The 144,179-nt window shown below is 45.6% G+C and overlaps 2 protein-coding genes, 1 long non-coding RNA gene and 1 other non-coding gene across 12 annotated transcripts; 2 read left to right on the top strand and 2 right to left on the bottom strand.

Moving 5' to 3' along the window:
* Window positions 1-29,005: 29,005 nt before the first annotated feature.
* ETV4 (ETS variant transcription factor 4) lies at window positions 29,006-44,532 on the top strand. 7 transcript variants are annotated; one of them, XM_070389884.1, is made up of 13 exons: window positions 29,006-29,230; window positions 29,756-29,866; window positions 30,041-30,134; window positions 30,359-30,406; window positions 37,413-37,466; window positions 38,662-38,788; window positions 39,375-39,536; window positions 39,919-40,187; window positions 42,226-42,300; window positions 42,461-42,529; window positions 42,679-42,851; window positions 43,117-43,218; window positions 43,653-44,532. In XM_070389884.1, exons 2-13 carry the CDS (start codon window positions 29,807-29,809, stop codon window positions 43,875-43,877), a joined length of 1,458 nt encoding a protein of 485 aa, XP_070245985.1. In that variant the 5' UTR covers window positions 29,006-29,230; window positions 29,756-29,806; the 3' UTR covers window positions 43,878-44,532. The 7 variants fall into 7 exon arrangements, with proteins under 7 accessions (XP_070245985.1, XP_070245984.1, XP_070245983.1 ...); XM_070389883.1 differs by having other exon boundaries at window positions 29,724-29,866; window positions 39,393-39,536; XM_070389882.1 differs by having other exon boundaries at window positions 29,724-29,866.
* Window positions 44,533-48,015: 3,483 nt separating this feature from the next.
* DHX8 (DEAH-box helicase 8) lies at window positions 48,016-76,113 on the bottom strand. The gene is made up of 23 exons (XM_005907660.3): window positions 75,855-76,113; window positions 71,685-71,770; window positions 71,098-71,170; window positions 70,645-70,730; window positions 69,441-69,550; window positions 68,704-69,063; window positions 68,259-68,403; window positions 67,962-68,165; window positions 67,217-67,304; window positions 64,967-65,064; window positions 63,868-64,015; window positions 62,682-62,863; window positions 60,826-61,020; window positions 60,395-60,580; window positions 59,749-59,959; window positions 59,188-59,369; window positions 56,832-56,972; window positions 53,685-53,840; window positions 51,074-51,211; window positions 50,456-50,584; window positions 50,079-50,275; window positions 49,411-49,590; window positions 48,016-48,728 (listed from the first exon to the last, which is right to left on the bottom strand). Exons 1-23 carry the CDS (start codon window positions 76,000-76,002, stop codon window positions 48,509-48,511), a joined length of 3,663 nt encoding a protein of 1,220 aa, XP_005907722.2. The 5' UTR covers window positions 76,003-76,113; the 3' UTR covers window positions 48,016-48,508.
* A 1,819-nt stretch (window positions 76,114-77,932) lies between these two features.
* Window positions 77,933-115,433, bottom strand: LOC138992119 (uncharacterized). Of its 3 annotated transcripts, XR_011468007.1 has the most exons (4): window positions 115,309-115,433; window positions 113,151-113,428; window positions 105,061-105,161; window positions 77,933-79,522 (listed from the first exon to the last, which is right to left on the bottom strand). It is a non-coding gene; the product is annotated as an uncharacterized lncRNA (long non-coding RNA). The 3 variants fall into 3 exon arrangements; XR_011468008.1 differs by lacking the exon at window positions 105,061-105,161; XR_011468006.1 differs by lacking the exon at window positions 77,933-79,522 and having other exon boundaries at window positions 94,905-105,161.
* On the top strand, window positions 96,871-96,943 carry TRNAE-UUC (transfer RNA glutamic acid (anticodon UUC)). The gene has a single exon. It is a non-coding gene; the product is annotated as a tRNA-Glu (tRNA).
* Window positions 115,434-144,179: the final 28,746 nt, after the last annotated feature.

The following is a 144,179-nucleotide window of genomic DNA, read 5'->3' as shown; positions in this document are numbered from 1 at the left end:
AGGGAACTCAGCTGGGAGTGCGAGGTCTGAGCTAAGTGCAGGCCCCAGTAAATTCACCCCACAGATCTGCGCATCATATGTGAGGTCCTCTAAGGCAGTGGGCATGGTGGTGTCATTCGGCGGACAGTAGAGAAGGATAGAAACATGAGATAGGTGCCTCCTTGGCCCCTTGGTAGGCATTGGTAACTGATTCTACACTCACCCCTCAGATCAAAATGTCCCAACACCCCATACAGATCACATTCAGCCCTAAGATCTCCTAATTAATTAACTAATGATTTTCTACAAACTTCTACCTCAAAGGCAGAGTTAAGTTAACTATACTCTCCATTCATAGCCTGTTATTATAATTAGTCTTTGCCGGGCCCTATTCTTGGTTTCATTCATTCATACATTCATTTCCTTTTATCACCATAAGTATGTTAGTCACTTAGTCATGTCCAACTCTTTGTGACCCATGGACTGTAACCCACCACACTCCTCTGTCTGTGGAATTCTCAAGGCAAGCATACTGGAGTAAGTTGCCATTTCCTACTCCAGGGGACCTTCCCTCAGGGATCAAACCTGGATGTCCTGAGTTGCAGGCAGCTTCTTTACTGTCTGAGCCATCCCCATAGCCTATGTCCAAATGATAGTGTCTATCTTTCCATTTGCTGAGTTCTTAGAGGATGGGCAGTGTTGTTTCACATGCCTGTGGGTTTTTATTTGCATAAATGGTGTTGTGTCATATCTCCATGTTTCCTACTTTTTCCCTTGGGCAAAATTTTTTGCTTTGTACTCCCCTATTGAAGGATAACATGCATACAGCAAAGTGTGGTCTTAAATATAAAACTCAGTTTTTCATCTATGTGTACAATCTGTGTAACCACCACCTAGCTCAAAAGATAATACATTTCCAGCAGCCTAGAAAGGTTCCACTGTGACCCATCCCAGTCAATAAACTCTTCCCTTCCCCTTTCTCCTGCCAGAAGTAACTGCTATTCCAGCTTCAGTCACCACCTGCTAGTTCAGCCTGTTCTTGAACTTCATCTAAATGGAACCACACAGTGAGGGCCTCTTTCATGTCTTGCTTTTTTTCCTCAACTTTTCTGGGAGACTCCTCCATGTGGCACAGGTAGCAGTCGTGTGCTGTTTTTCATTGCTGTGTGGCACAAAGTTTTTAAGATGTAACCACGTGGTTCTATGGGCATGCCGTCTGTAGGTTCTTGCTGCTGCTGCTGCCGTTTGGCACATCCATCTCGTTCTACCTTTACACTCTCCCAGAGAGCGTCACTCTGGATGCCTCAGGATCATCCTTGTCCATGTCCCTTTTGGAGCCATGGGAACGTTTCTCTGGGGTGAATAACTAGGAGCGGAATTGCTGGCACAGGGTCTGGGCAGGCTGAAACTGACAAGGTCTACCAGAGCAGAAGGAGCCAGGAGAAGCAAGAGTTGCTCTGGGGATCCTCCTCTGACCCCAGTCTCCCCTCCCCCATCCCCCTTCAGGAAAACCTTTCAGCTCCTCCTCTACATCTTCTTGCAGGACCCAGCTAAGCATCTCACTTCCTGAGTATCGCTGCCTCCGTGGCAGCCCGCACCATCCTGCTGCATTATAACAAGACGATAATCAATGAACTGCTAACTCTATTGCAATAAAGGAGCGAGCCCAACCTTATATAATTCTTTTTAATTGTTTTCTCACATTACAAGGGGTTTTTTTTTGCTAAACTTATTCTGCCATAAGTTATGTCGTTTAATTTCTCAAAGTGCTAATAATTTAATTGCTTCCTTCCTGCGCACAAAGTGCCTATACTGCCCTCCTCCCCGGCGCGGAGATTATAAAACGGAGTTGGCAGGAATACCTAAGAGGGGAGTCTTTTTGGCGGCAGGATTTGATGGGAAGCAGCTTTCTCAGAAGTCAGTGTGTGGGACTGGGAACCTGGCTGCGGACTTCAAAGGGGCATGGGGCTCAGCCAAGCCTGCCCGCTAGCTCCAGGGAGTTGATGATAATCACAGGGGAGGGAAAAGGGAAGGAGCTGAGATTAGAGGGTCGGCATGAGGTGGCCGTGTGCGTCCCTGTCCTGGAAGGCTATCAGGAAGCTGGGGTCCACCTATGGCCCGGGAGGGACTGATTCACTGATTTTTTTAAGATTATTTTTTATATGTACCTTTTTTAAAGCCTTTATTGAATTTGTTACAATATTGCTTCTGTATCTTATGTCTTTTTGGCTGTGAGGCAGGTATGATCTTAGTTCCCACGACAGGCAGATTCTTTTTGCGGGCAGATTCTTTACTGTCTGAGCCACCAGGACGCCCCTTTAGTTCCTGACCAGGATCAAACCCCACACCCCCTACCTTAGAAGGCAAAGTCTTAAGCACTGGACCACCAGGAAGTCCCAGCAAGTGGGATTTAGATCAGACTCAGCAGTGGTCCTAACAGTCGGGACCCAAGATGCTGCCTGGACCCAAGGAAGGGTCCTGAGGTGACATTAGATAATAAGAACTAGCATGTGGAACGCTTTAAGGACAATCTGACAATGCGTTCCCCTGTAGCGTCTCATTTATTATCACACCAGCTCTCTGAGGTCAATACTCATTACTGTTGACTTACAGATGAGAAAATCGAGGAAAGACAATCTCACTTGCTCAAGACCCTATAGATGGGTCATTTGTGGCAGAACAAAAAGAGTCAGCCTCCTGAACCTGTGGTTTCATCTGCCATGCAGTAATGCCTCTGCCATCTGTCTGACTGAATGGTATCACATCTTATGTGGCAAGACATGGGAGGTATAAGCCTCAGGACAGGATCACAGATGAGCTCGCTTTTTTTTTTTGCTGTGCTGAGTCTTCATTGCTTTGCACAGGTTTCCTCTAGTTGTGGCAAGTGGGGGCTACTCTTAGTTGAAGTGCATGGACTTCTCATTGCAGTGACTTCTCTTGTGGCATAGGCTCTAGGCATGAGAACTTCAGTAGTTGGAGCACGTGAACAGTTATGGCTCTCAGGCTCTAGAGCCCAGGCTCAGTAGTTATGGCTCTGGGGCCCAGCTACTCCTCGGTACATATAATCTTCCCAGACCAGGGACTGAACCTGTGTCTTCTACATTGGCAGGTGGATTCTTATCCAATGGGTCACCAAGGAAGTCAAGATGAGCTACTCCTGGGGGTCCCTCCTCGCTTCCTGGTGTCCAGTGGTTCAGAATCCACCTGCCAATGAAGAGGATACAAGCTTGATCCCTGGTCTAGAGAGATTCCACGTGTCACAGGGCAATTAAACACATGCAGCACAACTACTGAGCCTGTGCACCTAGAACCCATGCTCTGCAACGGGAAAAGCCACCACAGTAAGAAGCCCAAGCACAGTGACCAGAGAGTTGCTCGTCGGAACTAGAGGAATAGTCCTCGAGTAATATCAAAGACCCAGTACAGCCAAAAATAAACAAATACTATTTTTAAGCAAAAAACAGGTGGGCCCTGGAAAAAAGATACCAGCAGACTCTTCCTTCCTTGAACATTTTTCAAAGTGGATTTAAGACCATCCCTTTGAATGTGAACTCAGATCTGGGTCAGAGTTTCAGCTCTGCCACTAACTCCCCAATGACTCTGGGAAGCCACTTCACTTCTCCACACCTCTGCCATCTCACTGTACAGTGGGGGTGAGAGCAGTAAGAGCTGAACTTTCTTGAGCACTTGCTATGTGCCAGGCGCTGCTCCAACTCACTCCCTCCTCTAGACAAGGGCTCAGCAAACTACAGCCTGGCCAAACCCAGCACCCACCCCCACCTGTCTGTGTACAGCTCACAAGCTAAGAACTATCCTCACATTTTTAAGTGGTTTGGGGAAAAAAAGGCAAAAAAATGATATTTTGTGGCACACGAAAATCATATGATACTTAAATTTCAGTGTTGATAAGTAAAGTTTTATTGGAACACAGCCATGCACATTCATTTAGATCTATGACTGCTTCCAGAGTAGCTGTGACACAGACCTTATGGTCCACGAAGCTTTAACTATTTACTATCTGCCTTTCTACATGGGTTTCCCTGGCGGCTCAGATGGTAAAGCATCTGCCCGCAACGTGGGAGACCCGGGTTTGATCCCTGGGTTGGGAAGATCCCCTGAAGAAGGAAATGGCAACTCACTCCAGTATTCTTGCCTAAAAAATTCCATGGACCGAGGAGCCTGGTAGGCTACAGTCCATGGGATCGCAAAGAGTCGGATGCGACTTCACTTTTCTTTTCTACATAAAACCTTTGCTAAGGGACATCCCTGGTGACCCAGTGGCTAAGACTGCACAATATAGGGGGTCCCGGGTGGGTTCAATTCCTGTTTGGGGAAGTAGATCCCACATGCTGCAACTAAAAAAAAAATTTGCTGAGGGAATTCCCTGGTAGTCCAGTGGTTACGACTCAGTACTTTTGCTTTCAAGGCCAGGGTTCAATCCCTGATTGGGGAACGAAGATCCCCATGCTCATGCTCGTGCTCAGTCACATCTGATCCTTTGTGACCCCCATGGACTATAGTCCACCAACCTCCTCTGTCCATGGGGTTTTCCAGGCAAGAATACTAGAATGGGTTGCCACTTTCTCCTCCTGGGGATATTCCCAACCCAGGGATCGAATCCACATCTCCCCTGTCTCCTGTACTGGCAGGTGGATTCTTTACTCCTGAGCCACCTGGGAAGCCCACGAGCTGCACAGCCCAGCCATATAAAAAAGTGTTATCTTTTGATCTAGGTGTTATCTTTCATTTGATCTAACAAACAAACACCTGCTCAACACCCTCACCTAAGACACTCTTTATCATCCATGTAACAGATAAACTGAAATCCAGAGAGATTAAGAAAACTGCTAGGGGAACTCAGCTGGGAGTGCGAGGTCTGAGCTAAGTGCAGGCCCCAGTAAATTCACCCCACAGATCTGCGCATCATATGTGAGGTCCTCTAAGGCAGTGGGCATGGTGGTGTCATTCGGCGGACAGTAGAGAAGGATAGAAACATGAGATAGGTGCCTCCTTGGCCCCTTGGTAGGCATTGGTAACTGATTCTACACTCACCCCTCAGATCAAAATGTCCCAACACCCCATACAGATCACATTCAGCCCTAAGATCTCCTAATTAATTAACTAATGATTTTCTACAAACTTCTACCTCAAAGGCAGAGTTAAGTTAACTATACTCTCCATTCATAGCCTGTTATTATAATTAGTCTTTGCGGGCCCTATTCTTGGTTTCATTCATTCATACATTCATTTCCTTTTATCACCATAAGTATGTTAGTCACTTAGTCATGTCCAACTCTTTGTGACCCATGGACTGTAACCCACCACACTCCTCTGTCTGTGGAATTCTCAAGGCAAGCATACTGGAGTAAGTTGCCATTTCCTACCCAGGGACCTTCCCTCAGGGATCAAACCTGGATGTCCTGAGTTGCAGGCAGCTTCTTTACTGTCTGAGCCATCCCCATAGCCTATGTCCAAATGATAGTGTCTATCTTTCCATTTGCTGAGTTCTTAGAGGATGGGCAGTGTTGTTTTCACATGCCTGTGGGTTTTATTTGCATAAATGGTGTTGTGTCATATCTCCATGTTTCCTACTTTTTTCCTTGGGCAAAATTTTTGCTTTGTACTCCCTATTGAAGGATAACATGCATACAGCAAAGTGTGGTCTTAAATATAAAACTCAGTTTTTCATCTATGTGTACAATCTGTGTAACCACCACCTAGCTCAAAAGATAATACATTTCCAGCAGCCTAGAAAGGTTCCACTGTGACCCATCCCAGTCAATAAACTCTTCCCTTCCCCTTTCTCCTGCCAGAAGTAACTGCTATTCCAGCTTCAGTCACCACCTGCTAGTTCAGCCTGTTCTTGAACTTCATCTAAATGGAACCACACAGTGAGGGCCTCTTTCATGTCTTGCTTTTTTTCCTCAACTTTTCTGGGAGACTCCTCCATGTGGCACAGGTAGCAGTCGTGTGCTGTTTTTCATTGCTGTGTGGCACAAAGTTTTTTAAGATGTAACCACGTGGTTCTATGGGCATGCCGTCTGTAGGTTCTTGCTGCTGCTGCTGCCGTTTGGCACATCCATCTCGTTCTACCTTTACACTCTCCCAGAGAGCGTCACTCTGGATGCCTCAGGATCATCCTTGTCCATGTCCCTTTTGGAGCCATGGGAACGTTTCTCTGGGGTGAATAACTAGGAGCGGAATTGCTGGCACAGGGTCTGGGCAGGCTGAAACTGACAAGGTCTACCAGAGCAGAAGGAGCCAGGAGAAGCAAGAGTTGCTCTGGGGATCCTCCTCTGACCCCAGTCTCCCCTCCCCCATCCCCTTCAGGAAAACCTTCAGCTCCTCCTCTACATCTTCTTGCAGGACCCAGCTAAGCATCTCACTTCCTGAGTATCGCTGCCTCCGTGGCAGCCCGCACCATCCTGCTGCATTATAACAAGACGATAATCAATGAACTGCTAACTCTATTGCAATAAAGGAGCGAGCCCAACCTTATATAATTCTTTTTAATTGTTTTCTCACATTACAAGGGGTTTTTTTTTGCTAAACTTATTCTGCCATAAGTTATGTCGTTTAATTTCTCAAAGTGCTAATAATTTAATTGCTTCCTTCCTGCGCACAAAGTGCCTATACTGCCCTCCCTCCCCGGCGCGGAGATTATAAAACGGAGTTGGCAGGAATACCTAAGAGGGGAGTCTTTTTGGCGGCAGGATTTGATGGGAAGCAGCTTTCTCAGAAGTCAGTGTGTGGGACTGGGAACCTGGCTGCGGACTTCAAAGGGGCATGGGGCTCAGCCAAGCCTGCCCGCTAGCTCCAGGGAGTTGATGATAATCACAGGGGAGGGGAAAAGGGGAAGGAGCTGAGATTAGAGGGTCGGCATGAGGTGGCCGTGTGCGTCCCTGTCCTGGAAGGCTATCAGGGAAGCTGGGGTCCACCTATGGCCCGAGGGACTGATTCACTGATTTTTTTTAAGATTATTTTTTATATGTACCTTTTTTAAAGCCTTTATTGAATTTGTTACAATATTGCTTCTGTATCTTATGTCTTTTTGGCTGTGAGGCAGGTATGATCTTAGTTCCCACGACAGGCAGATTCTTTTGCGGGCAGATTCTTTACTGTCTGAGCCACCAGGGACGCCCCCTTTAGTTCCTGACCAGGGATCAAACCCACACCCCCCTACCTTAGAAGGCAAAGTCTTAAGCACTGGACCACCAGGGAAGTCCCAGCAAGTGGGATTTAGATCAGACTCAGCAGTGGTCCTAACAGTCGGGACCCAAGATGCTGCCTGGACCCAAGGAAGGGTCCTGAGGTGACATTAGATAATAAGAACTAGCATGTGTGGAACGCTTAAGGACAATCTGACAATGTGTTCCCCTGTAGTGTCTCATTTTATTATCACACCAGCTCTCTGAGGTCAATACTCATTACTGTTGACTTACAGATGAGAAAATCGAGGGAAAGACAATCTCACTTGCTCAAGACCCTATAGATGGGTCATTTGTGGCAGAACAAAAAGAGTCAGCCTCCTGAACCTGTGGTTTCATCTGCCATGCAGTAATGCCTCTGCCATCTGTCTGACTGAATGGTATCACATCTTATGTGGCAAGACATGGGAGGTATAAGCCTCAGGACAGGATCACAGATGAGCTACGCTTGTTTTTTTTGGCTGTGCTGAGTCTTCATTGCTTTGCACAGGTTTCCTCTAGTTGTGGCAAGTGGGGGCTACTCTTAGTTGAAGTGCATGGACTTCTCATTGCAGTGACTTCTCTTGTGGCATAGGCTCTAGGCATGAGAACTTCAGTAGTTGGAGCACGTGAACAGTTATGGCTCTCAGGCTCTAGAGCCCAGGCTCAGTAGTTATGGCTCTGGGGCCCAGCTACTCCTCGGTACATATAATCTTCCCAGACCAGGGACTGAACCTGTGTCTTCTACATTGGCAGGTGGATTCTTATCCAATGGGTCACCAAGGAAGTCAAGATGAGCTACTCCTGGGGGTCCCTCCCTCCCTCTGCCTAAGGTATGATCAGTCAGAACTGCTTTAAGACCTCTTCCCTGCCACTCAGAGTCCCCTCTAAAAAACTCTAAGGTGGGGCTTCCCTGGTGGTCCAGTGGTTTAGAATCCACCTGCCAATGCAGAAGACACAGGTTCAATTGTTGGTCTGGGAAGATCCCACTTACCTCAGAGCAACTAGGCCTATGTGTCACAACTACTGAGCCTGTGCTCTAGAGCCCACGTGCCACAACTACTGAGCCTGTACCCTAGAGCCTGGGCTCCACAACAAGAGAAACCACAGCAATGAGAAGCCCTTGAACCACAGCGAAGACCCAGCACAGCCAAAAAAAAAAATAAATTTTTTTAAAATAAAAGAAACTCTAAGGTTGTGCCCAAAACAGCTGGCACATTCCTTGGGTAATGTTTTTCTGGGGTCTGGAGAACTGGATAAAATAGAGGGAACAACCCAATCTATTGGGCCCAATTTCCATCAGAAATCTTTTTCATCCTCCGCCTCCCAATCCCAACTTCAGTTTAGTCTTAGCAAGGGACTTCCCTGGTAACTCAAACAGTAAAGAATCTGCCTGCAAAGAAGGAGACCTGGATTTGATCCCTGGGAAGGGAATAGCTACTCACTCCAGTATTCTTGCCTGGGAAATCCCATGGACAGAGGACCCTGGTGGGCTATGTCCCTGGGGTTGCAAACAGTCGGACATGACTGAGCGACTTAACACTAATACCAAAATAAACAGTGCCAAAAAACGTGTTCTTGGGAGTCCAGAGGCTCAGAAATGAGACAAGCCCCTGCCCCTGCACTTGTCCTGAGGAGCCCACCACCAAAGGATGGCTTATGGGGGAGGAGAGTGGGGAGTAGTATATATGCTCAATGCTTTTATGCAGAAGTCAGAAGGCTCCCTTTCACTGGAGTGAGACTGGGGTGAAGATCAGTCCTAGAGGTCTGATTTCTTCAAGTTTGTCTCTAATGCCATTTCCTCCTTGAAATCTTTCATGCCACATTTATTCTCCCAGGGAGCCCAATACTCTCCCTCAATCCTCTCAACTCAAGTTGCAGAGAACTTTTTATTAGAGCATAGTTGGTTTACAATGTTGTGTTAGTTTCAGGTGGGCAGCAAAGTGATTCAGTTGTACATACACATATAACTATTCTTTTTCAGATTCTTTTCCCATATAGGTTATTACAGAGTATTACAGAGTATGTATATACATAGTATATACAGAGTATATAGTAGACTGTACTATACAGTAGGTCCTTATTGATGATCTATTCTATATAAAGTAGTATGTATATGTTAATCCCAACCTCTTAATTTACCCCCCCCACCTTTCTCCATTTGTTTTCTAAGTCTGCGAGTCTGTTTCTGTTTTGTAAATAAGTTCATTTGTATCATTTTTTAGATTCCACATATAAATGATATCATATATGTCTTTGTCTGGCTTACTTTACTTGATATGACAAATCTCTAGGTCCATCCATGTGGCTGCAAATGACATTATTTCCTTCTTTTTTATGACTGAGTAATATTCTATTGGGCTTCCCTGGTGGCTCAGCGGTAAAAAAATCTGCCTGCCAATGCAGGAGATATGTGTTTGATCCCTGGGTTGGGAAGATCCCCTGGAGGAGGAAATGGCAACCCACTCCAGTATTCTTGACTGGGAAATCTCATGGACAGAGGAATCTGGCAGGCTACAGTCCACAGCATCTTGAAGAGTCAGATACAACTGAGCTACTAACACACACACACACACACACCATATCTTCTTTATCCGTTCATCTGGTGGAGATGGACATTTAGGTTGCTTCCACGTCTTGGCTATTATAAATAATGCTGCATTGAACATTGGAGTTCATGTATCTTTTAAAATTATGGTTTTCTATGAATATATGCCCAGGACTGGGATTGCTGGATTATGTGGCAAATCTATTTTTAGTTTTTAAATATTTATTTTTGGCCACATTAGGTCTTAGTTGCAGCATGTGGGCTCTTCACTGTGGCATGCCCTCAGCCTCCAGAATGCACAGGCTCCGTAGCTCCAGGCAGCATGTAAGATCTTAGTTCCCTGACCAGGGGTTGAACCTTCATCCCCCGCACAGCAAGGCAGATCAACCACTGGACCACCAGGGAAGCTCCTATTTTTAGTTTCTTAAGGAAACTCCATACTGTTCTCCATAGTGGCTACACCAATTTACATTCCACAGAGACCTTTTTTATTCAATGGACGAGACAAGGTCTCACTCACAATGCCAACCTTCCTTGATTTTATATCAGAATCTTCCTTGGACTTGTCTTGGATCCACCCTCCATTGGATGAGAAGTTCCTTGAGGGCAGGCTGGGCGCCTCACTCCTTTTCTGGGCCCCTGTGATTCTCAGTCCAGCCCCTGGAACAGTTTGCTCAGACTGAATGGAAGATAGCTGCTTTGTGCATCCCTGGAACTGAGTTTGCAGCCAGAGGATGCTCTCCTGAAAGGCAGGGAAGGACCAGAGCTTTGAAAACCATGGCCCATGGGCCAAGTTGAACCCAATGCTTGTTTTTATAAGGCCCATAAGCTCCAGAGGGTTCTTATTTTTTCAATGATTAGAAAAAATCAAAAGAAAAAACAATATTTTGTATCATATGGAAAACATAGGAAATTTAAATTTTAGTGTAAGTTTGATAAATAATTTGATTGGGACGTGTGTGTGTTTAGTCGCTAAGTCTTGTCCACCTCCTACACTGGCAGGCAGACTCCTTACTACTGAGCCACCTGGAAAGGCTTATTTGTTTAGGTGTTGTCTATGGCTGTGCTGTCTATGTTGTCTATGGTTTTCTGCTGTGGTGGCAGAGCTGTGTAGTTCCAAGTGAGATGGTGTGACTCAGAAAGCTTACAATATTTACTCTCTGATCTTTTATAGTCTGCCAAGCTTTGCTCTAAAGTGTAAATACGAGATCTAATTCACCAATAGTAGGAGTACATGTGGAAGGTTGGGTTGCCAGGGAGGGAACCAAGTAGTTCTGGGCAAGTCAGGAGAAAAGGCAAACCACAACCTGTCTTCCCAGCTGGAACCCTGCCCAGGAGACTGAGGAGGACCTTTGGGCTGTATCTTTCTGGCGTCAGGAGAGCCAGGAGGTAGAGCAGAGAGTTAGGCGACAAAGAGGCAGAGGCTTTAGGGTTTCCTTCCATGTGGCATAGCCATCTGGCTCCAGTTCCCTGCTGCCTCCCAGAGCTGGATCCACACAAGGAGAAGAGGGGCTCCAAATACGTCTTGCTCTCACCGTCCTGAAGGCTGGGTAAGAAATGACAGCTTCTCCCAGGGCAAAACTTGGCCACGGCGCCACTGAGGTTGGCCCTGGTCTGCCCTCTAGCACCTATGAAGAAAGGGTTCAACCAGCATGCTCTGTGCTCCCACCTTCCTTCTCCACCCCCATGGAGGAGGCCAGGCAGCCTGAGACACTTGGGAAACTTGCCCTGAGGAATAGCCAAGAATCAGATGGGCAGAAGACCCTGTGTCTGGGTGGCATTTCCTTGAGACCAAGGGGGAAAGGGTCACTGTTGGGATCAACGCCAGGAGACCATCTTGAACAGCATCGACAGTGACTCTTTTGAAAGCTCACACCTGCAGTGCTGGTCCAGTCCCTCCTGGTGCATTCATTCATTCATTCAACACATATTCATGGGATTCCTTCTATGGGTTGAGTTTACCCGCTAGTAGAGAAGATTCTCTGCTATGGGGAGGATGTTATAAATCAAGGGAAATCACTTACTAGGTACCAGGCACTAGTCTAAGCCTGTGTGAAAACAATTAATCCTCTCAAAAACGATGTGGGAGAGGAGAGGTACTGTCATTAGCCCCCTACGAATGAATTCTGTTCTGAGAGCATGTTCATAAGTCCGATTGGTTCCTAAGTCCAGCAAAGTTAGCCTAGGTACCCAACTAGCATAACTGGCTATCCAGTACCATATTGCAATAAGTTTATACTTTTCCCACAAATAACACATAAAAAATAAACACAAAAAATAAAGAAAACATTTTAAATCTTAGAGTACAGTACCTCAAAAAGTACAGTAGTACAGTACAGCAGCTGGCATACAGGTGCTGGCATCGAGTGAACAAGCAAGAAGTTACTGACTGGAAAGGAGGTGAGGGAGTTGGTAGACCAGAAGGATCGTCAGCAATAGGAGACGGAGGGCAAGTTGCAATTTCACTCACAACTTATGTGATGGGACATGCAAATGCACATTCGCATCTTTGAAAGTTCTCAACTTGAAGCTTCGTATGTAGGGCACTTACAGTACTAGAGATGGGAACACACAGGCACAGTGAGAAGAGAGAACTTATCTGGGAAGGGACAGAGCCAGCCTATGAATCAGTCTTGTCTGATTTTGAAAGCCAAAGTCCTAACCACAGCCTGAACTTGGGTGTTCCAGTGAGAGAGAGAGAGAGATGTATTCTCCCTGGGAGGATCAAAGGAGACTTCTTGGAGGAGGTGGCATTGGATCTGGCATTGGAGGAGGTAGGATTCAGGTATGGGGTTGGGAAGAGGGTATTCCAGGCTTTAGGGATATCAGGACCAATGGCAGGAGCCTGGGAAGCAAGAGGCTAAGTTAGAAGATTCCAGGATGGTGTGAAAGGGATCATGGAAAGGTTGAAAGCAGGGACACTAAACTCCTGAGATATTTGCCCTGGAATTTTTTCTTTGGAATCTTAGCTCTGCAATCCCAGGCCAGGTGTCTAAGCTGGCTGTCCCCAGAGCTAAGTGAGAAATTCTAAGCCAATGTGAGACAAAGAGAGGCTCCCATTGGCCCTGACCCTGCCCATGCCTGCACATGCCTTTGACCTTGGACATGTTTCCCAGGGCTCAGGCCGGGTCTGGGCCACAGGGATTCTTCTGAAAGGAGCCTGAGCTTGCTTCCCCACTGACATTCCAGATACTACATGTGAATTTTCCTTGGGAGACTCTCCTGGTGGTCCAGTGGTTGAGAATCCGCCTGCCAATGCAGAGGACACGGGTTCTGTCCCTGATCCGGGAAGATCCTACATGCTGTGGAGAAACTAAGCCCATGCACCAAAACTACTGAGCCTGGGTCCCTTGAGCCAGGACTACTGAAGCAACAGGAGAAGCCACCCTATTGAGAAGCCCACGCACTGCAGTTAGAGAGGAACCACTGCTCACCACAACTAGAGAAAGCCCGAGTGCACCAGCAAAGACCCAGCACAGTCAAAAACAAACAACTAAAAGTTTTCCATGGGAGCATCGCCCCTGGTACTATGGGAAGGAAGAACGCAGAAACTGGTTTTCATTGCAAGCACACCACTCGTGGAGTCTCCATACCAGGCTGGATCCACTGTCCCCTTCTGGGATGGAGTAAGGGAATTTTTTCCTTGGGGAACCTGGGAGACCAAACTGGGAGATTTAGCAGCTGACACCCTGAAAGGATGAGCCCCAGGCATTCAAGTCGGGTGCCTGGCACCTACATCAGTGCTCAGTAAGTATCTGTGAAGGAAGGAAGCAGGTGAGTGGGTGCTGGGGGAAGGAGTTTGTTGCAGAACAGGCCTCTACCTGCCAGAGGCTTCCTGTCTAGTCGGGGAGATGGGAAGGAGGTGGCCATGAAATGTTATAATAATAACATTTTTCATAACTCAAGTTTGAGGCACCAAAGGCAATCTGGGGGAAGTATACGTTAACACAAAGGTGGGGGAGCCTTTCCCAGAGGGGGCTTCCCCAGTTCCGATCTGAAGAGGCTCCGCTCAGCAGCGGTTTTCCCTGGAAGTCCTTCTAAGTGGGATCCCTCTCACCCAGTCTGGCATCTCAGTCTTTCATTTGGTCTCTGCTGCTCTCTACCGAGGATGGAGACTCCAGAACCACACTGATATATGTGTGTGTCCTCCCTGGGGTGGAGAGAGGGGGCCTGGGTGACTTTGCAACCTTCCTACCCAGGAGCTATGAAGCTTACTTTCTCTGTTCAGACAGTGGGGAAGGACTTGAGCTTCTTTTTTTTTTTTTTTTAAGACATTATTCTAATTGCTTTCAAAGTGGTTTTTAAAAAATATATTTGTTGTTCATTTGCTGAGTTGTGTGCAAATTTTTGTGACCCCATGGACTGCAGCACGCCAGGCTTTACTATCTCCTGGAGTTTGCTCAAACTCATGTCCATTGGGTTGGTGATGCCATCTGACCATCTCATCCTCTGTCACCCCTTTCTTCTCCTGCCCTCAATCTTTCCCAGCATCAGAGTCTTTTCCAATGAATCAGGTCTTTTCCCCTGGAGAAGGGAATGGTTACTCATTCCAGTGTTCTTGCCTAGAGAATCCCACAGATCAGAGGAACCTAGTGGGCTACTGTCCATAGGGTCACAGAGTTGGACAGTACTGAGCAACTAACACTTTATGTGTGTGTGTGTGTGTGTGTGTGTGTGTGTGTGTGTATGGTTGCACTGGGTCTTAGTTGTGGCACATGGGTTCTTCAGTCTTCATTGCAACATGCAAGATCTTTAGTTGCAGCATGTGGGATCTAGTTCCCTGACCAGGGATTGAACCTAAGTCCCCTCCATTGGGAGCATGGAGTCTTAGCCACTGGACCACCAGTGAAGTCTTGGGAGTTGTGCTTTGGGCTCAAACCCAGTTGCTGCAACTGCATGTGAAGGGAGAAACATGGCAGCCCTGAGCCACAGTCATGGTGCCTTTTCCCCAAGGGCCCTCGTAGGAGGGTATCTGCCCATGCCCTCCAAGTCACCTGTTTTTCTGTGGCTAGGGTAACAGTGGTGGCTCTGGTTCACCCCTCTTTCCTGGTCCTCTCAGAATTTCAAACTCTGGAAACCCTAAGCTCTGACCCTGCCATATCAGTCTTCCAAGGCAGGGAAGGAGGACCATCAGAATAATCTCTGTGCAGCTTTATACTGCTGAGTCTCACCCACCTCTACATTTTCATGCCACAACTGGGGGATTCAGAGAGGTTAAGTAACTTGCCTAAGGTCACACAGCCAGGAACAGTAGTTGGAGCCTGAATCCCTCCAATTCTCTGTCTCATGCTATTTCACTGGACAAATGTTCACACCTTGGTTTGCTGACTGCCACTTCAGGACATCCTCTGCTACCTGATATCTGGGACGGAGTCGGGGTGGGGACAGGTGTCAATTTGTGTGGAGCCCCAGAGGCCCTTCCTTCCAGAGGAAACAGCAGACTAAAGGAAATAGCAAACAGATGCTACATTTGAGGTTCCAAATTTGGAGAAATAACAGCATCTTTGGGGTTGAGGTGGGAGGGTGTGGTGGAATGCAATTGATTAATGAATGAACCCATTTTTTTCATTTATTGAGTAACTGCTACATGCCAGGAGCTATGCTAGGAGATGGGAGTACATCGTAAATGACAGCCCAAAATAACAGCAGATCTTTATTTCAGCCCTCACCATGTCCAGGCCAACCATTTAACATGTGTTACTCAGTTATTCCGTATCACACACATGTGAGGCTCAGAGGAGCTAAGTAACTTTTCCAAAGTCATAGAGCTAGAAAGTTCCAAGGGGAGAAAGCTGAGCAAACTCATGCCAGCAATGCAGGAGACCAGGTCTCCCTCCAAGAGAGGCCTACTCTGAATGTCCTCTCCGACTCGAAAGAGGGTGCTCTGCTGGGTTAAGTGTTGTTCAGTTGCTAAGTTGTGTCCGACTCTTTGCAACTCCATGAACTGCAGCTCGCCAGGCTTCCCTGTCCTTCACTATCTCCCAGTTTGCTCGAACTCATGTCCACTGAGACAGTGATGCCACCCAACCATCTCATCATCTGTTGCCCCCTTTTCCGTCTGCCCTCAATCTTTCCCAGCATCAGGGTCTTTTCCAGTGAGCCAGCTCTTTCTATCAGGTGGCCAAAGTATTAGAGCTCCATCTTCATCATCAGTAGTCCTTCCAGTGGATATTCAGGGTTGATTTCCTTCCTTTAGTATCGACTGGTTTGACCTTTTTGCAGTCCAAGGGACTCTCAAGAGTCTTCTCCAGTACCACAATTGAAAAGCATCAATCCTTCGGTGCTCAGGCTTCTTTATGGTCCAACTCTCACACGTGTACATGACTACTGAAAAAACCATAGCTTTGACTATATGGACTTTGTCAGCAAAGTGATCTCTGCTTTTTAATATGCTGTTTAGGTTTGTCATAGCTTTCCTTCCAAGGAGCAAGCATCTTTTAACTTCATGGCTGCAGTCATCATCCACAGTGATTTTGGATCCCAAGAAAATAGTCTGTCACTGTTTCCATTGTTTTTCCATCTATTTGCCATGAAGTGATGGGACTGGCAATGCCAAAGAATGCTCAAACTATCGCACAATTGCACTCATCTCACATGCTAGTAAAGTAATGCTGAAAATTCTCCAAGCCAGGCTTCAACAATACATAAACTGTGAAATTCCAGATGTTCAAGCTGGTTTTAGAAAAGGCAGAGGAACCAGAGATCAAATTGCCAACATTCATTGGATCATCGAAAAAGCAAGAGAGTTCCAGAAAAACAACTATTTCTGCTTTATTGACTATGCCAAAGCCTTTGACTGTGTGGATCACAATAAACCGTGAAAAATTCTGAAAGAGATGGGAATACCAGACCACCTGACCTGCCTCTTAAGAAACCTGTATGCAGGTCAGGAAGCAACAGTTAGAACCGGACATGGAACAACAGACTGGTTCCAAATAGGAAAAGGAGTACGTCAAGGCTGTATATTGTCACCCTGCTTATTTAACTTATATGCAGAGTACATCATGAGAAACGCTGGGCTGGATGAAGCACAAGCTGGAATCAAGACTTCAGGGAGAAATATCAATAATCTCAGATTTGCAGATGACACCACCCTTATGGCAGAAAGTGAAGAACTAAAGAGCCTCTTGATGAAAGTGAAAGAGGAGAGTGAAAAAGTTGGCTTAAAGCTCAACATACAGAAGACTAAGATCATGACATCTGATCCCAACACTTCATGGGAAATAGATGGGGAAACAGTGGAAACCGTGTCAGACTTTATTTTTGGGGGCTCCAAAATCACTGCAGATGATGACTGCAGCCATGAAATTAAAAGACACTGACTCCTTGGAAGGAAAGTTATGACCAACCTAGACAGCATATTAAAAAGCAGAGACATTACTTTGCCAACAAAGGTCTGTCTAGTCAAGGCTATGGTTTTTCCAGTAGTCATGTATGGATGTGAGAGTTGGACTATAAAGAAAGCTGAGCGCCAAAGAATTGATGCTTTTGAACTGTGGTGTTGGAGAAGACTCTTAAGAGTCCCTTGGACAGCAAGAAGATTCGACCAGTCCATCCTAAAGGAAATCAGTTCTGAATATTCATTGGAGGGACTGATATTGAAGCTGAAACTCCAGTACTTTGGCCACCTGATGCAAAGAACTGACTCATTTGAAAAGACCCTGATGCTGGGAAAGATTGAAGGCGGGATAAGGGGACGACAGAGGATAAGGTGGTTGGATGGCATCACCGACTCAATGGACATGAGTTTGAGTAAACTCCAGAAGTTCATGATGAACAGAGAGGCCTAGCATGCTGCAGTCCATGGGGTCACAAAGAGTTGGACACGACTGAGCGACTGAACTCAACTGATGGGACCGGATGCCATGATCTTAGTTTTTTGAATGCTGAGTTTTAAGCCAGCTTTTTCTCTGTCCTCTTTCACCTTCATCAAGAGGCTCTTTAGTTCCTCTTCGCTTTCTGCCATTAGAGTAGGATTATTCGCATATCTGAGGTTGTTGATATTTCTCCCACCTGGCAATCTTAATTCCAGCTTGTGAGTCATCCAGTCCAGCATTTCACATGATGTACTCTGCATATAAGTTAAATAAGCAGAGCGACAATATGCAGTCTTGACATACTCCTTTCCCAATTTTGAACCAGTCTCTTGTTTCATTCCCTGGTCAACTGTTGCTTCTTCTCCTGCACACAGGTTTCTCAGGAGATAGGTAAGGTAGTCTGGTATTCCCATTTCTTTAAGAATTTTCCAGTTTGTTGTGATCTATAAGTCAAAGGGTTTAGCATGGTCAATGAAGGAGAAGTAGATGTTTATTTTTTAATTCCCTTGCTTTTTCTATGACCCAGCAGATGTTGGCAATTTGTTGGGAAAACGAGGAGGAAACACTTCATCTGGGCCTTGTGAGATTTCACCTGTAGATGAACAAATTTCATCTGTCAATGAACATCTATGGAAGTATAGATGAATCTGTGCTTCTTTCAGGCTGAAGAAGTAGCATTTGAAAAAGGGCAGAAACCCAAAAGGAAACATGTGTCTTAGAATGGTGATGAGTTTGGTATTAAGTAAGGGACTGGAAGCTTCCCTGGTGGCTCAGTGGTAAAGAATCTGCCTGCCAGTGCAAGAGACACGGGTTCAATCCCTGGTCAGGGAAGATCCCACATGCTGCAGAGCACTAAGCAGGCGCACCACCATTGGTGGGCTTGTGCTCTAGAGCCTGGGAGCTTCAACTGCTGAGCCCACATGCCCTAGAGCCCATGCTCCACAATAAGAGAAGGCACCACAATGAGAAGCCCATGCACTGCAGTGAAGAATAGCCCCTGCTTGTCCCAACTAGAGAAAAGCCCATGCAGCAAGAAGACCCACAACAGCCTAAGTAAATAAACGAAGATTTTTTAAACAGCATCTTCTTAAAAAAAAAAGCCTGGGGCTGGGGAGTGTGAACACTTGGGAGACCATGTTTGAGAGCTGGGATTGTATCCTGCAGACAATGGGGAGTCATAGGGTAGGGGTGGGATGGAGGGACTCCTCATTCTGAAGAAATTACTGCCTCTTTCTGATTTCTTGGAAGTGAGAAATTAAGCAATGACTTATGTACCTACACCCACATGGACCCATAATCCCCCCTCCTGCCTTTTAATTAGATCCCCACTTTTCTGTCAAATAAGGCAGAACACCTTGTCCCCAGAAGCATGGCATCTCAACAGCCACTGCAGACTAGACCCATGCCATGCCATGCTCAGTCACATCTGACTCTATAACACTGTAGCCCACCAGGCTCCTCTGTCCAAGGGAGTCTCCAGGCAAGAATACTGGAGTGGGTTGCCACACCCTCCTCCAGGGGATCTGCCTGACCCAGGGACCAAAGTCTAGACCCTGGGGACCTCAAATCCTCTCCCCCTAGACTTGAAATGAGCCTGGCCACCAATATCAAGTAAATGAGAAAGGTCACTTTGCCTGTGAGCAGGCAAATCCAAATCCATGGCCAACCAGCTATGGAGGCTTCCCCAGGACAGCAGCCTGGAGGAGATGGAGGGAAGGTGAAGGAGTAGTCAGGAGGACTGAAAAGAGCGGCAGCCCACCCTCACCTCACCTGCTTTCTCCTTTTCACCTGGCAGTGTCCCTGCCTGATTTCCCTGAGAGGAGTTTTCAGGTTACTGGGACTCAGCCTCCTCCCCTCCATGGGGAGCCTCTGACCCCATAGCTAGCCTAGCTCTGCCCAGAAAATCTGATGCCCCCGTCCAAACATCAGCCCAGACACCAGGAGCTAGAGAGGCTTAAAGTCCGGATACACCAGGGAAAGGAGGCAGCCAGAGACACCTTGCACATACATTTACAGAGAGATTGAAATGGGGCTTGTCCCTGTTAACTTGGCATTTTCTACCCATTATCTGTAGTCCTGAGCCAAAAGTGAAAGTGTTAGTCGCTCAGTTGTGTCTGACTCTTTGCAAGTCCACAGACTGTAGCCCACCAGGTTCCTCTGTCTGTGGAATTCTCCAGACAAGAATACTGGAGTGAGTAGCCATTCCCTTCTCTAGGGGATCTTCCTGACCCAGGGATCAAACTCCGGTCTCCTACATTTCAGGCGGATTCTTTACCATTTGAACCATCAGTGAAGCCCACTCAATTTGTTCTACGGCTTGTTAAATGTATGGGAGGTGGGCGAGAGGGACACAGTCATCTTAACAGTACATATAACAACCTCTAGGAGTTCTGGTCCAGCTTACTGAATTACTTGTTCTCTGGTTAGTCCTGGCTCTGTGAGGATGAAGTTCCTTTGGCTCTTGATATTAGTCATGCCCAATTTATGTGAACAAAGGAGAGGAGATTCAGTATGTGTGCAGGCTCTGCAACTGCTGTGTATAAGTGTATTGTTTGTCTCACCAAGAATGCCCAAGAAATTGAACATCTCAGCTGCTTCTAGTAACACAAAATGGGTTGCCAGGGGAGAGATGATAAAATTTTGCTACAGCCTTATACGACTTTTGAATTTTGTACCAAATGCATGTCTTACCTATTCAGATCAATAATGGTTTGGAACATTTACCAACCTTGTTTTAAGCAAAATCAACATAAAAATTCAATTCAATAGCTTCTGCTTTCAACTCTGCAGACATAATTGGGACCGAAAAAAAAAAGAAACAACAAAGGTCTGGTTACTACCTTCAAGAAGCAGAGAGAAAATTACAGAGAACCAAACACAATTTAAAATCACACCAAATAATTCTGAGAATAAAGATCCAGCCTGGGAAGCCAGGAAAGTCAGAGATCAGAACTGGGTAGAAAAGTGATCTGTACCATCTGGGAAGGCATGGGAGGAGTTCCAGAGGCCAAGCGCCACCCAGCAGGAGTTTGCAGGGGGTGGGGTGGGAGGGGACGGGGTGAGGGGGGCGGTGCAGAGAGAAAATTTTAAAGAGAGAGAAACACAGCTAGAAGAATCCTGCCCTTGAGATACACCAGTCAGTTAAGTAGGGAAAGAAGGTGGGACCGTGAAGAACCAGCCCTTCACATATCACTGGAACTTCAGGGGTCCCTTCCCCAATCAAGACTCAGTTTCTTTGTCTATAAAATGAAAGGTTTGGCCCAGAAAGATCTCCAGGTGCCTCCCAGCTCTAATATTCTCTGATTTGATGGCTGCAGCCTTCTGCAAACGTGCATAAAATAGATTAGTTTTAGCAGTAGTAAAAACAAAACTGAAAATCAGATTTATCATTTTAATTAAATATACTTTACATTCTCAATTTCTAGGGAGCAAAATGCTTCCCCCCACCATGAGTTTTCCCTTTGTGGGAGACATTCGTGTCTGATGTGCAATTTAAGAAAATACTGAACCACCCCCTAAGAAGATACACAATTTAAAAGACCCTAACAGGTAATAACAAGAAAATGGGACTTGTAGGGGGAAAAAAAAGAACATAAGAAAGAAACGACAGGGAGGGAAGGGTCAGCTGGGTCAGGATATCAGAGGACTGGGGATCAGGCTGGTAAGAACAATATGCTTTTGTCTCTACCTGGTTCTCAGATGAGGATGCTCCTAGAGCTGAGTGGAGCGCGAACAGGGAATCAGGAGGTAGGAGTCCAGTCCATTCTCCCATCTCCCCCACCTCCATCCTCAGGTGACAGAAGGCGGATTGATGTCTCAACTTTAGAGTACTCAACTATAAAATGGAACTAAAAAGACTTACTTCGAAGAATGCTGGGGAAAAAGGAATTAGATAACCTATCTGAAAAGGCTTAGGAAAACAATACAATGTAAAGCACACGAGCACACGTGAAAACTCCACATTTTGGAAACTCAAACTGGGATCCAGAACACCTGCCCCATCCAGAATACCTGGGAGAGGTGTCCTCTCAGCATGCATTCCCCTAACATCCTTCTTTTCTGCCATCCTCTCTCCACCCAGGTGTTTGATCCCCACGGAGTGAAAAAAAAGCAGCGCCTTTGCCAGAACGAAGCATCATTTCCTGGGCTCTGGGTTCCATGGCCCCAGATCGTAAATCAACCAACCATGGCTGTAAATTACCAGATAAATCTGGGCTGGGGTCGCCAGCCAGGACAGCTGAGAATCAACAGGAGAAATAAATCTATAGAAGCAGTCCCCGGAGTTGCAGAGAAGCCCTTACGATGCCTCAGGGGGAGTCAGGGGCATGGGATAACAAAAGAGTTTCTAATTTGGGGGGGAAAAATCACTCAGAAATAAAATCACGAATTCCACCCCCCCCACCACCACCACTCTTTCCTCCAAAAAGAGTCCAGGGGAAGCCAAGCATCCAGGCTTCAGCCCGCTGTGAGTTCCCTGCCACTGCCTTAGCGAGCTGGGGCATCCACTCAGTGGTCCATTATTCGAGATGACAAGAGCAAATATAGACACTCTCAGAGAACTGAGGAGAGACTAAGTGGAATAAATGGCATTTAATCTGTAAAGAGAGAAATTGCCTCCCCTTGGCAGCGCCCCGCCCAGCAGGAGCTATGGCCCCTCATAATTCAAATCCTCACTTAATTAAAAAGGGAAAAGAATCATCATGGATTCTGCCCAACTGGCACCTACTTCTCTCTCATCCTTCAGGCTGCTGACATTTGTCCGTTTGTCTATCTTTGACAGAAAGGGAAAAATCTCAAAAGGGGAAGAAAAAAAAAGATACTGTTAGATCCTGCAGTTTTCAGAGATGGCTCCTTCCTGAGCAGGGCTGCCTTGTCTAAAGACCAAGGGTTGAAACCCAAACTAATAGGCAGGGGACTTCCCTGGCAGCCCAGTGGTTAAGACTCTGTGCTTCCACTGCAGAGGGAGCCTGAGTTTGATCCCTGGGAACTAAGGTCTCGCATGCTGCATAGTGCAGCCAATAAATAAAGAAACTAATTTTATTAGGGGAAGAGACAGAGCAAGACAAGGAAGACTTGGCTTTTGCGTAGGAGAGTCCTGAGTGGCTGTAGCAGCAAAGAGGAAAAGCTGAAGTCAACAGCACCTTCTGAAAAGAAAAATGACTTTCCTCAGGGACACCCTTTGACCTCCTAGACTCTTCCCACCACTAGGCTCAAATTTCCTCCCCAGACAATATTACAGATGAAAGGAGGACAGACTTATTTAGCCTTGTTTACAAATACTGAAATGTTCCTCATAGGGTGTCTGACCAGTCCTTACATAGCTCTCCAAAAGGTGACTTCCCGGGGTAGAGGGGGGCAGTCCTAAAAATCAACCCCTCCCAGGGACTGGCTCGGCCCCATGGAGGTCACTGTGTTCGTCCCTCTGCTCCTGAGAATCACTCTGGGTGGATTGGGGTGGGGAGCAGATGGGGGAGAAGACCCTCCCATCTCAGATTCCTGACTGTGGGCTCTAGCTGATGCACAAGATCTCACGAGTGTCAGGCTGTGGTTACCACCTCCTCCTTTTTCTCCCAAGGTTCCCAAGTACATTCCATCCCTACAACACCCAAGAGAAAGAGAGGTCTGTTTCTACCCACAGTTTCATATTTAGGACTTTTCTCCTGGGACGGCTCTCCTCTACCAGGGCGCCCTCTGGGGTTGCTCAAGAGATCCGTTTTACCCCTACCTTTCCTCTAGCCAGACCACGTGCTCCCAGCCAACTGTCTGCAGGGAGAGCCTCTCCCTCTTCTGCAGTGTCGGGGGCGGGGGGCGTGTCATGTCAAGAGAGTTCTCCAGCTAAGTGGAAGGTAGAAAGGAACAAGGGAAGCAATGGCCTCACTCCCGCCCAAGCAGAGTTTCCAAAAGTGCTGCCTTTTCAACCACTTTTAAGATCACATAAATTGACAAGATGTTTGTGAAGATAAGGGCTTCCTGGTGGCTCAGAGAGTAAAGCGTCTGCCTGAAATGTGGGAGACCTGGGTTCGATCCTTGAGTCGGGAAGATCCCCTGGAGAAGGAAATGGCAACCCCCTCAAGTATTCTTGCCTGGAGAATCCCGTGGACAGAGCAGCCTGGTAGGCTAGAGTCCAAGGGGTTGCAAAGAGTCAGAAACGACTGAGCGACTTTACTTTTACTTTGTGAAGCTAGCTAGGCTAAAAGACATTAGGGCAGTGGTTCTTAACCTGGGGGAGGTGGGGGATCATACACTCATCTGTGATGGCTCTGATAAAACCTCTGGACCTCTCATCAGCAAAATACACGGATGCAGACACTTAGTTTCAGGGTGTAGCATATCCATGGACCCTGGGCTCAGAATCCCTGCAGTATAGAGGAAGTAATATGAGAAAGTCAGACTGTGAAACAAGGACAGTCCAAGAGTCCAAAGTGAAGTCTAAAAGTGGCACTTTCTTTTTTCTGACCCATCAGCCCATAGTGCTCATGCTAAGTCACTTCAGTTGTAGAGAACTCTTTGCAACCCCATGGACTATATAGCCCGCCAGGCTTCTCTATCCGTGGGATTCTCCAGGCAAGAACTGGAGTGGATAGCCATTCCCTTTTCCAGGGGAACTTCCCGATCCAGGGATCGAATCCACATCTCATGTCTCTTGCACTGGAGGCAGATTCTTTACCACTAGGGCCACCTGGAAAGCCACCAGCCCATGGGAAAGACCCCATGCTCCCCCAACTCCAGGGCCAGACCCTATTCTCTGATTCATTCCCCTTGGTGACATCTCCAGTTTGGAAGACACTAAAGGGCTTCCCTGGTGGCACAGATGATAAAGAATCCGCCTTCAATGCAGGAGACCCAGGCTCAATCTCTGGATTGGGAAGATCCCCTGGAGAAGGGAATGGCTACCCTCTCCAGTATTCTTGCCTAGAAAATTCCATGGACAGAGGAGTCTGGCCAGCTACAGTTCATGGGGTCGCAAGAGCCAGACATCACTGAGCAACTAACACATACACATACATAAAGGGACATAGGTTCCCACCTGACCCTGTTTATCTTATCCATCTGGCCTTACTGTTCAGCTGGGTTACCCTCTCAGCTCCCCGCTTTAAGCCTCTGAAACTCTCAGCTCTTTCACACAGCAAGGAAGCCAGGGCTCTGGAGACATCTCTCTCCCCTAATCAGTTAGGCTGGGTAGGTCACTCAGCATCCTATACTCTGAAAGTCCATCTGGGGGACCCTGCTTCTCTGATGGCTCCTGGGCCTCCTGGTCTAATCCAAGTGTCTCTCACTCTTCATCCCAGTGCTCCAAACTTCCAGCTCTCAGGTAAGTAAGTATCAGGTTGCCTTTGTTGAATATCTGCATATCTAAAATCCTCATTTACATTTTATATCTTAGATTCCTGGGAAACAAATCAGAGTCCAGCCCCATTATTCTAGAGAAGGAAGCATTTACCTGCACAGCCCCCACCAAAGGTATAATGGGGGGTGTAAGGAGGCATGTTGTGTGTTGTCGTTCAGTCACTCAGTTGTGTCTCACTCTTTGCAACCCCATGAACTGTAGCATACCAGACTTCCCTGTCCTTCACTGTCTCCTGGATGTTGTGTGTGTCCTCCATGAAGCTGTGTGTCTAGGAGGGGACTGTGAGCTTCCTTTATTTGGGGTATATCCATGTATACTCTGTGGCTCAGGCGTGTCCTCCACCTGTTCCATTGTGTGTTCACTCAAAATGTAGTCTTTGGACCCTGAGTCTGTTTGGAATGTCCTCAAGTCTGTTGAGCAGATCCTTGAGGGTAGATGTGCTTCTAAGGCCTCAGTTTCCCTATTTGTAAAATGAAGGTGCCCCTTCACAGGACTGCTATGAAGGTTTCAGGAGTAAATACAGGTCAAGTCTTTGCAGCAGGTCACGGCATGTGGATGTGCTCAGTAAATGTTATTGCTGTTGTTTAGTCGCTCAGTCATGTCTGAATCTTTGTGACCCAATAGACTGCAACAAGCCAGGCTTCCCTGTTCTTCACCATCTTCCAGGGTTTGCTCAGACTTATGTCCATTGAGTCAGTGACGTCATCCTACCATCTCGGCCTCTGTCATCCCCTTCTCCTCCTGCCTTCAATCTTTCCCAGCATCAGGGTCTTTTCTAATGAGTCGGCTCTTCACAATTAGCCAACGTATTGGAGCTTAAGCATCAGTTCTTCCAATGAATATTCAGGATTGATTTTCTTTAGGATTGACTGGTTGGTCTCCTCACTGTCCAAGGGACTCTCAAAAAAGTATCCTCCAACACCATAGTTCAAAAGCATCAATTCTTCTGTGTTCAGTCTTCTTTATGGCCAACTCTCACATCCATACATAACTACTGCAAAAACCAAATACGTACAGCTTTGACTATATGGACCTTTGTCAGCAAACTGATGTCTCTACTTTTTAATACATTGTCTAGGTTTGTCATAGCTTTTCTTCCAAGGAGCAAGCATCTTTTATGGCTACAGTCACCATCTGCAGTGATTTTGGAGCCCAAGAAAATAAAGTCTGTCACTGTTTCCATTGTTTACCTATCTATTTGCCATGAAGTGATGGGACCAGATGCTATGATCTTCATTTTTTGAATGCTGAGTTTTAAGCCAGCTTTTTCACCCTCTTCTTTCACCTTAAGAAGCTCTTTAGTTCCTCTTCGCTTTCTGCCATCAGGGTGGTATCACCTGCATATCTGAGGTTATTGATATTTCTCCCAGCAATCTTGATTCCTGCCTACGGTTCATCCAGGCCAGCATTTCGCATGATGTACTCTGCATGTAAGTTAAATAAGCAGGGTGACAATAAACAGCCTTGATGTATTCCTTTCCCAATTTTGAACCAGTCCATTGTTCCATGTTCTGTTCTAAATGTTGCTTCTTGACCTGCAAACAGGTTTCTCAGGAGGCAGGTAAGGTGGTCTGGTATTCCCATCTCTTTAAGAATTTTCCACAGTGTATTGTAGAAATGTTAATAAAAATATTGTTATTATTATTATTTGGCTGAACCTCATGGCACGTGGGATCTTATTTCCCTGATCAGAGATCAAACCTATGTGCCCTACTTTGAAAGCAGGGTCTTAACCACTGGATTGCCAGGGAAGTCCTTAAATGTTGGTTATTGTGATAAGATTTCCAACAGAAACTTCCAGCCCCTTTATTCCTTCCTTTCCCCAATTGTCTCAAGCCCTGGAAGAGGCTCAAATGTTTCCCCTGGAGGTGTCACTGCTCTGAGCTTGGATGTTGAATCAGAGGCCAATGGCAACAGCAGCAGTATCCTCTTCCATTCAGCCAGCACTCTGAGCCAGAGCCAGAGTGGGAGGGCCCCTCAGCCATAACCCTGGATGAGGAATGGAGAGGAAGCACTTACTGTCCAGGGAGCCAGGGGCCCTCCAGAGAAATGGAAAAACTCAGAAACATTGGGTATCCTTAAGAGATCCCGGGACTGGAGAGCTCTGTCCAGGATCTGACAGAATCTTCTTCATTGTCATGGAAACTACATCACAGCTGCCTTCCTGGAAGAACCCTCCGTCCTCCTCCCCCACTTCTCTTGACTCAGAGGCATAAGTTCCTCCCTAAACTGGTCCCATCTAGCTTAAAGTTGGGATTTGCTTGGGCTTGTCTCTCCTTTCTTGGGCAGGGTTTCTGCTAAGCTCGATTAGTTTGGTCTTTATTGTATTAATATTACCTACTCACTGAACAAGTATTTCCTGGGACCCTTATAAGCATGAAGTAGGCTGGGGAAAGATTTAAAGAGGCAAATCAAATGAGATCTTCTCCAGGCCCTGGAGAACTCTCCAATCGATGACCATGTAGCAGAAAAAGATACCAACAATAGAGATATAGGCAAGAATGTTGTAGTGTCTTTAAGGAACTGATTAGGGCTCTCTGGAAGGCTTCCTGGAGAAGAGAGGCAGTAGGCATGAGTCTTAAACATTTCAGCTGAAAAGAGAGGGAAGTGAGGACTTCGCCAGTGGTCCAGTGGCTAAGACTCCATGCTTCCAATGCAGGGCACCTTGGTTGGATCCCTGGTCAGGGAACTAGATCTGCAACTAAAAGTCCCACATGCCTGCAACTAAGATCCGAGACGGCCAAATAAAGGAATATTTGTTAAAAAAAAAAAAAAAAAAAAAAGAGAGAGGAGGAAGTTTATTTTCATTTGCCCGGGACCATCTCCTGAAACCAGCCCCAAACAGGTGCTAGAGGTTTGGTGTTCTAGTTCCAGTTCTGACCCTGACAACAGATTTCATGTATCATTTCCTTCTTTGAAGTTCCACAGCCACATCTGGAAAGTGGGGGGTGTTAGATTAGATGAATTTTGAAAGCAAGCCTGAGGTTTGGTCAGTCTCTAGTGTTTATCACAAACAGGTAGGAAACAAAATCAGTATTGTCACAGAAAAAAAAAAAAGACCTGGGGGACTTCAAATTCTATGTGCCCCCGTGGCTCCAGCCTAAGCAGCCCAGCTCCCATCAAGTGTTTGTCTTGGTCACAGCTTCCTGTGTGGCACCCAGCACTGTGTCTGGCACAATAAATGTTTATCAAATGAATTACTAAATGAATGAGGTGACAAAGACTATGAGAAGCTTGTTGGCTAGAACTGAACGCAGTCCTGCTCTCAGATCATCAGCTCTCTGGGTTTTTGCTCCCTAATACCCTGTGTATGCTCTCAGGATAAGAGGAAAGATAGCAGAGAGAACTGCACTTTCAGAGGTCCAAGCCGGGCTTCTAGTTTCTGCTTCAATCAATAGAAAGTGGGTCACAGAACAGCTCTGCAAAGAACAGACCCTTGAGGAAAAGCCTGGATTCTGTGCCAGCTTACATTTATTGAGCGCCTACTGTGTATCAGTTGTTGTCATATACCTTTAATTCACTTAATTGTGGCCTCAAAGGGCTATACCGGAAAATGTAGAGGGTGGGGGCTGCAAACTCCAGACGCCCCGAGTGGCCAAGCCACCGCCCCTCTCTGAGTTTTCATTTTCAGTCTCTGTAAAATGGAAACAATAGAACCCCTTCGCCAGCTTATGGGAATGAAATGAGCACGTGGAAGCAGAGAGCTTCATAAATGCTCGTTATTATTGTTCCTCTGGGCATGCAAGTCCGCTCGCCTCCCCCCAGGGCGCACACACAGATACATTCACACTCCCACGTACACGCGGATGCACAGAGACGTGTGCAGACGCCAGCCGGAGGAGTTAGCAGAGCATCAGGGTCACCACCGAGTCCCACAGAGAAGCCGTCGGGTCCTTGGCTTCCCTCGTTTTCTCTCAGCTCTTTATGAATGAACTCCGGCCGCAAGGAGTTTATTTTTTTATGAATGGGAGCCCAAGCAGTGAATGAAACCGGGAGCCAACCCCTGAGTTCTCATTGGCCCCCGCTGCTGGGAAACTCCGCCCCCCCGGCTCTGCAGGGCGAGTCTCGGGATTGGCGGGCGTGCCGGGCCCTGGGGTTTCATTCACAAAAGTCAATGAAACAAAGGGAGCGGGGTGGGGGGTAGATAGAGCCAAGGCTGAGGCGAAGGAAATGCACCAATCAGAGGCTCCCCCGGGCTCACAACTGTCGGCGGCGCCCGGAAAACAAGCCGGTGCGCTAGGGACCCGGGGCCGGGGTCGCCTAGCTCCGGCCTAGCCCCGCGGCCCTCGGTGCAACCCAGGGGGGATGCTCGGGATCCCTCGCGGCTCCAGTACAGACGCCCGGGCCTCAGGTGAGGCTACGGGAGGGAGAGGGAGGGAGAGTGTGATTCCCAGCGTCGCATCCAACACTCACCACACTCTCACCGCCGCCTCCGCAGATTCCAGGGCAGGGGGTGGGAGGCGCTGGGATTCAGGGTTGGAGGGGGCGCCTGAGTTGTGGGCGTGCGAAATGGTGCGCGCCTCGCCTGCTCCTCCGCGCGCGAGCGCACACTCGCGCGCGCGCATACAGACACACACACACACACACACACACACACACACACGTCTTATGTAACCAAGTCTGGGCAAAGCAGGGCTGCAGAAAGCAGCCGAAACGGCGACCCTGGTTCCCAGGAGCAGGTGGGACCTCCTTTGGCGGGAGGGCAGTGTGGCGGCGCTAAGCTCTGCAGGCGGAAACCTCCCCATCGCCTGAGTGAGTCGGAGAAGTTTTGCCGTCGGACCCGGAGCCTCGGGACTGCCCCTCCCTGCCGCCCTTACCCACCCCCACCTCGCTGCCTTCCCCAGACGGTGTGCGAACGCAGCCCCCCCGCCCCCAGGTCTCTGCCCCCGCGCGGGGCCCGGGCCGTGTGGCCGGAGGGAGCGGCCGGATGGAGCGGAGGATGAAAGGCGGATACTTGGACCAGCAAGTGCCCTACACCTTCTGCAGCGTGAGCGCCGCGCCGGCCTCCACGCCCGCCCCTCCCTGCACCCGCCCCAACCCACCCCGCGGCCCTAGCGGGGTCCAGGGCTGCCCGCCCCTGAGTCACCCCGGGACCCCAGCCCCGCCCCCCAGACCAGGCGGCCTCAGGGTGACTCGGGGGCATTCTTCCCCTTCCCCGCAGAAATCGCCCGGAAATGGGAGCTTGCGCGAAGCTCTGACCGTCCCACAGGGGAAGCTCATGGACCCGGGCTCCCTGCCGCCCCCCGACTCCGAAGGTAAAGAGACAGCGAGACAAAACGCGACCCTGCCCACCTCACACATCCTGAGGGCTGAACCTGGAGCCTTCGCCCTTCCCCCCGCCAAAAAAAATTGCCCTCCAAGGGACTCTGTTCATTCTCCCCCAACCCCCAAGGGGGAGGTCACTGGGCTCCTTAGGGTTCCCCACTCTCTCCCCGCCACCTCCACCTCACCTTCTCCATTCCATTATTCACCCCCTCAGATCTCTTCCAGGATCTAAGTCACTTCCAGGAGACGTGGCTCGCTGAAGGTGAGTAGTTTTGTGACCTTTTCTATTATTGGGATGGGCGATGCTGTCTACCCCTAGTATTCCAGCCTAGCTCACTTCCTCTCTTGCTGGCCTCCAGGGCCTCTGCAAGGCCCCTTCCCCAAGTATCCTGCCTTTCCACTCTTTCCAGCGCCCTGTGTGGATACTTATATTGATATTTATTTTCTCTGCCCAGAGCCAGGCTTGTGTAACTAGGCCTGGGGATGAATCAGACCATTGTGTGGGGTATTTGCTTATTTGAATGGAACTTGGCCCCAGGCCCGTTTTCCTGGTTGAAATTTTCATTTGCAAAGTTTGTTTGGCACCAGCCCCCAGGCTGAGGTGTGTGTTAGGGTTTTGGGGCGGGGGAGTGAGTGTAAGAAAAGGGTGAAAGAGAAGGAGCAATTCATTTGTTACCTATCTTCTGGAATTGCCGAAACATTCATTTTTACCCCCTTGGTTTCTCTTCTTCCCAACCCCCAGCACCAAACGATTTACTGTCTGAGCCAAAGGACAAGTTTAAATAATTCTTTTTTTTTTTTCTTTTTTTGCATTACTTTGGCAAAGCAGCCCAGGGCTTCTCCCCCAAATTGCCTTGATTGTAATTCTAATGGCAGCCGATCCTCCCTCCTCCTTCCGTAGGCAAATTGCTCCTCCAGTTTGCTGGGGGCGGGAGTCAGGGGTGATGGTGGAGGGGGTGAGCTGCGAGCTGGCTGGAGTGGGGTCAGTAGCTGGGCCTCTGAGTAGGGAGGTGTGTTCTAGAAGGTCTCCTAGTGGGATCCCTTGGTGTATTTGGGTAGAGCCCAAGGGTGTCACTAGCAGGTCTGCAGGTAGGTGGCTTTTGGTGTTGAGACAGTCTCTGAGAGGGAAGGGTTAATACCCCCATCTGAGGGTCCCTTCACTGTAACACTGAAACCCAAGAAACCACAGCACTAGGAACCCCTTCTTAAGGGCTTTTCTCTTTTTTGAGCTCTCCCCATCCCTCCACCTGTGTCTCTTGAATGACTTCTTAAAACTCAAACCCAGCTCCTCTAGAACCATCTTTGAAAGCCTGGAGTAAAAGGGAAAGACCCCTGACTAGACAGACTAGATCTATTGTGACCGCTGTGGTATCCCCCTAAATATATACGTTAGCAAAATGACTAGCATGGAGCAAGCACTCAAGACATTTTGGAATTCAAGGCTCAACGTCCTCATGGGTGCTGGAGAGATCTAGGGGCTCTAGGGAGATTGTGGCCGTCTTTCCTGATTCTGCAAGCCCTGTGTGCCCAACTGTGAATTACAAGCAGAGTTATGCCCAGTCTGCCCATCCTGCCCATCCTCCGCTCAAGGTTCCGGAGCTGAGCTGGAGCTAAAAGAACGCAGTGGTGTCAGTTTCCAGGGTCTCTCAAAGACTTCCTTTCCTAACGCCTGATTTCTGTCTGGCTTGCCAGGCTCCTGTCTGTCCAGCTGAGGGTCCCTAGGCTCCCCTAAGTGGGCAGCTCCTGGGGCTTGTGATCTAGGGGTAGGCTCAGACGTTGGCGTTTCGGAAGCAGCAGGGTTTGGAATGGGAAGGGGAGGAAAACATTCTCATCTTCTGTCAACCTTGGAAGCCCCACCCCTTGGCTGTGGGGGTCTAGAAATTGTACTTGTGTCTATCTGCATGTGTCAGCGTGACAGCCAGTGTGTGTTTCACGCTGCTGCCCTGGAAGTCCCTGTACATTTAAATCCAGTGGGTGGGGAGGTGGGGGTGGGGATTGCAAGACGCAGGTTGGGTGGGGGGGAGGCGCTGGGATCTCCTTGGTTCCCTCTCCTTCCTTCTGAGGGAGCAGCTCAGGTTCCCAGCTGGCGATGGATGGCCAGGCCTGAGGGGGGGATGCTGTGGCCGATTGCTCCTTCTCGCTCTCTCTGCGGAGACAGATGCAGCTGCCGGGGCCCTGTCCCCCTGCACCGTCCCAGCACCACCCCAGCCTCCTCTCCTGCCTCTTCCCACCAGGTCAGTGACCCCTGCAGCCCAGAGGGAGCTTTGGGGTGGCAGGGAGGGACTAGTTCCTTTGGAAACTTGCCAGCGGTGGGGTGTGTAGGACTGGGGGCTGGAGCTTGATTTCTCCCTAAAGCCCCAATTTGGATTGAAGCCGTGGGTCCTTGAAGTGTGGGTGGGGCTGTGAAGAATTAGGGGGACACCAGGTTGGATTCTGGCGGAGGTGGTTTTGGGTTCAGTATCTGGTGTCCAGGCAACATAGAGGGTGAGGGTGAGCGGGGGTCTGTGGAGGCAGCTCAGACATCTTTGGATTGGGGGTTTTCTAGATGGAGAGAGGGGTGGGGTGATGTGAGGCTAAGAAGGTGTGTCTATTTTTGGGGTGCCTGGGAATCTGCTGAATTGCTGGAGAAAGAACCGGGCTGCTGCAGGGAAACCCCAGGCTCAGACCGGCTGAGCCCAAGCTGCGTCTGGTTATTGTCAAAGATGTGCTTCTGGTCGAGGGTTCCTTTCCGGGTTTGTGGGGAGCCCTCTGGAACCCTCAGAGGCAATGACTTTGGTTTCTTGGTGATAAGGAACATTGACTCTGGGTCATGTATGTTCTTTGTATGAGGCAGGAGTCCATACGGGGTCTATGGATTCCCACAAGCTCTGTGGAGAGGTTGTAGGGGTCCTTGAGCCCTCCGATATGTGTATAAAATCGATGAGGATGCAACATACACAAAGGAATGTGAATATTTCTAAGAGAAGGATCCATAGCTCCTATGAGATTCTAAAAGGGGTGGGTCTGCGCTCCCCCTTGCATAAGAACCATCGGTCCCAAGTCTTCCTCTGAGATCTGCAGCCCCCTCGTCCTTTGGTTTTCCCTGTTCGCATTTGTAAATCCAAAAAGAGATCCCATGTGGATGTGTTTCACCCGTGTAAAGCCGTGAAGTAAAAGGCAGTTGGGTGTGTGTGAATCCATGTGTGTGCACGCTGGGGCTCAGCCTGTCTGTGAGAAGAGATGGGGTTAATTCCCTCCTCTGGTCTTCCCTAGCTACAATGCCTCCTTCTATATCTTTCTGTCTCCTCCCCTTCCAGAAGGCTCTTGGGGACAAATGTCCCCTCCATAGATAGAGAACTGGTTCCTTCCAGGATGCTGCCAGGGTCGGGGCGGGGTAAGGGGGAGAGGCCAGTGGTGACAAAATGGAGGAGAAGCTCCGGGGGATGCCTCCCCCCATTTCCACTGGGGCTCCTTAAGAGGCCCCTCTGCCCTGTAATTGGACCTTCGGAGAGGGAGAAGGTGATGGAGTATATATTGTATAGGTGGGTGGTTTACTTGGGATGGGCTTCGCTACTTGGCTATTTGCACCTACCTGTTCTCCTGGAGCCTAGGTGGGAAGCCCCTAAGCCCCTTTTCTACTGACTCCCCTCCCATTGGAGGGATGTTCCCTAAAATTCTCTTTGTGGGCATTATGCTGGCTTGGCACCTTTCCTGTCTCCTCCTTAATCCTCTGCCATGTCCCCAGGCAGATAAACTCCACCTTGGTGCCAGGATGGAGTTGGGGGCAGACCCTGGCACACTGGCTTGGCAGCCTAAGCTCAGCCAAGTCAACAAATAAATAAAGAGTGGCTGACACTCGAGACCAAACATGGTCATTAGAAATTCTCCTGCTCTCCAGGAACACGAGGCTCTGTGTTCCTGTTTCCATCCTTGACAGTCTCTGAGCGATGGAGGGCAGCCCTGTCCTGCCCTTCTGGGAGGAGCTGGCGCTCTGGGGAGGGGCCAGGCAGGCATTAGGGTTCACACCACAGCCCATTCTTGCCTTGGCTGATCTCTCCTGGCCTGGGATGAGGACAGCACCACCTCTTTTGAGGTATTACCAGGGTGCTGGGGGTGGCCTCCTGGACTCCTTGGGGATTGGGGGTTCTGGTCAAACCTTCAGGCCTGAGCCAACAGGAAAGTCAAGATGACCCCAGGGTTCTCTACCATCATGTGACCTGGCTTGTGACGCCAGCAGGAGATGCCCCCAGCCCATTACCTCAATGGAAACTGGCAGTTAATGAAGCCCCAGAGGGGGCCCAGAGTGCGTCAGCCTCCCCCATGTGCTGACCTCTCCCACCCTGGGGACCCTTCTTGCCCAGGTAGCAGGGAGGGAAATAGTGTTCATTTTGCTCCTGTCACCCCCATTCTGCCCGTCTGGGGGGCTCTCACCTATGGTTGTGCCAAAGGGCACAGCAAAGATGGGCTTGGGTCTTACCCCCCTGGGCAGTTGAGGTTTTGCATCCTTCCTTTTATCCAGTTTTCCAAACCTGCCTGTTCTTAGGGGCTACCAGGGGCGTGTGTTAAAATACAGGTGCCTGGGACTTCCCTGGTGGCCCAGTGGTTGACTGAGCTTCTAATACAGGAGGTGAGGGTTCGATCCCTGGTTGGGAAACTAAGATTCCATATGCCTGCCACACAGTGTGGCCAAAAAAAAATATAGATAGATAGACAGATACATACCCCCACCCTGGGCCTTTGGAATGACTTTCCAAGGGTGGGGCCTGGGAATCTGTTTCTAAGAATGTCCCAGGCTTCTTGATTGGGGCCAGTTTGGGAACGGTTGCCTTTGTACCCTAGTTGCGCTCCTAAAAAGATGTACTGTGTTGGTTTTTTGTTTGTTTGTTTTTGCCAAGGGATTTCATGCCCTACTGATCTATTTGATCACTTCAGAATTGTTCTGTGCTGATTTTTCTTCCATAAGTTCTTTAGGGGCTGGGGGTCTCCTGATTCTTAAACCCTTCAGCCGTTGGGTTCCCTCTGTCAAGAAGTCACCCATCTATAAATGTGTATTTTCTTTTATTGTTTCTTATTGAAGTATAGTTGCTTTACAATATTGTGTTAGGTTTCAGGTGTACAGCAAAATGATTTGATTATACATATATACATGTGTGTCTATACCTATATTCTTTTTTTTTTCCTTATAGATTATTACAAGATATTGAATAGACTTCCCTGTGGTACACAGTAAATCCTTGCTGTTTATTTTATAAATGATAGTGTGCATCTGTTAATCTTATATTCACAATTTATCCCTCCCCTTGATAAATGTGTATTTTAAAGCACTTGACACCTCTGATGTCTTAAAGCAAGTTGATAAAGAATCCACCTGCCAAGCAATTGATCACAGCCTTAAGCATCCTTTGTGAGATGTGTTTTCCCTGGAGGACCTGCCTCTAATATTACCTGGTGGTGGAGAGGGGGCCCTCAAGGGGAAGGAAGGGCTGGTTGATTAGGATCTCCTTAATTCTTGCTCCCAGGCCCCTGTTGCTCCCACTGGCCTGAGGACAGGGGTCATTGTATGTTTATTCATATAGTCTACAAATAATGTATTGAGTGTCTATTCTGAATGGGACTCTGTTTCAGGGGTGCTTGGGAGTCAGACAAACAAGACAGATAAATCCCCTGTCCTCAGCAAGCTTAACTTCTTTGTAGAATAGATGGATGATAAATTACACATAAATTACATATGCATAAATTAAATTAATGCTTTCAAGAAGTGAAAGCATTTCTTATGTGCTTGGGAAAAAATAAAATAGGGATGTGATCAAGAGCCAGGAGGGACCAGTTCAGTTTGGGTGGTCAGAGAAGGCCTCTAAAGGGCAAAGTGAGCTAAGACTTCAGAGGCCAGAAAACAACAGGCCAGGATGTGGGGAAGAGGGGTCAAGCTGATCAGGACCCAAAAGGAGACCAGAGCTCTGGAGGGTAACAGGCAAGGAGAGGCAGGTCAGAGAAACAAGCAAGGGCCAGAACTTTCGGGGCCACAGAGGCCAAGGGCAACGAGTTTGGGGTTCATGCTTTAAGCAAGGGAGAGAAGTGATTGGATTTCTGTTATAAAAGATCCCTCTGACAGCCATGTGGAGAGTAGAAGTAGGGAGTTCTGATCTGAGGTCATGGCTGAAATCCAAGGAAGACAGTGGAGCCTTGGCCCAGGAGGGAAGCCATAGAGATTAGGGTGTGTTCTGTATAGACTGGGACGAGTGAAAGTGTTCTCCAGCCATCTCCTTGTATCCCTCACCTTTACCAGCCATTTCCAACTCTCCCGTCATTTTATCCATGAGCTTTCCCATTGCCCACTGAGAGCAGCCTACAGGGGACGAAAGACCTGTTTCTGTGGGTTCCATTGCCTTACTTTCAAGCCACTCTCTTCCCAGACTATCAGGAAGTCCTTCTTGGTGTCTACCCTTTCCCTTCCTGCTGTGATCTATTTATTTCTGAGAAAGGGGCAAAAAGTGGGCAAAGATTCTCAGGTCAGCAGAGGTACTCAGCTGTATCCCACCTGAAGGAGTTGGCGAGGCCAGAATAAGAACTAGAAATCAGAGCCCGGATATCCAGTCTGGGGGCCACGGATGAGCTGTTGTGCTATTTTAGTTTTCCTGCCTAATCCCCAAACCCAGCTCCACCCACACTGGCACCCTGGGAGTGCTCCTCAGAGTTCCAGTTTAGGAAGCCCTTCTCTCTCCTAGTTGCACATCAAAGGGATAAAGCACCATGACCGCCTGTGACCCCAGCCTCCTCCTCTCCCATTGTCATACTCTTATCACCTCCTTGAACCAGTCTTTTCCTTCTATTCCATCTCCTTTCCCAGGCTCTAGATTTCTACCTTTCACCTGGGAAGTTCTGGGCCCTGCCCAGATTAAGAATCTTCCCATGTGATTCTAAGTCCACAGACTCTCATTCCTTGTCATGCCTGCCCATCCCAGATGTGACTCTGCTTTGAGGGAACTCTGTAAACTCTGAGGGGCTGGGTTATCTTCACTTGAGAAAAATGGAGGGCAAAAAGACAAAGCACCTAAGACACAACTCTGGAATCTGCTCAGACGGGTTCTGAGAACTGCAGCCTTCCCTCCAGGGTGTTAAGGGAGCCCCGAGAGGGAGGGTGCTAGGACCTGGGTGGAGTTACTTTCAGTCCTGGGAAAGCTGTTTGCCCCTTCTGGCTGGTGCTAATCTGCAGGGTTGCAATAATGGAATCTGCCAGGGCTGCCATCGAGGGCCCCCAGCCCAGACTCACCTCTGACCTCTCTCTGCAGCTCAGGTACCGGACAGTGATGAGCAATTTGTTCCTGATTTCCATTCGGAAAACTGTGAGTAGAGGGCCCTGGGTAGAGGGGATGGGGAGTAGGGGAGGGCAGGAAATGAGTCATAGGGATAGAGGATCACAAAAGATCAACTTGTTCTGTTCTCTGAAAAAAGGGTGAAGGGCAGAGCTCCCCATTCTTGGGTTTGGACTCAAAAGGCCCAGCAGTAACTGGGAGATGAAAACTTTAGTGCATGTCGGGGCTTGCCCATTCTAGCTGTGTGACCTTGGAGCAGACGCTTCACCTCTCTGATCCTTTCCTTATTTCTGAAACGAGGGGCTTGGACCAGTGCAGTGGGGGCCAGTTCTGCCATTCTAAGTTACTTGTGCACAAGTAGGGATGACTTGGCACCTCAGGAGACCAATGTCTGTTGACATTTGGGGTTGTTAACAGCTGAGGGTGCAGTGCTGTTGGCATCTAATGGATAGAACCAGGGAGGCTGCTAACATCCTGCGATGCTCAGGACAGCCCCCATGACAAAGAATTATGTGGCCCAAATGTCACTGGTGCTACTGTTGAGAAACCCTGCTTTAATGTCTGATACTTAGCTTTCAACGGTCTTAACCAATGAAATGAAGCAGAGCACAAATAATCCACAACAGAGCAGTAGATTGTGGGTTTTGACTCACACTTGCAGTCTTGAAACCAACTCTTTAATGCTCGGCTTGGTGGCTGGAGTTGGCGGACCCAGCAGGGGCCACAGGAAAGGCCAGTGTTCTTCACGGATAATTAGGAGTGTGTGTATGATGCTAGTCAGCTGACACGCAAGTGGGCTAATATCCAACCTTAACCAGAAAAAGAAAGATGCTTTATAGCCCCAAATAAGAAAACATTCTCTCCCTTGGAATTTTCCAGGATGGTCAGGAAAACCACAGGCCTTTGGTTGGATGTGCTTGCTCCTACAAAGGTGTTTTGGGCAGGGTGGGGGTGGGTTGGGGTTGCACTAAATGTTGAACTTTAGAGTTTCTTTGGTTCATACTGGACATGAGCCAAAAGTATAAAACGAGACATAATATAAATAGCCGGACTGTTCTTAGAAGTGTCTATGATTCTTCTGACAATTGTGACCCAGAGAAGGGGGATGAGGCTATACCAGCATCCAACTGATGGTTAACGAGCAGATGTCAGAAGGCAGCAGAAGCTCTTCCTGCCTCTCCTGTGACATTCTCTGGCCTCACTCTGCCTCCCCCAACCCCCACAGTAGCTTTCCACAGCCCCACCACCAGGATCAAGAAGGAGCCCCAGAGTCCTCGCACAGACCCGGCCCTGTCCTGCAGCAGGAAGCCCCCACTCCCCTATCACCATGGCGAGCAGTGCCTTTATTCCAGGTGAGCCCTAGCCCCGCCCTGGGGAAGGAAGGGTTGGATGGAGGGTTGGGGATGGGCACCTGGTGAGCAGTGGCAGCATTTAAGATGCGTATTAGACAATAGAAAGGATTTCTGAGCTCCGGTAATAGGGTAATATAGCTCAGGATTTCCTGAGTAGTTAGGATGAAAAATCAACGGGTTCAAGGGATGTATATTAAGACCAGGGCAGGGGCTTCCCTGGTGGTCCAGTGGTTCAGGCTGCACTTCCAGTGGTGCAGATTCCATCCCTGGTTGGAGAACTAAGACCCCCCACCCACATGCCTCGCGTTGTGGCCAAAATATTAAAAAGAGCAGAGTATTTCCACTGGAGAAGCCACTGTCTGACCCTGCCCAGTTGCTGTGGGCTGGGGAGGGTTGTTTTCAAAATTACACCTGGCTTTAGGATTAAGAAAGAAAAAAAAGTTGATTTGGGGCAGAGTCTGGCACCCTGGCACCCTGTCTTCTCCCATAATCCCTGTGACCTGACTTCCCAGGGAATGAAGGGTTCAAAGATGCTTGCCCAGCTTCCCTGCCCCCTCACCCCTGTCTCCCTCCCCCTCACCTCCAGTGCCTATGACCCCCCTAGACAAATCGCCATCAAGTCCCCTGCCCCTGGTGCCCCCGGACAGTCGCCCCTGCAGGCCTTTCCCCGGGCAGAACAACGGAATTTCCTGAGATCCTCCAGCACCTCCCAGCCCCACCCTGGCCACGGGTACCTCGGGGAGCACAGGTAAGGAGACAAGGAGAGCCGCATCTCACCAGTTTTGCTCTTGAGTGTTCTTCACTGGCCCTTAAGAGACCTGGCATCGGGAAAGGTGAGGGTATTGACCTCTCCCTGCCCCTTCCTTCACCCCCGCCCCCCACACTCTGTAAGCTCTGAGAGCAGCAGGCACAAGGAGGCCTTCTTTTATTTTTTAATTATTTTAATTGGAGGCTAATTACTTTACAATATGGTAGTGGTTTTTGCCATACATTGGCATGAATCAGCGATGAGTGTACATGTGTCCCCCATCTTGAACCCCCCTCCCACCTCCCTCCCCATCCTATCCCTCAAGGTTGGAGGACTACTTTTAATATTCTCTTCTCTTCTTTCTTCATCCAACCACATGCAGCTCCATCTTCCAGCAGCCCCTGGATGTCTGCCACTCCTTCACACCCTCTCAGGGAGCGGGCCGTGAACCCCTCCCTGCCCCCTACCAACACCAGCTGTCGGAGCCCTGCCCACCCTACCCTCAGCAGAGCTTCAAGCAGGAATACCTTGACCCCCTGTATGAACAGGCCGGCCAGCCAGCAGTGGGCCAGGGTGGAGTCAGTGGGCACAGGTACCCAGGGGCGGGGGTGGTGATCAAACAGGAGCAGACGGACTTCTCCTACGACTCAGGTAAGAGACGCTCCCGGGAAGGGGATAGAGGAGTTTCAAGGGGATTGTCGGGTGGGGTGGCATGTGATCGAGTGGACAGTGCCGTTAAACACATGTCTCCCCTTCCTATCCTTTTACTAGTTGATATATTCAACCCATGCACCTACAACTTCTTTTCATAGATTCAAAAAGAGCTGTCCCTTTTCAATCAGCAGATTTATATTTAGATAAGAGATAAGTGAGATGTGCAGGTCCTTGCCTTCAGATAGCTCGTGACTTGATAGGAAAGTTAAGGCATTTCTTCCCATTTCTATTTAACGGGTGTTTGGGGGCTTCCATACCTACTGGGATGGAAGTACTATGCCAGGAGCATGAGTGTGTGCAGTTGGTAGACACAGATGAATAGGACGTGTCATTGGTCCCTGCCCCACAGAAGCTTAAGAAATACAAAGGGATTTGAACGAAAAGAACATGAACTTGAACTAGCCAGGCTCACACTTCCCAATTGGAAGGCAGGGTTCAGGTGTGGTTTCCACATCCTGTTTGAGCCTCCTAGTTGAAACAACCCACCATCCTGGCCAGAGCTGGGGACTGGAAGTAGGGACTACTTTAAATTCTAGTTCCACCTGGTTGTTGATGGAAATGAGATGCACTCAGCCACGGTGTTCATAAACAACAGCTACTGCTCAAAAGCCCAAGCAGCCAGGGAAAGGCCCAAGAAATCTTGTCTCCTGTTAACATTGTCATTCGTGTGTGTTAGTCACTCAGTAGTGTCCAACTCTTTGTGATCCCATGGATTGTAGCCCACCAGGCTCCTCTGTCCATGGGATTTCCCAAGGCAAGAATACTGGAGTGGGTTGCCATGTCCTCCTTCAGGGGATCTTCGGACCCAGGTGTGGGTTTGAACCCAGGTCTCCTGCATTGCGGGCATTTTCTTTAAAATCTGAGCCACCAGGGAAGCCCCAAGTTAATTAACATTGTTAGCAGCTCCAAATTTGAGTTTATCTGCCAACTTGCATTCGAGAAAAAAAATTTCAGGGTCTAGATTAGGCTCAGAGCTGCCTAGAGTGTTTGAATTTCCCTTTTCCGGGTGTCAGTCTTTTAGAGGTAGAGGCATGAGCCCCAAATCCCCCAGGCTGCCTGAATCAGAACCTGAAGGGAGCCCCTCTCCTCCAGCCCAGAGCCCTACGCCTGAGCCCTGTCCCCGCAGTGAGGAGGAAGTAGCAGGGAGACGCTCTTGTTCGCTGACCTTCAAAGGAGGCAGACCGGAGGAGCTCCAGTTACATGCCCTTGAACTCCTGCCCCTCCCCCTTCAGCTTCCTCTGAATGGAGTCAGGAATTCCATTCACAAAATGGAGGCTCGAATGAGCCCACCCTCCCGCCTCCTCCCGGAGGTGTCAGGTTTCACCATCTCATTCATAAGTGGGAGTGAAGGGGGTAGGGCAGGAAGGGGCTGGCATTTGACAGGCTGGCTGCACCACACTGTCCTCCAGGTGGGGTGTCAATCCTGTGGAATGGAATGAAATAGAGTGGACTGTTTTACTGTCAGAGCTAGAAACAGAGGGCCCGGCCGGGTGTGCCCACTGCCTTTTCCACAAATAGATACATATGTGTTTCTTCTCCCTGCCCCCACACCCTTTCCTCCCTCCCCCACACCCGCACTGGGCTGGAACCTGCTCTGCTGACCGGACGTCAGCCCATTCCAGGGGAATCTTAGCCTGGGACACCGAACCCTTTCCCCGGAGGTTCATCTCTACCCTCCTCCTCCCCTCTAAACTCACAGGAAACAGCTGCTCCTGGAATCCGGGGCCTTGTGGAGCAGCTTTGCCGGGCCTCAGCTGCTGCCATCCAGGCCGTCTGGCCCAGCCCTCAAGCTGAGGGCTTCGAGCCTGACAGTCCCTCTGGGTGAACTCCCCCCCCCCCCCACCCCCGGGACCTGGGGGTAGGCGGGCCTCTGGGGAAAGAACTGGAAGGCAGGCTGGCATGTTCTTGAATGTGTGGGGACTGCCGCCCCAACCCCAGCTACCTCCAACATCTCCCTTCTTTCTCCTCCCCCCAGATGTCCCTGGGTATGCCTCAATGTACCTTCACACAGAGGGTTTCTCTGGGCCCTCTCCAGGTGACAGAACCGTGGGTAAGGCAGCCCCCTCTTCCTCCCCTGCCAACACCTCCAAGTTGGAGGACAGAGTCCTGCTGTGGGGGAGGGGTTCCTGGCCAGGAGTCCCTCTGGACTCTCTGGGGTCTCGTATCAGCGAGCCCTCAGATCTGAATGACCCCCACACTTCCTCCTCAAGGCTATGGCTATGAGAAACCTCTGCGACCATTCCCAGATGATGTCTGTGTCGTCCCTGAGAAGTTTGAAGGTCAGAGAAGTGACTGCTCGAGCCCTCTGTGTCCCCCCAGGAATCACATTTCATGGGAAAGGGGCTGGAGAGACCCCTGGGGAGAGGGGACGGGGTTGCTTGGGCCACCAGAGGCACAGGCCCTCCACCTCTTTGTCTATGTTCCTCAGGAGACATCAAGCAGGAAGGGATGGGAGCCTTCCGAGAGGGACCACCCTACCAGCGCCGGGGTGCCTTGCAGCTGTGGCAGTTTCTGGTGGCCCTGCTCGATGACCCGACGAATGCCCACTTCATTGCCTGGACCGGCCGGGGGATGGAGTTCAAACTAATTGAGCCTGAGGAGGTGGGCCTCTCAGATGTCTCCACCCCTCCTCCCAACAGCGCTGGGGGCTGGAGATAAACCCTGGGAACTGGTGACATGTGCCTTCACCAGCACTGCTGCTTTATTTAACCTGAATTCCTGCCAAACTGGGGTCTGCAGGCTGGTGCTTAGCTGCAGGGCCAGCTGAGCATGTGCTCCAAGAATCTCAAGTACTCTTTCTGACCTGCCCCCCATATTTCCTCTGCTGAGCTGCCCTGGCCATCCCCCAACTATCCCCTGTCCCCAGGTTGCCAGGCTCTGGGGTATCCAGAAGAACCGGCCAGCTATGAATTACGACAAACTGAGTCGCTCACTCCGATACTACTACGAGAAAGGCATCATGCAGAAGGTCAGGGGTTAAGGGTCCAAGGACAGGGTGGGTGTGGGCTTCCCTGGTGGCCCAGTGGCTAAGACTCTGCACTTCCACTGTAGTGGGGGTGGGTTTGATCCCTGGTTGGGGAAGTTCTGTATCCTGTGAGGTGCAGCCTAAAAGAAAAAAAAAGACACAGGAGTTGGGGGCAGTGGCTGTGGGAAGGTGCTGCGGGTAGGAGAGCATCTCTCAGCAAGTTTGAAGGAGCAGATAATGAACCAGTCAGAAGTCCAGAAATTATGGACAACCCTAAGATTTTCCTCTCTCAAAAAAGTGATGAGCAGTAATGGAAAAGAACTGTGAAGGGAGGCATCTTCTTAAACAAAGCAGCAGGAGGAACCCACACATCTGCCTGGGCCTGCAGGGGGGCTGCTTTTCCACCCCTACATTGACCCAGCCCTCTCCCCCTACAGGTGGCTGGCGAGCGTTACGTGTACAAGTTTGTGTGTGAGCCCGAGGCCCTCTTCTCTCTGGCCTTCCCAGATAATCAGCGTCCAGCTCTCAAGGCTGAGTTTGACCGGCCGGTCAGTGAGGAGGACACAGTCCCTTTGTCCCACTTGGACGAGAGCCCCGCCTACCTCCCAGAGCTGGCTGGCCCTGCCCAGCCCTTTGGCCCCAAGGGTGGCTACTCTTACTAGCCCTTCGCAGCTGCTCCCCTGCCGCTGGGGCTGCTGCCTGTGTACATAGTTGAATTTGGTGTCGGGGAAACCCCCACTCCAAAACCCACAGATGTCTTTGGAGTAGATCTCCTCTGCCCATCAGTCACTCCGGCCCAGACTCTCAGCTGCTCCCCAGAACCGATGGGAAGGGAAAGGGGAGACTTCAAGCGTGAAGGTGTAGCGTCTGGGAAATTCCAATGGGGGCCTCACCTCTGGCCTTTCTAGGTAGGTCCTGCTTAGAGGCCAAGCCCAACTCCCTCTCCCCACTACAGAGAACATGTTCGTTCTCTTCTGGGGGACAGAGGAGCTTCCCCACTTCATCCCGTTGGAGGGCGGGGAGGGACATTGAACTTTCCTGATCTCTCATGTTAGGGAGACAGCCACCTGGATCCTGTGCTTCCCTCCAAGCTGTGGCCCTAGAGGGTCTTTCTTGGCAGTTCTTGGTGCTCTGTGTTCCCAGGGGCAGGGGCAGGCTGGAGTGAGGAACCTGGGGTAGGGGAGGGCTTGCCAGGTAGAGGTGTTGGGGGGGCTAGCCTCTGCTCTAGGGGCCTCTGCCTTTTCCTAGGCCCAGGCCTGGGGTTTCACCTCCACTACATCTGCCAGACCCTAATAAAGGCCCCTGCTTCTCCTGTGAGTTCTCCTGTGTCCTCTTTGCTGCCATGGGAGAAGGATCTGGGGTTTCAGAGACACATAACCAGAGTTTGGGCCCTGGCCCTGACACTTAGCCTCCCATATGGGTTTAGGAAAAACAAATGACCTCATTTTTCTCTGGAAAACGGGCTCAGTGATAGCTGCTCAGACTTCTCCCTCCCAGGATTATCAAGAGGATTGTCTGAAATATCTCATGTATTGATGGGCAGCCATCTCCCCGTCCAGGTTAGGGGAAGGGGGACTGATGAGAGCCTTGAAGCCCTCCTGGGGCTTCCTTAGGCAGGGTTTGGTCTGTGATTTCTGTGATCACAGATAAATTCCCATGACCGTGCTACCCATGTGTACAAACCCCAATTGTGTGTCCCCTCTCCTGCTGTGGCTCCAGGTCACTGTTTTGCTGAAGGTGGGGACACAGTTTGTATGGAGGGGAGCGGGAAAAGTCAGCACCCAGGCAAGAGGGTACAGGGAGGCTGGAGCAGCCCCGAGCCCTGGGTCCCGGCCAGTGAGGAAGAGCATGCCAGACTTTCGCAGGAAATGGGAAGGGAAACAGCATGGATTCTCCTTGCTCAAATCTGGGGGGAGAACAGAACCCTGGGCCACGTTTCAGGTTGGGAGGTGGGAGCCCAGGCTGAAAAAGTGGTGACATCTAGAAAGGAAGTGTGATAAGAAATATGACAGGGCCTGTGGAGGAGGGAGGGGCAGGATGGGCAGTCCCTGTGTAAACAGCATCCTAGGAGCCAGATTCAGGTGAAAACAGGTGCTCTCCATCCAATTACATCAGAACCGCAGCGAACATCTGCACTGAGGCGGGGCCAGCCTAACCACAGCTGACACTTCACCCACAGCCCCTGTCCAGTACTCAGGCCAAGACTGCAGGAAGAGATGCCTCTTGACCACTGCTGCTGCTGCTGCTAAGTCGCTTCAGTTGTGTCCGACTCTGTGCGACCCCAGAGACGGCAGCCCATCAGGCTGCCCCGTCCCTGGGATTCTCCAGGCAAGAACACAGGAACGGGTTGCCATTTCCTTCTCCAATGCGTGAAAGTGAAGTCGCTCAGTTGCGTCTGATTCCTAGCGACCCCACGGACTACAGCCCACCAGGCTCCTCCAACCCACAGATAAAAAGCAGTTATTTTTTCCCCCCCAGAAACAGAAAACAATGTGCTAACTTTACAGCAATAGACAGAAAATTTAAAAAAAACAAGTTTTAAAAAATACATAATTGTACATGAGTGTTCGTCACTCAGTCACATCCAATTCTTTGTGACTCCGTGGACTATAGCCCACCAGGCTCCTCTGTCCATGGGATATCCCAAGGCAAGAATGCTGGAATGGGTTGCCATTTCCTCCTCCAGGGGATCTTCCTGACCCAGGATGAAACCTGGGTCTCCTGCATTGCTGGCAGATTCTTTACTGTCTGAGCCACCAGGGAAGCCTGTAATTGTACATGAAACCTAGGCTGTCACAGTGAGAAGAGGTGTAAAGGTCAAGTGTAAACCCTGAGGTCCCAGTAGGTGCATTATGAGGAGAGACAGGGTCCTGGGAAGGTCTCCACGGGCCGAGACATGTGACCTCTGTCCTCTGGAATGCTAACAAGCCTCTCCTCACAACTCTGTTCAAATCCTTATACATGGAGGGCACTGCTCTGAGGAGATGGCTACCAGACCACAACCACGACCACAAGAGAGAATTCTCTGGCTGAAGGAATGACAGCCAAAACCGAACCACGCTCTAGACTGGATGAAGGGAAACCCTGGACCAAGGCACCTGACCCAACAGGAGAGCTGACACGGCCCATAGGATGGTCCCCTGACACACAGACAGGCACAGACTCAGCACAAGTGCAGGGGCAGGAAACTCTGGAGCTAGCTCCCGCAGGGGTGGGATAAACAGCAAGAAGATTGCAGCTCCTTGCACGAGACCCACATCCTCTTCTGGGCTGTCACTCAATCTCGGGAAACATTGCTTCAGGGAAGAGAAACAAGGGCCCCATTGTGTAGGAGCAGCAGGCGGGTCCTCCTGCCCTATCTGGCCAGGAGCCCTGTTCCCTCGAGGAAGGCTCAGCAATGCTGCCTACACGCTGTTTCCTCATGGACAGTAAAAGGTCAGACCCCTGCCTTGTTGTCAGAGCAGAGACGGTGACCCCAGCTCTTTGGGGAGATGTTCAAGAACACCCACAGAGTTTGGGTCCTTTTTGCTCACCTTACCCAGAAAGATGACCAGCCCGCTGTCTGTCAGCCTTGGCCTGCTAAACATCCCCTTTTCAAATTCAGCTTAAAATCCAAACCTCCTTTCTTGGCGGTGATGACTTCAGAGGTGCCAATGCCGTCAGTGTTGGTCACCCTGCTGGGACAGGTGGGCTGCCAAGCCCAGAGTTTGTTCCTAAACCAGACAGACCTGGCCTGGAATTAAGACTGGGTAGCCAGCCTCTGCTTCTGCTTCAGTTTCCTCCTTCTCCCCACAAGGCCTTAAAGGATCTTTAGATCCTCTGACTTCAGCTGCTGGCCTAGGTTTCCTGAGAGGCACACTGAGACTCACCAGAGCTCACTCAGCTAAATGAAGGGGCAAGGATCTACTGTCAGCAGACTCTGCTGGGTTGTTTCTGAATTGCGTCCTTAGGCTGGTCTGCTTCCCAACAGCAGCCTATATTCCTTCACATCCTAGTAGGGTGTATAGTCTCCTTTAGTGTCTAACGTACCACTGTAGAGTAGTTCTAGTATTTACGTCATTTCAGAACTCTCAAGTGTAGAGAGAATGGAGGCAGCTCAGGCCATAACACAGGATGTGCCCAACCTGCCAGGGGTTTCTCCACCAGACCAACTTCCACAGCCTGGCCTGGCAGCATCTGCCTGATGGTCTTCCAAGTCCAGAGGCTTCTCAGGAAATGTGAGCAGGGCCCTGGGAGGTGGCCATTCCCCAACCAAACGCTAGGAGAAAACCACCAAGCACGCGGCCAGGAGCACAGGTCCTGGGCAGCACTAACAGGCTCTGAGAGGTGCGACATTGATTTTCACTTTGGGGTGGAAGGAGAGAGGCTTTGACCAGAGAAAACTCTGTTAAAAAGATCAGGGGGATAAAAATAAAACCAAAAATAAGCTGAAAGTTGTGTCATTACTTGTGTGTTTCAAGAGGAAATAGGGCGCACTGCATGCTGTGAGTTTGGCAGGCGGGAGAGGGAGCCAGGGAGAGCCTTCTGTATTCAATACGCGGCATCCGTAATCACTCAGGCTCCCAGAGCAGAATGCCTGTACAGTGGATGTGGTTAATCACGGTGCTGTCCTCGAAGCTCTGGACCAGTGCTGATGCTGAGAGATAAGACTGGAGGTCTGGGTGTGCATCACCCTTCAGCCCAAAGAGCCTCAGGCTCTGGTTTCAGGGGACTCTCCACTGAAGCCTCAGATAATAAATCTCCCCACCTTCAGCCCAGGCCAATAGCCTAAACTTTCAGCTAAAAGCAACAGCTACAGAGAACCATTTTTGTTTCTTTATGAAAATAAATATTTGCAGGAGGTTAAACAAAAGGACAGGGGCGGGACAGGAGTATGAAGGAGGGGGAGGCCAACACTTTGGGTGAGCTTCATGGCTCCCTCTTCTACAGAGTACCAGCCAGGGCCTCAGGGCCCTCACTGAGTCCACGAAGCAGACGCTTGTGGCTCCCCTTTCCCATCCGAGAGCTGCAGAAGTTTCCCCTTACTTGGGGATGATGCAGTGTGTACCCCATGTCGGGTGTGAGCCCTGATGGCCCCACCTTGGGGCGGTGGGACCTGGAGGCTCTGATCACACCAGGCGTAAATCCCTGTTTCTGTTACCACCAGGGAAGGAAGGAGAGTCAAGTTTAAGAAATGCCCAGTTGAGATATTCAGCCACCAGACAGCTGTATCCTCAGGACCAGCTTCTCATCAGTAAGAGCAAGGCTGACCCCTGGCCCAGGGCTGCAGGTCAGGCCAACAGATTCTTGCCTTTCAGCGCCGCCGGAAGGCTCGGGATATTCTCCAGGCATTGGGCTCCTCATAGCGGTTGTACAAGGGTTCCAGCCGTTGCTGCTTCTTCTGCTTGCTTAGCTTGGTCGGGTCAGACACCTTGAAGAAGGCCGGCGCAAACTCCACAAGCCACCGGGGGTCGATGGTGGTGACCTCACGCATGTACTCCTTCGTGGTCAGCACCAGCTCATGATACACCACCCTAAGCGGGGCAGAGAGAGAGCTCAAACCTCCAATATAGGACCTGCTCCATGGGCAAGTCACCCTGGTCCCTAGCGGGCCTCAGCTGAGCTTGCACTTGACCCTCTTCCCTCTCCGACCTGACCCCTGAGGAGACCGGAATCTGTTTATGACAGCCACACCCCAATACTGAGGCGTCTGCACACCTCTCACCACAAGAAAGCTGCCGGTTCCAATGAGTTAAGTGACACAGAGCCAATCACATTCCTTCTCTGGACCTGTTTCCTGCTCTGTGAAGTGTGAGGGTGGTTTTCTGGGCTGTCTCCACAGAACTCCAGGACCCTGAAGAGGACTTGCGAAGCTGCCTCATGGGAATGGGGAAAGCCAAGCAGGCCAGGCTCTATGTCTCCAGCTCTCTTCTGTGGCACAGTGGTTTTAAATCAGTTTTATGTTAAGGTGGGTAAGATTTCAATTTTTTTAAAATACTATTTGAAAAAACAAAAATTTAAGCACCTTACTAGATCTCTGAGATCCTTCCTAGCTCTCACCCCTGTGATTTTATTTCTCTCAACAGGGCCTGATATTGTGTCTAATTCAGGCTTCTGCTGCTCTAGAAACATAAGCGACGTTAGGAAGTGCTGGTTGTGAGTGGGGACACAAACACAAAGGGCCAGCTGATTCCCAAGTTCACTCCGTCCACCTACCATTCGGGCTGTCTGTTGAAGAGAGCACTGGACGGATGGATGTAGACCACTTGCTGGTCGATCAGTGTCCGGTAACCCTCCTGTGGGTCTTTTTTAGCAGCGTTCCGGAAGAATCCACTGCAGATGGCCTTCTGCACTCGGACTGTGGACTTACCACAGGACACCACATCCAGCTTGTGTCTTGCAAGAGAATAAGTCAAGAGAGGACAAAGATGGGAGACCACCCTGCTTTCTGAGGGTCTACGTTCCAGAATAACAGTACCCAACACCCGCCTCGTGGAGCCCCTGGAGTCGGCACTAGGACCCTCCTTCCAGCCCTAAGTGCACTATAGGGGCAGCTCGACACAGTGGGCAAGATGGATGCCACAAGAGCCAGACGTTTTGCCTGGGTTATAATTCAACCCAACTAATAATGTCACAGATGCTGTAAACAAAGAGCATTTTCTACAACTAATATATCATCTTCCTCTTAGGAACTTCCTAAAGTGACTCTCAGCCCCATCCTCACCTGGGAAGGAGTACAACAGAGATGCAAAAGCTGGAGGAAAAGAGTTTTATGTGAGGAGCAAGAGTACAGGTGCCTGCAGCTTCACAGACACATGCAGAGACACATGCACACGGCACGGCATTCAGGAGACTCAACTTGAGCAGAAGCCACCACGTGTTACCTGTCCATTATGCCCAGCATCTGCTTGCGAATGTCCTGGGCCCGGCGCAGAGAACGAGCCTGGATAAAGTTCTCATAGCACCATGGGTTGGAGAACTTGTTGTTCTTCCAGGAGTTGTACACAGCCAGCAGGGTGAGGTGGTCCCCTTCGGTCTGGTGGAATTTGGCCTTCTTCTGATCTGCAAGGGCTTGTTTATCCTGCAAGCAGTGGGGAGAAGCTCATTTCCCACCCAAGCTACTGACTGAACACCCAGCAGTGCCGGGACACCCTCCATGGCCCACACTTGATTGTGTGCACATTAAGCACTCGGGTGGCAACAGGCTGATTTTACCCAACTTCGCCTGACCCCTACACGAACACAGGCCTGGACTCCTTACTTTGGGCCTGTAGAAGACGTTCTGCACAGACAGCATGGACACAATGGTCAGCATTTCCTCACTGCAGCCCAGATGCACAGACATGATCAGCATTTTGCACAGCATTGGCTCCAGAGGGAACTCTGCCATCTAGAGGGAGAAGAAGAAACTACAACTGTGACCCTGGGAAAGACCCAGCTGGAGTCGTAGATCAGAGTGGGTAACAGACAGCAGGAAGTTTTTACCCAAGCATGATGATGGGGGGTTGGGGGGAGGCGGGGGATGCCTCGCTCTATTGGAAGAATTTTTTTTTTAATTTCCCAAATAAATTTCAACAAAATGTATATGACGAAGATTATAACTACTGTTGGGTAGGTGGGAATTTTATAGACATCTTTTCAAAGGCTAAACTCAATTACATATCATGAGGTAAGATTAGTTGGATAGAATTTCTTTTTCTGTAAAGAAGAAATAGTTTCAACTTAATAGTGGAAAATCCAGGTTAAACACAGGCATGCAGAATTCTAGTCAAAGCTTATCCAGGGCCTCAGAGCTTAATTTTTTATACAGAACAGAAAGAATGGAAGGCTACCCAGGGAATCTTCCCCAAAGCACCAGAGGCTTAGGGCTGTCCCCTACCCTGCGGCCCAGGCGAGTAAGCAGGCCCTCGTCGTCCAGGGCCCCCAGCGTGTACAGCTGCTCCATGGCTGTGATCAAGGTTTCCATTGGCGGGGCATCCATGAAGTCAAAGGACAGCAGGTCATTGATGCCCATGGCCTAGAATAGAAGGGAACAATGTGTAGATGGCAGGGTCAGCCTCACCAGTGCTCACATGGAGGGAGACTACTTGTCACCTTCTTATTTCTTCAACTGCAATTAGGAAGCTACCAGAGAAGCTACCAGAGCGATTAGCAGGAGGGCTGGGTCACACAAACCTCAAGACTGTTAGAAAACACATACTTTCTTGGGAAATATTAAAAAAAATACTCTCAGAATATACAACTCAAGAACCAAAAGACAAAAATTTTAAAATGGGCAAAGGAAGACATGTCTCCAAAGATATATAAAAATGGGAACAAACACAAGAAAAGATGCTCAATATAACTAGTAATTAGGGAAATGCAAATCAAAACCACCATGAAATACCACTTCATACCCACTAGGATGGCGACAGCCATAATTTAAGAAAGAAAATAAGTGTTGGTCAGATATGGAGAAACAGGAATCCTCATACATTGCTGATGGGAATAAAACGGTGTGGCTGCTTGGTGATTCACCAATAAGTTAAACACAGAGTTACCAGGTGATCTAAGAATTCCACTTCTAGGTATACACTCAAAAGAAATGAAAGAAGGGACTCAGGACAAATACTTGTACATTAATGTTCATAGAAACATTACTCACAATAGCTAAAAGGTAGAAACCACCCAAAAGTCCATCAATAGATGAATGGATAAACAAAACACTGTATATACATACAATGGAATATTACTCACCCTTAAAAACAAATGAAATTCTAATACATGCTACAGCATGATGAACCTTGAAAACAACAAGTAAAATAAGCCAGACCAAAAGGACAAATATGTGTGATTCCTTTTATCTGAGGTACCTAGGCTAAGCAGATTCATAGAGACAGAAAATAATTTGGTTACCAGGGGCTGGAGAAGGCAATGGCAACCCACTCCAGTACTCTTGCCTGGAGAATCCCAGGGACGGAGGAGCCTGGTAGGCTGCCATCTATGGGGTCGCACAGAGTCGGACACGACTGAAGCGACTTAGCAGCAGCAGCAGGGGCAGGAGGGAGGGGGAAGGGGATAGTTCAGCTAAATGAGTACAGAGTTTCAATTTGGGATGATCAAAAAGTTCTGGAAACGGATAGTAGTGACAGCTGCTCAACACTGTGAATGTACTAGTGCATGTAGGTAGTGCCACTGAAATAGACGTTTTAAAAGATTACAATGATAACGTGTTATATATTTTATAATTAAAAAAAAAAGAACAGCTTGCCCTGTCTCCTGCATACATAGTATCTCTTGTGTATCTAGAAAGAGCCCTGTGTGCCATGTTAGGTGGGAGGGATATAAAGAGGACTAAGACAGGGTCTCTGCTCTCAGAGTTCACCATGGTGACACACAAAACCACATGCAATCACCAGCCTGCCACAGAGCAGGCATTTGATACATCTGTTAGCTAGTTTTATGAATAAAAGAGACAAATGATACACTATCCAAATGTGTATAAAGGCAGGACCTAAGCTTTCTGTTTCTTTCCCACAGAAGTGATGGTGACCATAAACCCAGCAGGTGTTCAATAACTGCTTACTGTATGAATAAGAACAACAAGGAATTATGTTAGCAATCAGTAAGTGTTGTGCCAAGTGCCTTTACCTGCACTATCTCATTTATCTTCACAGGAGAGACTATTAACAGCTCCCCACTTTGAGAGGAGAATACAGAGCAGAGAGCCGAGCAGGTAAATTTACCAAAGACACACAGCTCAGAGCAGAACTTTGAACCACAGATGCCTCTCTGTTCTCACTTCAGAGACTGGAGCAGGCTTTTTTTTTTTCCTCTGAAGCTCTGTTTTAGCCTTTCGTACAGGGAATGAATAATAAATTACAACAGAACACTGTGCATTAGTAAAGTGCCAGGGCTCCAGGGCAGCACTGGAGTCGGGGGGGCGGCGCTGGGTAGGGGTGCCATCATCTGGGAAATTACTCATGCGGCTCCCCCTGCCAAGAGAGACTGAAGGTTCTCACTGGGGACTGAGAGAGGAAGAGCAGTGATTTAGAATGAAACCCAGCCCCAGGGGGCCAGTCTCAAACCTGTAATAACAGTTGTTCCCTTGCAAAGCTTTTGGATTGGGGGTTTTGCTTCCATTTTAAAAGAATAGAATTGGATGTGAAAGTTAAAGGGTTGAGGGAAGTGAGTTTGTCCACAGTTTGGCACTGGCTCGATTTTTCTAATATCCTGTTAGAAAGATAATGCTCCTAACTAAAATCTTTTATAACCAAATATCCTGCTGGTTATGATGGCAAGAAAAAAAAACATCACAGCACACATGCCAATTTAGCCCCAGACCCGCGGTGGAGAGGCTGTTATCACAGCCATTTGCCTTGTACCCAAAGGGACGGGTTCCATAAGGTTACTGAAGTATTTAACAAGATTCATAAAACCGAGATCCATTCACTAAGGCCATAGAATTGGACTGCTCCACCAGCCCATTCTAACAAGACAGTGATTTCTACCTTGAGCGAGAGCACTGTGCTTGCTAAGTTGGTTCTCTGAATTTCTGGCACGTTGGTGGTCAGCATTTCATCTCGGTAGGCACGTTCTGTGTACAGCCTATAACACTTCCCTGGGCCTGTTCTCCCAGCTCTGCCAGCTCGTTGCTTTGCCTGAGCCTAGAGGGGTGGGAATAAAAGCCACATATCTGTTAAACATTCCTTAATGGCTTCACCCAGCAAATCTGTAGAAAGGGGGGCACTTTGCAATGGGGCAAAACCTAAAATGGGGTTTATTTCACTTCCTCTAGGACTATTTCCAAGAGTTCCTACCACTGCTCTTAATCATCCCCACTCAGGGAACTCTGTTCAAGTGAGGCCAAATATTAATACAAGCAAGTGAATAGAAGAAATACTGTAAAGATCACAGAAATATACCTTCAAACTAGTGTGGCACAACATAAATAAGAAAGCATAAAACCAAATGACAAAACCCACCCTCCACCATAACCAAAAATGTAAGTGAACTGAGTAAATATAATGTAATCACACCAGTGAATGACTCTGCAGCTGTTTTAAAAATCAAGTTTTTGAGATGCTCAATGACAGATGAACAGGTTCACTCATAGAGGTGGAAAAGCAAGTTGCCAAACAATACTAATTTTATTTTTTTAATCCTAATGAAAACATACAAACTATCAGAAATAAAAAACTAGGAAAAAAATACCCTAAAATGTTAACTTTGGCTAACTCTGATGCTAGGCTTGTAGATGAGTTCTATTTTCTTTAATAAATATCCAATAATGAACATATATTACCTTAATTATCAGGAAAATTAAATATGAATCAAAACCCACATACTTACTACACTATTAAAATTGCAATCTAAAATAAACATGAAAAAGGATGGACAAGAAAAAACATCATAAAGAAGACAGTGGTTGGTGGCAATAGGACTATGGGCAATTTTCAAAATAATGTTATATTACTTCTGTACTCAGGGGAGAGGGGCGCTAATTTTTAAAATTAAAAACAATATGTAGGTTAGCCCTAGGTTGCTAGGAAACCAGTGAATAGGAATCTGGAGAGGGCCATTTTCTGACAAAACCATCTGTCTTATAAATAGTATCAGGGTTTACGAATTTCTATGCCAGCTCCAAACCAAAAGATGAGTATGAGAGGTCACTACCCACTCAGAGGGAGGCAGCAATCAGATTCCACAACATTCTACAGATGTTTCTCAAATTACGGAGGGCAGATATAATTTCTCCATCACTGCAAGTTGCATGTATCACCCCCAGAAGAACTGGTACAGAACACACATGCTGGGACCACTACTGCTGCTGCTGCCTCTGCGTCGCTTCAGTCGTGTCCGACTCTGTGCGACCCCATAGACGGCAGCCCACCAGGCTCCTCCGTCCCTGGGATTCTCCAGGCAAGGACACTGGAGTGGGTTGCCATTTGCTTCTCCAATGCATGAAAAGTGAAAAGTGAAAGGGAAGTCGCTCAGTCGTGTCTGACTCTTTGCAACCCCCTGGAATGCAGCCTACCAGGCTCCTCCATCCATGGGATTTTCCAGGCAAGAGTACTGGAGTGGGGTGCCACTGTCTTCTGCCCAAGTTTAATTTCTTTTTCTTTTCTTTTAGGGCCACATCCCACAGCAGGCATGGCTTCCCAGGTGGCTCAGTGGGTAATCTGTCTGCAATGCAGGAGACTCAGGAGACATGGGTTCAGGTTGGGAAGATCCCCTTGAGGAGGGCATGGCAACCCACTCTAGTATTCCTGCCTGGAGAATCCCTTGAACAAAGGAGCCTGGTGGGCTACAGTCCATGGGGTCACAAAGAGTCAGACACGACTGAAGTGACTGAGCACATACACATACATGCACGCACGCACTGCAGACATATGGGATCTCAGTTTCCCAAGCAGGGATTGAACCCGTGCCCCCTGCATTAAAAATGCAGTCTTAACCACGACCACCAGGGAACTCCCTGGCCCAGGTTTAAATCCTGGCTCTACCAGCTATGTGACCTTAGGCAAGTGACTTAACCCCTCTGGCCCTCAGTCTCACTTGTGAGATAAGGATAATAACATCTACCACAAAAGATCAACTGAGAATGTAATGAGTTCATGTGCGTGAAAGTACCTGGGACGGTGCCTGGCACGCAGGAAGTACCCTGCAAGTATTAGCTATTATTACTTAAGTTTCAAAATGAAAATAGCCTGATGGAATTATAGATTATGAGAGTGATACATGCCTCTTATATAATATTAAGACAATATATAAAAGTACAGGGAAGAAAATGTGCTTTACCCATCAGCATAGAAACCACAGCAGCACCACTGAGAAAGAACCTTGCCTAACATTTGCCTATACTACGCTTTCAATTGCAGGTACGTTCACATACGCTGTGCACAGGCACATACCATCTATTTTTAAACCAAAACTGGATTATACTACTCATGCTATTTTGTAGCTCATTTTTTTCAAATAATATATCACAGTTATGTGCTTATGTCATTAAATATAGATACACACCACTATGCTAATGTCATATAACATTCTATGGCATGAATTTACCATACTTTATTAAACTACTTCCCTTTCGGAGCTAATTTAGAATTTTCCCAGGTTCCCTCTAATACAAATAATGCTTCATGAACATCCTTTTCCATTACCTTTGGATATGAGTTCAATCATTTCTAACTTTCAGACTTACTTCCAGAAGCAGAACTGTTAGGTTCAAGAAATGAACTTTTAAATTTCAGATACACTGGGGCCAAACTGCCTTCAAAAAGGATGATCAGGATATTCATTTTAAAATATAATTTAGGCAGGAAACTGTTCCATAATTACCAGACACTATCATTTCTTGAATTATTACTATCTCAGATATTTGTGGGTAAGTACAATATTTTTAAAAATAATATTCTTAAGATAATCAAGGGTGCTAATATTAAATTTCTTTTTTTTTAAGTTCCAGTTTTATGGGGTTTTTTAATGTTGAAACACTATTCTGAAGATTAAAAACAAACAACACAAAATCTCCTGTATCTCAACAAAGAAGCCAGTATTTTAAAACAATAAAGTTCAAAATACAAAACCATAAAAAATGTCAGAAAAGTCCTAACCAGGATTTTCAGAAAAGCTGCCAGAAGAAGTTGCCCTACCTGAGAAATAGGAGTCACCACGAGCTGGTCAATCCCTGTCTTAGAATTGTACACCTTCTGCTTCACGAATCCAGGGTCCACCACATAGTAAATGCCATCAATAGTCAGCGATGTCTCCGCAATGTTGGTGGCAATCACGACCTGCAGGCAAGAGGGACATAGTTGGATTGAACTGCCCAGTCTCAGTCCTGAGGTATGAAATGAGACTTCTGAACTCGGACATCTTTCCAAAGAGATTGTGCAGCTCTCTCCCTCCCTCTAGATGGTTAGAGAGCACTTAATCTCTGTTTGGCCCCAAATGGGTGGAAGGAGAGGTGCCTTCATCTTAAGTGTTAGGCTGGGGAGGGAGCAGTACCTGAGAGCAGTGGAATAGGAAAAAGCAATGGCCAATCAAAGCCAATTTCATTTGTGCAAGTGGCTACATCCCTCATTTTCTAGATCCAATGCTGATTACTACAATTTTAATTTTCTAGCACCCTGGGAAAGCAGAGATTTCCTGGTATCACATGTGCCAGTGCAAAATGAGATTTTCCTTCCCCCACAGGGACATCTGTACTACAAAATGAGCTGTTTGTGTATGTGGAACAAGGGGGAGACTTTTTTTTTCTGATCATAAAATGAACCACGAGGCAGCAGAGGAATTTCACGATCTGTGTGTAAAAAGCAGCACATGTGATCTGGATTATTGGTCTCAGCCTGGTACTGCCACTCTTCTTCCACCCAGAGGTTCAGACAATAAACCACAACTGCTTGGAAAAATCATTGCCAGGAGGCACCAGAACATCTCACCTCATGCCAGCATTTTACTGGCCCTGAAAGGCTTCTACCTGCCAGAGAACTCCCCCGTGGAGAGCAGCACAATCACCAGGAACAGAGAAGGAGTCACCGTTTTCCTCTCAAATCTGCTCCTCTTCATTTACCTCCTCAGCACCATCTTCCATCTAGCAGTCCAAGCCAGAAACCTGGTAGTCATTCCTGACTTCTCCCCACTGCCCTTCCCTAAATCTCCAGGCGCCCACTATGTCTTGACCGTTCTAACTCTTCAATGTTATTCAGATCCATCTGTCTTCCAGATGGTTACTAGATTCATTCTGGTGATCATCTTATAATGTATGCAAATGTCAAATCACTTTGTAGTGCCCCTGAAACTAACATAATGTTGTACATCAACTGTATTTCAATTAAAAAAGAAAATCCATCTGTCTTCCATTCCTAGGTATGTACTCAAGAGAAAAGAAAACATATGTCCACACAAAAACTTGTAAACAAATGTTCGCAGCAGCGTTATTCATAATAGCTAAAAGGTGGAAACAATCCAAATGTCCATCAACTGATGAATGGATAAACAAAATATGGTACATTCTGTTCTACAACAGAGTATTCTTTAACAGCAAAAAGAAATGAAGTGCTTATACATGGTACAACATGGATGAATCTTGAAAACACACTAAGTGAAAGAAGCTAGCCCCCAAGGACCACAAATTATAATGATTCCATTTATATGACATGTCCAGAACAGGTGAATCCAGAGACAGAAAGTGGTTCCCAGGGGCTGAGCAGAGGGGTGAATGGGGGATGATTTCTAAACAGTCTCTTTTGGGGATGATAAGATTGTTCTAAAAATTAAGTTGTAGTGATTAATGGTTAGTGATGAATGATTAATAACGGTAATTCACGGCTGCACAATTCTGTGAATATACTAAAAAAATTCTGTGACTATACTAACATGTACTGAATGTTATGCTTTAAAGGGGTAATTGTTCGGTATGTAAATTATATATCTCAATAAAGCTATTACTGTAAAATCCATCTGTCTCCTTTCCCACTGTCTCACACATACTCACAGTCAATTCCAGCTGCTAGAACTACACATCTCCCTGAAAACCCTCACAGCTCTTGGCTAGGAGGGCCTGTTCTGCCGACTTGGAATGCATGTTGTCCTGCCCGTCTCGTCTAGGTGAACACCCACGTGTTCTTCAGGACTAGCTTAGATCCTAACTTCCAGTAAGAACACTGGGTTGGGTGCTCCCCCTCTGGGGACCCAGCACACCAGTAGCACTGTCACCCTCTATGGTAAAAGCCTGTCTACTGGTGGATGTTACACAGCAGACAGAAGCCTGTCCTCAGATGGGAGCCCTGTGTCTACCCCAAAGTCTGGGAAATGCTCAAAAAACGACCTGTCAAATGAAAGCATAGGGAGGAAGAGCAGGGATCACATACAAGACCCCATTCCTTAACAAACTGGTTGGACTACTTCCTAAAATATAATACACAAGACTCACATACACCATAAGCAATCCCCATCAGCAACAGTTGCATACACCACGTGGTTTCAGAACACAAGCGCCTGTGTTACCTTTCTGCTGCCAGGTGGAGCTGGGTCAAAGATTCGGGTCTGCATCTCACTGGGGAGAGCAGAGTACACTGGGAGGATAATCAGCTCTGGAACATCAGGTCCCAGGGATTTCATTCTTTCATACAGGATCTCGCAAGCAGTATCGATCTCTTCCTGACCAGTCAGGAAGACCAGGATATCACCTAAGAGGAGAACAGGAGCATGAATTGACTTCCTCGGTGTGTGTTCTATACAAAGGCCACACTGACATTCACAGAACTCCAAAAGGTGGAAAACACTCTCATATTCTGATCTCTAACAAATTAAGAGGTTTTCCTCTATCCATGTTTATTATGTTTGTTGTTTGCTTTTTTAAATTTTTAAAAAATTTGTGTCTATGTTTAAACAGATGCATTTATACCCTGCATACTATTATTTATATTTTCATCACCACCACTTCAAACATGCAAACCTGAGACCTATAGACCAACCACTATTTAAAAGGCATTTTTTAAAAAAATGAGCAAAAATACCCACATCAGGACTTTTGGCCTAAGAGGAAAAATGCTCTTTTCCCCCTACCTGGTGGTTCTGTTAAGTGGATCTGCATGACCGTGATCAAGCTAGCATCTAGATAATCGGTTTCAGGTTCCTTTGTGTACAATATTTCCACTGGGTATGTTCGACCTGGGATGGTAAAGATGGGAGCTTCATAGAAGTACTGAGAAAACTTCACAGCATCCAACGTGGCTGAGGTGACAATCAGTTTCATGTCCTGCCGTTTCTGAACCGTCTAAAGGGAAATGCAATGCAGCTTACTAAAAATGACTGCCCAAAAAAGGCACAGGTACTCAAATCCAATTCCCAGGCTTTCCTGGTGGTCTAATGGTTAGGAATCCTCCTGCCAATGCAGGAGAAATGGGTTCAATCCCTGGTCCGGGAAGATCCCACGTGCCGTGGAGCAACTAAGCCCATGCGCCACAACCCCTGAGCCCATGTGCACAAGGACTAGAGCCCGTGCTCCACCAAGAGGGGCCACTGCAGTGAGAAGCCCCGCACCACAACTAGAGAGCAGCCCCTGCTCTCTGCAATTTGAGAAAGCCCGCATGCAGCAACAAAGACCCTGCACAGCTAAAAATAAATGATAAAGTAAGCAAATCTTAAAAAATAACATTCCCAGAATTCAGTTCCCAACAGGCAGAAGGGTCACTGAAGAGCACCTAGTTACCTTTTTCAGCAATCCAAAGAGCACATCAGTGTGAATTGTTCTCTCGTGCGCCTCGTCCAACATGATGATTGCATACTGAGTGAGGTCGGGGTCGATCAGGCATTCTCGGAGCAACATCCCGTCTGTCATGTACTTGATGACTGTTTCGGGGCTGGTGCAGTCCTCAAATCGAATGGTGTAGCCCACCTAAAGCAGAACAGAAGTGGAAAACCTTAGACACAAACCTCTCCTTTTTGCCATCTTCACTCATGATTTCAGCCCAGACTATTACCCGTAATCTTAGTAAATAGAATTTGACCAAGATGTACAGTGATTCCCTCAAAGTAAAATCTGATCCTGAACAGATCTGATGAACATGAGAAACTCTCTCTCTCAGAAGAAACCCGTAAAAAGGTAGTATTATTCCCAGAACAGCATCATCACCCACTCACCTCTTGGCCTAAGCAACAACCGAACTCCTCTGACACTCTTTTGGCCACAGACATGGCCGCTACTCTTCTAGGCTGGGTACATCCAATCTTGCCCCTGGAAGTGTAGCCCGCCTCCGCCAGGTACTGGGTGATCTGCGTGGTCTTCCCAGACCCGGTCTCTCCAATAACAATCAGGATCTGGTTGTCATGGACAGCCTGAAAGCAACCAAATGTAAGGTCATTAAAATCTGCCACACATTACTCAGGAGTAAAATAATTAAGTTCTAACATTAAAGGAGAAAAGGGGGAAACAGTGGTGCACATATGTAAGATGACAACCAGGGTTTAAATTTTTAAGTACGCATAGAAAAAAATATTAATGGTGATTTTCTATGGGTGATGCTCTTTTTCAACTTAGTAGGTAAAAGAATCTGCCTGCAATGCAGGAGATGTGGGTCAGGAAGATCCCCTGGAGAAGGGAATGGCTACCCACTCCAGTATTCTTGCCTGGAAAATTCCATGGACAGAGGAGCCTGGTAGGCTACAGTCCATGGGGTCACAAAGTGTCGGACACGACTGAGTAACTAACACTTTCACTTTCAACACTTCCCCAGATGGCTCAGTGGTATAGAATCTGCCTGCCAATGCAGGAGATGCGGTTTGATCCCTGGGTCAGGAAGATCCCCTGCAGAAAGGAATGGCACCCACTTCAGTATTCTTGCCTGGGAAATCTGACAGACCGTGGAGCCTAGAAGGCTGCACTCCATGAGGTCACAAAAAGAGTCGGACATGACTTAGCAACCGAGCATACATGCACGCATAACAAATTAAAACTTTAAACTTTTAAATTTATTTACATTTTTGGATGCTCCAAGAAGCATGCAGGATCTCAGTTCCCCAACCAGGGATAATAAGACTTGGGCCCCCTGCAGTGAAAGCATGGAGTCCTAACCACTGAATCACCAGAGAATTTCATGAGTATTCTTTTTTTCTTTAAACTGACTCAATTATTTAAAAACGTATTGTTTTCCTTAAACTCATAAAAATACAAAGATGCTAAAAGCATAAACTATCCAGCTCGCCCTGATATTTTATATACATATATGTATGTTTTTTCAAGCATTATATGCACATGATTAAAGAATTCAGTAGCAAATAAACACAGTTCCTTTCTACTGTCATTCTCAAATCTCCAGTACCTTACCCCCTAAAGTCACTTGATTTCTACACTGTTTATAATAGCAAAGGATTGCCATCAACCTACATGTCTATTAACACAGGACTAGTTAAATAAGCCACAGTACACCCACATAACAAAGCCCTAAAAAAAAGATAGGGAACAATGCTGAGCTGTGTCACTGAGGGGAAAAAGCAAAATACAGAACAGTATATATAATATGCTGCCATCTAGAAACACACATGGTTCATATAAAACGTATGACACCTGTGTGTGTATGTACATATGTATATTTGTACTTGTATGTATAAGAGATCATTGAAAGGATTTGCTGGAAACTAATAAAGTATGTTGCCTCAGGAAGGTTTCATGACCTTAAATCAGATAGCAAGAAAATAGAAATAAGTACCTGAAGTAAAGACTTGCCTCAATGGGAAGTCAAGCATCCTCATTTTTCTTACTCAACACAATACTCTGCCCACTTGTGATTGCTCCAGGGGTCCCTAGTTCAAATAGATTTATTTCCTCATAGAAAAAAATATGTAGACTAATATATATGTGTTTTTTTTAAGTAGTTGGAAATTTTTTTTTCCTATTCCCTTCAGAAAAGCCACTTCAAATGCACTGATTTCAATTAAGACATGTCATTTTTAGAAAACACCCTGATTTCTGCACCAACATGTCATCAAGAGTTTCTCACCTGGACCAGCTGCTCCTTCAGCTTGTAGATGGGGAGGCTCTCCCTTTGTTCAATGATTGACATCTGGGTCTTTTTTCCATATGAAGCTTTGTTGCCCCCAAAGGCATGCTTCTTCCACTCGGGAATGTCATTGGGCATCATCCCAATACCCCTCATGTTGGCAGCAATCTGTCTGCCTTCCGCTGCGAAGGAAAACAGGCGACTTATCAACCTCACTGTCCTTTCCCAACCCTCAACAGATCACATTTCTCCAGTACATTCCTCTTCTCTGCATCCTGTCTTTAAGCCATCATCTTTCCTCTGAACTATTACAAAAGCCTCCTAATTCACCACATGTGTTTACTCTTTACTCAGCCAATCCATTCTGCAGGGTAACCTCAATAATCCTTTGGAAATTCCATTCTGATCTTGCCACTCCCCCACTTAGAACTTTGCACCATTTCCCAGTGAACACCAGGACTGAGCCCCAATTCCTAATGCCATCTACAAAATCCTGGCGGCCACATCTCACCCCTGCCCCCGTGAACTTCACCCATCACTCTGTTACAGCCACACAGGTTTTCTTTCCGACATCACAGCCTCAGCACAGGCTATTCCTCAGCCTGGAACATACTCCCCAACCCCCATGTCATCCCCATGGACAGACTAAATCCTATTTACCCTTCAGGCCTTTGTCTTCCCAGGAAAGTGACCCACAATAGCCAACCACACCTCTACTTCTTATCTAGCATTGGTTTGTGATTTAACTAATTAGTTATTTGGTAATTATCCGGTTAATATCCATCTTCCCCACCAAACTATAAACCTCGTAAGAGCAGGGACCATGTCTCTCTTCTTCACAGCTGTATCCCCACCTACTTAACACAAACAGTATTTGTTATGACTGTATCCAACAGTCAGTTAATATTTACTACACAAAGAATTATATGAAAAGAGAAGTTTCAGAGCTATATTATCTTTAGAATAAAAATTTTTAAGTTATTCAAAAGAAAACAGCCATCTAATGATTTGACCACAGTTACAAAAACATTAAAAAAAAAAAACATGCTCTAACTGAAGGGAAAAACTGAATCACCCAAGTCAAGGCTAAATCTTCAGTTACGTGATGGCAGTGTCCTCTCCCTATATATTTGAAGGTTCAGATTATTTTTTAAGTCCACATACCCACCCACCCCCAGAGTCCTACCATCAGGCAGAGGATCAACCCAATGTTTGTTGAGTCCCATGGGAATAGAATCCATCTCGGCTTCCCGCTGTGCTTGCTTAAGTTCCCGCCTTTCTTTGGCCAAGGCACTCTGCATCATTGCTGCTTGGGAGAGGGAGCCATCTGGATTCTAGTGCAACAGAGGACAATGCAACAGGAGAATGGGATCTCAGCATGCACTGAATATCCAGGAAATAAAATGTAGTTGTTAAGCCACTCAAATCTAAAAAAGAGACTCACCCAGAAGAAACTTCATATTAACATATTAGACTTCATGAAAGAAGTGGATCAACTGTACCATATTCAAAGAACATGAACAAGAACAGTGATAAATCACTGAAAGAATTGGGGATTTTTGGCTTGAAGATGAGAACCCCAAGAGAAAAGCCATATTCTTGTGTATGATCCTGAGAACTAAAATTAAGACTAATGTAGATGCCTCAATAAGACATATTTAGTTCTATCTAAAGAAGTCTACCGATCAGATCTATCTGGGGATGCAATGGGTCTCCTCAAGACCTGGTGAGTTCCCTGTCACCAACACTGTCAAGCAGACATGAGAAGACCATGCGAGATGAACTGCAGAGGATATATGGTTGGATTATAAGCAACAGTTGGGCCTTTAAGATACCTTCTTCCAAACCCCAAATTTTATCATAACAATTCCATGAATTCTCTTCACAGCTCTACCCTATACAACATCTAGTGCTATAGCTTTCTACTAGGAACCCCAATTGGTCAAGTGATCCATTAACAATTGCCCTTGAACCGGTAAGGTGATGACTCAAGCCCTAAAGCCTGGACAAAGGCAGTGATGATAGATCCAGCACTTGTATTTATCTCTGCTTCCTCCCAAAACACATTAAAATGAGACTGTAAGAATTTAAAAGGCAAAAACAACAAAGTCAAGTCAATCTTCCTCTATATAAAAAACATTCTAGACCCCAACCAACAGTCACTACTGCCTCCTGTGGCCTGAGTTCTGCTTACTCAGATCTAGTAACCTGCTCTGAAAAACTGAACCGTTACAGGAAAAGCAGTTCACTTGCCACATCCAGGTTAGAGTCCCAGTGTTTCTCACCTTAACGATTTTGATAGGGCTCATGTCCATGCTTTGTTTGGTGTGCCCTCTCAGGAATGGAGGCTCTTCCTCAACCAGCTCAATCTCAAGGTCCTCATCTGGAAATCCCCCAAAAGAAGAATTAGCCAGAAACAAAAGACATAAACGACGAATCGTTCTCACATAAACCATTAATTTCCACAGGCATCAGCAATCTTTATCAAAGATAGCTCCCAAGGTCAAAACTCTAATGTGGGTGACTGTCTACCCTGCCCACCTGCCATTTCGAAGGCATTTGTGCTCCTGCCTAAGAACGGATCAGAGCTTCTTTCAAAAGAAGTTAAGCCTGTGGAAAAGTGTTGTCTGATATTCTAAATGGTACTAAAGCATTTGCCATTCACTTCATGTGGAATAACAGCTCTTAGCCCAGAACAGATGGGGGGTTGGGGGGAGTTTAGTTGGATAACATCAAATGTTGGCAAGGATGTAGAGCAACAGAAACTCACTCACACTTATAGTAGTAGTGTAAATTAGTACAAAAACTTTAGGAAACAATGGGGACTGCCTGGTAAAGTTGAACACACACATGTCCTGCTATCTAGTAATTCTCCTCCTACATATTCAGGAAAAACAGACAGTCTTGCACACGTGCATTAAGAGACAAGTACAGGAATTTCATAATAGAACTTTTCATAAAGGCAAACAAAAAAACCCCAGAAAACAACCCATATGCCCATCAAAAGTAAAATGGATAAATTATGACAAATTTATATACAGAAAATCTCTACAGCAGTGAAAACGAATGAAATTTAACTATAAAAATCAACATAGATATTATACTGAAAGAATAATGGTGACTCAAGAAAAAAAAAGGAAGTTCAAAAACAAACTAAACAATACAGTGTTTAGGGACAGACAGGTGGTAAGATGCTAAAAAACCAGGAAATAAGGTAAAATTCAGGATGGTGATTACCCAGAAGAGGAAGGAGAAAGGTCTAATTAGAGCGAGCATGTAAGGGCTTCAAAGGTGCTGATAAAGTTCTACTCTTATGGCAGAAAGTGAAGAACTGAAGAACCTCTTGATCAAAGTGAAAGAGGAGAGTGAAAAAGTTGGCTTAAAGCTCAACACTCAGAAAACTAAGATCATGGCATCCGGTCCCATCACTTCATGGCAAATAGATAGGGAAACAGTGAAAACAGTGTCAGACTTTATTTTTGGGGGCTCCAAAATCACTGCAGATGGTGTTTGCAGCCATGAAATTAAAACACACTTACTCCTTGGAAGGAAAGTTATGACCAACCTAGATAGCATATTGAAAAGCAGAGACATTACTTTGCCAACAAAGGTCCATCTAGGCAAGGCTATGGTTTTTCCAATAGTCACATAAGGATGTGAGAGTTGGACTATAGAGAAAGCTGAGTGCAAAAGAATTGATGCTTTTGAACTGTGGTGCTGGAGAAGACTCTTGAGAGTCCCTCGGAGTCTCAAGGAGATCCAACCAATCCATCCTAAAGGAGATCAGTCCTGGGTGTTCATTGGAAGGACTGATGCTGAAGCTGAAACTCCAATACTTTGGCCACCTGAAGCGAAGAGCTGACTCATTTGAAAAGACCGTGATGCTGGGAAAGACTGAAGGCGGGAGGAAGAAGGGGACGACAGAGGATGAGATGGTTGGATGGCATCACTGACTCAATGAACATGAGTTTCAGTAAACTCCAGGAGTTGGTGATGGACAGGGAGGCCTGGCGTGCTGCAGTTCATGGGGTCGCAAAGAGTCGGACACGACTGAGCGACTGAACTGAACTGAATTGGGTGGTGGGTACACAGGTTTTCATTTGTTATTGTTATATAAACCATATACACTTTATTAAGGAATTTACTTCACAATTTAAAAAAAACCTGCCAATGGGCTAAGCTTAAAATTTGTTTCCATGGCAACTCAGAGGTAATCTAGGTGGATCCAAGGTTTAGAGAACAATTACTAAAAATATGAGATCAAATTCACTCCCCAAAATACTAGAACTTCTTGTATCTTAAAAACTGATTGTAAGCACCTTATATCCTAAAAACAAACATTTATCAGAAAAATAAGGTTTTTTTTGCCTCTATCATGAAAGGACCCTTGTTCTTTGAGAGAAGAGCTGTGAGACCCATGAAACAGATGAGTTTAACCACTGGTTTGTATAAACTACAAATAAACCCTATCCACGGCTGAACTTGCCAACTGTCCTCCCAATCCATCATCCTGGCCCATCCGAGTGCCCGGTTACCTTCTTCATCATCCACTTTAGGGAGAATGCCAGTCTCTTCATCGAAGTCTGGGAACTCTTCCTTGGAAAGGACATTGGCAGCAATCATCTAGCCAAAGGATAAAAGGAAACATTTGTCGCCTACTAGATCAACACTCTTCTTTTGACTTTATACAAAGACTTCATGTAGGAAACCAAGGTTTTTTCCTCTGCTGACCCAAGACTGCAGGGCCTCAAACACCATATATCCTACCCGTGGGGGCACAACATCATGCCCAAAAGCACAGCTCAAGAGTCGCATTCCCAGGACATGTTATCTGCTGACTCCATAGTACTCTGCACATTCCATATTATGTAGAAGGTAAACCTTCCCAGTTATTTGCTTCAATTTGTCTCCTCCACTGGACTTGGAGGTCCTTAAGGGTAGGAACCATGATACATTTATCCTCATAGCCCTAATTTTCGCACAGTGGCCTGCCACACTGGGGTTTTGATGTTTACCGACAAATAATGAAAACGAGAACGATCACTCAAACAGCACTTACCACATGCAGGCACTAATCTAAGAACGTCACTTCTACTAACTCATTTAATCCCCACAATACCAACACTGGCCCTGTTTTACAGATGGGGGCTCTGAGGCACAAAGAGGTAGTATAACTTGGCTCAGGATGATAAGCTGAGTGGTCTGAAGTCCAGGGTCCACACTCATAACCATCATGCTACCCCCTGAATGACTGTGGCCATAAAAGCAAAGGGCCCCAACCTGCTTGATCTCCCACTTCTCTGGGTCAGAGATGCGGGTAAGGCGCTTGCGCTCTAGTGAGTCATCCTCTACTTCAGGGGCACTGACGAGGGACAGGTGGGTGGGCCTGTCCGGATTCCTCATAGAGGTCTCCTCGTTGGTCTCCCCGACAAGATTCCGCCGTCGATTTGGGTTTAGATCTTCTCCAGTCTCTTGATCCACATCCTAAGGCACAAAAACAAGGGAGAGAGTTTACTTTCCGTTCTCTTATGCCTCCTTGACCATCAGATGTGGAAACCAGCTGCATATCTCACCTACCTTCATGCTCAAGCTGGTTTTGGTCCCAGTGAAGGACAGCACTTTGACCTTGACCCTCTGGCCTTTGCTCACCACGTCAGCCACATTGGCCACACGGCCTTCCCGCCGGAGCTCAGAGATGTGCACCAGGCCTTCCCACCGCTTCCTGAGGGAGTCAGACACATCAGGAACAAGAGCAAAGTTCCAAGAAACCAGCCAAACAATAAACTAGAATTACCACCTTCCCAAAGAAAAAGTTGGGGGCAAGGGTGGAGGTGGGGGGGCAACAAATTCTCATCTGTGTCAACTAGCAAAAGGGTGGATCTCCTGAAGTCAGAGGAAGGAATAAATGGCTCTATGACATTTCAAATAAAAGGTCAACTTCTAACAGCCTGACACAGTCACTTTTTAAAATATGAAAATCCCCAGTGATAAAAGAAATTCTGGCCTTTGCTAGCGTCATTACCTCAGTCCCTCCAGCTGCACAAAACATCCAAACTGCATGATGCTGGTGACCTTGCCGTTGTAAATGTCCCCGATGGCGGGCTCTTCTGGGGGAGGGCGGTCCACATGCTTATCTCGCCATCTGTCCAGATTCCGATCCCCATACTTGTCTCGGTCTTTCCGATCTCTGGGGGGACTCTGACTTCTGCTCCTGGACCGGTATCTAGACTTCCCCTTATTCCTGTCCCGGGTCCGGGAACGCGATCGAGAGCGGGACCGGTGTCTCCGCTTATGGTCTCTATCACGTTCTCGTTCTCGCTCGCGGTCACGGTCTCGCTCTCGCTCTCGGCTCCGGCTGCGCTTCTTTTTCTTGGCCTTGTCCCTAGCAACAAACACTTGTTTGAAAAACAAAACCAGCCCAATTCCATCCTCGCCTTCCCAAGCACCTAACACAGTGCCGTGCATATGGAAGGTACCCACTAAATGCTGAACTGGAGTTTCAGTAACTATGACTGACATCGCTGCAGGCCAATAACAGAGGAGACCGCAAACGTATTCAGCCCTCTTTCAACCCAGATTTCTATCTTCTGAACATCTCAGCACTTGCTGCCCAAACACTCTCACTCTCTGAAAACAGATCCAGCAGTATGGTACGTGGCCAGTCTAGATTCTGTAAACTTGCCCAGTTTTGCTTGCTGGTCCACAATTCAACTATCACTATATCCTAAACTTGCAAAGGATAGGACGTGAGGGACAAACCGGTGCTCGGTGTCTCTGTGCTTCTCCTGGCCTGCTGCACTGGGCATCAAGGCCTCCAGTTCTTTCAGGACATCCACAGCGACTTTCACGTCATCCTCGTCCAGCATGGTCTACAGAGACAGAGGCAGCCACGTCAGGAGAAAAGGGGACAAGAAAAGTCCGCTCTCAAGAATCTGTACTTCAGGGTCATCTGCAAATCTAACAGTCCCTACAGTTCTGACCACTAATGTGAGGGAAGCAGAGAAGGCAGAGATTTCCAACACAATTTGAGACAGAGGGAGAAGGAATGAGCAAAGGCTCCTGGAAGTCATTTCCACACTTGGCAAATCCCTGTTGTCCTTAATACAAACCTTATGGTGGCAATTAGGTACCATCCCTCCCATGAAAGCATGCAAGTGGTGATTATGAACAGAAAATAGACGTCAGAATTTTTACACAGCACTCTCCCTCTACACTCCCTTCTCTCTTTCACCTCTTTATTTTTCGCCACAGTTCTCATCGCTCTCAGCTATACCATCTACTTACTTGGGTATTGCCCGTCTCCTCCCCACTAGAGAAGTTTGCATGTTCATTCCCTGCCCCAGTACAGGATGTAACGTCCAAGAGGGCAGACACTCTAGTCTGTTTTGTTCACCACTGTACCCTGATAGTTATAATAGCTTGGCATATAGTAGGTACTAGTGAAATCAAAAAATCAAAACACTTTGAATCTGCCTCCCAAAGCAGGAGATGCAGGTTTGATCCCTGGGTCAGGGTAGATCCCCTGGAGTAGGCAAGCTGCTCCAGTATTCTTGCCTGGAAAATTCCATGGATAGAGGAGTCTGGTGGGTTACAGTCCACGGGGTCGAAAAGAGCCAGATACGACTGAACACATACACACAATATGTAACAAAGAAAAAAACCTAATTTTGCACAACAGGCAGTTGTATCAGAACTTTATGTTATTTCATACCTATTCCATATCCCTTAATTATTGCTTCCCAAAATTCCCAATCTCATTTCCCTGGAATATCATTCTCTGAACCCTTTAACACTACTCTACACATAGTACGTGCTCAGGGAGTGGCCAGACACTTTTACTTTGAAAAATACTAATACACTACAGTGAAGGCAAACTTAAAATTAATAACTAATGAAACAGAGAAAAGGGGTGAGGTGGGGGGACATGTAGCTGCAGTAGACAAGCTCAAAATGGTATCAGTACCCGAACAGAAGGGTTGTCTGGCTGGCAAAGGACTGGGAAGAGTTCCTTCAGCTTTTCTTTTTCAGTTTTGGGCTTAACAACTGGATCTTAATTCATTAAAATCATGAAAGGGTAAAAAAAAAAAAAAAGACATAATTAATATTCTCAGAGATTAACAAAAGAACTTCAACATTAGATTTGCATCAAACTAAAAACATTTTTCTACATATTACTCTTATACATTACTATAAACATAATTCAACTTCCTAAAAAAAAAAATACTGATTACAAAACCCTCAACAACAATACTGGCAGTGGGATGGGGAGTGTGATTCAGTATGCATTTGACTGGTTATGTCTTATTACTTTAATCTACTTGTTCAGCAGCTGCAGCAAGGTAAACAAATGCAATTTACAGGATGCTCACAACCTAAACCATACTGGAGACAAAGCTTGGCTAGAAGCCCTGCTCACCTTTGCTAGTAGAAGGCTTTGCTGGAGGCCGCATGGTTTGTATGAGACGCAGCAAGTTACTAATGAGTGAATCCTTTGAAAAGAAACAGAACAAAGATTGTTAGCTCCTGGATCAGTGCTTAAAAATACTAAGAAAAGGGCTGTCCTTTAGAAAGAGTGGTAATGCACCTGAATTTAACTAACTGGGACAAATAAAGCAGAGCGTCAACCTGATGTGGCCTGAACCTAGTAACATACCTCAGAGAAAACTGATATTTATGACTCTTTGCAGGCATGCAACTTAGTTCCCTTCAACTATTTTATTTCCCATGGTTTAGAACTACCTTTCACACCTAGACTGTTTTTGACTTCCTGATTCATAGAACAAGAATGTAAGCACCCATAAAGACTTAATAATGGAAATTCTGCCCCATTTTCCTAGAAAGATGTCACAGGCAGTTCACAGGTTATATTCACAGGTTATATCACCACTGTTTAGTGGCATGAAAACATCACGTACTTAATGGTTCACTTTATTGGCATGTACTATCAAAATTTAAATCCAACAGTGATATTAAACCAAAACAGGGATCTCTATGTACACATACCGTGAATTCTGCACCATTTTTGACCAGCGAAGCCTTGAAAGTATCAAAGGTGGTATTTTTCTCAGCAAGACTTATCACAAATTCAGCTGCAAATGAGAAAAGGGATTAAAACCAGGAAAATGGAGACTTGAGGAAGAAATCAGTTTCAAGTATGTTAAAAATAAAACCAGTTTGGTTATCCAACAGTCTTCAGTCTTCATAAAAACCGAAAAGCACCATTCAGTAAGAGTAGAGAAAGAATTTAGATTACCAAGATTATCCATGTATGGTCTAGTTAATCTTCACAAATAAAAAGAAGACATGGATCACCAGGCCTTTGAGTGCATTTGAGAGAGGAAGACCTCCTTGTCACAGATCATAGTGCTCTTCATTAAAACTGCTGCTGCTGCTAAGTCGCTTCAGTCGTGTCCGACTCTGTGCAACCCCATAGACGGAAGCCCACCAGGCTCCCCCGTCCCTGGGATTCTCCAGGCAAGAATACTGGAGTGGGTCGCCATTTCCTTCTCCAACGCATGAAAGTGAAGTTGCTCAGTCACGTCCGACTCTTAGCGACCCCATGGACTGCAGCCTACCAGGCTCCGCCATCCATGGAATTCTCCAGGCAAGAACACTGGAGTGGGGTGTCATCGCCTTCTCCAATGCGTGAAAGGGAAAAGTGAAAGTGAAGTCGCTCAGTCGTGTCTGACTCTTAGCAACCCCATGGACTGCAGCCCACCAGGCTCCTCCGTCCATGGGATTTTCCAGGCAAGAGCACTGGAGTGGGGTGCCATCGCCTTCTCCGCTTCGTGAAACTACTAGGTATGTATTCCGCCATACAGATTCTAGAGGCAAGCACGTCCAAGGTCATGAGCCAATGCACTTGTGCACAGGCATGCACACATGGACACAACAGGATGCTTTCTACAGTTTCTGAAAGGACTCACACGATCTATAATATATATGAGGTCCAGGCAGCCACTGGGTGGTACAATATCCAAGTTGGTGAAAGACTCACTTGCTCCCCACTCCCAAATTTCACAAACCCTCCTAGTTCTCAAAATTTCCAATATTAGAACTATTAATTAAGAGACTTGCAGGAGAAAAGTGCATTTTATGACAGATTGAGAAAATTGCCTCAACTTCTAATGATTTCAGTTGGACTTTTTTTTTTGGTCATGCCATATGGCTTTCAAGATCTTAGTTCCCCAACCAGGGATTGAACCCAGGTCCTAGGCAAGAAAAGAATGGAGACCTAACCACTGGACCATCAGGCAATTCCCTTCATTTGGATTTTAATCCTAAAAAATAATAATGAAAACATGGAAGACTTGGATAACCAACTTATAAACTAGTACCACACACCGTTTCCATGCTGAAATTTGCCTTTACCTTTTTTATGATGTTAAGTGAAAGCCAGATGCCATCAGGTTTTCTATCAAAAATGAATCAGTAATTAAAAACAACCTCATTGTTGAAACAGAGAAGGCAATGGCAACCCACTCCAGTACTCTTGCCTAGAAAATCCCATGGACGGAGGAGCCTGGTAGGCTACAGTCCATGGGGTCGCAAAGAGTCAGACACGACTGAGCGACCTCACTTTCACTTTTCACTTTCATGCACTGGAGAAGGAAATGGCAGCCCACTCCAGTGTTCTTGCCTTGAGAATCCCAGGGACGGGGGAGCCTGGTGGGCTGCCATCTATGGGGTTACACAGAGTCGGACATGACTAAAGCGACTTAGCAGCAGCAGCAGCATTGTTGAAAACAGGAAAAATAATGACATTGATTTAAATGATAATACATCAAGGTCAAAATAAAAAAATTAAGTCAACAAGTAAAATACACAAGAAATAAATATATAACTTTCTGTTATTAAAACCAACTCTGGCAGTTTAGCTTTTTTGTTACTAAAACCAACTCTGGCAATCACACTTTTCCAATATTACTATTTTTAATGTTACTGGTTCCGTAAATCTGTGTTTAACAGTGTATAAATTTATCACAGTATAAATACTGTGATTTATAAGAAGAAACACATATTTGGTTTCTATCCCTGGCGTGGAGCTCCTAAACCCTTGGAATTTCCTAAACGCAGAGAATAAGTTATTATTTACTTTTCTGAGATAACCTTAGGAAAACCCCTAGGTAACTAGGATGAGGGTTAGTTGTCAAGGAAACCAATCAAGAGATTAGAGGGCTGGAACTTTCAGCCCTACCCTGATCTCTGGAAGGGGAGAGAGGCTGGAGATTGAGTTCAGTCATCAATGGTTGGATGGGATCACTCATCCATGGACATGAGTTTGAGCAAACTCTGGGAGACAGTGAAGGATGGGGAAGCCTGGCATGCTGCAGTCCATGGGGTTGCAAAGAGTCAGACATGACTTAGCAACTGAACATCATCATCAATGGCCAATGATTTAATCAGTTGTGCCTATACAATGAGAGCTGTGCCTATATAATACATGAGTGCTCATACAATGAGGCCTCCATAAATATCCAGAGAGGTTTGGAGAGTTTCCAGATTGGTGAATGCATGGAGGTTCAGGGAGAGTGGGGCACTCAGAGAGCATGGGAGCTCCTCTCTCCTTGTTACATACCTTCCATTTAGCTGTTACATCCTTTTATAATAAATCAGTTAGTAAAATGTGTCTCTGAGTTCTGTGAGGCGCTCTAATAAATTAATCAAACCCAAGGAGGGGGTCATTGAAACCTCCAATCTATAGCAGGTGACAAACCGGACTTGCAAGTGGCCTATGAAGGTGGAGGTGGGGCAGTTTTGGTCTCAAGAACTTTCTGTTTCCTCTAAAAAGAGCTAAGGCATTAGTACTCTGTAGTTTAAAAGAGAGAGGGAAACAATGTAAGCCCACTGAGGGAATCTATCTTGTACTCTACTGTATTCCTAATCCCCCAACTCAATGAACATTTGCTGAATGAAGGAACATATTACCCAGAGAGATAGCAACCTGACCAGTCTATCACCTCATTATCAAAAAAAGAGTAAACTGAGAAAAAATTACACAAGATAGGCACATCCTGATGACAAGCAAGAGAAAAGTGAACTAAAATACGCAGGTGCTACATGGTAACCCTGTGAAGAACACAGTATCATCCCTATTTCACAGATAAGAAAAACAGCTGCAAAGAAATTATGTATCTTACCCTAGATCATACTTCTAACCTCCCTGACCCCCTTCCTCATGTATGTGTCTGTTTCTTCCATCTCTTCAACTGATGACTTTCTCTTCATTTAGAAAACAGAACTGTCAAATGGGAACTCTCTCCCTCATCTCCCTACCACCTATCCCTAAACCCACCTGCATTTAAAATCACATTTTGCCCTCCTTCCAGTTAAAATGAAGCATCCCTGTGCCTATCAAGTCAATTCCTCCACCCATGCCCTAGACCCTACCCATCCCTCTGCCTCCAGGAGGATTCCACCTGCCTGCAGCCTGGGCTGTGGGGCCCTAGTCTTTTCCATTTCCTCAGTTTGTATTCGCCCCACGTGCATTTTGTCCCAAGACGTCTAATGTTTGAGAGACACTATACATTGGTGCTTCAGAGACAGTATAAGCATGAATGGTTAAGAGCACAGTTAAAGTTACAGACTTGGATTCCAGACCAAGCTCACCTCACATTTTGATATGTGATCTTGAAGGCGGGGGGTTACTTAATTACTCAGAGCCTTGTTTTCGCAATCTATAAACAGAAAATACTATCTCACAGGATGGTATGAAGAGCAAATAAGACAAAGTAAAACACTAAGCATAATATCTGGCACGTAGTGGGAACTCAGTAAGTAGCTGCCATGAAAAACATCATCACCATCATCATCATGTGACTCTGCGTTGCTGCTGTTAACGCTGTTTAATTATCTGGGGCTGGGGGGGGAGTGCTGAGGCGGGGGGAGTGCTGAGGGGGGGGGGGCGGCTGAGGGGGCTGGGGGGCGGGTGGGGAAAGCAGGGGGGCAGAGGGGGAGGCAAGCAGCGACGGCCGCTCCGGGTTTCACTGACAGTTCTGGGAAAAGCGTTCTAACAGCTCGGCCTGGAGAATTCTCAAGAGGAGGCCACGGCCGCAAGTGCCCTGGGCCAAGTCTCTGTGACAGACACACACACACTCGGCCCATCAATCCCCCTTCTCCTTCCGCTTTCCTCGAGCCCAAACCCAGAGGCCACACGGACCTCCGCAGACTCACCCAAATCCTTGTCGTTGATACCTAAGTGATTATCCAGCTCGGTGCAAACCTTTGACACCAAAGACAGATACTCGAGTTTGGCGAGTTCTTCTGCGGGGCCTAGCTCTGTCCCGGGTACGGCTCCCGCCATGGCCACAGCCACCGCCATGGCTACGGCTTCCCGGGGCCCCTCACCGCGGTCCTTCGGAGCTACTCCCACTTGGCCCCCTTACTGCCGGCCCTCCGAGCTACCCCCGCCCCTGCTCCAGTTTCAACTTCCGGGTCGGCGCTCCTCTTTTGTTTACGATAAATCGAAAGCTCCAGGAACTTTTCTTGACGTAACCGGATGGACCATAGAGATCAGACAGGAAGTGCTCGAGGAAGGGACAGCTGAATGGGTTACTCAGCACGCTGACGGGCGCCCTCTATAGGTCAGCGGTCTTCTTGGCCGGCTTTCAGGCACGAAAACATACACTCGCGCTTCTGCCCTGTGTCGGCAGAGGGCGACCGTGGCCCGCGCAGGGTGAGCTGAGGAGGCGGGAGCCGCAGCCTCCTCCGGTCTCCTCCCCCCCCCCCCCCCCCCCGCCCCAGACACACCCGCCGCGTCTTCGCTTTCAGATCAGATCAGATCAGATCAGTCGCTCAGTCGTGTCCGACTCTTTGCGACCCCATGAATCGCAGCACGCCAGGCCTCCCTGTCCATCACCAACTCCCGGAGTTCACTCAGACTCACGTCCATCGAGTCAGTGATGCCATCCAGCCATCTCATCCTCTGTCGTCCCTTTCTCCTCCTGCCCCCAATCCCTCCCAGCATCAGAGTCTTTTCCAATGAATCAACTCCTCTCATGAGGTGGCCAAAGTACTGGAGTTTCAGCTTTAGCAAAATTCCTTCCAAAGAAATCCCAGGGCTGATCTCCTTCAGAATGGACTGGTTGGATCTCCTTGCAGTCCGAGGGACTCTCAAGAGTCTTCTCCAACACCACAGTTCAAAAGCATCAATTCTTCCGCGCTCAGCCTTCTTCACAGTCCAACTCTCACATCCATACATGACCACAGGAAAAACCATAGCCTTGACTAAACGAACCTTTGTTGGCAAAGTAATGTCTCTGCTTTTGAATATGCCGTCTAGGTTGGTCATAACTTTCCTTCCAAGGAGTAAGCGTCTTTTAATTTCATGGCTGCAGTCACCATCTGTAGTGATTTTGGAGCCCAGAAAAATAAAGTCTGACACTGTTTCCACTGTTTCCCCATCTATTTCCCATGAAGTGGTGGGACCGGATGCCATGATCTTCGTTTTCTGAATGTTGAGCTTTAAGCCGCGCCTGCACTTTAGAAGTCTTGAAAAAAAAAAACCAACCTGAATTCACCTCTGGAAAAGGCAAGATTGGCTTAACTGGAGACCCCTATATTCCTGGGGCGTTGCATCTGCTCGGATCATGACGATTCCAAGAGATTCTGTAACAAATCAGCAGGCAGTGGAACCTGGTGCTATCATTAACTCACTTTACAGATGAAGAAACTGATACTTCTCCTACCTACCTGAGTGACCTTAAGCTCTTGGGCCTTAGTTTTCTCGTCTGTAAACTTGGATAATATTGCTCTGACTGGGTTTAGGTGATGACCAAATGAGATAACCATACAAGGATCCTGATTCATAAACACAGTACAATGGCAGTTGCTATAATCCCAAAGCTGAGACAGTGGTCACCATCAAGTCTTTCAAGAACAGATCCCCAAAGTCTGAGGCACCAGAGAGCCACCTGGCTCCTCTCCTGTGAAAACCACTTCTCAACCTCCAGTTTTCCAGATGCTAATACCCTCAGTCCTCTCAGAACTTGTTCCCTCAAATATCAGCTGTGCTATGAACCCAAAGTCAGTAAGCTCAGGTCTCCCAGCTTCTGCTTCAGGTCCCCTTTTCCTTTGTGACAAACTATGGTGAGGAGAGGGGCTTCCCAAGTGGCTCAGTGGTAAAGAATCCGCCTGTCAAGTAGGAGACACGGATTCGATCCCTAGGTCTGGAAGATTCCCTGGATAAGGAAATGGCAACCCTCTCCAGTATTCTTGCCTGGGAAATCCCATGGACAGAGGAGTCTGGGGGGTGACTGTCCATGGCCTTGCAAAGAGTTGGACACAACTTAGCAACTAAACAGCAGCAGCAGCAACATGGTGAGGTGAGGATTTCCCACACCCCACCACACTGCATGATGAATGAGGAAACAGTAGGCACCCCCAAGTGCCTTTTGATGGCCTTCTCATCAAAAGGGAGGGAGTCAGACCCTTTTGCTTTTAGCTTCAGGGTACATTACACTACTGCATCTTTGAACTCTGTTCTTTCATAATCTCACTGTAGTTCTCGTCACTTCCGAGAGCTCCATGTTTTCAGGATCCTAAGGATCAGCACTGTACCCTCTGTGTTCTTCCCACTCCCCTTTCTCTTCCTCTGTTCCCACATGAATGGGATGGAAAATCTTGCATCTGATTCAACAAGCTCAACTTGCCAGCTTGGAGCAGGGCTTCCTGGGGCTTATTCCACTGAATTTTTTCTTTGTGCTTCTTTGCCTTTCAAAATATATATACGTTTATGTTCTGCTTTCCTCCAATATTTAACTGGATGGGGAGAAGAAAACATGGAGTTTGTTTTGTTTTAAAAGTTCTGAGGGAAAAAAGGCTATAGAACCATAATATGTAGTAGTGGTAACAGTACTATAAGAAAACTACAAAAACTTTTTTAATTTGGCGGGGGGGGCGGTAATAATTGAACACACATCTCCATAGTAAATAGTAACAACAAAACATTGATTTAATTGTGTATGCCATTAAGTACAAATTTTCAGAAGTCAAAGTTTTTTGTGCAATACACATATACCCTATAATACCAAGGGATGCTTTTTGAAGCCAGAGGAGAACATTAAGTGCATAGCTACTGATAAATTGATAGCCCAAACACACATGCATGTGGAATCTTCCTCCCTCTTCCCATGAAAGACACTGAACCAAATGTAGTATAAAAGTAACTTCACAGCAGGGAGGGGAAAATTGAGAGATTGGGATTGACATATACACACTATTATATATAAAACAGATAACTAGTAAGGGCCTACTATATAGGGAAAAGACTCTAAAAACTGTGGGTATATGTATGACTGATTCACTTTGCTGTACACCTGAAACTAACACAACATAGTAAATTAAAAAAAATTTTTTTTAAGTGAGTTTATTCTTACAAGGGTATATTGTATAGCACAGGAAATATAGCCAATATTTTATAACTATAAATAGAGCATAACCCTTAAAAATTATGATTGTGAATCACTATGCTGTACATCTGAAACTTACATAATAGTGTACATCAACTATACCTCAATAAAAAATAAATAAAATAATTTTTTAAGTGAATTCATTCTGGAAATTCCCTGGCAGTCCAGTGTTAGGACTTCTCGCTTTCAATGCCAAGAACCTGCGTTCAATCCCTGGTCCAGGAACAAAGATCCCTCAAGTCACACAGTGTGGCCAAAAAACAAAAGTGAATTAATTCACGTTGAATATATTTGGATATATTCTGGATCATCCTTTGAATACATTTCCAAATATTATACCAGATAAGTACTTCCCTGGCAGTCCAATGGTTAAGACTCTGTGCTTCCACTGCAGGGGTGTGGGTTCCATCTGGGAAACTAAGATCCCATGTGCTGCAGGGTGTGGCAAAAAAAAAACAAAAAGAAAGAAATATTATACCAGGTATAATTAATTGCTCATCAGTATTATATTACTTTCCTTGGACAGCCTCCATTTGGCCTGTTTAATACAGCTATTGATGGTTCCCAGTAAATAACCTGCCTTCACAAGACAATATTTATAATATTGAAACAAATAGCTTATGCTTAATCACTGCCACCACCCATCATGGATAAGAAATGACTTCCCACCCTGATCCAATAGTAACAAGGGCTTTGCTTATATGCCTATTCCTAGACTGATATATATATTCAACTCTCACCGCAATTCCCACATTATTTCTGTTTTGTCCCAGAGGCTGGTCCCAGCTGCTGGCATTGGGATAAGAACTTGGGGGTTGAGGGAAAGTAGGAAGCAGAGAAGGAAGTCTTGAGCTGCTGGGAAATGCTAGACTAGATGGGCGAGGGCAGAAGTGTGGAGTTGATAGATGGCAGGCATCCTTGCAGAAGTTGGTGAGAAAAACCACCGGACTTCCTGTCACCAAAACAAAATGGTGTTGCTGCAAACAAGACAGCCCTGACTTTTTCTGCTGGGACCTTAGGGGGAATACCTCTGCTCTGGAAGCCAAAATCAGAATGATTTGCTTGGGGCTGCCCTGGTGGCTCAGATGGTAAAAGCATCCTCCTGCAACGCAGGAGACCTGGGTTCCATCCCTGGGTTGGGAAGACCCCCTGGAGGAGGGTATGGCAACCCACTCCAGTATTCTTGCCTGGAGAATCCCCTTGGGCCAAGGAGCCTGGTGAGCTACAGTCCATGCGGTTGCAAAGAGTCAGACATGACTGAGCGACTAAGCACACACACATATAACTGCCACTCAACTGTCATTGTTATTAATGCAGTGAGACTTCAGGAAAAAATGGCACCTGCTTCATTGCTCTGTGACTTCCTTGGTGGCTCAGACAGTAAAGCATCTGCCTACAGTGCTGGAGACCTGGGTTTGATCCCTGGAGCGGGAAGATCCCCTGGAGAAGGAAATGGCAACCCACTCCAGTATTCTTGCCCGGAGACAAGAGGAGCCTGGTAGGCTACAGTCCATGGGGTCGCAAAGAGTTGGACACGACTGGGTGGCTTCACTTTCACTGCTCTACTGCGGCCTGACCTAATCAGAGAGCCTGGGAACCAACTGAAAGACATTAATGCCAGTGGCCAGAACCCTTTCATCTGAGGCCTTTGCTGAGGGACAGAAGCCCAGAGAGAGTGAAGTAGTGAAATACCCCTCTTTTTTTTCACTCTTTTCCCCCAAAATCTTCTCCAAATTTGAATCAATTCATCAATGATGTGCTGAACATCTACTTTGTGCCCAGGCACTGTGATAGGTTCTGGAAAGTATCATTAGGGATTGGAAAGGCAGTGGAAAGCCATCAAGGAAGAACTAGAATATTCTTAATGCCACACTCGTGGTTGGTGGCAGAGCTGTGTTTATTACTCCAGTCTCTGTGCTGCCTAAACAGGAGGGCAGGTGATTGGGAGACAAAAAACCAAAGCACGTCAGGTCAGCCAAGGGCAGCCGGGGGAGGGAAGGGGGCAGATGCGGCCAGGGCCACCTCACAGGACCGTTCCTCCTGTTGCAATCCTTTATTTGTCTGCCTTATCTTCCAATGCCCAAGCACAACCTCCATTTTGCCCTAAATGTCCCTGACCTTAAATTTCCCCTCTTTTCAGGCCATCAACCTGCCATCCACATAAATAATGGATGCTTTGAGCTCTAAATTCTCCAAAGTTTTATAGTATTAGGCAAAAAAAAAAAAAAAAATTCCTTCTTAACAGGCTTTTTCTTTTTTTGTCACAGTCAAGTCTCCTCCTTTCTCTCTCACTTTAAGGGCTGTCTTTAAAATGTCAAGAAAAAAAAAAAATATCAGACACCCTTAGGATGTGAACTTGTTAAGAGAATTTATTCCCCCATCTCTACCTCCTCACCCTCTGTGGGAGTGGTATGAAATTTTCACATGTTAATTTAATCATGTGAAATGTTTAAATGTTAATCATCCTTTAAGTGACCGAACTTCAGAATCTAGTGGATGTTTTGTAGACTTCATTTAGGTCGATTTTCTTTAAAAAGAAAAATTTTTAAATAATGAATATTACAAGTCTAGGAAACAAAGTGACAAGTTACACAGAGCTTTTTTTTTTTTTTTTTTTCCTCTAGTGACATTTAGCCCCCATCTCTGGGAGGAGGGTATTTCTTTACCCTCTGGTTTCTGTTTGAGGTCATTCTTTAGGAACTTAAGGCTTTCCTCAGGAGAGATACAAAAAAAAAAAAAGGCAAACCAAGAAATATGTTGATAGGAAAAGAGGAGAGAACAGAGAGGCTGGTGTTCTGTTTACAAGTCAGGGATGTAAACAGCTGTCCAGTTAGCTTGGGGCCAAAGGTCTGTGTTAATCTGTATGCTTGCCACTAACTCCAAAGAAACTGCTCCTCCGAAAACTCCATTTTTTTTCACCCAAGAAAAGAAGAGTGAATTCCCAGCGTGTCGTCCGTCCCAAGTCTGAGAGTGCCCAGCAGAAAGAGCCGTGTGGGACTCCTCCCCGGGCTCTCCAGGCCCTGAGCCTCAGAGGATCTTTGGTGGCAGCAAGAGCTGCTGCCCTGGTGCCAAAATAGATGCCTCTCCGTCCTGGGATTATAGTCATTATGGTGATTGATGCCTCCAGAGTGAAAATTAGCAATCTGGTGAGGTAACTAAAAATGAATGCATCTCTTCCTAGGGTTCACTCCACCCAGCTGAGCCACCAAATAAAACCAGCATATGGGGCAATTAGGGAGCTGGCTCTGGCTTTCAGGGCGAAGGAGAAAAGAGACAGAGTTCAGGGCCTCCAGTTCCCTGCTTGGTTCAGTAATGATCACGAATCCTAATGAGCATCCCCTTTGCCTCTCAATAGTGTTCCTAGTCTGAGACCTCCAGCCTGTGGTTTCATCTTTCCAGTAAGTTCATTTGTTCCGCACAGCAACATCTTACCCTCTTTTGTTGCAAATCGGCTGAGGGAGAGGAAAGGGAAAAGTGAGGATAAAGGTTTTTCACATGGGTTTGTGTGGGGCAAATAGTGTTTCTTCTTATTTATTTATTTTTTTTACTGTACTGCTCAGCTTGCAGGATCTTAATTCCCCGAGCAGGGGTCGAACCTGTGCTCCCTGTAGTGGAAGCTCAGAGTCCTAACCACTGAACCACCAGGGAACTACCCCCATAGATTTGCTTTTACATGACCCAGAAAGACTCTATAATATTCCATTAACTCTCAAATAGCAATGTGGGTAGAACTTGTTTGAAAGTTTTTTCAGGACACGGAGATTCCATATTGGTTGATCAACCTGTCTTACTGAGCATGTCCAGAAATCCCTGTCCTGTTTTATCCCCATGGACTTGGACTTAATGAAACGTCACTTGTGACAAGGACTGATTGGGGTCACACTATCAGCTACTTGCATATTTGGGTTTAAAGGCAATATTCAATCATGTGTACTTCTCCTGAAGTTTTAGAGTTGGCCAAGATTCAAGAGATAATGTCATCAAATCCATTCATTAAAGGCCATCATTATTTGAAATGGATTTACTCCCCTGATCTCAATACCTGAAACTCCTCTCTCTAACCCAGTGCATCCTTTCCACCACTGGACCTTCACTTAATTTTCATGGTGCCTCTAAATCTTTCATCTATCCTTGCTTCCCATCTATCAGAATTCTCTCAGTTTCACTCATATTCTCTCAAACATTTGGAAATATGCTCACAAATGTCAAGGAATCCCTCCCTTCATTGGTTTTTGCTGTCCTGATCTGCCAACCCCAAGTGGCTCCCGTCACCCTGTTTCTTCCCTCCCACACTGCTGGGTATTGCTAGAAACAGTCCCAAGGTCAAGCTTGTTCAACCCAGGAAAAATTCATAATCTTGAACTTCGCCTGGGCCGCATTAGGGCTCTTCTGGACAGTGGTTTCCCATACAACATGACTCAAGATATCTAAACTCTCCTGAAGTCCCAAACCCATACCTACCACCATCATTTTCAGAAGACTTCACCTCCTACTTATAGGGAAAAAAGAAAGCCATTCAAGACTTCCCTCCCATCCCTGCTCTCACCTCCATCTCAGAATCAGTCCACACTTTCACCTGATATTTCTTTCTGTCTCTAGGGATGTATCCTTTCTCCTCCTCAAAGCTCAAGCATCCATGATGTTCTTCATCTTGTCCCCTCCATTGACAACCTCTCTGATCTCTTGCATCCTTACCCTTTCTCTCTCCTTGTTTCTTACCTTCTTCCTACAAACATGTTCAAGTCCCCACTGTCCTAAAAATAAGAAATCTTTTCTCTATATGCTTTTGATCATCCTACTGTCTTTCTCTATCTCCTGATATAACCAGAGCTCTGAGAAATGTAAACTATATTCGGAATTCTGGTTCTCTGCCTGCCCCCTTCTCCAACTTATCCCCTCAACTCCTGGCCATTTGCTTCCACCCTCTTGAAGTTATTCATTTATGTATTCATTCATTCAACAGATGTGTATTGAGAACCCACTCTGTGTCAGTCACTGCTAAAACTCCCTGTTCACAGAATTTACCAGTTACTTCTGTCTGGGTCTCACTCTGAGATACTCTGAGTTCATTGCTCTGGGTGTGACCTGGGCATCAGGATTTTTTAAGGCTTCTTGGGTGATTCCAATGTGTAGCAAAGTTTGGGAACCACTGCCCTAATCCCCTAACACAAGATTTCTCCATCTTAACGCTATTGACCTTTTAGGCAGCAATCATTCTTTGCGGGTGGTGGGGTTTTCCTATGCACTATAGGCTGTTTAGCAGCATCCCTGATCCCCACCACTAGAAGCCAATAGCATCCTCTGCCCCTAGTCTTGACAACCAAAAATGTCCCCAGAGGTTGCCAAATGTCCCCTGAGGGGCAAAACCAACCCCAGTTGAGGCCCACTGCCCTATCTTGAGTTCTTGTCTTCCTTGACATGTGGATGGCATTGTGAAGTGAAAGTGAAAGTCGCTCAGTCGTGTCTGACTCTCTGCAACCCCATGGACTGTAGTCCATGGAATTCTCCAGGCCAGAATACTGGAGTGGCGAGCCTTTCCCTTCTTCAGGGACCTTCCCAACCCAGGGATCAAACCCAGGTTTCCCTCATTGCAGGTGGATTTTTTACCAGCTGAGCCACAAGGGAAGCCCAAGAATACTGGAGTGGGTAGTCTATCCCTTCTCCAGTGGTCTTCCCAACCCAGGAATTGAACCAGGGTCTCCTGAATTGTAGGCAGATTCTTTACCAACTGAGTTATCAGGGAAGCCCGTGTGAAGTGAGTGAGTGAGTGAAGGTCGCTCAGTTGTGTCCAACTCTTTACAACCCCATGGACTATACACTCCATGGAATTCTCCAGGCCAGAATACTGGAGTGGGTAGCCTTTCCCTTCTCCAGGGGATGTTCCCAACCTAGGGATCGAACCCAGGTCTCCTGCATTGCAGGTGGATTCTTTACCAGCTAAGCCACAAGGGAAGCCCTTGTGAAACTCCTCTTTAATTCAGCTGCCACCACAGTGCACTCTCTGATTCATTATGCAAGGATATATTGATATTTCAAACATGTTTATAGAGCAGACCTTAAAGTGGTTCATATGTCTTTTGCTCACCTCTTATTGGCTGCTTATCTACAAGAAGGACAAGCAATGTAACCTTTATTGTGAGCAGCCACACATCTAGCTAAGACTGGGATTCTGGTCCTATAGTTTATGTCTGTTTGGCCATGGCTACATAACTTGCAGGATCTTAGTTCCCAGACCAGGGATTGAACCTGGGCTGTGGCAGGGCAAATGTCAGGTCCTAACCACTAAACCACAGGTGACTCCCCTGATTCTAGTCCTATTACTTTCAGGTCCTGTCTTTTCCTCATTATCCCCCCTTCCCTGGAAGTACAGAGGTGATAATGTCGAGTCTTCTCAGACAGTGTATACAAGGTCAGGACCCTAAGGTTCCTAGAGCAAAGAGGTAGAAGCATCCTAATCTCTGACCTCTCAGAGCCACCATACCAGCCCTAGGCTCCTCTATACTGAATTATTATGTGAGGAAGAAATACACTTCTGTCTGTTTGAAATCACCATATTAGGGTGTTGCTATTATATAAGCTGAACCCATGTCCTAATCAACATGGATCCAATCAAATTCGGCTATCACTTCTGGCAACTCGCAGACCTCTATCTCCAGCCCCTGCAACTCTCAAACTCTAATCTTCTATTTCAGTTACCTATTGGAAGCTCCAGCTGGATATCCAAGTAGGATCTTAAGCTTAGCATGTTTAAAACCAAAAGCATCATTCTTTTCCCTCACGCTAACACTTCCTGCCATTTTCCCTAATGCTTCTTAAAAGACATCCAATGCTCCAGGTCATCCAGGCTCCAAATCTGGGATGCCTGCCTCACTTAGGAGCCCTCTATCCTATTAATAGCTTCCCAACAACCTTGGTTAGCGCCCCTGCGCATCTACATGTCCATATGCTTCCACCAAACCAAACCACTTGCTAATTCCCCCTCCTTAATACTCTGCTTCCAGAACTATTGCAGATTCTCTACTTACTTCTACTGAAGATCCCTACCCAGCATGCCTTTCTCATCAAAGGCATGTCTGAATCATCCCACAGAAGTCCATCCCCAAACCTTGCACGTGGTAGGCATGAAAATGTTTTTCAAGTTGAAGAGATCAAATGGTTTGCCCAAAGCCACATGGCTAGATGTTCTGCTATAAGATGGAGACAGCATTTTCAAATGATAAACTATATTTCCTTTTTTTTTTAATTGGACTGACAATGTCATGAGGACATGGACTTCTTAGAAAAAGGTAGTGATTTGAGAAATTCTAAACTGCAATTTAAGTAAGTGTTCTGCTATTCTGAGCCTTTGGCATACCATGCAGTATAATTATATCATGTGGCTGTGTCATACAAGATAAAATATAAGCATTTTATTGCAATATATAGTTTCATGGGCTAAATGTGAATCTTCATCCAAACATGCTTTAGCTTGCCTGATTCCTTAGGGGCCAAGAAGCACTTAGAATACTAAGATATTTTTCAAATTGAGCTTGCTTGAATCAAATTGAGAATCACTGTGGGATCCTCTGAAAGTTAAAAGAGAAAGTGAAGTCGTTCAGTCATGTCCAACTCTTTGTGACCCCATGGACTGTACCCTACCAGGCTCCTCCATCCATGGAATTTTCTGGGCAAGAGTACTGGAGTGGGTTGCCATTTCCTTCTCCAGGGGATCTTCCAACCCAGGGATCGAACCCGGGTCTCCTGCATTGCAGGCAGATGCTTTACCGTCTGAGCCACCAGGGAATCACTTTTAAACAAATCAGTGGATACCGTGGTCAATATTTGAGCCATGTGGCCTGCTCTCAGAATGAATGTCTATAGCCATCTTTGTTTATGTGCCCATGATTTTCCAAAGTTTTTTTTATTGAGCCATAGGAAAAAGAAAGAGATTCAGTAGGTTTTGAGTACCTACTAAATGATATAGTAGGCATATGATAGTGTGATAGGAGTATAATAATACTTTAGTCATTATCATCACAACCCCAGGAGGTAGGTAGGATCTGCAAGATACAGGGGAGTGGGGAGATGGTCAGCCAGGCCATTTGGCCAGGTCTCAAATGATAGGGCCTCCAATTTCTACTGCTTTTCAGGAGTAAATTTGAGCAGGGATGATTTAAGCCTGGAACTGTATCCTTCAACTCCGTCTAAGAGCCATATTGTCCCCAGTTGCCTTGGCTTGGTGCAGTCATTCACAGCTACCTGTAAATTTCAAGCAGGTTTGTGATCAAGACACTGACTCTCTGGCCACTTTGGAAATGATGCTCAGGTTATTAACATCCCTTCTCAAAGGAGATCTTTCTTTCTCCAGAGCACACAGAAACATGCTCTTTGGGTGTCATTCAGCTATTTCTGTAAATATAAAAGACAGACATACATTGCATATTCTTGTATATTAAAAGTTGTATATGTAGAATGATATATTATCAATGTATTTATTATAATTTGAATTCTTGATTTAAAAAACTATCCATTTAATTTTCTACATTTTACCTTTCCCTTTATTAGTTGTAAACCTGGTTTGCATAAAACAGAAAACTTTCCCATTGAATTATGTTCTTTTATGCCTACACTAGTGTTTTTTGTCTTTTTGTTAGTTATGTAATATTTATAATACTCTTCAGATCAATTTATATTTTTTAATATTCACACAGTTTCATTTACCAGTAGTGTTAGTCTCTTAGTCATGTCCAACTCTTTGCGACCCCATGGACTGTAGCCCACCAGACTCCTCTGTCCGTGGAATTTTCTATACAAGAATACTGGAGTGAGTTGCCATTCCCTTCTCCAGGTGATCTTTCCAACCCAGGGATCGAACCCTCCTGAATTGCAGGCAGATTCTTTACTATCTGAGCTGCCAGGAAAGACCTGTTCTAAAGATATTGTTTATTCATATTTTTAATTGAAGTATAGTTGATTTCCAATATCGTGTTAGTTTCAGGTGTACAGCATAATGATTCATATATATATATATGTATGTACGTATATTCTTTTTCAGGTTATTTTCCCTTATAGGTTATTATGAAATATTGAAATATTGAGTATAGTTTCCTGTGCTGTACAGTAATTCCTTGTTGGTTACCTATTTTATATTCAGTAGTGTGTATATGTTACTCCTCCTGATTCCCCCCCATATGATTTAATTAGACACTGAATTCCAGAATTTAGATCTTGCCTAGGAAACAAATTTGAGTTTAAAAGTAACTGGTTTGGGCTTCCCTGGTGACTCAGTGGGAAAGAATCCGCCTGCCATTGCAGGGGACATTGGTTCAATTCCTGGTCCAGGAAGATCCCACATACTGCAGGGCAACTAAGCCCATGTGCCACGATTACTGAGCTCATGCTCTTGAACTCAAGAGCTGCAGATATTGAGCCCATGTGCCATAACTACTGAAGCCTATGCACTCTAGAGCCTGTGTTCTTCAATAAGAGAAGCCACTGCAATGAGAAGCCCAAACACAGCAACTAGAGAGTAGCCCTCTCTCGACACAACTAGATAAAGCCCAGGGTAAGCAGCAATGAAGAACCAGAGCAGCCAAAAATAAATTAATTAATTAATTTAATTTTTAAAGTAACTGCTTTACATACTTTTGATCAGATCAGATCAGTCGCTCAGTCGCGTCCGACTCTTTGCGACCCCATGAATCGTAACATGCCAGGCCTCCCTGTCCATCACCAACTCCCGGAGTTCACTCAGACTCACGTCCATCGAGTCAGTGATGCCATCCAGCCATCTCATCCTCTGTCGTCCCCTTCTCCTCCTGCCCCCAATCCCTCCCAGCATCAGAGTCTTTTCCAATGAGTCAACTCTTCGCATGAGGTGGCCAAAGTACTGGAGTTTCAGCTTTAGCATCATTCCTTCCAAAGAAATCCCAGGGCTGATCTCCTTCAGAATGGACTGGGTGGATACATACTTTTGATATGTGAAAGTAAATATTGCATGTCACCAAATTTTTTGTTTCAATACATTAAAGGTTTCCCAGTTTGTCTCATTATTTTTCAGCCTCCACTACTAGCTAAATCTAAGAACAAGATGAAAGTGTCAAAATGTGAGAGTTGTATACCTCACTGTGATATTGGACAGTATTATTAGTCTCACTTACATGTCAGAAAACTAAGACTCAGAGCGATGAAGTAACTGTAAAAAAAGTTAGCTGTCAGGCTCACAATCAATTTCCTAATCTCTAGGAATGGTTTTATCTCTGCCACATGACCCTTTCTGCCCCTCCCCTTGCCAAGGTTGATTGGTTTAGGACCAGACACATGACCCAAGCCAGGCCAATCAGACTGCTCCAGCATTTTTGACATGGAAATTGAAGGAAGAGACCAGGCCTTCTCTAATAGTAAAATTATGATCTGTTAGCTCATTGAAGAAGGAAATGGCAACCCACTCCGGTGTTCTTGCCTGGAGAATCCCAGGGACGGGGGAGCCTGGTGGGCTGTCGTCTCTGGGGTCGCACAGAGTCGGACACGACTGAAGTGACTTAGCAGCAGCAGTTCATATGAATAAGAGCTGCCAGAAGCCATGAGCTCCTCTCTGGGGAAAAGCTGAACTGAAAGAATAAAGGCCACGCATAGAGAGGGTTAAAATCCAGAGAGAAAAGAATGTCCTGAAAGCATTTAAGTCCCTGAGTTTGGTTATCCCCAGTTCTAGATATCCAGGATCAGATTTTATTTTCTTAGTTTCCAAAATCACTATGGATGGTGACTCCAGCCATGAAATTAAAAGACGCTTGCTCCTTGGAAGAAAAGCTATGACAAACCTAGACAGCGTATTAAAAAGCAGAGACATCACTTTGCCAACAAAGGTCCATATAGTCAAAGCTATGGTTTTTCCAGTAGTCATTTATGAATGTGAGAGTTGGACCATAAAGAAGGCTGAACATTAAGGAACTGATGCTTTTAAACTGTGGTGCTATACTCTTGAGAGTACCTCAGACAGCAAGGAAATCAAACCAGTCAATCCTAAAGGAAATCAGTCCTGAATATTCACTGGAAGGACTAATGCTGAAGCTGAAACTCCAATACTTTGGCCACCTAATGCAAAGAACTGACTCATTTGAAAAGACCCTGATGCTGGGAAAGATTGAAGGCAGGAGGAGAAGGAGACGACAGAGGATGAGATGGTTGGATGGCATCACCGACTCAATGGACATGAGTTTGAGCAAGCTCCAGGAGATAATGAAGGACCCCGAAGCCTGGCATGCTGCAGTCCATGGGGTCGCCAAGAGCAAGACATGACTTAGTGACTGAACAACAAGTATCCTTCCACTGGATTCCCTTTTTTGCCTTAGCTGGGTCAAGCCACCTAAACAATCAGCAACTGGCAGAACAGAGGCCTGGATCAGAGGGTCTGACTTCTGAGCCCATGCTCTTTTTGCTGCAGATCAAGTTCACCTGATCACTCAGATCTCGTCTCTGATGATGTGGGAACAAACAGTACAAAGCCACAGAAGTCAACCCTTCCACTTCACGTGATTCATACACATATTCAAACTCCATTTCTCACAGCGTGTGGGAAGCTGGTGTTCCCACTGATGTAGATTTCAAGATGACACGTGTGCCTAAGGGCATGGGTTTAGAAGGAAATGCTACACTCCCAGCTATGTGTCTACACTAGACTTGGGTGGCATGGTGAATAATCAGCCCCGTGAAACCACACCCAGGCAAGCTCGTACAGACTTGGAAGGATGGGAAGGGAAAACAGAGGAAGTGGAAAATCTGGGGGAAAAGAAAAGCAAAGGTAACAGGCCTCTACATGGTTATATGGTTTGCTGCTTCCAAAGTATTTTCCCACGTTATCTTGTTTTGGGTCCCACAGCAATCCTGGAGGAATAGAGAGCAGGTAAAGTATTACCTACATTTTACAGGGAAGAAAACTGGGGGAAGGTACCTACCACAGTGCCAGGGCATAGTGGGTACTCGGTAAACTCATTCGTTGATTCCATGTGCTACTGATGCTCAGTGACCGTTTGCAGAATGAACAAATGTGGCTCAGAAGCACGAAGTGACTTGTCCAGGGGCAGAAGTGTTACTCAAACTTGGGCTGTCTTGCTCTGCACTCCACTGCATGATGCTACATCTGCAACTGAGCATTTCTAACCACATCATGAATTCATGTCCTGCAGATTCAGAGACCTTAAATCCCCACTTCCTGAGAGAGGCACTTCTCAGATCTGCCAGCCCCACAGAAAGTTCTTAAGTCAGTGTTTATTGGCCCTAGAGACAATTAGATCTCACATTGAGAGGTCTTGCTAGTCAAGTAATCTGTTTCAGAAATCTATGCCTTGGACTTCCCTGGTGGTCCAGTAGTTAAGAAACCACCTGCCAATGCCAATGATTCCTGGTCCGGAAAGATCCCATATGCCTCAGATTAACTAAGCCCATGTCCCACAACTACTGAGCCCGTGCTCTAGAGTCCATGAGCTGCAACTAGAGAAAACCCACTCGCAGCAATGAAGACCCAGCACAAAAAACATAAATAAATAAAATTTTAATATGGAGAAATCTGTGCCTTGAGCGTGCACACACACACACACACAAACTGCTCAAGAAAAAAAATTACTGCAGGAGCTACGGAATTATTTATGGACCATACACACAGCACCAACCCCTTTTTGCTACTTTCAGTGCCATGTGAAGCTAATTCAAGGAGGCAGGAGGAATTCCACTGCCTAAGTCCTGTGGAGGTGAAAACCCTGCCCTTCTATTAGTAGATAATCTCAGGAGCAGAAAACATGATTTCTTCCAGGGAGCACATGAAGATGATTGAAGCCTGTCATTGCTTTATTCCCTTGTCACCAGAAGAATACAAGTTCAGAAATCACATGCAGAAATTAGATCAAAATGTAAATGGAGGCAGAGGCGTTGCTGTCAGTTGGGGAATCTCCAGCTGAAGTTGCAGGAGCTCTTCCTGCACTCCCTAGAAGGCATCTGTCACTGACTCCCCAGGCACATGACAGATGCTTTGGTTCCTTTTGGACAGGCAGAATCAGCTAGGTGCGAATCTCTAACTCAGATCTGCCTTGGACAACTGGAGGTCTGGCTGGATTCCAACCAGACCCAATCTTTAGGAAATAAATAGACTAATTGCCATGGGAAGATAAATGTTCTGTAAGGCAGACTCTTCCAGGTCAGCCGAGATCACCCTGGGATCCCCTTGGGCTTTCGGGTTAATGAGAACTCAGCCCTATTCCAGGTCTCAGAGTAGCTCTGAGCATTTGGTCATTCAAGCCAGCAATCCAGCAGAGCAACTGGGCAGTAGAGGCTAAATGCTTCAGCAGTGCAGCTGTCCTTTGGTTGATCACCTCAAACCCTAAGTGAAAAAATAGATGGTAAATTGCATTGGTCCCCTTAGATGGGTGAGCAGTCTCCAAAGAATTGATTGATATTCACCAAAGTCATCAAGAGGCTGACTTAGAGGGACTTCCCTGGAGATCCTGTGGCTAAGACTCTACACACCCAAAGCAGGGGGTGCAGGTTTAATCCCTGATCAGGGAACTAGATCCCACATGTGGCAACTAAGACCTGCAGCCAAATAAAAACAAATATGTATTATATATATATTATGTATATAAAATATTACATATAATATAATGTGTATAATATATATTTACTATATATAATATAATAAATATAATATATAATATCTATTTTATAAATGTATATATATTAAATAAAATATTATATATAATATAAATATATATAGTTTAAAAAGAGGGGCTGGAAATCAGAGAGCTAAATTGACCATTTATAATGAGGATGAAACTTTTCAGTGCAAGGAGTACCCCAACTTGACATTAGTCAGGTGCCAAGACCATAGGGCACCTTTTTCAGTTGGATGGTCCTAACTGACTTACTGGGCCAGCATCTCTTCAGCTTATAGAGTCACAAGGGCTGGCCAAGCTTCCCAAGAGGTCAGCAGTTGTTTTAAATTTTTAGCTTTTGGTAGCTGGCACTATCCATCCAGTTTTTACATCTTGTTTCTAGGAATGTATCCTGTAGCCAGGTGCACGTAAGTATATGTAAACTATATGACCAAATGCATTAACATGTTCAGTGCCACACTGCTTAGTGAAAAACTACGAACAACCCTCATGCCCATCACCAAGAAAATGACATAATGAATCATGGTATGTCCATATAGGGAACACAGGGCAGTCCTGAAGTGGCAGAGTGATATAAACAATGATATTCTATTGTTATTTTCTTTTAAAGGAGCTTCCTGGTGCTAGTGATAAAGAACCAAGCTGCCAATGCAGGAGACATAAGAGACTCGGGTTTGATCCCTGAGTTGGGAAGATCCCCTGGAGGAGGGCATTGCAACTCATTCCGGTATTCTTGCCTGGAGAATCCCATGGACAGAGTCTGGAGGCTACAGTCCATAGGGTCAGACTCGACTGAAGCAACTTAGCACGCACGCACATTCCTTTTTAAAGAATAGATGATGCAATAAGTGTATTTTTAGAGCTAGGGAAAAAAAAAAAACAAAAGAGTAGATAATACAGATGGATATAAACATACTTGAAAACATATGCTTCTCTACACATTTAATCCAGAAAAAAGCACAAGAAGCAGAAGAGAGAACTAAGGAGGAACAATTAATGTTCTCTTTATATCCTTTCATACAGTTTAAAATTCTTTACAATTGAGCACCTTTTATCTTTAAATATTTTGAAAACTTAAAAAAAAATTCTATTGCCTAATCTTTCTTCAGAATAATGTCAGCCCAGCATGTATTCCATCTGACTATTAACTGGACCATTAATTACCCAGTGAGTTTGCCAGTTGAATCTAAGAGGCCTCAGGGAATTATGACTCCAAGGCCCCTTCCCTGCCCACAATTGTAAAGGGGGAATGTTTACTCATTTGACCCCATTAGAGGCAGATGATCCATGTGGTTGTATAATCATTTCTTCCGAGAAACAGTGATGAGCAGAAAGCTGGGTCAGTTAAGGGAGACCAATTCATGTCTTTAATGCTTCTTCTGACCATCCTAATACAGACTATCAGAAGAAAAGTGAGGGGCAAAACATGGGGAGTTAAAGAATCAGAGTTTCAGTTTTGCAAGATGAAAAGAGTTCTCTTGATGGATGGAGGTGATAGTTATACAACAGTGCGAATGTACTTACTGCCACTGAACTGACAAATTTCATTATACACATTTTATCGTAATTAAAAAAAAAAGAATGCTTGCAGACAGCTACCCTTCCATTCAGCCTCGTTGACCAAATCAAACTGCTCATCCATTAGATAAGGATTTTTTTTAAAGCACATGGTAACAAGAAAATAAAACAAAAACAAACGCCCTATTTCTTTTTTGGGTGTTTTTTTTTAATTGAAGTATAGTTGATTTACAATGTTGTGCCAATTTCTGCTATACAGCAAAGTGACTCAGTTATACTTTCCATTATGGTTGATCATAGGATATTGAATATAGTTCCCTGTGCCAAACAGTAGGATCTTGTTGTTTATCCATCCTGCATATAATAGTTTGCTGCTGCTAAGTCGCTTCAGTCGTGTCCGACTCTGTGCGACCCCATAGATGGCAGCCCACCAGGCTCCCCCGTCCCTGGGATCCAGGCAAGAACACTGGAGTGGGTACATATAATAGTTTACGTTTTGCTAATCCCAGGTCCCAGTTCTTCTCACCCCCATCCCCTCCCCCTTGGCAACTACAGATCTGTTTTCTATATCTGTGGGCCTGTTTCTCTTTTGTAGATAGGCTCATTTGTGCCATATTTCCGATTCCACATGTAAATGAAATAGTATGGTATTTTTCTTTCTCTTCTGACTTCATTTCACTTAGTATGGTAATCTCTCGGTGTATCACCCTACTCCTTTTTTTAATGCATTCTCTCTGAAAGCAGAATCAAGGGCATCCACTGGCATTTTGGCAAATTAGGGACACTCACTCCTTAGAACAAAACAAAAACTCCTTCATACATTACCCATCTCTACAGAGCTCTTTTCTCTCCATTAACAGGGCATTATTTTAAAAGGAAAGATTGGTAGGACACCAGAAAGGGGGCCATTTGTAACTTGTAACCCTCTGGTAAAGAACCAGGATAAATGAAAATTAATTGCAAGCCCTCAGGGGTGGCAGGTGAATAATACATCAAAGCCTATAAAATAAAGGAGGGCCCTTCAGGGGGGCCCAACACAGACACCCCCACAGCTTCTCCTGCAGCACTCAGATCTCCTGCAGGTAATTGTCTCCTGAGTTTTCTCATCAGTCACTCATTAACATCCAGTTGTCTAGCCAAGTCACATAAGAGATGCCTGACTTAAGCCCACTCAGAAAAACCGCAGATGTGTGGCAAGTTCTGCACGTAGAAGTTCACTGATTGCAGGGAAATATCCGGTGAGCACGAGGGACAGACTGGCACTCAGTCCTTTTCCTGTTTTCCAGTCTGAACAGCCTACAGGTCTGGAAAAAAATGCTGTGTCCTTAGAGATTCTGGAAAAAAATCTTAAGTAGGAAACATACTGAAAAAATCTTTTGAGCCAAAACAGGCCTAGGTCCACTTCGTCTTTCTCACCCAGAAGTCACCTGCTTCCTTTGCTGCTTCCTTTCCTTTCCTTTAACTTCCTTGGGTCTCAATTTTGCCATCTGTAAAGTGGCAGAATACTAGTGCCTATCTCACATGGTTGTCGTGAAGGCTGAATGAGTGAGGTGTTTAGCACAGAACCTGGCACAAGGCACTCAACCAATATTAGAGAAGCACCGCCATCACCATCGCCACCTTCATTATTTTAGGCATTTCCAGTCCTATTCTGGCCTCAGTCACAGCCAGCTCTTCACCCACCCCATTCTCTTTTAATCATTATTTATCGCCGATCTGGAAATATTTTCCTTGGCTCCTGTTCGTCCTCTCCACAGATTTTCTCCATATATTATCCACTTCAACAGCAAGAGCCTGATCAAGGTCATTTTCACAACCCCTCTATCTTACTAGCAATCACTGAACTGAACAGCACACAGGCTAGAGGTAATTATGGCTCTACTTAAAAACAGATGACCTTGGAAAGCTGTATTTGAGAGGCAGAGGTAAGATGACCAGCCATCGTGGGTTGCCTGGGGCTGAAGGGGTTCTCAGGAGGTGAAACTTTCAGTACCAAATACAAAACGTCTTAGCAAATAAGGACAAGTTAGTCACCAAGGGCAGAAAATCATAATGCAGGCTCTGTAGCCTGGATTCAATTCTGATCCTTCCACCCCTTAGCTTTGTAATCTTGGGCAAGACACATAACTTCTCTGAACCTCGGTTTTCTCATCTGTAGAATGGAGAGAACCAAAGTACCTCCATAGGATTATTGTGAGGATTAAATGCGTTAATGAACATAAACAGCTCAGGATAGTACCTAGCATGTAGTATGCTATGTGTGATCGTGTGATGTATGTCATAGTATATGTCACATACTACTAGTAATTCAAAGTTGTGCAATATCAAAGCATAATCCAAATGTAAAATAAAATCTCTGTTTTGACCAGACACAATCTAACCTGGATCTTTAACTGAATTTTGTTTGTTCAGTATTTTCCTTCTAACTGAAAGGTACAAAAGCAGAACTAGCCAATCTTTTGTTCTCCCCAAACGTAAAATCCAGGTGTAGTCTTTGATGCAGAACTGGTTTTGGCCCGAAGCACCTATATACATCTGCTATACAGATCAACCATTGCTAGCCAGGAGTCCTCATTTCTACTGTTGATCGATCCTGAATTAAGAATCGTCTAGAGGAATTTCCTGGCAGTTCAGTGGTTAGAACTCGGCACTTTCACTGCTGAGGGCCCAGGTTCAATCCCTGGTCAGGGAACTAAGATCCCATAAGCCATGTGGTGGGGTCAAAAAAAGAAAAAAGAAAAATCCAAACACCTTTACTATACCATACTAGAATCATCAGGACAATGTAGCTCTCCTTTTACTAGAAAACTCCATTATTTGGAATCTTCTCTTCTCCCAAACACTCTGTACACTATCACACCATTTTAGATAAAAGACTTGAGCCTCTCAGATTTTGGTATTCTTGGAGGGTCCTGGAACCAATCATCCACCCTCCTAAATATACCAAGGAAATGACTATTCCGTACTAGGGAAGCCAGTCCCAGTGATGTATTTACAGCACAAAGGTAAAACAGTTGTTCTGAACTGTGTCCCTCCAAAAGATATTGCAGGTAGGATTCTGCACCCAATTACAATAGGTGATTATTCTCCCCACACCATCAAGCAATTCTCTGATACCAGCTGGGAGTCATACAAGTAAACTCAATTTAGATGTTATCTATCTGGAGAAAACATCAGACCCCACAGGTTAAGGGCTCAGTCCTACAAGACTGTCCCCCACCCCACTTGCCAATTGCCAATTCCAAGTCCAGGTTGTCACCTACCTGTGCACGTGTGTGTGCTAAGTCATTTCAGTCGTATCAGACTTTTGCGACCCTATGGGCTGTAGCCCACTGGACTCCTCTGCCCATGGGATTCTCCAGGCAAGAGTATGGGAGTGGGTTGCATGCCCTCCTCCAGAGGATCTTCCCGACCCAGAGATTGAACCCACATCTCCTATGTCTCCTGCACTGGGAGGTGGTTTCTTTACTGTGAGAGCCACCTGGGAAGCCCAACCAGCTTTCTGGATTGAAACTTCGATGACCACCTCCTTGGATTTGATTAATTTGCAAGAGCATAACAAACTCAGAACTCTTAGAAACTTACTTACTACAGATTTATTATAGAAGGATATAACTCAGGAAGAGCCAGATGGAAGAGATGCATAGCGCAGGGCGAGTGGGAAGGACATTCTCCCTGAGCACTCCACCCTTCCTGAATCATGTGTTCACCAACCCAGAAGCTCTGCACACCAAGTCCTGTTGGGTTTTTACAGAGGCTTCACTACATGGACATAATTGATTAAGTTATCAGCCACTGGTGATTGAACTCAAACTCTAGCCCCAGTCCCTTTTCCTGAGGTTGGACTGGGGAAGACTGAAAATTCCAACCCTCTGATCACCTGGTTGTATTTTCTGGCAACCAGCCCGCATCCTTAGAGGCCATCCAAAAGTCACTTCTTTTACATAACTCCATGCTGGCCACCACTGAGGAAGAAAAGATAAGGCATGCCCTTTCATAAAAGAGTCGGACACTACTGGGTGACTGTTTACTCATGCACTGTAAATCCAAGGTGGTATCAGGGAAGACTTCCTGGAGGAGGTGGACCTTGAATGACAAATAAGTACTTAGACCAATGGAAATGAGAAAAGGGATAACCCAGGGACAGGAACAGAGCAGGCAAATGCATGAGACAGGATGGAAAGAGCAAGAACTGTTATCACCCTCTATTTGTTGGGTCATGGTCTACCTTAAGGGAAGTGGTAGGACAGATGCTTGGGAAGGTAGATTGGGAGGTGATCCTCCAAGGCATTGAATACCAAGCACATAATAAAGATCCAATAAACCGGAATCTTCAATAAAATGGATGCTTATTTTGTTTGTTTGCTTGTTTCTGTACTTTTTTAAAAGATGCAAATTTTAAGTGATATTAATCTATTGGACAGAATTTCTCTATTGAGGCACAAGATATGTGACTGTTTCTAGTATACTGCCTGGTGCACAGTAGGTGATCAATAGATATATAAGCTAAAATTTTAAAATATTAGTCAAGGAAATCTTACAATCCATGCTTCAGTACAGGAAGTGATTCTGAAATGATGGAAGTAGTCCTACCATAACCTCAATCTATCTGTGTGTCAGAATTTTCCTCCTTTTTTCTAAAGAGGGTATTGTCTTTTGACACATCTGTCTGTGAAAACCATGATCCCCTATAGTGTCATTAAACAAATGCTTATCTAGAATCCTTTATATGTCAGGCAATGATTCAGGCACGAGTGATAGATGTTGGAAAACAAGACAGAAATGTCCCTGCCCTCCTGGGGGTTCTAATCTAGCCAGAGAGACAGACCACAAACAAGCGAATAGATAAATGAGTAAACAGAATGATGTTTGATAGCAATAGGACTATGGGAAATATAAAGCAGGGTGAATAATTGATTCAAAATTCATTTAAACAAGATATATGAGCATCTACGACAAGCTAGGCACTGGTGGGTACTGGAGATAAATCAATGAGCAAAACCTGACTGATGGGGACTTCCCTGATGGTCCAGTGGCTCCCTACGCAGGGGACCCAGGTTCAATCTCTGGTCCAGGAACCAGATCCCACATGTCACAACTCAAGATCCTGTACACTGCAATGCCACAACAAAGATCAAATATCCCACGTGCTGGAACTAAGACCGGGCACAACAAATAAATGTTAGAATAATTTTTTAAAGGGATAGCCTTTTTAGATTTTTTTTTTAAACAAAACCTGACTGACAGATCCCTGCCCACTGGATCTTCATTCCAGCTCCCAGACATGGTAGAGGGTATCCAGTAGAGGGAGGGATCCTATTTTAGAAGCAGTGATGGGGGATGCCTCTTTGAGGAAGAGACTTCTGAGCTGCAGAGGAAGTCCCTCCAAGAACCTGGCAGGCAGAAGAGCAGATGCAAAGGTCCTGAGGCAGGAAGGTGGCCAGCAGAGCTGAAGTGAAGCAGGAGGGAACAGACACTCTGTGGAAAAATCCCAAATTTCCAAATTCTATTTGGGTAAGGGAGTCCTGGGACATGGGTCTAGGAGTGGGGATGGGAGATGGGAAGTTTCACATCCTTCTTCCACTCACCCATTTTTCCGATGCCTGGGACAGAACCCTGAAAGGGACATGTTCAGCTTTCAGAGGACAGGTGAGGCAACACTGGTGTGCCCCCACCCTCCAGGGCAGCAGCCCATCAGTCCTCTCCAAATTTTAGAGGCTTCCTCTGCTACATGCATTTCCACTCCCTCTAGTAAGGGAGTGGAGGCATCCAGGGCAATGTGCTATAACAGTTATAACTAGCTTCACACCACCACCCCACCACCACCATCCCCGAATCCTAGCCAGCCACCTGTCACTTCTCTGCTTTGTTAGAGCTTAGAGTTTGTCGGTTCTCAGGTGCAAAAGAATGTGACATGAGCTGTGTTTTGATCTGCTTTGCTTGGTTCTGCTTTCTTTTGCTTGGTTTTGCTTTCTCCACCTAGGGAATTCCTCCCACCCCCAAGCAGCCTAGACAAACTCACTTTCATTCTTGTGTATTTTCCACCTCTGGGTGTGAAGCTGTCAGACCTGACAACCAGCAAAGAAAGCCATCTCTACAAGGACAGCTTCTCTGCAAAGGTGTAACACGATGCTTTTGGAGGTAATTTACACTGGAAGTAGATGTTGAAAGTTACTCTTAATTTGCAGCTCACTGGCATTTCACACCAGGACTCACTGGTCCTTGAGGTAAGGGGCCAGGTCAGTAATGCCTTTTGCACCTTTCTCTCTCTCTGTCTCTCTGTCTCTCTGTCTCTCTCTCTCACACACACACACACACAGAGTGATTTGCCACCTTTCATTGTACTTCAGAGGGGAAAGAGGAATTCAGAGCCACAAACCCAGAACTGGCAGCAGGTACGGGGTGAATCAAGACCTTCACTTCAAAGGTCCTGACACTCATCATGGTGTAATAACAACCAGCCTCCCTCGCCCCAGGGCTCAGTGCTTCCTCTGCTCCCCAGCCACTTCTGGGAAGGCTCTTCCACACCTACCAGAGAGCTGAGAAACTGGCTTTGTTCCTTAAATTGGAAGAGCTTCCATCCACCATGGATCAAGAGGTGCCAAGGTGAGAACTTGGAAGAAGCCCGATCCTAAATCAGGTTGGACAGTTGCCTCTTTGGAAATGGCAGTTTTCTAGAAGCTGGTGGAGTCAATGTTGTCTGCCTGATGAACAGTCTTGGAAAGAATCTTCTAGGTAGAAAAACTGGGATGCCAAGAGAGCAGAAACACGAGTTTCCAGCCCTGGGAGGAGACAGTGGGGTCACCAAGGAATGGCTTAAAGAGACTTCACCCATTCCTGTAACCAGCCAGCCCTGTTCCCCAGCTTTGATGTGGACTATTGATTGATACTGACTATTTCCAATTTTTTCTAAAGGGCAGGTCACTACTCCCACCAATTTTTATCCAGGAATCCTTTAAGCCCTCCTGGATAGAAATTTTGAAATGTTTATTTGTTTTATTTTTGACTGCATCAGGTCTTAGTTGCGGCACGTGGACTCTTTTCTTGCGGCATGGACTCCAGAGTGCGCAGGCTCGGTAGTTCCGTGACATGTGAGATCTTATTACCCTGATCAGAGATAGAACCCATTTCCCCTGCACTGGAAGACTGCTCCGTAACCAATGGATCACCAGGGAAGTCCCCTGGATAGAAATATTGAATCCACGATGATAAAATAATTAATAAAATAATAATAGTAATAAGGAGGCTGGCGGTCCAGTGATTAGGGCTCATTTCTTTTCTGACACAGCCCAGGTTCAAGCCCTGATCGAGGCATTAAGATCCTGTAAGACTCGAGGCCTGGCCAATAAAAAAGTAATATTACTCAGAAACCCCTCAAGGCCCTCTGTTGTCCACACTCCCAACCTCAAAATATTTTATATTTATAGAATCCTTCACAATTTCTCCACCCCTTCCCCCACAAGTTATTGCTTTAAATTTCATGACAAACCCTTGAGTTCATATGTAGGTGTTAGCCCTTTTCTACTGCAGAGGAAACTGATGCTGGGAGAGGTTAAGTAATTCATCCAAGGTCACCCTGCCACCATACAGGAAGTGGTGAAATAGGGACTCCGGTCCAAGCATCCAGATTCCCAGTTCAAAGGGCTTACCACTGTGTTCCTTTGCTTCCCAGAACCTCAGATCCACACAGATCTTGGTGGTTGGCAAACGGAGACCACATGTGTCTAGGCTGGCCGGGGAAGAATGTAACAGGCATTCCCACCAGAGGCAGCAGAGGCTCTGTGACAGCCTTGTTGCAGTGATTAAATCATCCTGTGCCAGTGACAGATTAGAAGATTGGGAGGCAGGTGGACTAGGAACCTGGAAGCGCCTTTGGGACAGCCCAACCCACATGAACCATCCATCACTAGGAACTGGCAGGACCCATGGGCTTCTCCGGCCCCTCCGAGGACCAGACAGCAGAGGCCCTGATGAGACAGATGTTATCCCCTGCCATTTGCATCTAAAATTCCTCATTTCTTGGCAGGAATTGATGGAGGAGGCATAAAGGAGTGGTATAATGGGGTTGGCATTTTTAATTCCTTTCTGACCCCCATTTAGGGCAGCCTCAAGGGGGAAGTTCCCCAAGGGTCAAATGACTTTAGGTGATGAGCATGAATACAATTAGACAACTCAGCCAAGAGGTGTCAGAGGCCTGTGGAGGGCCATTTGGCAGAATCACACTTTTAAATGAATGAATTTATCCTACAAATATATTCTCTCATGGGCCAAATGAAGCATTCACAAAGACATTCACTGTAGCACTTGTCCATGTAGCAAACAAATAAATATTAAACACTGCAGATATAGCAGGAAACACGCCAAAGCAGTTGCTCTGATGAGCTTTCCTTCCAGAGACGAAACACTTATTTATTCATCTAATAAATCTTTACTGAGCCCCTACTATATGCTAGGCATTGTTCTAGGATAGTGTTGCCAAATAAAATATAGGCTACCTAGCTAAATTTGAATTTCAGATAAACACAATATTTTTTTTAATTTTTTTTATTTTTGACTGTGATGGATCTTCACTGCAGCACAGGCTCAGTCGTCATGGCTTAGTTCCCCCAAGGCATATGGGATCTTAGTTCCCTGACCAGGAATTGAACCTACATTCCCTGCATTGGAAGGTAGCTTCTAAACCACTGGACCACCAGAGAAGTCCTCAAATCACAATATTTTTTTAGTGTATCTGTGTCCCTGGGGAGGGATGGACTGGGAGTTTGGGGTTAGGAGATGCAAAGTATTACATATAGGATGGATAAACAACAAGGTTCTACTGTATAGCACGGGGAACAATATTCAACATCCTGGGATAAGCTGTAAAGGAAAAGAATATAAAAAAGAATGTGTATGTGTGTATAACTGAGTCACTTTGCTGTACAGCAGAAATTGACACAACATTGTAAATCAACTATACTTCAATAAAAACTAAAACAAAACCAAAAAAACTATGTCCCAAATGTCCTGCCCTCTTGGGATGAAAGTATGGGAAATTCTTACACTAAAAAATTCACTGTTCATCTGAAATTGAAATTGAGCTGGAAAGACTGTATTTCAATATATTAATTCTGGCAACCCTATTCCAAGAACATTGTTTATAGTTCAGAAACACCTTCAGTGTCAGTCAACAGGGAACCTGTTAAGTAAATTATAGAAAATCCAAACAATGGGAAATCATTACCCAAAAAATAATAAAGTAGATCTGTATGGTGATTTAGAATGATTTCTACAATGCAGAATTAGGTAAAAAGAGGAAAGTTCAAAATAGTATACAAGTTATCTCACCATCTGGTGAAGAAAAAGAAATATGGAGACATGTACATATGTGTTCATCAAAGCACAGACTGTCTTGGGAAGATGCCCAGAGATGGATAACTGCTTGCTTCTGCGGAAGGAGAACAAGAAAACTTGGGGGAAACAACAGTACCCCTCAGTACTTTGAATTTTGAAATAAATCCATATATTACTTATTTTAAAACAACTTCTTTTGGGCTTTCCTCTTATCCCAGTGGGTAAAGAATCTGCCTGCAATGCAGGAGACCTGGGTTTGATCCCTGGGTCAGGCAGATCCCCTGGGGAAGGAAATGGCAACCTATTCTAGTATTCTTGCCTGGAGAACCCCAGAGAAGCCTGGCAGGCTACAGTCCCTGGGGTTGCAAGGGTCAGACATGACTTAGCATCTAAACTACCAAACAACTTCTTTTACCTGTGTGTGTGTTTTAAGATATTTCGACTGGCAGGGTTGTACGATTCTTGGAAAGAGTTACCATAGGCTCCCTGAGGTCTTTGACACAATTCCAGGATGGTCCAGGAGGCAGGAGAAAGGACACAAGGACCTTGGAGGGTCACTCAAGTTCAACATCAAAAACCAAGGCATACCTGTAGGACCAGGTACCTAATTTTCAGGACCTAATACAACATGGTAACCCCTTGTTCATAAATTATTAAGAATTCCAAAAATGGTAATAGCAGAGCTTTGAATCAAGTATGAGTTCCTTTTACATAAAACAGAGAAAACCCACACCACAGGTGCTGGTGGATTTCTTCGAATAAGGACACTGGGAACATAATTCCTCACACAGCCATTTTCCACACTCACCACTGCTCCAGTCATGAGATCAGAAGTGAAACCAAAGGAATAAAATAAATATAAATCAAAGCCAACCATGTTAATAAAAGGGGTCTAAGGTTCAGTGCGACAGGCGGAACATTAGAATTCAGATAGCTTTAGGCTCTTCCCGGACAAATTACACAAATTGCTGTCAGAAGTGTCCCAAGGTTCACACAAAATATGCCTTCTGGCCCATTTAACTCCCATTTCCCGGCAGTAAATTATTAACTGAACAAGGTCGAGCTGGTACAGCTGTAGCCCTAACACAGGCTGACATCCACATGGAAGACCGCTTGATAATTTGTAGTGAAAGTGACCCACACTAAATCCATCTCTCCCTGAACTGCAAGGGAAGAATCCTGGATACAGCATCCCACCTCCATTTGGAACCGGTACAGAGTCCCCATCAGGGGACTGCAAGGTGACCCTGCAGCCCCAGAGCAGCACCTCATAACCCAGCAGTCAGCGACCTTGTAGGGCCAAGGACACCAGAGGGAGGCCTCCAGTGGGTGAGAAGGGAAAAGGAGGAGGTCGGGAAAGGAAAGAGAGAGACTCTGGGAGAAGAGAGTACCAGCTAAAGAGGGAGGGATGAAACGAGCAAGAGAGAAGAAATAACAAGCTTTCAGACAAAATCTGTGGTTCTTCAGCCTCCTCACCACCACCATCTCAGCTTCTGGAAGTCCTTCCGGTTCTTGAGGCTCAGCTCAAAGGGCACTTCCTCCAAGGAGCTTTCACTGATTGCCACAAAACCATGTTACTACAAAAAGAAATAATAACATTGATGGAGAGTGTACCGCATGCCAGCTGCTTCATCTCATTTAATCCCCTAAACCCTTTGAAGTAGACACTATTGCCACCCCAGTTTTTCAAAGAAACCAAGGTACAGAGAGGTTTAGTAACCTGCCCAAGGTCACACAGGTGGCAGATGGTAAAGCTAGAACCAGAGAGTCTGACTCCAGAGCTCTCACTTTTTACCATTCAGGGCTACCATTTCCTTCTTCTGCCCCATCTGTGCCCTCCAGTGGCTCAGACTTTGCTTGTGACTCAAATTTCACCTCTCTACTCCCGTCTCTAGGACACTGTCTCACTCATACCCCTGTTTCTCCAGGAACCCAACCAATATCTAGCACATAGTAGGTACTCATGAGAAGTGAAGTTGCTCAGTCGTGTGCATCTCTTTGCTATCCCATGGACTGTAGCCTACCAGGCTCCTCCATCCATGGAATTTTCCAGTCAAGAGTACTGAAGTGGTTTGCCATTTCCTTCACCAGGGGATCTTCCCAACTTGGGGATTGAACCCAGGTCTCCTGCATTGCAAGCAGACGCTTTACCCACTGAGCCACCAGGGAAGCCCAGTAGGTACTTAGTAAATATCAATTTCATTTCTTTCTCTCATCAGACACATGTACAAAAAGTACATTTAAGCAAAGAGTAGGACATGGTTGAGCAACTGAGCACACACACACAAGCTACAGACAGGGAGAAAATATTTACAAATCACATACCCAACACAGGATTCATATCCAGAATGTATAATGAACTCTCATAACTGAACAATAAGAAGATAGGCAACTTGATTTACAAAGGAGCAAAAGGACTTCCCTGATGGTCCAGAGGTTAGGAATCCGCCTGCCAACCCAGGGGACACAAGTTCATCCCTCCTTCGAGAGGATTCCACACACCACAGGGCAATTAAGCCCATGTGCCACAACTACTGAAGCCCACATGCCCAGAACCCGTACTTGGAAACCAGAGAAGCCACTGCAATGAGGACCCGTGCACCACAGTGAAGAGTAGCCCCTACTCGCAGCCACTGGAGAAAGCCCTCGCGCAGCAACAGAGGCCCAGTGCAGCCACAAATAAATACATTTTTAAAAAATAAGCAAAAGATATGAACAATGCTTCACCAAAGAGGAAATAAGGATGGCAAATAAGTGCATGAAAAACTGTTCAATATCATTAGTCATTAGGGAAATGCAAATTTAACCTCTGATGAGCTATTACTACACAAGTATTAGAGTGACTAAAATTTAAACTGCTGACAGTACCAAAATCTGGCCATGATGTAGAACAACTAGAGCTCTCATACATTGCTGGTGAGGATGCAAAATGGAACAGCCACTCTGGAAAGTAGTTTGGCGGTTTCTTACAAAGCTGAGTATATATACATTTACCCCATGACCCAGTAGTCCCACTCCTGGGCATGTATTCTGGAGAAATGAATATTTACGTCCACACAAAAACCTGCACGTGTATTTATAACATCTCTGTTCATAATTGCCAAAAACTAGAAATAGCCCCAAATGTCTTTGAATGGATCAAGAAACCAAGTCCATCCAGACAATGATGTATAACTCGGCGATAAAAAGGAACAAACTTTTGGCACAGAAAACCTGGATGGAGCTCAAAGGGCTTTATCCTGAGTGAAAGAAACCAGTCTCTAAAAGTTCCGTGTTGTGTGATGCCATTTGTTTGACATTCTCAAATAACAAAACTATAGGGAACAGATCAGTGGTTGCCAAGGGTTAGGTATGGAGAAGTGTGGAATAAAGGGATAGCACAGGGAGTTGTTTGGAATGATGGAGCAATCCTGTATCCTGATTATGGGAATGGTGATATAAATCTATACATGTGTCAAAATTCCTGTAACTACTCACTAGAATGGCTATAATCAAAAAGACAGGACTTCCTGGGTGGTCCAGTGGTTAAGAATACGCCTGCCAATGCAGGGGACATGGGTTTGATCCCTGGCTGGGGAAGATTCCACATGCCGAGGGGCAACTAAGCTTGAGAGCCACAAAACTGAAGCCCGTGCCTCTAGGGCCCATGCAACGCAACAAGAGAAGCTTAACGCAACGAGAAGCCCTCACACCACAGCTAGAGTCGCCCCTGCCCACCACAACTAGAGAAAGCCCACACACCGCAACAAAACCCATCACAGCCAAAAATTCAGTAAGTAAGTAATTTTAAAAAGACAAATAATAAAAAGTGTTGGTGAGGAGGTGGAGAAACTGGAACCATCATACATAGCTAGTGGGAATGTAAAAGGAGGCAGCCACCCTAGAGAATAGTTCAGCAGTTCCTCAAAAAGTTAAACATCCAATTGGCTTTTAGCTATAAGCCCAAGAGAATAAAAGCATATTTCCATAGAAAAATTTGTACACAAATGTTCATAGCAACATTATTCTTTTTTTTTCCCCCTTTTTAGCCAAGCAGCTTGTGGGATCTTTGTTCCCCAATCACACCCCCTGCCGTGGAATACCAGAGTCTTAATCACTGGACATCCAGAGAAGTCCCCCAGCATTATTCTTAACAGCCAAAAACTAGAAAATGCGCATCAACTGATGAATGGATAAACAGAATGTGATACATGCAGACAGTGGAATATTATTCAGTCTTTAAAAAGGAATAAAGTACTGATACATGCTACAACATGGATAAATCCTGAAAACATTATGTAAGTAAAACAGGCCTGACACAAAAGGCCATATATTGTGTAATTCCATTTATAGGAAATGTCAAGAATTATACAAATAGGGATTTCCCTTGATGGTCCAGCAAAGACTCCACACTCCCAATGCAGAGAGTCCAGGTTCAATCCCTGGTCAAGGAACTAGATGTCACATGCTGCAACTGAAGATCCAGCATGCTGCAACAAAGATCAAAGATTCCGAGTGCCACAAGCAAGACCCAGCACAGCCAAATAACTGAATAAATATTAAAGGAAAAATACACAAATACACAGAGACAGAGAGTAAATCCATGTTTGGCAGGGCTTTGGGGAAGGAATAAATGAGGAATAACTACTAATGGATATGGGGTTTCTTTGGGGAATGATGAAAATATTCTGGAATTAGTGGTGATGTTGCACAGCTTTGTAGATACACTAAAAGCCACTTAATTGTGCACTTTAAAGGGTGAATTTTATGGCATGAGAATTATATTGACAAAAAATTCATAGAACTCTATACCCGCAGGAAAAAAATAAAGTTAAAAAGTCAAATTTAATACAATTAAGTATTATGCCTGGAGGGTAGGAACCAGGTTCTTACCTACTGTGTAAGGTGCCTCACACACTAACCATTTTGGACAGGAGTTCCCAAACTTGACTACACCTTGGAACTTCCTGGGGTGGGGGTGATATTTAAAAATTGTGATGCTTGGCAACCACCCCTAGACATTCTGATTTAATTGGTTTGGGGTGAAATCTGGGTATTGAGCATTTTTAAAGCTTCCCCAGTAATTCTAATATGCAGCGAAATCTGAGAACCACTGGCTTAGGAAATAATTGATGAACAACCATTCCCGAGAGCCAAAAGCCAGCCCTCCTCCCCTCCTCCATCTCAGAGCGGTCAGATCAGATTTGTCCTTGGCAAAGAGAACAGCTACAATCATTCCTGCTGTTCACTGTGCCAGACAGAAACAAATCTGAACATTCTTTCCAGTTCCTTAAGGGCCACTGTTCTCTCTGGCATGGTTGATGAGACCACCAGCAGTTCTGAAGGAAGGTTTGCTCTGTCATGCTCTGCTCCTCCATCTTCCCCAGACTCTCTCTCAGGCTGCCTGGGTTAGCACCTGGGGCTGGGGAAGTGAAGGAGTCCACTTAATAAAATCATGCTCAGCAGGGTGTAGCAGGCTTTCTGAGTGACCTTTCCCAGGAAATTCATGTTTTCAAAGCTGGCTCCCTGCAAAACACAGGCCTGGATCGCTAACAATGGAATTTCAGATGCTAGTAGGCATGATTTTATGGCAGAGGGTCTCTTCCCTTGACTTTTCCGGCACATGTCTAGACAGGTCAAGCAATCGCCTGACCTGCTGGTTTTCTTTTCTTATTGATTGGATTGATTCACTGAGTGATGTATTTATTTTTGACTGGACTGGGTCTTTGATGCTGTGGACAGGCTTTCTCTAGTTGCAGAGAGCAGGGGCTACTCTCAAGTGGCGGTGGGTGGGCTTCTTATTGCAGTGGCTTTTCCTGTTGTGGAGCACTGGCTTAGTTACCCCACAGCATGTGGAATCCTCCCCAGACCAGGGATTGAACACGTGTCCCCCGCACTGGGAGGCGGATTCTTAACCACTTGGGCCACCAGGGAAGTCCCCTGGCCTGCTTTCTTAGAGAGTGAGATCCTAGCTAGCAGCATTCCATTCACTTCATGACAGTAGTCTGAATTACAATTTCACTCAGCTATGATTAGGTATCATCTGTGGCATCTACAGATGTTCTAAGCCTCTTGATCTCATACTTCATTGAAAGCCCTTTTGGATTATCTGTACTTTGTGTTATTATAATGTTTCATGCAGGCGAATCTTTTCTCACAGTTTTAGTTGCAGATTACAAAAACCAACTCAGGCAAGCTCAAGCAACAGGGGAGTTTACAATAGAATTACAGGTGGGACTAGGAAAAGGTAAGCCTCAGAGAAAGCAGGAACTGGGAATCTATGGTGAAGATCAGGGAGTAGAACCTGGGGTTCCATCCTAGTGGATAGGGAAGTTAGATCTCAAAGAGTAATAATAGTCCAACATTAATTGAACATTTACCACGTGCCAGGCACTGTTCTAAATTCTACATATATTAATTCATTCAATCCTAAGAATAACACTATGAGGCCATTAGTTGTTGTTGAGCTGCTAAGTCGTGCCAGACTCTTTTGCGACCCTATGGACTGTAGCCCACCAGGCTCCTCTGACAATGGAGTTTCCCAGGCAAGAATACTGGATTGGGCTGCCACTTCCTTCTCCAGGGGATCTTCCTGACCCAGGGATTGAACCCACATCTCCTGCATTGGCAGGAGGATTCTTTACCACTGAGCCGCCAGGAAAGCCTCTGGAAGAGTACTATGCTCAGATGAGAACCACTGGGATAAACAGACACCCCTAAAATTGTCTACTTCTCTATTTTGTGAGCTTCCTGAAGCTAAAACCCGTGTGCTTTCTTCTTCTCCTTCTCCAGGATCTGGCCTAAAGGTACCCAGAGCCGTTACTCCAGTTCTTCCTCCCCAGGATTTAGCTGGGCATCCAATCGTACCAACATGGGATGATAGGAATGAAAATACGAGTCATAAATGGTAATTTCCCTTCCAACGAGCTTTGACGAATGTACAACAATCTTCACAGTTTCAGTTAGTTCAGTTCAGTCGCTCAGTCGTGTCCAACTCTTTGCGACCCCATGAATCCCAGCACACCAGGCCTCCCTGTCCATCACCAACTCCCAAAGTTCACTCAAACTCACGTCCATCAAGTCAGTGATGCCATCCAGCCATCTCATCCTCTGTCGTCCCCTTCTCCTCCTGCCCCAATCCCTCCCAGCATCAGGGTCTTTTCCAATGAGTCAACTCTTCGCATCAGGTGGACAAAGTATTGGAGTTTCAGCTTCAGCATCAGTCCTTCCAAAGAACACCCAGGACTGATCTGCTTTAGGATGGATTAGTTGTACTCCTTGCAGTCCAAGGGGCTCTCAAGAGTCTTCTCCAACACCACAGTTCAAAAGCATCAATTCTTCAGCGCTCAGCTTTCTTCACAGTCCAACTCTCACAGCCGTACATGACCACTGGAAAAACCATAGCCTCGACTAGATGGCCTTTTGTTGGCAAAGTAATGTCTCTGCTTTTTAATATGCTGTCTAGGTTGGTCATAACTTTTCCTCCAAGGAGTAATCGTCTTTTAATTTCATGGCTGCAATCACCATCTGCAGTGATTCTGGAGCCCCCAAAAAATAAAGTCTGACACTGTTTCCACTGTTTCCCCATCTATTTCCCATGAAGTGATGGGATCAGATGTCATGATCTTAGTTTTCTGAATGTTGAGCTTTAAGCCAACGTTTTCACTCTCCTCTTTCACTTTCACCAAGAGGCTTTTTAGTTCCTCTTCACTCTCTGCCATAAGGGTGGTGTCATCTGCATATCTGAGGTTATTGATATTTCTCCCAGCAATCTTGATTCCAGCTTGTGCTTCTTCCAGCCCAGCGTTTCTCATGATGTACTCTGCATATAAGTTAAATAAGCAGGGTGACAATATACAGCCTTGACGTACTCCTTTTCCTATTTGGAACCAGTCTGTTGTTCCAAGTCCAGTTCTAACTGTTGCTTCCTGACCTGCATACAAATTTCTCAAGAGGCAGATCAGGTGGTCTGGTATTCCCATCTCTTGAAGAATTTTCCACAGTTTATTGTGATCCACACAGTCAAAAGCTTTGGGATAGTCAATAAAGCAGAAATAGATGTTTTTCTGGAACTCTCTTGCTTTTTCCATGATCCAGCGGATGTTGGCAATTTGATCTCTGGTTCCTCTGCCTTTTCTAAAACCAGCTGGAACATCAGGAAGTTCACGGTTCACGTATTGCTGAAGCCTGGCTTGGAAAATTTTGAGCATTACTTTACTAGCGTGTGAGATGAGTGCAACTGTGCGGTAGTTGGAGCATTCTTTGGCATTGCCCTTTCTTTGGGATTGGAATGAAAACTGACCTTTTCCAGTCCTGTGGCCACTGCTGAGTTTTCCAAATTTGCTGGCATATTGAGTGCAGCACTTTCACAGCATCATCTTTCAGGATTTGAAATAGCTCAACTGGAATTCCATCACCTCTACTAGCTTTGTTCCTAGTCATGCTTTCTAAGGCCCACTTGACTTCACATTCCAGGATGTCTGGCTCTAGGTCAGTGATCACACCATCGTGATTATCTGGGTCGTGAAGATCTTTTTGTACAGTTGTTCTGTGTATTCTGCCACCTCTTCTTAATATCTTCTGCTTCTGTTAGGTCCATACCATTTCTGTCCTTTATCGAGCCCATCTTTGCATGAAATGTCCCTTGGTATCTCTAATTTTCTTGAAGAGATCTCTGGTCTTTCCCATTCTGTTGTTTTCCTCTATTTCTTTGCATTGATCGCTGAAGAAGGCTTTCTTATCTCTTCTTGCTATTCTTTGGAACTCTGGATTCAGATGTTTATATCTTTCCTTTTCTCCTTTGCTTTTCACTTCTCTTCTTTTCACAGCTATTTGTAAGGCCTCCCCAGACAGCCATTTTGCTTTTTGGCATTTCTCTTCCATGGGGATGGTCTTGATCCCTGTCTCCTGTACAATGTCACGAACCTCATTCCATAGTTCATCAGGCACTCTATCTATCAGATCTAGGCCCTTAAATCTATTTCTCACTTCTACTGTATAATCATAAGGGATTTGATTTAGGTCATACCATTCAGGTATGGTGGTTTTCCCTACTTTCTTCAATTTTAGTCTGAATTTGGCAATAAGGAGTTCATGATCTGAGCCACAGTCAGCTCCTGGTCTTGTTTTTGCTGACTGTATAGAGCTTCTCCATCTTTGGCTGCAAAGAATATAATCAATCTGATTTTGGTGTTGACCATCTGGTGATGTCCATGTATAGAGTCTTCTCCTGTGTTGTTGGAAGAGGGTGTTTGCTATGACCAGTGCATTTTCTTGGCAAAACTCTATTAGTCTTTGCCCTGCTTCATTCCGTATTCCAAGGCCAAATTTGCCTGTTACTCCAGGTGTTTCTTGACTTCCTACTTTTGCATTCCAGTCCCCTATAATGAAAAGGACATCTTTTTTGGGGGGTGTTAGTTCTAAAAGGTCTTGTAGGTCGTCATAGAACCGTTCAACTTCAGCTTCTTCAGCGTTACTGGTTGGGACATAGAGCCTGGGACCCTGGGCACCCCGTCGTGTTGTGTGTCCGGGAAGTGACCCACCTTCACACCCCGCAGCTGATCATGGGCGGCCTAAACAAGATTGACCTGGACGACTGGAAGTCCAGCACGCGCTGAAGCACTGTGGGGCTGACAGCACCGTGGTCCGGTGGTTCTGGCAGCCGTGGGCCGGGCTGCTGCAGTTCGTGACGGGCTCCACGCGGGTCCCCCTCGAAGGCTTCAAGGCGCTGCAAGGTGACTACAGTGGTGGCCGGGCCAGGCCGGGTGGGGGCCTGGGACGTCTCCTGGCATCGGGTCTTTCACGATGGACGCCAGGCACGGCAGTGTCGCTCGTCCAGAGACCTCTTCTCTCCCCACTACCACTCCTGGGGTGAGCATTAAGAACCAGTAATTTTTATTATGAAAAAAAAAAAAAGGTGCCACAGTTAATATTTTTTTAAGTTTACAAGAGAAAAGTACCTATAGTCCCAACACCCTGCATAACTACTCTCAGTTTTGCATTTTACTTTCATTCCCTGTCTACACCTGCTCTTATAGTGTACACAGATACAGGCAAAGTGTGTACCATCTGGGTTCTGCTATTTTCACTTAACGCTTAGAAATGTTTTCCATGTTATTATATGGTTTTCATAATGAATAATCTTTTCAAAGTCTATGTAGTGTTCCATTGCACAGACCTACTTTAATTTTAAACACTCTCCCAAGTGTTAAATGTTTAGCTAATTTCCATGTTTATTGATTTTGGGTTTCTTGCTTTATCAGGAATGCTGCAATACATATGTTTATATACATAATTCTGCTTCTGCTTTAATTATTCAAATAATTCCCAGAAACTATTGAGTCAATGGGTGTGGATATCTTCATGGCTTTTGGCACACAGTTCCATATCACTCTCCCAGGGATAGATACCAATTTACAATGTTTCCTGGCAGTCTATACATGCCCCAACTTTACTACAACTTCACCAGCATTGAGGATTTTCATTAAAAAAAAAAAATCCATCATATATGTATATAAAGTGGCTTAAATTTGCAAGTCTGTGATTTCATGCATTTTCCTAGTACTAGTTATTATTTAGATTCCTCCTTACATTAATAAATAATATGTGGTGTCTAGAATGGAAATTATTATCATCATTTTGCACATCAAAATCCCATCCAGAGGACCTCCCAGTGGTTAAGCATCTGCCTGCCAGTGCAGGGCACATGGTTTTGGTCTCTGGCCCAGGGAAGATTCCACATGCCACTGGGTAACTAAGCCCACACACCACACCTACTGAAGCCACACGCACTAAACCCATGCTCTGTAGCAAGAGAAGCCACCACAATGAGAAGCCCTCACACCGCAGCTAGAGAAAGCCCAGTATGGCCAAAAATTAAGTAATTAATTAAAAAAATCCCACCCAGAGAAGTAGGGGAAAGTTATCTGAGTTCACAGAGTCGGTCAAATTAGAAGGAAAATTTTTATCTACCTAGTCCAGTGCTCTTTGTGCCCCATCCCATACATAGCTCAGCCCGCCTTAGGCTCAGTGCCAAGATCAGGAGCAAAGGAGGGGCTGGTTAAAAGACTCTCTCTGAGGTCTGTAGTTAACCCCTCTGACTCCAAGGTTTCAGCCCAGGTCTTAAGCGGTACATGGAGGCAGCCCCAGAAAGGATTCCTGCTTCTGGTCTCCTGCCTTGCCTCTTCTGTTCCAGGTCCTATGGTATTTCTTTTTCTTCTTTACTTTTTTTAAATTTTTTTTTTTTGGCTCTGCTGGGTCTTTGTTGCTGCACAGGGGCTTTCTCTAGTTGCAGAAATGGGGGCTACTCTAGTTGCAGTATGTGGGCTTTTCATTTCAGTGGCTTCTCTTGTTGCAGAACACGGGCTCTAGGGCACTTGGGCTTCAGTACTTGCAGCATGAGGGCCCTAGAGTGTGGGCTCAATAGTTCTGGTGCACGGCTAAGTTGCCCTGCGGCATGTGGAATCTTCTTCCCTGACCAGGGATCCGGCCTGTGTTCCCTGCACGCTGGAAATCTGCAGGCAGATTCTCAGCCACTGGACCACCAGGAAGTCCCAGGTCCTGCAGTATTTCACCTGATAAATTCCTGAGGGTAGTGATTCCCAGACCTGGTTGCTTCCCAAGATCCCTGGGAAAACCCTTTTCACTTCCCACACACAGACTGCTGATCTGTGGAGTCAGAATCTTCAAGGTCTGAGGTCTGAGGATCTACAGTTTTTAACCCCTCTAGATAATTATGAGGCTTACCTAGGTTTAGAACCCACTGTGTCAGGGTCCGGAGAAGGCAATGGCAAGCAACTCCAGTACTCTTGCCTAGAAAATCCCATGGATAGGGGAGCCTGGTAGGCTGCAGTCCATGGGGTCGCTACGAGTCGGACGCGACTGAGCGACTTCACTTTCACTTTTCATTTTCACACAATGGAGAAGGAAATAACAACCCACTCCAGTGTTCTTGCCTGGAGAATTCCAGGGACGGCAGAGCCTGGTGGGCTGCCGTCTATGGGGTCGCACAGAGTTGACACGACTGAAGCGACTTAGCAGCAGCAGTGTCAGGTCCATAATCCCAGGAGTGCTTGTTAAAAACTCAGAATCCTGGCTTGCCTTGAGTCTGCTGTGGAGCCATGGAATTTGCATTCCAACAAGCATGCTGTCCACAGACCATACAAAGGGGATATTTGGGGACTGGGAAAGGGCCTCTGAGTCACCATTTTCCAATTTAATCAAAATGAAGACGAACCTCAATTGGAAATGGCTCTTCCTTCTTCCCAGAGGAACGGCTAGATTTCCTATAAATCCAATTTGCTCATCTAGCTCCAAAGCGTTAGTATAAAACTACTGGAGAGTGAAGGAAAAGGAGAACAGCAATCCTGCCCAAGAGAAAACCTCTCTTCCAAGCAAAAGGGGGCTGTGGTGGACAGCGTGGCAGGTGGTGTTTATCTGCAATCACGGGCTATTCACCAAACTCCCAAACTGCCTGTAAGATGCAAATTGTTCACCAGCAACATCCCTTAGCCATTCATCTTGTGAACTGATGGCAGTTGCCTTTTTTTTTCCCTTTCTCAAATCAAACTAAGAAGCCAGCAAAACCTGGAAGCCACACAAAGGCAATGCTTCCTGTGTCACAGAGCAGGATATCACCCCAGCCCTGGAGTCGGGTTTGTTTCTTAGACAAAACCACAAAGATGTTCTCCTTTTCTTTGAGGTGGGAGAGATGATATTTAACTTCAGACTTGTAGCAATCTTCCTGTCTCACTCTCCATCAAACACTTACTGAGAGCAGGAATCTGGGGTCCCAACCCAGACCAAGTCATTTGTTTTTCAAAGAGTTTTACTGCAGTTCATCACTTACCAAAATCCGACAGCTTTGGACTTCCCTGGTGGTCCAGTGGTTAAAAATCTGCCTGCCAATGCAGGGGGCACGGGTTTGATCCTGCTCCGGGAAGATCCCACATGCCTTGGGGCAACTAAGCTCATATGCCACAACCACTGAAGCCTGTGCCCCTAGAGCCCATGCTCCAGAACAAGAGAAGTCAAAGCAATGAGAAGCCCTCACACTGCAACTAGAGAATAGCCCCTCGCCACAAGTAGAGAGAGCCCACACGCAGCAATGAAGACCCAGCATAGCCAAAAATATAAGTAGATAAATAATTTTTTTTAAATACTTACAGCCTTGAACACAAGGGACAGGTAAAAACCCCAATGAATCTGCAAATTTTAGTTTTGAAGTGGCCAAAAAAAAAGAAAGAAAAGAAAATTAAATGAAGACCCCTCAGGATTATGATCATGGCCAAAAAAAACTTTAAAACATCTGTCAAATTGACAAAGATTAAAAAGAATTTTAATACCCAATGGTGCAAGAAGTAAGTAGCATTCTCTTCTACTGTACTTCCTAGAGGGCAACTGGGCAAAAATTAGGCAAATCCCATGCACCAACAATCACAGTTCTAGGAATTTATCCCAAGGAAGAAACCAGGGTGCACATACATTATTACAATGATATCTGTAATATTTAAAATTGAAATGATTTAATGTTCAAGGGTAAGAGAATAAAAATTGTAGACATACAGTGGGAACTTAGTAAGCTCTTTAAAAATAATGCTATATAGAACAGAGTCAGAAACCACACCCACAGGCCAAACGGACCTCTCTCTTGCCTTTGTAAATAAAGTTTTATTGGAACACAGCCATGCTCATTGTCTTTGTGCCCTCAACAATTGCTTTCATGCTATATGACAGCAGTAGTTCCAGCAGACCTTATGGCCTGCAAATGGTGAAATATTTACCATCTTAATCCTTACGGGAAAACTGCCAACCTCTGCTATAGAAGAATATTTACAATGTTTGTGATATACTGCTAGATGAAAATTTAAAAAATCAGGCTACCACATGATACCATTTTTGTTATGCATAGGTATAAGATTGAAATAAATTCAAATAACAATGATTCTGTCTAGGTAGTGGGATCACGGGTGGTCAGATATGTCTATATATTTCTGAGAGGCTCTCTTTGTGTTTTTCATGTCCATACTGAATATGTATTATTTCTATAATTATTAAGAGGGAAGAGGAAAAAATAAAAGTGGGACTTGCCATCTTCTACTCTCCCCTCTTAAGCTCCATCCCAACTCCCAGCTTCATCCCAACCCTCTGCCAGAGCACTTCCTTGTCCCCATCCCTACCCTAATCTTGTCTTTCTTTGCAAAACCCCTGCTCAGTTGAAAAAAGGAGAGGATTCTTTTTATTCCAGGCAAGGCCCACATCATCATTTGCACCTGGGAATAAGGAGGGGCACAAAGGAGAAGAAACAGTTTTGTTTTGTTTTTTTAAACTGGTTTTGCCTCTGACCTAAAACTACAAACCTTAGTAACACTCAGGGCCCTAGCTTATTAACATAGTAACATTAAGTAATCTTCAGGGGCTAGCTTATTCTCCAAACCAAGAAGTCCTCAGTGCTGCCTTAATCTAGGGCATGCGAAGGGCTTGTGCTGAGGCTGAAAGCCTGAGTACTGACCAGCATTACGATATCAAAAGAGACCTTCATGTACCCACCCAACAAACTGCCCCCAAGCCCTCATTGGCACAAAACATAGCCCTACCTTAAAAACTGCAAAGACAAGTTTGAAACTTTAAAATAGTCATAATAACTGTCTTTTTTTTTTTCCTGTGCCATACTGCCCAGTTTGCAGGATCTTAGTTCCCCAACCAGAGATGGAGCCTGGGTCCACTGCAGTGAAAGCGTGGAGTCCTAATCACAGGACACCAAGGATTTTCTTTTTTTTAACAAAGCATCTTCTCATTATATTTGTTTTTATTTTACTCATTTTTGGTTCTGCCAGGTTTCTGTAGCTGCGCACAGGCTTTCTGTAGTTGCAGCGAGGAGGAACTCTCTCTAGTTGCAGTGTGTGGCTTCTCACTGTAGTTGCTGAACTCAGGCTCTAGAGTGTGGCTCAGTAGTGTGGTAGTGTAGAGCTTAGCTGCCCTGAGGCATGTGGGCTCTTCCGGCCCAGGGACCTGTCTCCCCTGCATTGGCCAGCAGATTCTAACCACTGGACCACCAGGGAAGTCCCTCAATAACCTCTTAATTATAAACTCTTACTCATGCACAGAACATCATAGTTGTCAGATCTCTTTTTACATACTTCAGTTCAGTTCAGTTCAGTCCAGTCGCTCAGTTGTGTCCAACTCTTTATGACCCCATGAATTGTAGCATGCCAGGCCTCCCTGTCCATCACCAACTCCCAAAGTTCACTCAAACTCATGTCCATTGAGTCAGTGATGCCATCCAGCCATCTCATCCTCTGTCGTCCCCTTCTCCTCCTGTCCCTAGTCCCTCCCAGCATCAGGTCTTTTCCAATGAGTCAACTCTTCGCATCAGGTGGACAAAGTATTGGAGTTTCAGCCTCAGCATCAGTCCTTCCAAAGAACACCCAGGACTGATCTGCTTTAGGATGGATTAGTTGTACTCCTTGCAGTCCAAGGGCTCTCAAGAGTCTTCTCCAACACCACAGTTCAAAAGCATCAATTCTTCAGCACTCAGCTTTCTTCACAGTCCAACTCTCATATCCATACATGACCACTGGAAAAACCATAGCCCTCGACTAGATGGCCTTTTGTTGGCAAAGTAATGTCTCTGCTTTTTAATATGCTGTCTAGGTTGGTCATAACTTTTCCTCCAAGGAGTAATCGTCTTTTAATTTCATGGCTGCAATCACCATCTGCAGTGATTCTGGAGCCCCCAAAAAATAAAGTCTGACACTGTTTCCACTGTTTCCCCATCTATTTCCCATGAAGTGATGGGATCAGATGTCATGATCTTAGTTTTCTGAATGTTGAGCTTTAAGCCAACGTTTTTCACTCTCCTCTTTCACTTTCACCAAGAGGCTTTTTAGTTCCTCTTCACTCTCTGCCATAAGGGTGGTGTCATCTGCATATCTGAGGTTATTGATATTTCTCCCAGCAATCTTGATTCCAGCTTGTGCTTCTTCCAGCCCAGCGTTTCTCATGATGTACTCTGCATATAAGTTAAATAAGCAGGGTGACAATATACAGCCTTGACGTACTCCTTTTCCTATTTGGAACCAGTCTGTTGTTCCAAGTCCAGTTCTAACTGTTGCTTCCTGACCTGCATACAAATTTCTCAAGAGGCAGATCAGGTGGTCTGGTATTCCCATCTCTTGAAGAATTTTCCACAGTTTATTGTGATCCACACAGTCAAAAGCTTTGGGATAGTCAATAAAGCAGAAATAGATGTTTTTCTGGAACTCTCTTGCTTTTTCCATGATCCAGCGGATGTTGGCAATTTGATCTCTGGTTCCTCTGCCTTTTCTAAAACCAGCTGGAACATCAGGAAGTTCACGGTTCACGTATTGCTGAAGCCTGGCTTGGAAAATTTTGAGCATTACTTTACTAGCGTGTGAGATGAGTGCAACTGTGCGGTAGTTGGAGCATTCTTTGGCATTGCCCTTTCTTTGGGATTGGAATGAAAACTGACCTTTTCCAGTCCTGTGTCCACTGCTGAGTTTTCCAAATTTGCTGGCATATTGAGTGCAGCACTTTCACAGCATCATCTTTCAGGATTTGAAATAGCTCAACTGGAATTCCATCAGCTCCACTAGCTTTGTTCCTAGTCATGCTTTCTAAGGCCCACTTGACTTCACATTCCAGGATGTCTGGCTCTAGGTCAGTGATCACACCATCGTGATTATCTGGGTCGTGAAGATCTTTTTCTACAGTTGTTCTGTGTATTCTTGCCACCTCTTCTTAATATCTTCTGCTTCTGTTAGGTCCATACCATTTCTGTCCTTTATCGAGCCCATCTTTGCATGAAATGTCCCCTTGGTATCTCTAATTTTCTTGAAGAGATCTCTGGTCTTTCCCATTCTGTTGTTTTCCTCTATTTCTTTGCATTGATCGCTGAAGAAGGCTTTCTTATCTCTTCTTGCTATTCTTTGGAACTCTGGATTCAGATGTTTATATCTTTCCTTTTCTCCTTTGCTTTTCACTTCTCTTCTTTTCACAGCTATTTGTAAGGCCTCCCCAGACAGCCATTTTGCTTTTTTGCATTTCTCTTCCATGGGGATGGTCTTGATCCCTGTCTCCTGTACAATGTCACGAACCTCATTCCATAGTTCATCAGGCACTCTATCTATCAGATCTAGGCCCTTAAATCTATTTCTCACTTCTACTGTATAATCATAAAGGATTTGATTTAGGTCATACCATTCAGGTATGGTGGTTTTCCCTACTTTCTTCAATTTTAGTCTGAATTTGGCAATAAGGAGTTCATGATCTGAGCCACAGTCAGCTCCTGGTCTTGTTTTTGCTGACTGTATAGAGCTTCTCCATCTTTGGCTGCAAAGAATATAATCAATCTGATTTTGGTGTTGACCATCTGGTGATGTCCATGTGTAGAGTCTTCTTCTTGTGTTGTTGGAAGAAGGTGTTTGTTATGACCAGTGCATTTTCTTGGCAAAACTCTATTAGCCTTTGCCCTGCTTCATTCCATATTCCAAGGCCAAATTTGCCTGTTACTCCAGGTGTTTCTTGATTTCCTACTTTTGCATTCCAGTCCCCTATAATGAAAAGGACATCTTTTTGGGGGTGTTAGTTCTAAAGGTCTTGTAGGTCGTCATAGAACCGTTCAACTTCAGCTTCTTCAGCGTTACTGGTTGGGACATAGAGCCTGGGACCCTGGGCACCCCGTCGTGTTGTGTGTCCGGGAAGTGACCCACCTTCACACCCCGCAGCTGATCATGGGCGGCCTAAACAAGATTGACCTGGACGACTGGAAGTCCAGCACGCGCTGAAGCACTGTGGGGCTGACAGCACCGTGGTCCGGTGGTTCTGGCAGCCGTGGGCCGGGCTGCTGCAGTTCGTGACGGGCTCCACGCGGGTCCCCCTCGAAGGCTTCAAGGCGCTGCAAGGTGACTACAGTGGTGGCGGGCCAGGCCGGTGGGGGCCTGGGGCGTCTCCTGGCATCGGGTCTTTCACGATGGACGCCAGGCACGGCAGTGTCGCTCGTCCAGAGACCTCTTCTCTCCCCACTACCACTCCTGGGGTGAGCATTAAGAACCAGTAATTTTTATTATGAAAAAAAAAAAAAGGTGCCACAGTTAATATTTTTTTAAGTTTACAAGAGAAAAGTACCTATAGTCCCAACACCCTGCATAACTACTCTCAGTTTTGCATTTTACTTTCATTCCCTGTCTACACCTGCTCTTATAGTGTACACAGATACAGGCAAAGTGTGTACCATCTGGGTTCTGCTATTTTCACTTAACGCTTAGAAATGTTTTCCATGTTATTATATGGTTTTCATAATGAATAATCTTTTCAAAGTCTATGTAGTGTTCCATTGCACAGACCTATTTTTAATTTTAAACACTCTCCCAAGTGTTAAATGTTTAGCTAATTTCCATGTTTATTGATTTTGGGTTTCTTGCTTTATCAGGAATGCTGCAATACATATGTTTATATACATAATTCTGCTTCTGCTTTAATTATTCAAATAATTCCCAGAAACTATTGAGTCAATGGGTGTGGATATCTTCATGGCTTTTGGCACACAGTTCCATATCACTCTCCCAGGGATAGATACCAATTTACAATGTTTCCTGGCAGTCTATACATGCCCCAACTTTACTACAACTTCACCAGCATTGAGGATTTTCAAAAAAAAAAAATCTATCATATATGTATATAAAGTGGCTTAAATTTGCAAGTCTGTGATTTCATGCATTTTCCTAGTACTAGTTATTATTTAGATTCCTCCTTACATTAATAAATAATATGTGGTGTCTAGAATGGAAATTATTATCATCATTTTGCACATCAAAATCCCATCCAGAGGACCTCCCAGTGGTTAAGCATCTGCCTGCCAGTGCAGGGCACATGGTTTTGGTCTCTGGCCCAGGGAAGATTCCACATGCCACTGGGTAACTAAGCCCACACACCACACCTACTGAAGCCACACGCACTAAACCCATGCTCTGTAGCAAGAGAAGCCACCACAATGAGAAGCCCTCACAACGCAGCTAGAGAAAGCCCAGTATGGCCAAAAATTAAGTAATTAATTAAAAAAAAATCCCACCCAGAGAAGTTAGGGAAAGTTATCTGAGTTCACAGAGTCGGTCAAATTAGAAGGAAAATTTTTGATCTACCTAGTCCAGTGCTCTTTGTGCCCCATCCCATACATAGCTCAGCCCGCCTTAGGCTCAGTGCCAAGATCAGGAGCAAAGGAGGGGCTGGTTCAAAAGACCTCTCTCTGAGGTCTGTAGTTAACTCCCCTCTGACTCCAAGGTTTCAGCCCAGGTCTTAAGCGGTACATGGAGGCAGCCCCCAGAAAGGATTCCTGCTTCTGGGTCTCCTGCCTTGCCTCTTCTGTTCCAGGTCCTATGGTATTTCTTTTTCTTCTTTACTTTTTTTAAATTTATTTTTTTGGCTCTGCTGGGTCTTTGTTGCTGCACAGGGGCTTTCTCTAGTTGCAGAAATGGGGGCTACTCTAGTTGCAGTATGTGGGCTTTTCATTTCAGTGGCTTCTCTTGTTGCAGAACACGGGCTCTAGGGCACTTGGGCTTCAGTACTTGCAGCATGAGGGCCCTAGAGTGTGGGCTCAATAGTTCTGGTGCACGGCTAAGTTGCCCTGCGGCATGTGGAATCTTCTTCCCTGACCAGGGATCCGGCCTGTGTTCCCTGCACGCTGGAAATCTGCAGGCAGATTCTCAGCCACTGGACCACCAGGGAAGTCCCAGGTCCTGCAGTATTTCACCTGATAAATTCCTGAGGGTAGTGATTCCCAGACCTGGTTGCTTCCCAAGATCCCTGGGAAAACCCTTTTCACTTCCCACACACAGACTGCTGATCTGTGGAGTCAGAATCTTCAAGGTCTGAGGTCTGAGGATCTACAGTTTTTTAACCCCCTCTAGATAATTATGAGGCTTACCTAGGTTTAGAACCCACTGTGTCAGGGTCCGGAGAAGGCAATGGCAAGCAACTCCAGTACTCTTGCCTAGAAAATCCCATGGATAGGGGAGCCTGGTAGGCTGCAGTCCATGGGGTCGCTACGAGTCGGACGCGACTGAGCGACTTCACTTTCACTTTTCATTTTCACACAATGGAGAAGGAAATAACAACCCACTCCAGTGTTCTTGCCTGGAGAATTCCAGGGACGGCAGAGCCTGGTGGGCTGCCGTCTATGGGGTCGCACAGAGTTGGACACGACTGAAGCGACTTAGCAGCAGCAGCAGCAGTGTCAGGGTCCATAATCCCAGGAGTGCTTGTTAAAAACTCAGAATCCTGGCTTGCCTTGAGTCTGCTGTGGAGCCATGGAATTTGCATTCCAACAAGCATGCTGTCCACAGACCATACAAAGGGGATATTTGGGGACTGGGAAAGGGCCTCTGGAGTCACCATTTTCCAATTTAATCAAAATGAAGACGAACCTCAATTGGAAATGGCTCTTCCTTCTTCCCAGAGGAACCGGCTAGATTTCCTATAAATCCAATTTGCTCATCTAGCTCCAAAGCGTTAGCATAAAAGCACTGGAGAGTGAAGGAAAAGGAGAACAGCAATCCTGCCCAAGAGAAAAACCTCTCTTCCAAGCAAAGAGGGGGGCTGTGGTGGACAGCGTGGCAGGTGGTGTTTATCTGCAATCACGGGCTATTCACCAAACTCCCAAACTGCCTGTAAGATGCAAATTGTTCACCAGCAACATCCCTTAGCCATTCATCCTGTGAACTGATGGCAGTTGCCTTCTTTTTCCCTTTCTCAAATCAAACTAAGAAGCCAGCAAAACCTGGAAGCCACACAAAGGCAATGCTTCCTGTGTCACAGAGCAGGATATCACCCCAGCCCCTGGAGTCGGGTTTGTTTCCTTAGACAAAAACCACAAAGATGTTCTCCTTTTCTTCGAGGTGGGGAGAGATGATATTTAACTTCAGACTTGTAGCAATCTTCCTGTCTCACTCTCCATCAAACACTTACTGAGAGCAGGAATCTGGGGTCCCAACCCAGACCAAGTCATTTGTTTTTCAAAGAGTTTTTACTGCAGTTCATCACTTACCAAAATCCGACAGCTTTGGACTTCCCTGGTGGTCCAGTGGTTAAAAATCTGCCTGCCAATGCAGGGGGCACGGGTTTGATCCCTGCTCCGGGAAGATCCCACATGCCTTGGGGCAACTAAGCTCGTGTGCCACAACCACTGAAGCCTGTGCCCCTAGAGCCCATGCTCCAGAACAAGAGAAGTCAAAGCAATGAGAAGCCCGCACACTGCAACTAGAGAATAGCCCCCCTCGCCACAAGTAGAGAGAGCCCACACGCAGCAATGAAGACCCAGCATAGCCAAAAATATAAGTAGATAAATAATTTTTTTTTAAATACTTACAGCCTTGAACACAAGGGACAGGTAAAAACCCCAATGAATCTGCAAATTTTAGTTTTGAAGTGGCCAAAAAAAAAAGAAAGAAAAGAAAATTAAATGAAGATCCCTCAGGATTATGATCATGGCCAAAAAAAACTTTAAAACATCTGTCAAATTGACAAAGATTAAAAAGAATTTTAATACCCAATGGTGCAAGAAGTAAGTAGCATTCTCTTCTACTGTACTTCCTAGAGGGCAACTGGGCAAAAATTAGGCAAATCCCATGCACCAACAATCACAGTTCTAGGAATTTATCCCAAGGAAGAAATCCAGGGTGCACATACATTATTACAATGATATCTGTAATATTTAAAAATTGAAATGATTTAATGTTCAAGGGTAAGAGAATAAAAATTGTAGACATACAGTGGGAACTTAGTAAGCTCTTTAAAAATAATGCTATATAGAACAGGAGTCAGAAAACCACACCCACAGGCCAAACGGACCTCTCTCTTGCTTTTGTAAATAAAGTTTTATTGGAACACAGCCATGCTCATTGTCTTTGTGCCCTCAACAATTGCTTTCATGCTATATGACAGCAGTAGTTCCAGCAGACCTTATGGCCTGCAAATGGTGAAATATTTACCATCTTAATCCTTACGGGAAAACTGCCAACCTCTGCTATAGAAGAATATTTACAATGTTTGTGATATACTGCTAGATGAAAATTTAAAAAATCAGGCTACCACATGATACCATTTTTGTTATGCATAGGTATAAGATTGAAATAAATTCAAATAACAATGATTCTGTCTAGGTAGTGGGATCACGGGTGGTCAGATATGTCTATATATTTCTGAGAGGCTCTCTTTGTGTTTTTCATGTCCATACTGAATATGTATTATTTCTATAATTATTAAGAGGAAGAGGAAAAAATAAAAGTGGGACTTGCCATCTTCTACTCTCCCCTCTTAAGCTCCATCCCAACTCCCAGCTTCATCCCAACCCTCTGCCAGAGCACTTCCTTGTCCCCATCCCTACCCTAATCTTGTCTTTCTTTGCAAAACCCCTGCTCAGTTGAAAAAAGGAGAGGATTCTTTTTATTCCAGGCAAGGCCCACATCATCATTTGCACCTGGGAATAAGGAGGGGCACAAAGGAGAAGAAACAGTTTTGTTTTGTTTTTTTAAACTGGTTTTGCCTCTGACCTAAAACTACAAACCTTAGTAACACTCAGGGCCCTAGCTTATTAACATAGTAACATTAAGTAACCTTCAGGGCTCTAGCTTATTCTCCAAACCAAGAAGTCCTCAGTGCTGCCTTAATCTAGGGCATGCGTAAGGGCTTGTGCTGAGGCTGAAAGCCTGAGTACTGACCAGCATTACGATACCAAAAGAGACCTTCATGTACCCACCCAACAAACTGCCCCCAAGCCCTCATTGGCACAAAACATAGCCCTACCTTAAAAACTGCAAAGACAAGTTTGAAACTTTAAAATAGTCATAATAACTGTCTTTTTTTTTTTCCTGTGCCATACTGCCCAGTTTGCAGGATCTTAGTTCCCCAACCAGAGATGGAGCCTGGGTCCACTGCAGTGAAAGCGTGGAGTCCTAATCACAGGACACCAAGGATTTTCTTTTTTTTAACAAAGCATCTTCTCATTATATTTGTTTTTATTTTACTCATTTTTGGTTCTGCCAGGTTTCTGTAGCTGCGCACAGGCTTTCTGTAGTTGCAGCGAGGAGGGAACTTCTCTCTAGTTGCAGTGTGTGGCTTCTCACTGTAGTTGCTGAACTCGAGCTCTAGAGTGTGGCTCGGTAGTGTGGTAGTGTAGAGCTTAGCTGCCCTGAGGCATGTGGGCTCTTCCCGGCCCAGGGACCTGTCTCCCCTGCATTGGCCAGCAGATTCTTAACCACTGGACCACCAGGGAAGTCCCTCAATAACCTCTTAATTATAAACTCTTACACATGCACAGAACATCATAGTTGTCAGATCTCTTTTACATACTTCAGTTCAGTTCAGTTCAGTCCAGTCGCTCAGTTGTGTCCAACTCTTTGCGACCCCATGAATTGTAGCATGCCAGGCCTCCCTGTCCATCACCAACTCCCAAAGTTCACTCAAACTCATGTCCATTGAGTCGGTGATGCCATCCAGCCATCTCATCCTCTGTCGTCCCCTTCTCCTCCTGTCCCTAGTCCCTCCCAGCATCAGAGTCTTTTCCAGTGAGTCAACTCTTCGCATCAAGTGGACAAAGTGTTGGAGTTTCAGCCTCAGCATCAGTCCTTCCAATGAACACCCAGGACTCATCTCCTTTAGAATGGACTGGTTGGATCTCCTTGCAGTCCAAGGGACTCTCAAGAGTCTTCTCCAACACCACAGTTCAAAAGCATCAATTCTTCGGCACTCAGCTTTCTTCACAGTCCAACTCTCACAGCCATACATGACCACTGGAAAAACCACAGCCTTGACTAGATGGACCTTTGTTGGCAAAGTAATGTCTCTGCTTTTTAATATGATATTTAGGTTGGTCATAACTTTCCTTCCAAGGAGTAAGTGTCTTTTAATTTAATGGCTGCAATCAGCATCTGCAGTGATTTTGGAGCCCCCAAAAATAAACTCTGACACTGTTTCCCCATCTATTTCCCATGAGGTGATGGGACCAGATGCCATGATCTTAGTTTTCTGAATGTTGAGCTTTAAGCCAACTTTTTCACTCTCTTTTCACTTTCATTAAGAGGCTTTTGAGTTCCTCTTCACTTTCTGCCATAAGGGTGGTGTCATCTGCATATCTGAGGTTATTGATATTTCTCCCAGCAATCTTGATTCCAGCTTGTGCTTCTTCCAGTCCAGCGTTTCTCATGATGTACTCTGCATATAAGTTAAATAAGCAGGGTGACAATATACAGCCTTGATGTACTCCTTTTCCTATTTGGAACCAGTCTGTTGTTCCATGTCCAGTTCTAACTGTTGCTTCCTGACTTGCATACAAATTTCTCAAGAGGCAGGTCAGGTGTTCTGGTATTCCCATCTCTTTCAGAATTTTCCACAGTTTATTGTGATCCACACAGTCAAAGGCTTTGGCATAGTCAATAAAGCAGAAATAGATGTTTTTCTGGAACTCTCTTGCTTTTTCCATGAGCCAGCGGATGTTGGCAATTTATTCTCTAGTTCCTCTGCCTTTTCTAAAACCAGCTTGAACATCTGGAAGTTCACAGTTCACGTATTGCTGAAGCCTGGCTTGGAGAATTTTGAGCATTACTTTACTAGCGTGTGAGATTTAGGTCATTTTATTTCTCTGTACTCAATGTATCAACAGTCAGATGTTATTAAGCACCACCTCTGCACATGGCCCCTTGGGAAATATGAAAAAACATGACCGAAGTACAGAGGTCCTCAATCACATTGCAAATCAAAATCACCTGGGGAGCTTGAAAAAAAAAAAAAAAAGATGTCAGAACTTCCAGGGGTGCAGCCTGGGAATCTGATTTTTAAAGCTCCCCCAGGGAGCTCTCCCACATGCAAGACAATAAGGCCAAATGATTTCAGTGGGTTGTTCTAGAATTTACCTACACACTCAAATCATCTGGAGGGTCTAAAACTCCCAGTGCCCAGTCTGGCACCCAAACCGATTCAATCAGAATGCTCCTGGGTGGACTCTGCCACGAGTATTTTCTAAAACTCCCCAGGGAAACCCAAGGTGCAGCCAAGTTTGAGAACCACTGAACTGAAGGAATTCAGAGGTGATAAGAGGGCAGCCTAGAGTGACCAAAGAATGTTTCTGCAGGAGATGGGAACCAAGCCATGGCTTTGAGAATGAGCAGAAAAGAAAGGAATTTGAGGGTGGAGGACAGCATAAGCAAATATTTGGCTCAGGCCAAAAATTCATGATGAGAAATAAGCCCAGGAGCTTAGGGTGGGGCCAGGTCTTGAGGGGCCAAGGAGGCCAAGTAAGGGGTTTGATTTATACCTAAGAGAGAGTCATAGAAAATCTTAAGCAAGGAAGTGACTGATCTAAGACTTGAGGAAGATAAATCTGGGAGTAAGTACACAGAGATCAACTGGAGTCAGGGGGACTGGACAAGAGATTATGAAAGATTTTATGAAGCCATAATACCTAGCAAGGAAGAGGGTAACAAAGACACACATTCTCTCCTGCTGCTGGAACGTGCAAAAACTGTTACAGCTTTTCTGGAAGGCAGGGCAGCCCCAGGCTTTAGGGTGCCTTTGTGAGGATTGGGACAAGATGCCCCTACCTCCAAGGAGATACAACCCCCTGCCACAGTGCATGGCAGAGCTGAAGCTGGATTTTCGGTCCTGGCTTGCTCCCCCTTGACACGAACCCTCATGTGCAACAAACAACCCTCACAACTGTCTACAGCAGTTCTGCTAGAGGACACGTTCACAAAGATGCAAGACTGTACCTAACCACCTCAGCTATGGATTACTAAATGTGGAGCCTTTAGGGACTGTTCCTGCGTCAGGGCGGCAAGTTCGCCATAGAACCACATGTATGCTAGAAGTGCCCAAGACAGCAGTGAAGGTTCTGGCAGACCTTGGACCAGCGAAGAACAGATCAGTGACAAGCATAGAGTATCTATGATCCGGTAGATATTTCCTCTTCTGCCTTGATTCAGAACTCTGCTTTTGTCACACAGCAATGTACGCAGCACTAAGGATGACTCAGGATTTGTCTAAGTCATTCCTGGTCATTGCTATTCCTTTTGACAGCAACTGTTCCAAGGAAGCATCTAACAGTCCTGTCTACCAACAATAAGAGGATTTGCCTTCCTTCAAAAGAGAGAGGTATGTGGAGTGGAAGTTCTTGGCCTTGTTTCCTGTTTGGAAGGTGGTTGTGTGAGGATGTGATGTTGGAGTTGTGACAGCTTATCTTGCAACCATGAAGACTGTCAGAGATTCTCAGAGCTTCTGAGCCAAGAGAATCTCAGAGATTCTGACTCAGTGCCAGATTCGACAAGTTCCCAGTTCAAATCTGACCTTGCTGAGCTGCTTAACTAAATCTCAAAACTTCATGTTTTGTGAAATAATTAAATGGCTTTACAATTTGTTACAATTCTTTAGGTATTGTATTACTTGCAACTGAACACATCTGAACATTTACAAATTAACATGTCCAACAAAAATTTAATGATCTCCTACTTGATTGTTGCTAAGTCATGTCTGACCCTTTTTTACCCCACAGATTGTAGCCTGCCAGGCTCTTCTGTTCAAGGGATTTCCCAGGCAAGAATACTTGAGTGGGTTGCCATTTCCTTATTCGGGAGGTATTCCTGACCCAGGGATCAAACCCAAGTCACCTGCATTGGCAGGCGGATCTTTTACCACTAAGCCACCAGGGAAGCCTGCTCCTACGTGATACTAGAGATTGAAAGATAGTTAAAATTCCAGCCCTCTGGGAGTATAAATTCTAGAGAAGACAGAGAGTTTAAACAAATAAACCCACGTGACAAGTGCTCTAGTAGAGGTGTGAATAAACTATTGCAGGATGACAGGAGGTAAAATGACTTCCTCTGAGAATAAGAGAGTACTTATTTATTTTTATTTATTTTTGAATGTGTTTTTGGCCAGGCCGCAGGGCTCGTGGGATCTTAGTTCCCCAACCAGGGATCAAACCTGGGCTCTCAGTAGTGAAAGTGCCCACTAGACCACCAGGGAATTCCCTAAGAGGATATTTGGATGGGATTTTGTTTTAGGCATGGGGTTTGAGGGATATCTAGATGAAGATGTCTATAATGCTGCAGGCAGGTCTGAATTAGATATAAATATTTGGGAGGCATTAGCAGAGGGCTGGTAGTTGCAGTCATGGGAGATGTTAAAATCTCCCTATCTGTGGATCAGCGATAATATCAGCAGATTACAAATGAGAATAGCAGGCCCAGGCCAAGACTCATGCATTCGCTGGTTTAACTATATCAAAGCTCCAGGGCAGCATCTTATGATTGAACCTGTTGGTCTTCTCCCCGGGCTTACAAGATAGATGCCAGGGCTTCAGACACCATATTCTCACATTTTGTTTAAAGGTACCAAAGTCTGCTTGTACAATTGTCCCCTGAAGTCCCTCCCACCTAAACTGCTTGTGCCCCACTGGCCAGGGCTATGTCACATGTCCACCCTTAAACAAATCACAGGCAAAGATGAATTATTTACTGTGACTTCTTGGACCAATCATGATTTGTCCCCTGGCTCAGAGGAGAGGTCACCTTTCCTGAACAAGAAGGAAAAAGAATAATTCTTGCATGAGCGACCAGCAGTATCTGCCACTCACTGAGGGAGCCAAGAGATTAGACAAAGGCCTAAGACAGAGAACTGGGAACTTGTCAACATTTTCAGGACAGAAAAGGAAGGTAGAGATGGAAAAGAAATGATCAGAAAAGGAGGAGCAGAAATCCCAGAAGAAAAGAAAAGAGTGTTTCCAGAAGGAACACGAGCCCAACCACTCCAAACATTATAGGGAAGTCAAATAGATAAAAAACAGTCCTGAAGGCCATTTTTCTTGGTTAGTAGGAGTTTACTGTTGACTTTGATAAGAATGTTGCCAAGAACATAAAAGCATATTAAAAGGGGTGAGTGGGAGGTGAAGAAGTAAAGTGTTCAGGAAAAGGGAAGAAGCAAAACACGCAGCCACTGTGAGAGGACTTGGAAGGAAAATTGTTTTGAACCCAGAATCTGCCAGAATCCTCAACTACAGCTAGACTGGATTGGAAAAGCAGGAAGACTGACCAGCTTACTCTACTGCATATTTATCAGGGACCTTCTTGCCAGTTTGAGAGAGGATGAGACAGGAGAGCCCCTCCCACCTGGCTCCATGATTAATTTCATCTCTCATGGGGCTGGGCATAAAAGAGGGACTAATCATGCTCTCCCACCATCTGGGCAATTATGGTCTCCCATCAGCTGGTACAAAATGAGGGGTTTGTGACACTTAATGGCAACCCTGCCCCCATCACATCTGGGCCTTAATGTCTTGAATTAGCCAAATCAAGGGAAATTTGGAGTTGTATTGTGATTCAAGTGATGGAATAAATAACCCCTTAGCCAGGCTGCACTCCAAGTCTCCCCGCCTTGGTGATGTTTAATTGGAGAAGGCTGAAATGGCACGACTGGCAGACACCTTATGGGGGACGCAGGAGTCTGGGCAATATGGTTGTGGTAGGAATATGCCCAGTTTGGATTCCTTCTGCATGGAGCCTTCCCAGACCTTCCCCATCCGCTGTTCACCCCAGACCCAAGAGCTAGAGCAAAGGGATGTCACAAATTGGGCTGGGGGATCCCATGCTAGGCAAACATCCACTGCTCCACAATTCGAGGATTCTGTGATCCTAGGGTCCCTGTGTGTCCCCTTATCCTGGTGCCTGTATCACACAGCATCAGAATCCTCTGGGACCCTGTCCCATTGATGGCTGCTTGAGGGCAAGGGCCAGATCTGCCTTGCTGAGGCTCCTCTAGGCCCAGAGCCCAGAATAGGGACTGGCATAGAGCAGAACTCAAGAAGTGTTGGCCATGTGAGCAAGCAAAGAAATAAATGAAAGAATGGGGGGCTGCAGAGAACATATTCTGACCATAAAACACTCCTCAAAGGGCATTTCTTCAAGAACCATCATGTGTTCATAAGGAGACACTGTGTCCCTGGGCCATGGTTTCTGATAGGAAGGTAATACTTGGGCTCCTCTTCTGGTTCCCTTTGGATTATGAAGCATCTTCCCATCTAGTATCTCACGACATTCTCAATCACATTGATAGGTTGGGAAAGGAGAGGAAATAACCAAATGAAATTCCAAAACAGATTCAGTAGGAACCTTCTTGCTCATATCAAGGATGTGATTAGGGCAGAATCCCCTTCCTATTTGTGATTCATTATTGCTGACAAAGGTACATATAGTCAAAGCTATGGTTTTTTCCAGTAGTCACGTACAGATGTGTGAGTTGGCCCATAAAGAAGTCTGAACGACGAAGAACTGAAGCCCCTCCAGGACCCTGAAGGACACAAGGCCACCTTGATAGTTAACAATAGCTACAAAAAATGTCTCAAAGTTCACCTTTGATCTCAGTATATGACCAAAATTTGCTATTCTGCTTTGACTTCATCCTTTGGAAAACTGAGTTGTGAAATGTGTTCTTCAGTGACATTTCTGAACTTGTATGTGATGGGTGATCATGTGGCCACATATTTTTCCATCATATCTTGTCAGTTATAACATCAGTAACACAAACAAGGCATGTCATACCAATTTATTAGTATATGTGAATATTCTTTTTCCATAGAGATAAACAGTCCCAATGCACCTTGGAATAAAAATCTCCTGTATGCTCTATGTGTTGAAATTCTTGTGTCAAGGTTAAAATTTTCTAATAATGAATGATGAATGTGAAAACTGATAGTTCTATGTACAAAAATAGTGTACAACTTTCAAATGGTGATATAAAGAAGTAGGTGGGCAACTATGTAAATATCAAAGAGTGTGTTGGCTAAATCAGTGCTTCTCCAACTTAGAGACTATCTGGAAAGTTGGGGTGAGGAGAACTTATTCTCCAGGCATCTGATTGGATAGGTCTCTGCACCAGCCCAAGAATTTTCCTTTAGAACAAGTTCCAAGGTAATAATGATGCTGCTGGTCTGACGACCTACACTGAGTAGCACCAAGTGAGAAAACTTTGCAGGAAATATCATAGTCTTTTTGAACTGTGAAACAATTATGAAAATATAAATGATAATATAAAGCAAAATGATAGTTGTGATGTGCTTAATCACTCAGTCATGTCCGACTCTTTGTGATCCCATGGACTGCAGCCTGCCAGGCTCCTCTGTCCATGGGCATTCTCCAGGCAAGAATACTTGAGTGGCTTGCCATGCCCTCCTCCAGGGGATCTTCCCAACCCAGGGATCAAACCCAGGTCTCCTGCATTGCAGGCAGATTCTTTACTGCCTGAGTCTCCAGGGAAGCCCAAGAATACTGAAGTGGGTAGCCTACCCCTTCTCCAGGGGATCTTCCCAACCCAGGAATCAAACCAGGGTTCTCCTGCATTGCAGGTATATTCTTTACTGTCTAAGTCACCAGGGAAGCCCCAAACTGAGATATGGAGAGATAAAATAAATTTTCTAATGTCACGCAGTAGGTAAGTAGCAGATCTGGAATTGACCGTAAGGCCCCACTCCTTTTTCTACACACACACCTGCAGGGCTATTGGGAAAAAAGAAGGAAGATGAAAGGAAGGGAAAAAGGATTTTACAATAGATATTGTCCCAATTTTTCAGCCCATTGTAATATCTCTTTTGGGAGTGCTTCTGGATAAGATGGAATAGTTCATAGCAAGCCAACACTTTCTCCAGGAACAGCTAGAAAAGTCAGATAAACTGCAGAACTAACATTTATAAAAGCATTAGATGTGGACAAAATTGTAATTCTAAAAGATACATGCACCCCTACGTTCATAGCATAATTCACAATAGCCAAGACAGGGAAACAACCTCAATGGCATCAACAGATGAATGGATAAAGAAGATGTGGTAATATACATACAATGGAATATTACTCAGCCATAAGAAAGAATGAAATAATGCTGTATGCTGCAGCAGAGATGCACCTAGAGATTATCATACTAAGTGAAGTAAGTCAGAAAAATAAATACCATATGATATAACTGATATGTCAAATCTAAAATACGACACAAATGAGAACAGACTTGCAGTTGCCATGGGGGAGGAGGGTGGGATAGGGAAGGACTGGGAGTTTGGAATTAGCAGAGGCAAACTGTTATATATAAAATGGATGAACAACAAGGTCCTACTGTATAGCACAAGGAACTGCATTATGGTTTAATTCATTCAGTATCATGAATTAAACCATAATGGAAAAGAATATTAAAAAGAATGTTTACGTGTGTATATAAAACTGAATCACTTTGCAGTACAGCAAAAATTAACACAACACTATAAATTAACTATACTTCCAAAAAAAAAGCATTAGAGAGCTGCAGAAGTTCTCTAGACAGACTAATGTTCTGGGGGTTAGAGGGGGATCTTATATAGAAATGACTGAATGTCCATAGCTCCTTTTCCCCTGGGAGCATTCACGAATTCTGAGCAAGACTAAACACTGATAATCTGGGCTCGTCCTAAACAGAGGGCTTTGCTGCTGAGCAGAAAAGCCATTAGAGCTTCCAATAGTCACATAAGAATTAGAAAACCAAAATGAGAGACGTTAGGGACCTCCCATATGCAGGCAGTTTTTCCTCCAAACCCATGCTGAATTCCAAAGGTATGCAGGCAGGAAAGCTAAAAAGAGATACTGACAAACCTCTGAAAAGCAAAGCAGAAATTCTTATATTTCTCTTGGTGTTGAGGACACAATCTGCCAGGCCTCAGCTGGAAGCTGAGGACGGTCACATTTAAAAACAGGGCAAATCCAAGGTGCGCTGAATCTCATCAAATCTGTAATACAGCCTCACCCCCACAAGACCCCCATTGGATTAATGGGACTGGCCACATTTTGTGTCTTACAGAGCTAGAATAAACTGTCTCTGGTCGAAAATAACCATTTTGTGGAGACTACAGTGCTTAGATACATAATTTCTAACACGCAATCAAAAATTAACTACCTATGTGAAAAGAAATATATGACTGACAATCAAATGAAAAAAATACACAATAGTAGATTCACAGTAGATTCTACTGTGAATTCACAGTAGAATCTACTGTGAATTCACAGTAGAAGACAAAGGTTTTTAAATAATTATTTTAACAGGTTTGGAAAATAGAAGGTATACAAAATAGATGAAAAATGGAAAATTTTTACAGGGAATAGAAATTTTAAAATCAAGTGGTTATTTGATAACAAAAAAAATCAAATGGACACTGAAAAGAAGAGATCGATGGATGGGTTTACTAGCTATAACAGAGACAGGGTAAATGCACTGAAATACAAGTCAATATGTCTTTTGAGAGGAACAAAGGAATTGGAAAAGAATATTCCTAAATACCTCCCTACTTCTCCTCCCAACCCCCACAACCTCATTCCACTTCCTGCCTTATATATATGTTAGTCACTCAGTTGTGTCCAACTCTTTGCAACCACGTGGACTGTAGCCAACCAGGCTCATCTGTCCATGGAATTCTCCAGGCAAGAATCCTAGAGTGGGTTGCCATTTCCTTCTCCAGGGGATCCTCCCAACCCAGGGATCAAACCTGAGTCTCCCACATTGCAGGCAGATTCTTTACCATCTGAGGCACCAGGGAAGTTTCAGCTTTATAATTTAGGTGATATTTTTTAGGAGTAGCTGCAACAGATATTGTTGTTGCTGTTATTATTTTTTTTTATTTTGAAATAATTTTAGATTTACCAAAGAATTGTAAAGATAGTAGAAAGAGTCGCTGCAAATCTTCACCCAGTTTCCTCTAGGATATATATATTTTTAGCAAGTACTGAACCTTTGGGCAAGTAAAATGATCCTGCGTTTTTATTTCTTCATGTGTAAAATTAAAAGGTTGGACCATATTCTTTAAGATCTCTTCCAACTCTAATAACCTATGATCTAAATTGAAGATATATTTTAAATTCTGCCCAGTGGCCACTAAAAGATAATGAAGATGATGATTAATATTTTATATGCATGAGCTATTATTACTATGTGCCTTCCACTCTCCATACATTATCCATCATTTAATCCTCACAAAACTGAATCTATGAGGTAGGTTCTATTATGATGTCCATTTAAGAGATGGAGAAACTATTCATACCAGAGTTATGAATTGGTGGAAGTCCTACAGCTCTCTATGCTGTGAAAAAGGAACTAGATTAACTCAACCAACCCAACTATAATGAGTATTTACCTGGAGAGGGTGAGGGGAGGAATTAAAGAGAGGAAATAGAAGAAGGAATTGGGATAGTCATGGTATAAGAGAAATGGTCCTTGGGACTTCCCTGGTGGTCCAGCGCTTAAGAATTTGCCTGCCAATGTAGGGAACAGGGATTTAGTCCCTGGTCTGGGAAGATACCACATGACATGGAGCAACTAAGCCCACGTGCCACACCTACTGGGCTCACGCACCCTAGAGACCATGCTCTCCAACAAGAGAAGCCACCACAATGAGAAGCCCACGCACCGCAACTAGAGAAACCAACAAAGACTCAGCACAGCCAAAAAATAAATATAATTAATTTAAATAAAAAATAAAACGAAGGGCTGCATAGTTATGCAAGATATGGACCCTGAGGGAGGCTGTGACCTCCCTGATATTTTTTAAAAAGACAGAGAGAAATGGCCTTTGATTGAGAGTAAGCAGTCCCATTTTAAGCTCCAGCTCTACCATGTTTTGGCTTTGTGACTTGAAGCAATTCATGTCAAGTGCTCTAAACTTCAGTTTCTATATCCCCCAAATAAGGGAAATTCTATAATAGTAGCTGCTATAGACTAAATGTTTCTATCTGCCCCCCACCAACACACACACTCAAAATTTATGTTGAAACCCTAATCCCCAGTGTGACGGTATTTGGAGGTGGGGCCTTTGGGAGGTAATTAGGGCTAATTAAGTCATGCGGGTGGGGTCCCATGATGGGATTAATGCCCTTATTAAAACGAAGATACACAAAATCTCTGTCTTGGCCACGTGGGGACGCATAAGAAGGCATCTCTTTGCAACTCAGGAAGAACCAAAGCAGCCCGCACCTTGACCTTGGACTTGCCAGCCTTCAGATCTGTGAAGAATAATGTTCTGTGTCTAAGCCACCCAGTCTACAGCATCTTTGTTACAGTACCCTAAGGTGGTTCAGTGCTGAAGAATCCACCTGCTAGTGCAGGAGACGCAGGTTCGATCCCTGGGTTGGGAAGATCCCCTGGAGAAGGGCATGGCAACCCACTCCAGTGTTCTTGCCTGGAGAATCCCATCACAGAGGAGCCTGACCGGCTACAGTCCATGGGGTCGAAAAAGAGTCGGCCCCGACTGAGCAAGGAGCATACACACAGCCCAAACTGACTATGGAGCTAACACAGGACATACCGTGCGCCTGGCTTGCTCCAGGTTTCTTCATTCATCGCACAAGTACTTTTTGCGAACTTCTCTGTGTCAGGCACTGTTCTAAATGCTCCAGACACTCAGCAAACAAAACAAGATGCCGCCTTTCTATAGTTTATGGTTTAATTTGGAGAGATGAGCAATAAACAAGTAAACCATTAGTTCTTACAAAAACTATACAGAGTAGGTACTGTTATTTAAACAAGGAAACTGGGGCATAGCGAGGTGAGGGGATTTGCTCACTCCCACAGCTGGGAAGTAATAAAAACAGATTCAAATGCAGATTGTTTGGCTCCAGAGGCCATACACTCCACTCCGTCTACACTGTTCTGCCTGTCTGGTAGTGGCCTCACAGGGTTCTTGTGAGAATCTAGTGAGAGAAATGTACTAAAACTCTTTGTGGGGCTTCCCTGGTGGTCCAGAGGCTAAGACTCCACTTTCCCAATGCAAGGGGCCCAGGTTTGATCCCTAGTCAGGGAACTAGATCCTGCATGCTGCAATTAAGACCCCAGCACAGCCAAATAAATAAAAATAACTTTTAAAAAGTCTCCTTGTAAACTGTAAAGCACTGTACACACACTGGAGCTGATGGTGTGGCCGGCCAGGATCTGCAGAGGCAATGACTGTGGTGGGAAAGTACCTCCAGTGTACTGCTCACTATGAAGCCCCTTCAATTCCACAATTCTCTGGGATGCTCCTGATGTGAGTGGTGAAGGGCTGGCAGGCATGCAAAATAATGAATTTGGCTGCCTTCCTGGTGGCTCAGATGCCCCACAGAGACACAGCCTGAAACACTACCTTGATCTTCACTTATTTTGGGTCACCATCCTGTCAGAAGAGAAGTCCCGTAGGCAGGGTGACTAAGGCTGGTGAGTCATGCACCCTGCCAACCTCCTCCGTGTACCAGCATCCCTCAGCCGAGGGAAAGAGAGGAGAGCTTGTGCCCATCTGCACCCAGTGTGGAGGGCTGGGGGCTAGGGAAGCGAGGACTTCCCTTCAGACGAGACGGAAGGCTCTCTACAGTCACTCACAGACCCTCACACACGCACAACATACATATACACACACACTCGCATCAAACAGTCTCCTGCCACAAAGAGGTACTTGTCAATCTTTCCTTAGAAGAGGGCCTCGGACTTCCCTGGGGGTCCCTTGGTTAAGACTCTGTACTTCCACTGTAGAGGGCACAGGTTCGATCCCTTGTTGGCAAAGTTCCACAGGCCGCATGATGCAGCCAAAAAAATAAGAGGTCCCTCAGTAGTTACTGGCTGGCTGAATGAGTGCATAAGTGGAAGGACAAATAACAGATCACATTTGCAAAGTGATTAACAGCTTACAAACAGTTGTCCCATATACTAGTTCATGTAATCTTCAAAAAAGAATGAGGTGGGTATCACCCGAATCCCAAATATATAAATAAAAATACTGACGCTCAGAGAATTACTGTCAACTCTTCAAGGTCTCACAGCTGATTAAGGGCATTTACTGAATGAATGAATGAGTTGGTGAATCAGGATCTGAAACTATGTTGTCTTCTCTGAATTCAGTTACTCTCTTTACCAAATATGATACCACTCTCCTCATGAAGAATTAAACACAGTCTCAGGTGGCTCAGATGGTAAAGAATATGCCTGAAATGTGGGAGACACAGGTTCAATCCCTGGGTCAGGAAGATCCCCCAGAGAAAGGAATGGCAACCCATTCCAATATTCTTGCCTGGAATTCCATGGACAGAAGAGCCTGGCAGGATACAGTCCACCATGGGTCTGTAAGAGTCAGGGTCGCAGAAAGTCGAACATGACTGAGAGACAAACACCTTTCCTTTTTCCTCTGAGGAAGGGAAGTTGGAGGCGGTAGTGATAATAAGGCAGTGCAGGAAGGTGTCCTGGAAAGCCAGTGTCACCTTCTTAGCTGATGCCTTTCCACAGAGAGAATGACCCGCCCTCTGAGTCCACCAAGTTCGTGCTCTGGCAGCCACCCCAGATCATACTGTCATAACATTTTCACTTACAGACTCACCCCATTTAGACTGTGAGCCCTGAGCCTTGTTCATCTCTGGGTCCCCAGCATCTGGCATCACCCAGGTAATGAATAAATGAATGAAGTATGTGGCAGAACTCCTTATATTCTCCAAAACAAGGGATCAGCAGTAATCTGACCCCCAAGATTTCATACAGTGGCTTGGTAGCAAGAAAATGTACAGGGCCAGTTCTGAAAATCCAAAATCTGTCTCTTTGTCTTCCCTTAGAAAGCCCACTAATATTTAGGAGGCTAATATCAACAGGGCAATCTCAACTTTCAGAGAACAAAAGAGGACAAGGACATCCCAGCTGCTCTACCCCAGACAGCCCAGAGAGCTAAATTCTCTTTCTCCCTCAAAAGGGCCCACATAGCATGCTTCCACCCACAACTTGGCTCTCCCCCACACACATACCCCCTTTTCTACCTCCCTGCAGACAGCTTGCTGCTGCCACCTTCCCACCCAGTCCTCGGCTATCAGAACTCTAAACACCCAAAAAGGGAAAAGTAATTTGTGCTGAGAGAAGACAGAGCCAGGGAGGAAGGGAATGGCTATTTGCTGCCAGCTGACATCCTGCAGACTGAGCTGCCCGCGTCTGTGCCAAGGGCGTGGCCACCGACAAAATCTGATCTAGACGGGAGAGGGAGAGAGAGAAATGTATACTGACTCCTACAGCACTTTCTGAGTTCTAGCTTAAACTGTCCTGAATTGGCCTCCCCGAGAGAGAAGATGATATCAAAGGCTGGGGACTTTCCTGGTGATCCAGCGGTTAAGAGTGTGTTCCCATTGCAGGGGACGTGTGTTCAATCCCTGGTCGGGGAACTAAGATCCTGCATGCCACCTGGTGAGGTAAAAAACAAACCAACAAACCAAAGGCTCATTCATGATGAAGGATGGGAGGTCATACATTCATTCAACAAACATTTACTGGGCATACTACATGCCAAGCAGCACAATCAGCACAGGGATGCAGCTGTGAAAGACAGCACACCTGTCCTGGGAAAACACACTGGAGTGGGAGAGACAGACAAGTAAACAGGCAACTGTGCTGCAGAGAGATCAGAGGAAAGGAAGAGACACCGCGCACAGTAAGAGGTCAGAGGAGGGGCACCTCACCCAGACTCAGGAGTGAAGAGGCAGTCAGGGATTCTGCCTGGAGGAGGCCACACCCAACACACTGAGTCAAGAGGAACGAGGAGGAATTAGATCAATGATCATGGGAGGAGAGGCATTTCTGAGCAGCAGGAACAGCCTGTGCAAAGGCCTGGGGCTGACACAGAGAGAACCCTGCTGGCATGGGCCATGATCTGGAGCAGTCCAGTGAGGAGCTAAGCAGAGGAAAGCTCAAAGGAGGAGCGCCTTTGTCACGGATGTTAAGGAGTTTGGACCCAGCTGGGCTTTCATCAAAAGCCTTAACTAACAGGAGGAGGTAACTGATCTGATTTGCATTTTGGAAAAATGAGTCTGGCAACCAAGTGGGGAAGAGATTCCCAGGGTTCAAGAGGGGGAAGTAAGGGACTTCTCTGGGGGTTCAGTGGTTAAGACTTCACCTTCCAATGCAGGGGGTGCAGGTTTGATCCCTGGTCAGGGAGCTAAGATTCCACATGCTTCAGGGCCAAAAAATCAAAAAATAAAACAGAAGCAGTATTGTAATAAATTCAATAAAGACTTTTTTAAATAGTCCACATTTTCAAAAAAAAAAAAAAAGATGGGCAAATAAGAGACCACCAAGGAAGCTAGGGTTGTAGCCCAGTGAGAAATGATGAGGACCTGAATTTAGGATGATTCTGAGGGCAGGAAGAGGAAGACACAGATCTGAACAGTATCTAGGAATTAGACTTACTGGACATGGTGACCAGCAAGGGAAGTTGTGGGTCAGGGGAGGGAGAAGAAGATGATGCCTAGGTCCTGTTTTGGGTGTTGAGTGAATCAGATGAGCGTGCCTTGAATAGAGTTGGGGAATCTGAGCAGAGGAGAAAATCTGGGCTGGAAACAGACAAGTTCAACATGGAGTCTCTTGAGTTTAGCAAGATCTCTCTTGCAGACATCCATATTCAGCATGGGGTGGAGGTAAAGTGTGGGGCTAGAGATGAACACTTAAGAGCTGATGCATACCTGCTGTGATTAAAATTCTGGGTGTGGATGAGATCGTTGGAGAAGAATTTGCACATCTGAGAGTGTACAGACTCCATCTTCCTGCCCCCAGGCAAGATGGGCTGAGATAATGTAAGTGAAAGTGCTTGGCCTGACACGTGGGTCGGAATGGATGCTCAGTAAATTGCAGTTAAAGAACAGTAGGTCCAGAATCAAGAAGAATCATTTAGTCTAATGTTTTGCTTCCCAGGTGGCGCTAGTGGTAAGGAAGCCACCTGCCAATGCAGGAGATATAATAGACGAGGGTTCGATCCCTGGCTCAGGAAGATCCCCTGGAGGAGGGCATGGCAATCCACTCCAGAGAATCACATGGACATAGGAACCTGGTGGGCTACAATCCATAGGATCGAAAAGAGTCAGACACGATTGAAACGACTTAACACACAATGTTTTACTTCAGAATACAATCAACATCATTCCCCTCTTTCTTTCAAAATTTTCAGTCCTATTATCTCTTTTTTTTATCCTATCATCTCTTGATACTAATTGAGACATTCCACACCTCATATACATTCCTCCTATCAGATTCCAGTCTTTGAGTCCTGATCATCTTGCTCGCTATATTCACCAACTGCTCACCCTCGCTCCCTGCCTCCTACACTCTCCCTTCGCTGATATTTTTAAACTGTTTATTTTCAGATACTCTTCGTCACTGCCATCAGCTGCCTATTTGAGATATTTTCACCAAATATTGTATTTGTGTAGTTAAATCGTAACTTTTCATACAGGAAAGCAATGACACAAGTAATCCAAAAAAAAAAAAAAAAATAAATGATCAGTTTAAATGAGTCTTAATTGGGTTGGGAAGCTTCTTCAGTCCCTGTATCTGAATATGGGTTTATTAGATAATCCAAAAGTCAAATTCAAACAAAATGGCCATATTAGGGAAATTGATCCAAGAGGAACTTGCTTAGAACTTGCGCAATTGTTCCATTCCAAAGCCTTCAACATGGCACCCAGACTTCTACCTATCCATCTTTCTATCCACCCATCCATTCCATCTATCAATCTTCCCATCCATCTATCCTCCAAATCCATCTGTCTGTCCATCCATCCATCCATCCATCTATCTAAACACATCTTTTGAATGCCTGCTCTATTCCAGACACTTCACTAGGTGCCGTTGTTGTCGCTGAGTCATTTCTGACTGCAGCACGCCAGGCTTCCCTGTCCTTTACCATCTCCTAGAATTTGCTCAAATTCATGTCCATTGAGTCTGTGATGCCATCCAACCATCTCATCCTCTGTTGTCCCCTGCCTTCAATCTTTCCCAGCATCAGGGTCTTTTCCAGAGTCAGCTCTTCGCATCAGGTGGAAAGTATTGCACTAGGTGCTGAGGGATATGAAAATAAAGGTGACATGGAACCAAGAATCTCCCAATCCAAGTGGGAGACTCAAGATTAAATGCTCTAAAAGAAGAATTAGAAGAGAAGATATAATAATTCTTTCCGGAGGAATCAGGGAAGCCTTCACAAGAAAGGCTCTGATGAAGGAGAAAAATTTGGAAGGGGATAATTGTACCTCTCACAGGGATACAAGACAGAGGGGCAAAATTTACACCCTAGTATACAGGCCACACGTGGGCATGGGGAATCTAACCACAGGACTTCAAACCATGTCCCCTCTCTTTGCCTCTGTATATTCATCGTTATATCAAAGGGATTGTAATGTGCTTTCCTAACTATGCTCCACTGAAGGTAAAGTAACCAGTTGTCTCTGTTTGCCCTGGTTTGAGAGATTTCTCGGGATTTGGGAGTTTTGATGCCAAAACAGGACAGATCCAGGATGCTGGTCATCATAACTGAAGGGTGATCCTTACAGATACCATCAGGAGGTCACAGAGGCAGGAAGTAGGGGAGGCAGGACTCAGGGTGGAGGACGGTCCAGGGGGCTCAGAGCCCCCACTTCTACTCTCACCAGATTAGTCATGACATTTTTTTGCACATTGAGTTTCTTTGTTAGATTTTGTTGGAAGGAACATTGCTGTTAGTTTTTCAAACAGTCTGAAAACCATTGGACTGCATATTCTCTAGTGTCCCTATCAGTCTTTTGAAATTAAAA

This window comes from Bos mutus, chromosome 19 (assembly GCF_027580195.1).
Source record: "Bos mutus isolate GX-2022 chromosome 19, NWIPB_WYAK_1.1, whole genome shotgun sequence".
Classification (NCBI taxonomy): domain Eukaryota; kingdom Metazoa; phylum Chordata; class Mammalia; order Artiodactyla; family Bovidae; genus Bos; species Bos mutus.
Note: the sequence above shows the minus strand (reverse complement) of the source record. Positions and strands in the feature narration are given on the sequence as shown.

Bases quoted from the DNA above. Each gene is read 5' to 3' on its own strand.
- ETV4 (XM_070389882.1), top strand. From the start codon at position 29,185: ATGCTCGGGATCCCTCGCGGCTCCAGTACAGACGCCCGGGCCTCAG. The intron at 38,789-39,374 runs GTGAGCCCTAGC...CCTCACCTCCAG, and splicing joins GAGCAGTGCCTTTATTCCAG to TGCCTATGACCCCCCTAGAC. The intron at 43,219-43,652 runs GTCAGGGGTTAA...CTCCCCCTACAG, and splicing joins AGAAAGGCATCATGCAGAAG to GTGGCTGGCGAGCGTTACGT.
- DHX8 (XM_005907660.3), bottom strand. From the start codon at position 76,002: ATGGCGGTGGCTGTGGCCATGGCGGGAGCCGTACCCGGGACAGAGCTA. The intron at 71,171-71,684 runs GTATGTGTACAT...TTCTTTTCAAAG, and splicing joins AAAATGGTGCAGAATTCACG to GATTCACTCATTAGTAACTT. The intron at 49,591-50,078 runs GTAACACGTGGT...TTCTCTTGCAAG, and splicing joins ATGCTGGGCATAATGGACAG to ACACAAGCTGGATGTGGTGT.